Source organism: Pongo pygmaeus, chromosome 16 (genome assembly GCF_028885625.2).
Source record: "Pongo pygmaeus isolate AG05252 chromosome 16, NHGRI_mPonPyg2-v2.0_pri, whole genome shotgun sequence".
Taxonomy (NCBI): domain Eukaryota; kingdom Metazoa; phylum Chordata; class Mammalia; order Primates; family Hominidae; genus Pongo; species Pongo pygmaeus.
In genome coordinates, this window is record NC_072389.2 from 43432918 (window position 1) to 43577096 (window position 144179).

The window sequence follows — 144179 nt, forward strand, 5'->3', positions numbered from 1 at the left end:
TACTGACATTTTCTTTATAGCTCTCCTTCCACCTCTACCTATATTCTGACTTTGAATTATAGCTATTAAACCGCACACACACACTGCCAACACAGAGGGCTGGAGGGGCCAATGTTGCATGAAAATGCAGTGTCTTAAGTTTTGTTTTGTTTAGCTTTCTAAAATTATCGTGGACTACATGGAAGCTACAACAAAAAGGAAAGTTTTAAGGTCTCTTGAGTGACTTATGTAGAAACACCAGGCTTTACACGTGCCTAATGAAGTGTGAAAAAGTCCGATTAAAGTGTGATGTTGCAGTGGGAAGAGGAGGGAAACTTCAAGTAAGCTAGAGAGTTGGGGGGAGAAAAAAAGACTTTTTTTTTTTTTTTTTTTAAGAAAAGCACAGAGATTTTAGAGAAAAGAGGGAAAGCAGGGAGCAGCTGTTAAGGCCACAGTCCCCTGCCAGCACTGCAGGGAGCTATGGGTGAGCAGTGGGCTTAATCCAGAGATGAACAGAGACAAGGTGCTGAGTGGTCCAAGTCACAGGCCAGGAAAAAGAGGCTAAAGGAAAACAGGAATAAAAATCCTGTTTTGGGGTGGGGAGCACAGAAAAAGGGCTAGAAATGGTAATGGGAATATCTGACTTTTGCATACTTGGAAGCTGGACAAGCTTGAAGAACAAGGTTAGGAAGGGACACTATTAAAGATAAAGGGATTACTGGCCAGGTGTGGTGGCTCATGCCTGTAATCCCAGTGCTTTAGGAGGCCGAGGCAGGCAGATCACCCGAGGTCAGGAGTTCAAGACTAGCCTGGCCAAGATGGTGAAACTCCGTCTCTACTAAAAATACAAAAATTAGCCAGGTGTGGTGGTGCATGCCTGTAATCCCAGCTACTCGGGAGGCTGAGGCAGGAGAATTGCTTAAACCTGGGAGGCAGAGGTTGCAGTGAGCCGAGATCATGCCATTGCCCTCTAGCCTGGGCAACAGAGCGAGATTCCATCTCAAATAATAATAATAATAAAGATAAAGGGATTACTTACAATAGGGCTTCTTAAACTTTAATGCACAGATGAATCATATGGGGGTATTGCTAAAATGTAGATTCTAATTCAGGAAGACTGGAGTGGAGCCCAAGAGCCTGCATTTCTAACAAGCTTCCAGGTGAAGCTTGGAAGCTTTGAGTGGCAAGGATATGCAATATTAAACATGAACACTTAAAACATCTTTTTTTTGTGTGTGTGACGGAGTCTTGCTCTGTTGCCCAGGCTGGAGTGCAGGGGTGTGATCTTGGCTCACTGCAAGTTCCACCTACTGGGTTCACGCCAGTGAACCCAGCCTCCCGAGTAGCTGCTCCTGCCTCAGCCTCCTGAGTAGCTGGGACTACAGGCACCCGCCACCACGCCCGGCCAATTTTTTGTACTTTTAGTAGAGACAGAGTTTCACCATGTTAACCAGGATGGTCTCGATCTCCTGACCTCGTGATCCGCCCGCCTTGGCCTCCCAAAGTGCTGGGATTACAGGCATGAGCCACAGCACCCAGCCAAAACATGTTTATATGCGGGGTGTGGTGGCTGACACCTGTAATCCCAGCACTTTGGGAGGCCGAGACAGATGGATTGCTTGAGCTCAGGAGTTTGAGGCCAGTCTGGGCAACATGGCGAAACCCCCTCTCTACAAAATACAAAAATTAGCTGGGCATGGTGATGGGTGCCTGTAGTCCCAGCTACTTGGAGGCTGAGGTGGGAGGATTGCTTGACTCTGGGAAGTGGAGATTGCAATGAGCTGAGATTGTGCCACTGCACTCCAGCCTGGGCAACAGAGGAAGAAAAAAAAAAAAAAACCCAAACTAAACAAACAGAAACCATTTTTTTACAAAATAAACCAGTCAATGAATTTATGCTTCCCAGTATAGATATCTTCTGTAGGTTTATCAAAGACTTATATATCAAAGATAATTATGAAATTATCCTCCCTTTTACCCTTAGTTAATGGCAATGAAGAGATGATCTACAGTGCCCCAGTTCACACCAATAATAATGTATTTGAGAGCATAATCATTGTTACATGTCTACTTTAATAACAAGATAACTGCTTTTGTTATTTACAGCAACACATTTGCACATTCATGTGTCTAAGAAAACAACCCGTGATGACAGAAATGTTTTATATCTAGATTGTTCAATATGATAGCGACTAACCACATGTGGCTATTGAGCACTTGAAACACGGCTAGTATACCTGAGGAATAAACAGCCACATATGGCTAGTGGTTACCATGATCATCAATATCTGCTAGCATCACCCAAAGACAACCAGATGTTATTCGCCTTCTGATTGAAGTAGTCCTCCTATCAAGGCTCTAGATTTAGCAACCAATTTACAAAAGAGACTCCAGATGTCCCCAGACCCCTACTCTAAGAACTGATGGTATAAAGGAACTTATGTACCTGAGGCCCACAAAAGGCAGCTAATAATAACCAAGGAATTTAATTCTTTAGTTATCTAAAAGTAGGACTCTCCTGTTAAATCATTATCCAAAGTAATAATGACTTGAAAGTCTATCCCACCAAATATCCCATCTTTGAGAAATTATAATATTGAAACATACACACATACACACCCACACACACAGAATTTTGAAGGAGGGGATGATACAGGGTTGAGCTCTAGCCATGCCTTTACTATTGTGTAACCTCTGGGACCTCTCTGATCTTCAGTTTGCAAGTCTCTTTGTAAACTGGAGTTAATAATAATACCTACTGGGCAAGGGTGTTAGGAAGGTAAGTTCCTGAAGGGCAATGTATATTTCAAATGTAACCCTGTTGTAGTCCTATACAATGGTTAATTAGTACTCATTAAAAGGGAAGGCAATGCCATATTTAAAGAAAAATCCAAGGAACCAACCTAGAATCTTTTGTTATACTAAATTTGTGTTGCACGTGGCCTTGGATTCTTTTATGATGGGTATTTCAGTCCTTCATATTTGTTGCAGTGGGACATAACCATTAAAGAATGAGCATGCTAAAGCCATTTGGGAGAATAATGGTAAGTGCTTTATTTAGTAGTGTGGGGTCTGGGAAGCATCCTCCCTGCTAAGATTATACAGAAAATAAAGGAAATTGCAGACTGCTCATTTCCCTTGTACTCATCCTAATCTTGTGGAAACTTCCTGTAAAAGGCAGTTATAGCATTAAAAGTAAACTGATTACACACTCACCGGATACTGCCAAACCAACAATTGCCGTCCTTAGGGAAAAAAGGAAAATAGCATATTTATCCTTTATACTTTGCACTAGTTTGGAAGAACATGGGAATCCTAGTGATGGGGAAGCAGACTCATGCCAGAGGCAAGGAAACTATTTAGAAACATGGTTACCACTTAGTAATTCCACTGAGAGGCAGGGCTCATTAGCCAAGAGACTGGTTAAACTAAAGAAAAAAAATCATTTATTAAACAAAGTACACCATGAAAATAGGAAGTTCTGATTGATCAAGGCACACATTAACTACAGTTTTAAAATACAAAATTTTAATAACATCTGCTAAGGAGTAATGTTAAGGGTAATTTTAGAAATGGAAATATGCACTTGTATTTTATGTACTTTCAGAACCTCATATGCTGGCATGGCTGTCTCCTCTTTTGGCTTCTCAAGAATACAAATATCTGATGAGAGCTTCTAGTGCAAGGCACAGTGTATGTGAAATGCTAAACTGCAATAGTATTAAGTCCCAACAGGAAGCCAGAGGGGATTCCTGATTTCAACTCCAGTGCCAGTCAGTATAGCTTCATTTTTATATATAGTCAAGGCTCTGGTATAGCATTTCACCTAAAAAGTCTCTATTACTTAAAACCACTGCTAAAAAGGATGCCAAAAAATAAAAAGGGCAGCCCCTATCTTCAAGTCACTAAAATTTAACTGGGAAAACAAATATAAACTCATAAAAAATGAATCAGCAAAAATAATAATTATCAACACAAGTATAAACAGCAAAGGCAAAAATAAAAGAATCTGAGAAGACCAATTCTGATTCATAAGAAAGATGATTACTATGGGCTGAGCAATGTGAAAAAAAGAAAAGAAACTTTGAATAGGAGAATGGCATGCCATCTGCCAGTGTCTCAGTGAGGACAGCCTACTTTTTGCTGTCCTTGTGAATAAACCCTGGCCTGATACCTACATGGAACTCAGAATCCACTTGTACCTTCTTAACTTGGATCATATCCTATACTGGCAATTACTTGGCAATTGTTCTCTTTTTCCTCCCTCTTTGGCCCATGGATGCTATTGATAATTAATTACCTCGAACAGGTTATTAAATGGTTGTGGCTAATTCCTAAAGCTGAGGACAATAATACAGATAGTCATTTGTGATAACCAGCTATTATGACAAGCTTGCTTCCCACAGGGCCACCTAGAAAACACAACTGAGCAAATATAAGTATCTCCTTTCTTGCTGAGCCCGAATGTGGCCATAGAATTCTTCTTGATTAGTACCAACTGAATGGAGTTGGAACTTAAGACAAAACTGCGATCTGTATTTAGCTTCTCACATCTGGCTGGATCCCCCTTTTCCTAACTGAACTATCCCTCTGGCCTTGACCAGTGTCTATCTAAGCTTATGATATACCATGGGCCACCCTTTTTTTGTGTTTGGCTGGAACACAGCTTTCAATCAGGGATGTGCTTGGAGACAGGATGACAAAAATGGTTTTAAGGAAAGGGGGAGTAGATGATGAAGGACTAAAAAGGGCCAAGTACCTGGCATACTTACAAAAGCATGGCCCCATCATAGACGTAGTGATCACAATTTCTGAGCTGGGGTCTAGGAATTTGCATTTTAAGTACTTGCAGTGTATTTTTAAAAAATTATTATAGAACAATTTTAAATTATAAAATAGTAAAGAGAATGTGTTCATCATTAATCTATAACCAATCTTGTTTCATCTATATCCTTACCCATTCTTCCTACTCCTCACCCCAGTGGATTATTCTGAAGCATAACGTTTCATCTGTAAATATTTTAGTACATATCTCTGAAAGGTAAGGACTTGAAGAAAATGTTGCCATAAACCAATACTTAAAAAAAATTCCTTGTTTTCATCAAATCTCCAGTTAATGTTCAAATTTCTCCACTTGTCCCAAATTTAAAAATATTTGTTTAAGTCACGATTCAAATAAGGTCTCACACATTGTCTTTGGTTGCTACGTCTCTTTACTTTTAAGGTCCAGACACCCGGATAGATAAGTCGAGGCCTCCTGCGTATAGAGCATCCAGTGATTGACAGTCAGACTAGAAGATCCCTTGGCTCTGAGCAGTAGCACCATTTCTGACTGCTTCAGAGTAGAAGACTCTGAGCTCTGCTAAACCAAAGCAAATTTTTAAAAAGTTGGTAAGATCTTTAACAACTGGGTGAGAGAACTACAAATGCGTTTTTGAAAAAAGGGCACAAAGTGTCCTAGAGATGGCATAGGACCACCAAAGGCTGTGAATGGTTTGGTGACTATGTCTTGGTCGTGGAGTTGAGATCAATCTTTAAAGCATTAATTTGGGCTATTGCTCACATCTTGCTCCCTTTATGTAAGCAGTGTGTGGTGTATGTGGAATGTGGAAATAGCCAGCACAGTGCCTGGCTCATGACAACCAAGATTCTTCCAAAGACTGTACTGACAATTTCCTTGATACACTAGAACTTCGAACAGATGCAAATCTTCAAAAGAGAAAGGCCTTTGCAAATGACCAACTTTCCTTCTATTTACTTAATCATAATAACTGTGATAGTTTCATTTATTAATGGCTTACTAAGGACCAGGCCATGTGTCTAGCAACTGATAATTATTTGTTGAATGCATGAACAAGAATATTGAATGCTTTACATTTAATCCTGAGCACCTGCCACTATTTTGCCATGAAGTTTATTACTATCTCTGACAAAACAGTAGTAAGAACTAGGACTTATTCTTACCGTGAATTCTTAATCTGTTCTAAGTAACTCTATATTATTTATCTCGTTCATCAGCACAACAGCTTTATAAGTTAAGTACTATTATCCCCATTTTATGCAGGCCCAGAGTTTCAGTAACTTGGATAAGAACACAGATTATAACTGATGGGACTTGACTGAAACTTGAGCAGCCTAACTGGTTAGCAGTAGTCCTGGAAGGGGAAGAGGCCAGTATCAACACTCCCACGTATAGGTTCCTGGCAAGAATAAGTTCAAAAAGGCAGGTTTAGAGGTCATGTCTAGCACAGACCATCACCAACATTGCCCCCTCTTTCTCAGAGTAAGGACAATGCCGCTGCTAAGGCAGGAAGCAAGTTACAGAAAGAGACCTCAGAAATCAATGGGATGGCTTTTTGGGCACATTGACTGGTTTAGCGCCTCTGTTCATTCGTCAAACATTTATTAAGCACCTGCTACATGCAAAACACTGTTAACAGTGCTCTACTGTGCACGCTCATTCTCAGAACAACAATCCTGCGATTCCTGGAGAGGGATGGTAGAAGAGGAGTGCTGCCTTGTTAACGAGGTTCTCCCAACTTCTTTTTTTCCTCGGGAATTGTTCTCTTTAATGTGGCACCAGCGGCAACCTTCATTCTTAGGTCGCATAAATCTGAGAAGGAAGAGAAAAACATTGCACGCAGGGCGAGACTTATATCTGGGAAGATGCGTCAGGAACTTGGGAGCACTTGGGATTCAGTCCCCTAAGGTGGTTCATGTACAGGCTGGTTTTCTAAGTAGAGAACAGATAATAGAATTCGCAGAGCCAGGAGCTCTGACTCCTGTGGCTGGGCTGACCTTAGGCTCCAGCCCGCAACCCCAGTAGGTTTCTGTGCAAAAATCTTTTGAGATGAATGCATACATTGTCTTCTAACAATGCATTCGTGACAGCTGTCTATCCAATCGGTCCGCCTCCGTTCAGAGCAGTTCGTGCCACAGAAGCATCTCCTGCGCTATAGTTATGCAACCTCACTCGCAGCGGGAGTTATTTCCTCCGTTCTGGCTGCGCCAGATTCATGTAACACGCCTACCTTGGGCTTCAATGGAAGTCGTTCTCCATTAACAATCACTCCAGCTTTCGGAGATGAATGCCCTGACAGCATACCCCTTGCGCAGTAAGAATCCAGGCAGCGAGGCGAGGTGTTAAAACTAACACACATACATTCTCATATTCTCTCTCTCCCTCTCTCTCTCTCACACACACACACACGTCGTGCATGCAGCTAGGGGACTGCAGCAGTGCAACCAGGGGGACAGCAGGAGGAGCTCTCTTTGCACGGTCCCTGCTTCTAACCCCCACTAACTAAAGATGAACTCATGCCAGTTCCATTCTTTGCTCTGCAAGGAAAACATACATACACACACACACACGGCAGAAGAGAGTGGCCTCCAGATTTCCCCTCTGAGCACACTGTCTTTCTAGCCTCTTCGTTCAAGCAACCCGGATATTCCAAGCAGAGTAACGGGGAGTAACGCGCCACAACAATGCAACCTCCCTAGCAGCTCCCCTCGCAGCTCCCACCCCCGCCCCCTTTCGCGGCGTGCCAAGAGTTTGGAGCGCGCGCACGCACACCGAGCACCGTGCAGGGCGGATATCCCTCCGCCTCCCTCCCCCTTTCTCCGCTAAGTGGCTCGACAACGATTTGGGAAATGAAGGGAGGAGGGAACTACTTTCCTGAAACTTGCTATGCCGCACACGACTTCGAGTTGCAGTGATTCGCCCGGAGGCCGCGGCTTTTAGTCCTACCCACACACTCTCACAGCCCGGGCACCCCGCTCGGCAGCCCCACCCCGCGCCCGCTCTGGCCTCCGGGGAAAGCGGGCAGCCGGGAGAAGTCGCGAGGGACTACTTCGCCTCCTTCTCTCGCGGGCGCCCCCGGTTCGGGCAGCGGCGGCGGCGGAAGGAGCGGGCGGCGTGAGCGCTTCCGCCGCCCCCCTCGCGGCTCCCCTCTCTCGGGCGTGAGGAGCTGGCCCACTGAGCTGCTGGTGGGCACCGGCTGGCGGGGAACCTGCGGTCGCTCTTGTCCTCTCCCGCCGCTTCTCGGGATCCTGCCCCCCGGACCCGGGCCCGCCCGCTCTTCTCCGGCCGGGTGGGAGCGATCGGCTTGCCTGCCCCTCGCCTCACACGCTCCCCGCCGCCCCCTCCACCCCCCTGAGGAGGAGTCCCGGCTGGAGCGCGTCTGGAGGAATCCGCCGCCGCGGGGCCCCTAGCCCGGCTCTGCCCGTGCCTGAGGACAGACCCAGGCGCAGCCGGGGGTTGAGGGGCAGCCGGCGGCGAGGCGGGAGATGGTGGGGTGGGCTCCGGCAGGACCGCGCCGCCGCTGCCCGGAGCCTGGGCTCGGCACCCCCTCGGCGGCCCCCACCGAGCGGAGCTCTGCTTCCTCCTCGCCGCATCCCTGAGGGAAGCGCCGCCTCTGCTCCCGGGTTCTCCGCCCGCCGGCTCCTTCCTGGCCGGACCCCGCTGCGCTCCACCCCAGTGGCTGGAGGAGCAGCTCTCCAGTCAGCCTTTGCAGCCCCTCTCTTTTTCCCTTTCCACCGGGCCTCCTCGGATCCCTTGGCTGGGCACTGAGGCGGGGAAGAGGCTGGGGTCGCCACGGCGGAGATTGCTGCCGCCACCCCCCTGCGGGGGTGGCCGGGGTTCCCGGCTGGGGGGGTACCGTTCTGGGTGAGGCATCCACCATGGTGAGGCCCCTGTGCCGCTGCCCCCGCGCCCCCCCGGCCGCCGCTGCCTCCTGCCCCTCGGTGCTGCTGCTGCTCCCCCGCCTGCTGTTGCTCCTCCATCTCCAGATCGGATCACGGTGAGGGAAAGATGAGCGAGGAGACGGCGACTTCTGACAACGAGTAAGCGCCTCATTGATCTCGATTGCTAATCCCCCTCCCCCAATCCGCCCTCGGCTCTCCCCCAGACCCATCCGAGACTTGGGTGCCGGAAAGCTTGCGACCCTGGAGAGTTCAGTGCATCTTCTGCAGATAGCTGATTTCTTTAGCCATTTTTAGTGGCAGCACCCCTCCCCACCCTCCCACATTTAGTTGCTTTCTTTTGGGGTAGGGGATTAAGTGTTGGGAGAGGATGGCAATTGTACGTCTATGAGATGGAATAATGTGGATGGATGGAAGTGGAGTAGAAACTACCCCTTTGCCTGTTAGACCCCTGTCCCGTCCTTTTTCACTCACATACCAGTCACCATACCTTCAGTATCCATCCTACTTCCTTTATAGCTGTTTCACTTGGAAACTAATGTGTGGGAGCACCTCCTGCAGCAAACTGCTCTTGAATCTTAATTCGATGAGTCAGTGACTCTTAAATACCGATTAAGCCTTCACCCTCTCCCCCCTCCTCCCTTTAAACTTATGACCTGTAAGATTCTTGTAAAAAATAGGGTTAGGGAAACATTTTTAGAATTTAATAGGATTAAGGACACCTGGAGTGTGGGCCATGTTGAGCTAGAGTTTACCTTTGTGAATATTGGACGTGTCTTCAGGAACGGAGAAGAATTTTGAATGCTAATTTTTACCTTTCAGCTATGTGAAAACACATGATTTACGTTGATTTAACCGAATTTACATTGCTGAATATGTTGGTGATTTCATTAACTTTTAGAGCATTCTGGTTTAAGTTTTAGCTTATTTGGGCTTTCTCCTTGCTTTCCAAACGAAATGCTTCGTCTTTTAAATGTTTTGCTTTAACATGACAGCTGCGTGGAGAAATAATGTTTGGCAACACTTTCCTATTGAGAAGGGATTTAATTCCAAGCAGAATATTAGCATCCGTTTTCTTGTAATTAAGTTCAACTTTTGTTTATCTTTGGAGGGTTGGAAAGAGTTAAGCGAGTTAGGACTTAGTCCTTTGGATGCATTCCTTTAAATACAGTGCATTACTAAAGTCAGATCTTTTTGAAATAACTTTATAAAGTCTAGTGCCGAGTCCTGTTTAACGTAAAATAGCTAGAGAAAGGCCAAGCAACATTTCCTCCCCCCTTACTCCCTCCCCAACCCAAAACACACGCTTCTGCTGAGCGGGTGTAGAAGGAGGTACATTGCTGCAGTGTCAGTGCAGTGTAGAAGCAGAAGTGGCAGCCATGTTCTGTCTCTTTTTGTGAATCGCCCTCATTTGCATAGCACACTCTTCATTCATAAAAAAATAATTAAACATCCATCACCTTGGACATCTTGAAAGGATTTCCCAAGAAAAAAATTCGCGACTTGTTTGTCTGTGTAGATTTTTGAGTTCAGAAGGTAAGAAGAATGTGAAATTTTAGGTTAAATTTAAAAACATACGCACACACAAACAACTACCCCTGTTCTGAGAATGTTGACACAGTTATGTGGGAAATATCAGTTCGGGGAGGTGCTGGGATCACGTGATCGCCTCCATTCATAAAATACCTGGCTGTCCATTCACAGTGCAGTACAGTGTCTCCCTGCCTTCTGCAGATTAGACCTACTTTGAGGGACATCAAGAAGTCTATCTCAGATAATGGTTATTTAGGAGAAAAACTGCTAAAAATGCTGAACCGAATGACGGTAACTTTTATTGGTATCTTTCAAACAAATAGTTTGGATTAAAAATGTTAAGTTTTCTTTTAAAGATGGGAAAAGACTTCTTACCAGTTTAATTTTTTTCTTAAAGCAGTGAATATCTCCTTGTTTCCTTCTGGTTGCAGCTAATAAAAAAAGCAGATGATGGAATGTGAATTAACACAAGTAAAATATATTTTTTCTAAATGGCCATTTTTTAAATACTTGCCATAAATAAATTGAGACAACAGGGTTTTTTTTGTATAGTGATAGTGCATTCTACTGCTATTACAGTAAACTGAGAAAATAATCCCAGTGATTTAATCCCCAAGATATTGATATTTGAAACACCTAATGGCAATCTTCAGTGGGAGGATTGCTTTAAATATTTTTTTTCATCCAAATGTACTTAGTATGGGACAACTTGGAAATTATCTCACTCACCCAGACTTTTAAAATCGTTTTTTCACAAATTTGTCCTGCTTTATTAATAAATTATTCCCTAGGAGCTTTGTAATACTTTTAAGTTTGGGCAGGGCGATAATAATATTTAGCATAATATTTTGGTAAACCCTTCATGGGAACAAAATCTTGGGGGTTTTACTTTAAAAAACTCTATTATATTAGAAAATAATGTGTTCATCTGATAATCAGTTTTACTAGAGCCAGCATTGTTTGCTTGTGCATTAGATAAACCACAGAGTGAACTTATTTGGAATGTAGCTTTTAATATAGTAATTTATGTCTCATCTTTAATAGGTGAACTGTTTTGAAATGGAAATTTATTATCTATAGTCAATATATTATGAAGAAAGATACGTATCATGGCAGAAGCCATTAAGGCCTTAGCACAGTTTAAAACTGCCCCGTAACATGGATTTTATTTGGGCCTTACATTTTTTTCCCTTTTCTCTTTTTTAAAGCCATTGCTCATAGGGATTTAATTACAGTAGGGACTACTCTTAACATTCTTTAGTTTCTTTTTCACCTGATTTCAACCTTCAAGAAAAGTGAAAATCACCAGTTTCTTGGGAAACCATTAACCCTTTCTAGATAGCATTGTGGTAAAATCCATTAAGGCCTCATTCTGAAATCCTCGAGTACATGCTCTATTATTTGAAATTAAAGTTTTATGTAGAGAAATGGATAACTCCTAGGCTGACTGTGAGAATATATTTAATCAAGAATTAGTGGGGGATCTGTTATGTGTAGGGCTTTGCTTTAATGCCAAACCAAGTAAGGAAGAAATAAATTAGAATAAAGCATTTCTTAGATTGTTTCACATTTATGTTTAAAAATCTTACTTTTCAGAAATAGTAAATGTACTCTAGAGCAAAAGAGTTTGTGTTATAAATAGTACAGGAAATAGCCACATACATGTTTGTTTTGTAGGTAATTTGCACAGAGATTGTTTAATACTTCAGTCAAATGTTTCCGATAGATATAACTGTACCGTATTTTACATTATTGAATTAGCCTTCTAAATAGAGTTTTAAACATTTAAAGGCATATTATATAATACTTAAGAGTCTTTGTCCTTTGGTATTGAGTGCATATAGCACTACATGTCCTTTTGTCAATTTGGCCAAAACATTTGGAGAAGTGAAGTAGCTGAAATAATAAGCATTCGGCTTATTAGGCTCACGTTAGCCAGAAACACTTCCTATGTCAGTATTAGGCTTTCTAATAGCAAGTTGAGATTATATTAGATTTTGGAATTAGGTTAATTAGACTTAGACCAGGTATGATAAACGTACTATGTTGTAATCTGAGTTTGAACCGTTTTTCCATAAATAGAAAGCAAATTTTTGTGGTTATATCGTTTAGTGCCTCATAAAAAATATACCCAGTGGTGAGTTATTTTTGATAAGTGTAAATAAACATATGTTCACCCTATACATTTAGATATGTATATGCATGTACACACACACACATATATATAAAATTGGAAAACATTCTAGAAATAAATGGAAGCATTGGAAAGCTGTGTAATATTAAGCCATCTAATGTTTGTTTATATAGATGTGGTGTATACATAATATAAAAATTTGCTTATTATTCAGTTGGCCTATGTAAAAATCAGCTAAATAACTGCATACTTGCTTCAACTTAATTTCCCTCTGCTTTCTCACTTAAAACTTTATGATCCTGAATTACATATTTTAAACACATTATGATACCGTACCTAGAATTCCTCTCCTTACAAACTTTTGTAAATTCGTCATTTTTCCCCAAAAGACCTTCTCTCTTCCCCTCTTTCAACACTCTCTCCCTCTATGTTGCCTCTGTACTTCATACATATGTATATTAGTTTTAAAATCATATAATATTGTGATTATTTACTTATTTCTATGACCGCTATTCTGTAATCCCTTACTTTTGTTTGTATGCCTAGCACAGTGCTTGATGGCAAATGCTCTACAAATGTGGTTGAATTAATGGAGCCTCATTACCTCATTTTTTTGTTTTCTCTGAATTTATGCATTTGAGATCATTAGCTGTGTTAGAAAAATAGGATGAAAAAGAGTATGGGAAAAGTAAATTATTACCCGTTTAAGAAGGCTTACCTTATTTTTTTAAGAAAACACCAAAATTGGCCTCATTTTTGACATGTTTTGTTTCTGCAAGTTTGAGAAATAACTTAGATCAGGCTTAAAACTGTCCTAAAATGCTGTTGGGATGTTTGGATGTGCTTGGCCTCTGAGTTATGTGGTGTATCTGAAGACCCGTGTTATATCCACAAGAAGGTAGACATTTGTGTCTCTGTCTTTTTTGGCATAGGGAGCTCAAAATTTAGGAATATATGTCTCCAGCTGTTTATCAGTTTTAAGTTCTTTAAATTGCTCTCCCTTTCCCCCGTGGTTCCACATTAGTGCCAAGAGTGAGGAACTGACTAGGGATAAAGAAGTGAAATTGATCAGGAAAGGGTAAACAGCAGCAGATTCCAAGATTTTATACTGCAGCTGTTGGTGACTGAGAACTGCCTAAGGGGAAAGTGTAACAATTTAGCCTTTTCTCTGGTGTTGTATAACTTGAACTTGACTAGTCTTACCCAGTTTGGGGAAATGATTGGTAAAGACAAGCCTGCTTTTCTTCTCCATCTTTCAGTAGGAACTGGAACGACATTAAAAATGCCAATTTAAAAAATGCTTCACCCCCTGTAAGAGTAGTAGTTTATTTCAGATAATGTACAAAATGATCTCTAAAGTGAATAATAATTTATTTGCAATTCTACCATTAAATAACAGCTGTTAAAATTTTGGTCTACATGGAAACCTTTCTTATGATGTTGGTGATGAAATGTATTCATTTATTAGATTTTTACTGTGTGCCAAGCATTTATAAATGCTTTATCAAAGCATTATGTAGTTTATATATATACATGTGTTTCTTCTCAGTGGAATGGAATTGCACAGGGGTACAATTGTAGCTTAATGTGAATATTTTCTTAAGTCGTTAAATATTCTAGAATATAATTTTTAGTGGCTACATTATGTTCAGTGTATGATATACATTAGTTTTAATCAGTCTCCTATTGTTAGATATTTTAGTTATTTTTAAACAATGTTTAAACAATGTTTTAAACAATGTTGCATACCATCCTGAGTTCTGTCTCCATCCAGATGTCTTACTTTTCCCTTGAAATAAGTCTAAGAATGGAGTTAAAAGAGAGGAAAATATTTAATTTTATTCTTTCTGCTAAATTGCCCTCTAGAAAAGAAGTATTTAGTATATGAGAGTGCTTACACTTCGAAATGTCTGTACAGTTGTCTGAATTTTTCTTTGCTAATTTTTAAGGTAGAAAATGAAGTCTTATTTTTTAAATGCTTTATGGTAAAATAAAATTGATTTAAAAACTTATTAGGTTGTTTTGCGGTAACTAGAGTGTTTTTAAATACTATATTATAAATAGAATTTAAGTGCTCATGTAAAAGCCATTTGTACATCATTTATTTAACTCTTACCATCTTCTGTGCAGTATGGTATAGTCTAAAGAACACTGGACTTGAAATTGGGAGATGGATTTCTTTTGTAGCTATTTTTAATTTATTCTCTAATCCTGGGCTCTGTAGGCCTCAATTTGGTGATTTATAAATTAAAGAATTTGGACTAAGCATCATATGCGCCCTTCCTTTGTTGATAGTGTATGATTTAGACTTTGTTAATTTTATTATTTTTTTTTTGACATACTTAAAAGACTTAAGAGTAGAAGTGGTAGGATGATCAGGTAAAAGCATGCATTTTGAACAATTAAGATACAAAATTTGGAAACAATTGGTATATTAATAGTCTTTTAAGACTCATGTTGGGCTTAATAGCCATGTATCTTTGATGACACAAAATTTTGTACTACTCAATTTTGTTTTTTATTTATTTATTTATTTTAAAGAGGCAGGGTCTTGCGGTGTTGTCCAGGCTGGAGGGCAGTACAGTGGTATGATCATAGCTCACTGCAGCCTTGAACTCCTGGGTTCAAGTGATCTCCCACCTGCGCCTCTTAAGTAGCTAGGACGACAGGTGTGCCACCATACCTGGCTAATTTTAAAATTTTTTGTGGTGATGGGGTCCTGCCCAAGCTGGTCTCAAATTCCTTGGCTCAAGTGATCCTCTTGCCTTGGCCTCCCAAAGGGCTGGGATTACTGGCATGAGCCACCATGCACAGCCCTCATTTTAAAAAAGAGAAAAAAAGTATGGCCTCCATCTGTGGATGAATAAGTAAACAAAAGGCTTTTGGGCTTAAACACCAACTTGATTGGTTCTACAAGGAATATGCTAACAAGATACCAGTCTTTATGCTTTACTTACAGAAGTCAGTTTTTTACTAGGTCACTTATACAAATCAATAATCTAACACTAAGGGATAACTGTATATTAGTTTAAGAAGTTAGCTCAGGTAATGAATTTTGTTATTCTTTAATGTTTAGATTTATGATAAGTATTATGTCATAGCTGCGTCTCAGAATCCAGAACCAAAATTATTACATATCTGTGAGATTGTGTTTTTGCGATACTCAGAATGAAAAATCATTAATAATGGATTTTACGCTAAGGTGTTATGTTGCTGTAGACAAAGCGTTTTTAAAATTCAGAGTGTTTGCGAGCTTGAAGGAAAATGTGATATTCTTACTAATCTCTAACTGAACATTCATAATTAAAGGAAATGTTAACAAGCTATGACAGTATTAAAGGTACTTGTGACAGCAAATGTGTTAGTTTTTATTGCTGCTGTAACAACATACTACAAATTGGGTGGCTTAAAAAGCAACAACAAATTTATTGTCTCACAATTACTAAAGGTCCAAAATTAAGGAGTTGGCAGGGCCATGTTCCCTCTAAAACCAGTAGGGGAATCCTTTCTTTTGTCTTCCTTGCTTCTGGTGGTTGTTGGGAACCTTTCACATTCCTGAGCTTGGAGCTGCATAATTCCATGTCTTCATCATCACATGGCGGTGTTCTCCCTGTGTGTCTTTATCTTCATTTGAGTGATACCAGTCATTGGATTAGGAGCCTACCCTACTGCAGTATGACCTCATCTTAACTAATAAGGTCATGGGGCTAGGACTTCTACATGTATTTTGGGGGAGACACAGTTCAACCCATAACACCAATAGAAACTATGGATTTTTTTTTTTTCTTATAGCACAATTGCTGTTAGCTGTTACAGCTATCTTGAAATACCATTTATAGTCATCACTAATTTGAAATTATTATAGTTATTAAACCTATTGCTAGAGCATATATTTTAAAGTGTTAATACAGAACCGCATTATTACCGTATCAAAATGAAAAATATTTCAATAACTATGTCAATATAATTAATTTCTTTTGTAATACTGTGTATGTTGTTTTAGGCCCCTAATATTGTTCTGAGAAAGGGGTCATAAGCTTTACTAGGCTGCCAGAAACATCCATGACGCAAAAGGTTAAAATCTTCTGCAATGGACAGAAGCCCAGAAGCCTGAACCCAAAGATAGAGATATAAAATAGGAAGAGTAAGAAACATGAGGATAAGATGAATAACTCCAACATACAGCTAACAGTTCCAAAAGAAGAGAATAGAGGAGAGGAAATATTACAAATAGTGGCTGCAAATTTTTAAGAAGTAGCAAATCAAACCTCACTCAGCGAACTAGAACAAAACAAAGCCTCACAGTCAAATGGGGTTTATCTTGAGGATGTAAGAATGGATCAACATGAGAAAAGCGGTGCATTTTATCACATTTGAAGATTAATGGAGAGAAATGATACGATCTTAATAAATGCCATAAATGTCATTGAATCTCTGCCCATAATAAAGTAAATGTTCATAAATATAGAGACAAATTATTTTTCTGCTCTCTAGAATTTTAGATTTTTAATTTTTCTGATTTAAAACGAGGGTGTGGGATTTACTCAACTTTAGGGTTTTAGTCCAAGAGTTCTAGAATCATAACTGATTTTTTTGTACTTCTGAATTAATATATCATTTCTGTTACTCAGATGTAGGATTAATTGGTGGAAATTGCCTTGTGTCTGAAATTTCTGAATTACCTTGCAAGGCATTTCTTTCTGTGTTTGGAGAACAAAGAATAACGTTTAGTAAATTCAAGAGTAATTGGAATTAAATTTCAGTCTAATATCAGTTTAATAATTCTATGTCTAAATTTTATCTGTATAACAGGAGTTATAATTTGTTTTTTTTTTGTTTTGTTTTGTTTTGTTTTTAATTTATTTTTTAGACGGAGTCTTGCTCTATCGCCCAGGCTGGAGTGCAGTGGCGCCATCTCGGCTCACTGCAAGCTCCGCCTCCCGGGTTCATGCCTTTCTAACAGGAGTTATAATTTGGATAAAGGCCATTATGAACTTGGAATGTGGAATGTAATTCTTTTTGCTGGTAGTATTTAGTGATACCATTGCATGTGATTAAACACATTTTGCTTGAGCTGTTCATGTGGTTAGGAATTACATTCACAAATACACAGTGTTTTTTAATGACTTCTATGTATTAGCATCCTGTAGCAGGATTGCCAGAAATTTAGATAAAATTTAGTGAGTTGTGTCTTTTCTGATGCCACTTTTTCAAAGTTACTGTAACTTTTACCACTTCAGAGTGTTTTATTAACTTCAGCACATACAGTCACCAAACTCTTTTTTTTTTTTTTAACTGTTTTATTGTGTTATTTTTATACTGTGAGATTGGGGAGTTCTGGGGTTTCCCCCCTTAATATGTAAAAGCAGTATTAAACATTTCAGAATTTTAGTTGCTGGATTATATATATTGACTTTTTACACTTTCAGGATAGATTTGAACAGGGACCATTAGTAACTTTTTCCTAAAGAAATTCAGTTCAGTGGCATTTGAATGAGTGCTTACTAGGCACTTGACTTTTGCCTTAGCTTTGGAGATACAAAGATAATTAAAACTTTAAAATTGCTATCACAGTCCACAAGGGAAACAGATACTTCTGAAATGTGATGGGTGTTCTGGTTATAAAGTTCTTCAGGGCTCAAGGAGAAAGTGATTCTACCTGGCAGTGGATGGCAGGATGGTGACTGTGTGTGAAGGAAGGCTTCAGAAAAGAAGTGGCATTTTAGGAGTCAGCCATGAATGAGAGCCTGGAAAGGGGGAAGAGTATTCCAATCAGGAAAAGAGGGGCAGAAGACAAGCATAGAAAGAAGAAAAAGTTGGAGGAAAGGCAATACCTTTTTGGATACAGTTGTTTGGAGGAGTTGTGAGGGGATAAGGAAAGTGTTGAGGGACCAGATTGTGAGTAGTGTAGATTTGTGCTTACCTGTGTATCACCAACTGTGGGGCAAGGGATGGTGGCTAGGCCTAAAATATGAGACACAATATGAGCATGGCAGAAGCCCCTGGAAATCAGTTTTTCTTGAGAAGTTGAATATCTGACTGGTTAGTAATAAGATGAATTTTGAACAGAGTTCCCATTAATTTTATAGATGAAACACCGAAGAGTTGAAAGAAAATTTGTTCTTTGAGCTACCTTCCTTCCTCACCACAACTATCTTTAGTCAGTAAGGATACTTAATGAGAGGCACCAGGTGAAGTTTTCATCATGTGGACAGTGGGGAATCAATATTTTAAGTGAGGGAATGATAATCCAATTTGTGTAAAGCAGGGCTTGTTAGGACAGTTTACTGGAGGGAGAAGAAAGTGAACTTCAGTTGATGAGGAAGATGTAGTAAGACAACAAAACAGAGCTGGGAATAGAGCATTTGGAACTACTGGGGACTCATTTGAGAAGAAATTCACATGTCCAACGATTATTTGACTGAATGTGAAGGAAGGAGTAGGAAGGTTGTGGGATGACTTGAACATTTTAAATTTAGGCCGCTGTAATGCTTTTAAATGAAGGTGGGAATAGAGGTGAACCCGGTTTTTAAGTGGGAAAATAACCCAGTTTTGATCTTTTTTAGTCTGGGTGCTTACTGGATGTCAAGGTAGAAAGTGTCCAACAAGGTGCTTTAACTATAGGTTGAGTTCTCAAAAAGGTTAAGAGGGTAGAGTTATAGCGACATCTTCAGCATATATAGTAGTTGAGGCCAGTGGAAAATTTCCCATGGAGAATATTAAGTAATAATGGGAAGATGACAAGTGAGAAACAGCAGTGTTTTTAAGGGAGAGTAGAAGAAAGAAGAGACACCATAAGACGGAAGTGGCTTAAGTGGTAGGAGAGCTCCAAGAGGAAAGTATTTTAGAAGCCAAGGGAAAAAGGAGTATTGAGAAAGCGTTAGATATCACAGAAAAATTAGATTGGTGATTTCTAAGACAAGGATTTAGCTGTTAGGATGTCATTGACCTTTGTGGGAGTAATAATGGGGACTGAAGTCAGGTTTTGCTATAGGTTGAGGGTGTCCAATCTTTTGGCTTCCCTGGTCTACTTTGGAAGAAGAATTGTCTTGGGCTACCCATAAAATACACTAACACTAAAGGTAGCGGATGTGCTAAAAAAAAAATCACAAAAAAATCTCATGATGTTATAAGAAAGTGTATGAATTTGGGTTGGGCTGCATTCAAAGCCGTCCTGCCGCATGCGGCCCATGGGCTGCGGGTTGGATGAGTTTGCTGTAGATTAAAGAGAAAATAAAAAGTGCTGAAGCAGAGAAGTCATAGAGTAGTTACTAGTCATTTAGGGCAAAGTTAGTAGTTGAAGTTTATTTGTTGGCTCATGTCAGTAGTGGAGAGGATGAGAAAGAAAGACTTAAGGAATGGCGTAATGGATGAAGCAAGGCATAGGACAGTCTATCAAATTGTTTTACTGGTTGTCACACACTGTTAGATTTAATCCTTCTAAAGATCATGTGAGCTAAGTATCCATAGTTTACAGATGAGATAACTGAGACTCATGAAAGGTTTAGTAACTTGCCATGGCCACGCAAGAGAGTAAAGTGGTAGAACTGAGATTCAAACTGCACAGTATTTATACCACACTGTACATCATATACTTTATTGACAGACTAGATTTTAAAGAAAAAATTAGCTTGAAGTGGTAGATTGACACATAGAATTGACAGCTGTTTTGAAGAACTGCAAGTTTTGGTAAAGTTAAAGAGCTTGTAGAGTGTGAGTGGGAAAAATGGAAAGACAAAGAGATTTTGATCATAGAACAATGGTGCCAGAGTGATGACATGTAAGGGAAGGTTAAAGTAGAAACAGGGATGAAGGTTATTGGAGAAGCCAGGATCTGCTAAAATGTTTTTTTGTTTTTAAAAAAGAGTGAACAATATGGATGTTTGGATAGCTAGGGTGGTATCAGGAGTTGAGGTGGAGAGAAATCCTAAGCCAGTGCCAGTGTATTTAATGTGAGTGTGAGTTGAGTGACTTAGAGTGCTGGTATCACTGTTGCCACCTCCCTCTGCAATCAAGAGAGACAGGGGTAAGGATTTTGGAATTGGAGGTTGAAGAAAAGGGTATTGGGGAAGAGGATAAGAAAAGGGAAGGGTTTAGCTGGGAAGATTTGAGAGTATTGGCAATGATAGCATGTCATGTAGTAATGGTCCTATCAGGAACGAGTGATTCTGAGAATTAGAAAGTAGAGGGGAAGAGAGACATGTAAATAAACTATCCAAATTAAGGTCTTATTAAGAACTTTACGTTTTTATGAGAGGCAAACCAAGATGTTGACTGATATTGCAGGGTTTTATCCAAATAAATTATATTGTCATTTATGGGATTTTGTAGCCTTTGGGTACTCCATTCTTAATGTGGTTAGAGAAGCCCTTTCAAATAAAAATTTACTAATTTAAATTTTACAGTTAACCTGGTGTTCACAACTAACATAATCCTGGGGTTACTGCTGACTGTAGCATTAAGACATTGGCAAATAACATAACCTGTCTTTGTGCTTGCTTTTTCATCTATAAAACCAGGATAATATGTCCCTACTTCAGAGGGATACAACCTCTGAATGTAACCTCTCTCCCTACAATAACATTTTTTGATTAGAGATAAAAGAATATTAAACAGAACTCTTAGTTCTTCAGAAGGAAGGTACTATGTTTATAAAATAATCAGTGCTCATTTTCATTTAGCCTGAAGGTGGGGTTGATTTTTAAAAAGGATTATTAACCTACTTAGAAAAATTGTGTTTCATTTTAAATGTTAGAAAGCAACTTTTCAGAAAAACTTAAAATCTAAAAATTCCAACATTAGAAAAAAAATTTATATTGTGAAAATTTTCTTCCATGTTCTGGGCAGACTGAAGAGGTAGATGTAACTAGTCTTGAGTAGGTTAATAAGACAAACAACTAGCTCTAACTAGTTTTTTGTTTAATTTTTTAATACAACTATTTAGTTATAAAAGGAGTATATTTCTAGAACTTATTAAAATAATTTTAATACCTGAGCACAGTTTGGAAGTCTAAGTAGATTCGATGTCTTGCCATTATTTTTAATGGGAAAAAAACGTCTTACAGTTCAATCCAGGAACTTTCAAATATCGTTGTATGGCAAGCAGAAATCTATTTTCGTGGGAGAGAATGGGAGAGGAAGATTTTTCAGGTTAGGGAAATTATTAAGTTATTAAAGGTTTAGAATTTAATTTTTTGGCAGCTGTAATTAAACTAAGATTCCTATTAGATGGACGCACTATTTCTGCCAGCTAGAAATTCATTGTTCTTGATTTAGTCTGTTAACTTTAATTTGGACAGCTGATGGTCTGTATGCTTATGTTTAGTTAAGTTTTATGGTCATTAACAACTAAAGCAAAAATACGTTTACATTTTGCTTTAGCCTGATGTTTAGTCCTAGCATTCTGAAAAAACTGTATAATTTGTTAATTCAAAAATAATTGCCTTGGACACATCAGAAACTTGGTTTAGGAATGAGTTATGTGTGAATCAAAATCTTAAATGAGCATAAATCAGGAACTTAAAAATATGATGAAGAATGCACATACTTTTTCTCTTGATGAAGGTTATTGGATCCAGAAATCAAACTTAAATAACTTAGTGACAGTTAAGAACATATAACAGCCTTAAATGATATATCAAATTAGGACCAGGCACGGTGGCTCATGCCTGTAATCCTAGCACTTTAGGAGGCCGAAGTGGGCAGGTTACCTGTGCTCAGGAGTTGGAGACCAGCCTGGGCAATATGGCAAAACCCTTTCTCTACCAAAAATACAAAAAAATTAGCCAGGCATGGTGGTGCATGCCTGTAATCCTAGCTACTCGGGAGGCTGAGGCATGAGAAACGTCTGAACCCGGGAAGCTGAGGTTGCAGTAAGCCAAGATCGTGCCACTGCACTCCAGCCTGAGCAACAGAGTGAGACTCTGTCTCAAAAAAAAAATCAGGATATTCTTCAACTTTGTGTTATCATTTTTAAAGAGAAGGAGAGTGGCGAGAGATGGATGAGACAGACTGGCTTCTAGCTACCTTAGTTTCCCTTAGCAATGTTTCCTAGTCTTGATACTTGAAGAGCAAGCAAACTGAGCTTCTAAGTGAGCCAAAAAGAAAAAAAAAATTATCAGATGTTGTATAGATTCTACTGCTTATAAGTCTGAACTGTGTTTTGTGTACTAGGCCGTAGCATATAACACATAAGAAGGATAATTTGACTTATAATTACTGGCTAATATTAGATCATCCAATTTTTGCATTTACCCTGTCTCAGATTTAGTCAGGTGGTATAAGGAAAAAAATGAAACTAAGCTAAAATCCTTTAGGAAGACAATGAGCAATAATTACATCAAAAGAAATCAACTAAAAACCCAGCACAGCTTTCAACTGCATCTAGTTCCATACACATTTTTGCTTGTGTACATACACATATTATTTACCTGATTAAGTATATCACCTGATATACTTAATATAAAGACTTAGGCGTATATCTAGTTTTTAAATAATCATTTTAGTACCTGTAATATTTCACATTGTTTTACCAAAAGTTTACCTACTTGTTATCTCTTTGAAGAACACTTTAGGTTTCCAGCTCTTTGCTATTACAGATAACATTTTTAAGGAGCATCTTTTTGCATATAAATATTTTATTCTCTTTAATAATTTCTTAAGATAAATTTACAGGAGTGGGATAACTATGTCAAAGAGTACAAGTGGTTTTTTAAAATTCTTAGTATGAACTGCCACTTCTGAAAATTCACATTTTTTTCTATCGTGGATTATTTGTAATGAAATTTGTTCTCAAATTTCTTAGATTCCATTTTTGTTCTTTGGTACCTTGTGGTTTTATGTAGCTCTCAGTACATAATTCAATGACAGCTCATATTTGAGTAACTAACAGCATTGGCCTAAAATCATTTCATGCATTTAGTCTTTATAATAACCATTTAAGTGTTTGTTATAATGTTACTACTCCCATTTACAAAGCCAAGGAAACTGAGGTGCAGGAAAGTTAAATGACTTGGCAAAGATTACATACTTGGTAAAGTCTTATGATTCCAAAGCCTATGCCCTAAAACAATGGCTTTTAGACTTTTTGACTGCATCACGGTAACAAATACATTCTGCATTTTGACACTTTGACATCAGCAGTGTACATACACGCACGTATGCCCATAGGATATACATATGAAAAGATTTAGTGTTTAAAAAGCTTTCCATCTTTTCCTAATACAAATAATTAAAAACATTTCATATTGGGAAAACAACTGTCCTAGTGATTAGAATTCAGTGTTCACATAAATCTGAGTTAGTTTACTAGATTTACAAATAATTATATACTTATAAAAGATTAATTTGCAATACATTGCTATATCATTTGGAGCACTTCAGTGAAGACATCTGAAAAAGCAATGATGTAATAACATTTGCTATCTCTACTCTAGCTACAGCAATTCAATTCTGAATTCTTCTGCAGTCCTTCACAGCTCAGCCTTGAAACCCACTCTTGTGAGTATCCTATGCCTTTTAGTATTATCTCTTATTTTCGTGAAATAAGCTGAACATAAATGTGAATCTTCGCTACCAACACGGAGGTACATCCTTAGAGGAGAACAACATCCCAAATACTTCACAGTAGTTTAGAGCAGGGAATTTTTCAATGGCAATGGGTCTCCATCAGCATTATGTTTCCATGTAGAATGGAATAGAATACCAAAGTCAGCCTGTGTGTTGTCACAGTAAGTCTAAGTTGTTTTGTGAAAAGTTATGTGTGTGCGTGATACACTTACCCTTGTGACTACCAGTCATTCCCAAGCAAATTCACAAGGATGTTGAGACCATGTAGCGGGTGGGGGAATAGCCTAAACATTTAAAAGTGACCAGAGTATAGTAAATGATAAATCATCATACAAGACCCATCGTTTAAAAAGATATTGTTAATACTCTGTTATTTGAGCATACTTTCCTTATTGCTTTATGTTAATGAAAGTAAGGTAATTAAAAGATTTTTCACAGGTTGTGTTAAAAGTGTATGGCTTCAGTCTCTTAACCTTGTTTTCTAAGTTTTTACTGTTCGTTCCTTAATAGTAACCATATCATCTTAGTTGGAGAGGGATTCCTATCTACCTTAGTACATTTTCAATCTTTGAAATCATCAGATTATAAAGGAGTTGTAGAAACAGAAATCATATTTATAGTACTAACTGTTTTTTTTTTTTTTTTTTTGAGACAGAGTCCGGCTCTGTCGCCTAGGCTGGAGTGCAGTGGCGCGATCTTGGCTACTGCAAGCTCCGCTTCCCGGGTTCACGCCATTCCCCTGCCTCAGCCTCCCGAGTAGCTGGGACTAAGGCGCCTGCCATCATGTCCGGCTAATTTTTTTTGTATTTTTAGTAGAGACGGGGTTTCACCGTGTGTTAGCCAGGATGGTCTGGATCTCCTAACCTTGTGATCTGCCCGCCTCAGCCTCCCAAAGTGCTGGGATTCCAGGCGTGAGCTGCCGCTCCCAGCCAGTACTAACTTTTTTTTAAGAGACAGGGTCTCTCACTTTGTTACACAGGCTGGAGTGCAGTGGCACAATCACAGCACGCTAACCTCAAACTGTCGGGCTCAAGTGATTAATCTGTCTCAGCCTCCTGAGTAGCTTGGACTACAGGTGCCTGCTGCCGTGCCCAGTAATTTTTAAATTTTTTTGTAGAGACAGAGTCTTGATTTGTTGGCCAGTCGGGCTGGTCTCAACTCCTGAGCTCAAGTGGTCCTGCCACTTCAGCCTCCCAGAGTGCTGAGATCACAGGTGTGAGCCACCATGCCTGGCCCTTACTACTAGCATTTAATTCATTGTCTCTCACTGTTTTTTCCAAATGTTTGTTACTTTACTGAAAGATACTACCTTTGTTATCTGCTAAAATTTTTACTTCCATTTGCTGCCAGTTGGGCTTTATTAGAATTCTTTGAGAATCTAAAGCAGTGAGTACAATAGAACATTCTGTGATGATGGAAACATTCTGTTTGTGGTATCCAATATGGTAGCTACTATATAGTTATTTGGCTGTACTTGAAGTGGTTTGAGTGACTGAGGAGCTAAATTTTAAATTTTATTTAATTTATATAGCCACAAGTGGCCAGTGATGACTGCTGTATTGGATGGCACAAATCTGGAGCATTGCTTTCTTTTTTTTTTGAGACAGAGTCTTGCTCTGTCTCCCAGGCTGGAGAGCAGTGGCACGATCTTAGACCACTGCAACCCCTGCCTCCCAGGTTCAAGTGATTCTCCTGCCTCAGCCTCCTGAGTAGCTGGGATTAAAGACGTGTGCCACCATGCCCGGCTAATTTTGTATTTTTAATAGAGACGGGGTTTCACCATGTTGGCCACGCTGTCACGAACTCCCTACCTCAGGTGATCCGCCTGCCTCGGCCTCCCAAAGTACTGGGATTACAGGCGTGAGCCACCATGCCCAGCCCAAATCTGGAGCATTTCTATTCCTTCAAGCCCAACACCTTTTTTGAAAACTATGACATGTTCTTCATTCACTCTGCTGAAGAAAGTTTCTAATTTTTTTTTTCATGGAGAGGTAACTTGAGGTAGCATAGCTTTTTCCAAAATGTGGAATTTGCCACTGGTATGTAAGATAATTTTAGTTGTTTCACAGACATGGCATTTATATTAGACTGTTCTCACTGCTATAAAGAACCATCTGAGATGGGTAATTATTAAGAAAAGAGGTTTAATTAACTCACAGTTCTGTAGGCTATACAGGAAGCTTGGCAGGGAGGCCTCAGGAAACTTACAATCATGGTGGCAGGCAAAGAGGAAGCAAGCATTACCAAGGCAGAGCGGGAGAGAGCCAAGTGGGAAGTGCTACACACTTCAAACAACTAGATCTCCTGAGAACTCTATCACAAGAACAGCGAGGGGGTAGTCTGCCCCGTGATTCAGTCACCTCCCACCAGGCCCCTCTTTCAACACATGGGGATTACATACTCGACCTAAGATTTCAGTGGGGACACAGAGCCAAACCAAATCAGCATTAAATTAAATTGAGAAGTTATTCCTTTCTTAATACTTGTTGAATTTTAAGTTTAAAAAAGTATGTATGTATATATACTAATTAGTATACTAATCTTCATATATAAGCTTTTGTACATATGTCTCTTGAACTGAGTGAAATGTTTTCTTTAAACATTTCTTGTTGATACCTTTGAGGTAGTGCTTTGTAAAGCCAATCATCTTTATGATCTGCTAGATGAACCATAGATTGTTGTTTGTTTGTTTGTTTTGCTTTATTTTACCTTTTAGACACTGGGTTTTTAAAGACAAATATTACATAAAAATGATTCTTCTGGTGATATGAGAATTTACTTAATAATTACTGAATGACAAAGTTATTAGACCCAATAATAAATACCTAATTATCCATATATCCTGCCAAAGTATGATATTATTTAAATGTCAGATGTTAAAGTGTTTAGATTCTATGAAAATAGTGTTTAGACCTGTTTCAGTAAGGAAATGTCTTTTAATTCAAAGTCATGTGTATGCTGCATATTTTAGTGGTAATTAAATGTTTCAGTGCAGCAGACCCTAAAGGATCAATCACACATGTGCATTGGAATGCTGGGCTAATAGAAACAGCCAAACAGATGGAGATCAGGATGTTGCAGCATTTCTTATTAGTCACATTTAGTCCATCTCCTGGATTTTACATTGCTCTTAGGTTTGACAGTCATTAATGTTGATACTTAATGAAATAGAGACAACAAACATTTATTGAGCATTTATTATATGTTAGAGAAAGGATGGCAACTAACATTTTTGAAGCTTACTGTGTTCCAGGTGTTAGGACAGTAGGCTTTAGAGATGAATAAAATCTAGATCTTTCCATCGTGCAGTTCTCAACCTAATGTTAGAAGTAAATGATTGATTGGTTCTTTGGTAAAAAAAAAAGGACTTAGAGATATTGATTCCTAGCTAGAGGAAATACATTTTTCCCAGGAGAGTGAGATAAACTGCTGAAAATAAAAATTATTTCATTAAAAAAAATTTCCATTCTTATTTTAGATTTGGGGAGTACATGTGCAGGTTTGTTACAAAGGCGTATTTCATGATGCAGAGGTTTGGGGTATGACTGAACCTGTCACCCAGGTAGTAAGCATAGTACCCAATAGTTTTTCAACCCTTACTTCCCTCCCTCCCTCCTGCCATATAGTAGTCCCCAGTGTCTATTGTTCCCATCTTTATGTCCAGGAGTACCCAATATTTGGCTCCCCCTTGTAAGAACAGTGGTATTTGGTTTTCTGTTCCTGCCTGAATTCACTTAGGATAATGGCCTCCAGCTGCATATGTGTTGCTGCAAAGGACATGATTTTGTTCTTTGTGGCTGCATAGTATTCCATGGTATATATGTACCACATTTCTTTAGCCCACTGTTAATGGGCATCTGGGTTGATTCCATGTCTTTGCTTCAGTGATCATGAGTGCACGTGTCTTTTTGGTAGAACAATTTATTTTCTTTTGGATATATACCCAATAATGAGATTGTAGGGTTGAATGGTAGTTCTTTTTTTTTTTTTTTGAGATGAAGTCTTGCTCTGTTGCCGAGGCTGGAGTGCAGTGGTGCAATCTTGGCTCACTGCAACTTCTGCCTCCCAGGTTCAAGCCATTTTCCTGCCTCAGCCTCCCGAGTAGTTGGGATTACAGGCACCCACCACCACACCCAGCTAATTTTTGTATTTATACTAGAGACAGGGGTTTCACCATGTTGGCTAGGCTGGTCTCGAACTCCTGACCTCAGGTGATCTGCCTGCCTCAGCCTTCCAAAGTGCTGGGATTACAGGTGTGAGCCACTGTGCCCGACCTCGAATGGTAGTTTGGTTTTAAGTTATTTGAGAAATCTCCAAACTGCTCTCCACAGTGGCTGAACTAATTTACATTCCCAGCATTGTGTAAGTGTTCCTTTTTCTCTGCAACCTTGCCAAAGTCTGTTATTTTTTAACTTTTTAATAATAGCCATTCTGACTGGTGTGAGATGGCATATCTCATTGTGATTTTGTTTGCATTTCTCTGATGATTAGTGATATGGAGCATTTTTCCTTCGGTTTGTTGGCAACTTGTATGTCTTCTTTTGAGCAGTGTCTGTTTATGTCTTTTGCCCTTTTTAAAATAAGGTTATTTGTTTTTTTGCTTGTTCAGTTATTTAAGTTTCTCATAGATTCTGGCTATTACGTCTTTGTTGGATGCATAGTTTGTGAATATTTTCTCCCGTTCTGTAGGTTTACTCTGTTGATGGTTTCCTTTGCTGTGCAGAAGCTGTTAGTTTAATTAGGTCCCACTTGTCAATTTTTTTGTTACAATTGCTTTGGAGGACTTAGTCGTAAATTCTTTTCCAAGGCCCATGTCCTGAATGGTGATTTCTAGGTTTTCTTCTACGATTCTTATAGTTTGTGGTATTACATTTAAATCTTTAATCCATCTTGAGTTAATTTTTGTATATGGCTGGGATAGCTGGCTAGCCACATGCAGAAGAATGAAACTGGACCCCTACCTTTCACCATATGTAAATTACCTCATTTTGAAGAAACATCTTTATGTGTTATACTTAACTTTATAGTTCAGTAGTAGTCTTGTGATCTGAGTAGCTACAATCTTAACTGTTTTTGATTCACTTTGAAGTTTGTATGGCATGATAGATTATGTAAGAAGGGTTAAAGATTTATTGTCTGTTAACAACATAGAGCTCAGGATCAGATGAATATCAAGAACTAAGTTTTTTTAACCTTAGCCTTAATTTTTATTTTTATGTATTATTAATTTTTATATATATATATGAATAATAGTTTTTTTCCTATAGGATGTGTAGGACTTTAGTGTTTTTAAAAAAATTATTCCCTTCACTAGCAAGAGCTTGAAAATGGATAATTTGTAGCTAAATGATAATTTAAATTTAAATGATAATTTGTAGCTAAATGATAATTAGCCCAGTTGGGTCTGGCATGAGATGTATGAGATGTGTCATTCTAAATCATATAAATGGCCCAAACTGTCTGGATTTCTGATTGGGAGACGAAGGGAGGATTTTAGGTGAAGAACACGGTTGTGGTTCCCGACTCCTTAAATAACTTGTCATGAACCTACTGAACTATGTTTATTTCTCCCTTTCCCTTCAGTTATTTATACTAAAGACTTGCTAAGACAAGAAATGACAGACAAGCATGTTTAAATAATCCCGTCACTACTTCTATTTTGACAACCTAGATAATCTTGAGAACTTTTTCACTATCACATATTAAAGAGTTATTCAAAGATATGTGGCCATTATTGGTAATTATGAGCGAGTCCTCCTCATATTGCTGTGTTTATTCAGAAAATTCTTATGCTTAGAGTCTACTTTAAGATCACAGTGACAGGGAGACAGGATTCATTTTTAAATGGTCAGACTACATTTTTAGAAAAAGTTTTTCCCTTTAGAGTAGAAATTTAAGCACCCTTGGATACCTTTGGTTTAGAACCAAAATTCTACATGTAGGACCAGTTGACAATTTTGGTTCTTCCCACAGACTGGAAGGTGTACTGGGGGGAACTGCCAACAGGAAGTGTCAGGCATCTTGCAGCACCAGAGTCGGAAATAATAATGAAAGCTGCTAACATTTGTATATTACTTTAGAATCTACAGAGCACCTTTATGTGCATTATCTCATGTGATTCTCAAAGCAGTTGTGAGATTTATGAAACTACATATATATTTATTCTCACTTTGAAATAATTTTAGACCTACAGGAGTAAGAAAAAATATACAAAGAATGCACATATCCTTCAGACAGCTTCCTAAAATGTTTTACATAGCCAAATCAGGAAACTAGGATCTATACGATATTATTATCAACTGGCAATATTCATATCTATTGATATTATTGAAATTTCACCAGTTGTTCCACTAATGTCCTTTTTCCAGTTCAGGATATGATAAATGATGTTGCATTAAGTTGTCATGTCTCTTTAGTCTCCTTTAAGGTGAAGCAGCTGTTCAGCCTGTCTTTTATAACCTTGACGCTTTTGAAGAATACTGGCCAGGAATTTTGTAGAATGTTCCTAAATTCAACTTACATGTTTTTGGCAACAATACTGTAGAGTGATGGTATCCTTGTGCGTCAATTCAACAGGTGGATGGTGTTGATATATCCCATTACTGGTAAATTTTGATCATTTGGTTAAGAAGATGTTTGTTTTGCCAGGTTTTGTAACTGTTTGCTTTGTAATAAGCATCTTTTGAAAAGATAGTTTGAGACTACATAAATATCCTATTTTCTGTCATTCACTTGTTACTATTTTCAGCATCTGCTGATGATTCTTGCCTACAACAATTACTGTGATGTTTGCCAAATGATTTTTTTTTCTACTTCCATCATTCCTTCTGCTTTTATTAATTGGAATTTTATAGAAGATCCTTATTTTCTCACATTTATTTAATTATTACTATAAATTATAATCCATCACTGTCATCATTTTTATGCTCTGTTGTCCCAGACTTGGCCATTGGGAACCCCGTCAAGTCTGTTTCTATGTCCTTTTGACATATCCCTTCATTTTTTCAGCACGTCCTTTCTGGTATCACAAGATGCTCCAGGCTCATCTCATGCTTTTCTTGCCCAGCTTTGGAACCATCCCATTACTTAAAGGAGCTCTAGTTCCTTTTATTGGAGAATTGTATTTAGAAACTACTCTATGGGTGCTAGATGTGCTAATTGGCTTTGGGATGAGGCTGGTGGTATTATTATTACTATTATTTTTAGACAATCTTGCTCTGTCTCCCAGGCTGGAGTGCAATGGCGCGATCTTGGCTTGCTGCAACCTCTGCCTCCCAGGTTCAATCAGTTCCCCTACCTCAGCCTCCCAAGTAGCTGGGACTACAGGTGCGCACCGTCATGCCCAGCTAATTTTTGTATTTTCAATAGCGATGGGGTTTCACCATGTTCGTCAGGCTGGTCTTGAACTCCTGACCTCGTGATCCACCCACCCTGGCCTCCCAAAGTGCTGGGATTACAGGCATGAGCCAGTGCACCCCACCGCTGGTGGTATTATTAACCCTCTTTACAGTTGGAGAAAACTAAGCTGAAGTTAAAAGTCTTGTTCACAATACCCAGCTAAGGTGATCCAGTTGGGATGTAAACTTGGACCTTCTTAGTGTGGAGTCTGGGTTCTTTCCACTTACTCTCCTGTGGTACTGTAGTATTCCTTTCTTACATTTGCTTTTCCATTAATTTTGTCATTTGTCTTGCTGGACAAGGACAGGACACAATCTAATTAAAATAGATTCAAGAAAATCATTTGTTAATAATAGATACAGTTATTTCAATGCAAAAAATAGTCATTGCGGTGCCAGAAATATTTATCATATGCTTGCCATGAGTAAGGCAGTGTGCCAAACATTGCTGGTATGTGAGTATTTGCATATGTACTAGGAGACATTGTGCTGAGAATGTTTTTTTTTTTTTTACTGTGGCTCTTTTTCTCTAGATACATATTTAAGGGGTAGAGGTAGGTGTATGACAATTGTAAATTATGTCATTATCCATTAATTCAAGTGACTTAGGATTTTTATATTATATAAATGTGCAGAAATGTTATATATATAGCATTTGTTTACATGTGCCTCCTTTTAGTGCACTATCATTTCATAATTAGAGTAATACTATACACCCATTAAAGGATATTGTTTCATAATTGTAATATTATACACTCATTAAATGATACATATTTGCTAACCACAGTTAAGCACTTTATGTTGTTGCATTTAATTCTCACAATAGCTTCATGAGTTGGTCTTATTTTTCCCATGTTTCAGGTGAGCAAACAGACTTAAATTGACTCACCCAAGGCGTAATAAATATTATAAGGTGGATTTAAATCTAATTTTTATGCTACCTACGGTGTGAAATACTGTTCCTATTGTGGATGTATTTTGTTCAGGCTTTCAAGTATCATTTTAATTCTCATGTTCAGGATTTGGTGAGTAAGTCTATTCTGTTTAAACATTTTTTGACTTACACATTTTGATCCTGTCCTTTTAAAGCTTTTGCCTGATTTATGAAACACTGTAGTTTATCCTAAAGAAGTCTTATGGCAGTATCATCTTATTAACTTATGGAACATTCTTCTGGTCTATAAAGTTGTGTTAGGTTAGTGATCAGCATCCACAAGTAAAAAGAAGTGGATATGTTTTTGTGCTACTTTATAATAGCAGGCTAATGCTTGGTGTGCATTTCTTTTCATCATGATAGTTTGGGGTCTATCTTTATAAAAAATGATAGTAATATTCATAAAGCTTATCTTTGCTTCTACATTAAGAGAAGTAAATTTATTAAAATTTCTTGTGTCAGTATAAGGACTTTTTAAAACTTTTAGGTTCAAGGTTACATGTGCAGGGTTGTTACATAGGTAAATTTTGTGTCACGGAATTTGATGTACAGATTCTTTCGTCACTGAGGTAATAAGCATAATACTCAATAGGTGGTTTTTTTAATCCGTTCCCTTCTACCACCCTCAAGTAGGCGCTGGTGTCTGTTCCCTTCTTTGTGTCCATGTGTACTCAATGTTTAGCTCCCACTTATAAGTGAGAACATGAAATATTTGGTTTTCTATTCATTCATTAGTTAACTTAGGATACCCATGGCTTCCAGCTCCATCCATGTTGCTGCAGAGGACATGATCTCATTCCTTTTTATGGCTGCGTAGTATTCCATGGTGTATATGTACCACGTTTTCTTTATCCAGTCTACCATTGATGGGCATTTAGGCTGATTCCATGTCTTTTCTATTGTGAATAATGCTGTGATGAACATACATGTGCATGTGTCTTTATGGTAGAATGATTTATATTCTTTTGGGTATTTACCCAGTAATGAAGTTGCTGGTTTGAATAATAATTCTAACTTCTTTCAGAAATCGCCAAACTGCTTTCCGCAGAAGCTAAACTAATTTACATTCCCGTGAGCAGTGTATAAGCATTCCCTTTTCTTCACATCCTTGCCAGCATATGTTATTTTTTGACTTTTTAAGAATAGCTATTCTGCTGGTGTGAAATGGTATCTTTTGGTTTTGATTTGGATTCTTCTAATGATTAGTGATGTTGAGCATTTTTTCATGTGTTTGTGCTTGTTGTCTGTGTATGTCTTTTTTTTTTTTAAGTGTCTTCATACCCTTTGCCTACTTTTTAATGGGGATGTTTGTTTTTTGCTTGTTAATTTGTTTAAGTTAATGTAAGGATGTATTAATGGCAATGGCAAGTAATATAGGATTAATTATATCTTAGATATTTAATATCAAATTTTATAAATATGAAAACAGGTAAGAAATAAGAGAAGGTAGAACTATTTATGTGTGCGTTTATTCACTAGCAGTAATGAAAACAGAAAACTCTCAAGACAGAAATTCATGTTTGTTACTAGAGAGCTCTTAGAAATTATTACTCCTGGCTGGGAGTGGTGGCCTATACCTGTAATCCCAGCACTTTGGGAGGTCCAGGTGGTCAGATTGCTTGAGCCCAGGAGTTTGAGACCAGCCTGGGAAATAAGATGAAACCCTGTCTCTACCAAAGATTTAAAAAATTAGCCTGGTGTGGTGGTGCGAGCCTATAGTCTCAGCTACTCTGGAAGCATAGGTGGGAGGATCGCTTGATCCTGGGAGCTGGAGGTTGCAGTGAGCCGTGGTTGTGCCACTGCACTCCAGCCTGGATGACACAGAGAGACCCTGTCTCTTCCTCCAAAAAAGAAATTATCACTCCTTTTTGTATACTTTTTGTGTACATTACAGATGAACACTTATTGTTATTTGTGGGGGATTGGTTTTAGGATGACCCCTGACCAAATACCAGAATCTATGGATGCTCAAGTCCATTATATAAAATGATATAGTGTTTGCGTATAATCTACACATATCCTCCCGTATACTTTAAATCATCTCTGGGTTTTTTATGATACCTAATACAATGCAAATGCTGTGTAAATAGTTATACGGCATTTCTAAAGGAAGAATGACAAGGAAAAAAAAGTCTGTACATGTTCAGTACAAACACAACCATTGTAACCTAACTACATTTTTTTGTGTGTGTGTGAGATGAAGTCTCACTCTGTCGCCTAGGCTGGAGTGCAGTGGCGGAATCTTAGCTCACTGCAACCTCTCCCTCCTGGGTTCAAGTGAGCCTCCTGGGTTCAAGTGATTCTCCTGCCTCAGCCTTCTGAGTAGCTGGGATTACAGGCGTACACCACCATGCCCGGCTAATTTTTGTATTTTTACTAGAGACAAAGTTTCACCACGTTGGTCAGGCTGGTCTCGAACTCCTGACCTCATGACCTACCCTCCTAGGCCTCCCAAAGTGTTGGGATTACATGCCTGAGCCACCATGCCCAGCCTCCTAACTACATTTTTGACCCAAGGTTGGTTGCATCCAAGGTTGGTTGAATCTATGGATGTGGTACCCACAAATACTACAACTATGGTACACCCACAATATGATCGTACCATATTTGAATGTTTGTCAGTGACCAAGAAGAATTCTACCACATTTTCTTGTTGTTGTACTTTAAATATGGTTGAATTTTCTCTGTAGAGCAATTAGCAGTATGAGTTGAAGGCCATGATTTATGTAGGCTATAGCTCTACAATTTAGATTGTTTACTAAAATTTAGTCTTAAGAATGAGTGCAGAATATTATTTCTTGTTTTCTTAATCTTATCAGGTTGCAAATTAGCATCTCAATCAAAAGAGGATGTGTGTATGTGGTTTTGTGCCAAACAGTGCTACCCTATTCTAATCACAACCTCTGAAGTAAACTTCCATTGGTACTTTTGAGTTGCTTCTGCCCAGATCAAGGTCCAGCTCTTTTACTTACCAGTTATGTGGTTCTGGACTTCTGTAAGCCATAGTTTCCTCATCTGTAAAATGAGGATAATCATCAGGATTAAATATAATCCTTGTAAAGTATTGAACCATATCTGCACATAGCAGATACTGAAGTGTTGAGTGCATGTTAATATTAGTGGTAGTAGTAGTAGTAATTCATTGCAAGGAGACATTAAAAGTTCCTAATGTAGAATAAGAACTAGGTAATACATGACAAACATTTATGGGGGACTATCTAGGATAATTTTAGGAGTCTTCAGTGTTTCATGGAATCAAAGAAGTTTGGATTAGGAGAGGGTTTTGATTAGCATCTTTTCTTCCTTAGTTTTATAGATGAGGGTGCTACTTATCTTGGAATGATAAGTAGTGCCATTTATCTTGGAATGATAAAATAACTTGCTCGAACTATTACAGTTGCACGTGTCAGTCTCAGTAGAAACTTGTTCTTCATGACTGTAAGTTCAGTGTTGTTTCCATTGAATGTTGCCTTGGTCAGTTTTTTCCTATAATTTTGCCCCTGGTAACCCCAATGTCTTTAAAGGGAAGTGATTTGTTTGGAAAGTCATCTTTTTCTTTATTTTTACGGATCGTTGATATCAGTAATCAACACTGATTCTTAAAGTGTAGGTAATATAAGTTGGAAGAGAAATACCTCATTTGCCTCCTTGAAGGAACACAGTAGTATAATAATGTTTTTCGTCAGAATCTCTTCATGAATCCCTCCAGCAAGTTAATGAAAATCTCCAAAAGCACTATTCAGATTCTCATGATAGCCAGAAGGGTATTGGCAGTAGATTGATTATTTAGCTTATAGATGAGTTGCTTGTTTACTCTTACACATTTGAAAAATACAGAAAGGTACAAAAAAGATAACCTTATCTATATCCTTATCCAGAATTGACATGGATATCATCTTTGCGTTAGATTTTTTAAAATCCATTGTTTTTTGTGGAGATAATTATAATTGAGTTAGACCATTAAATCTATCTTATCTAAAGATAAGAGATTTGAAAAATGTGATTTTTAGCTTGGGGCTACTTAGGACATTTGGTTAGGCAGTGTACTAATAAAGATAGTAAGTGTATACGTGGATCAGCAAGCTGTTTTCTTTGATAATCAAAAGCCCTTGTTTGCCAAACCACAATTTAGAATGAATGAGTAGAAATTTAACATCTCTTATAACTTAAAAATAACTACTTGTGAACTCTATAGATCTTCATTCAGAATATGTAATTGTAAAATAGATAATACCTTAAAAGAGAAAACAGTGAATCTCTTTGCTAGTGAGTGAGCCTGGCTCATCACCTAAACATCCATATCTCAAAGGTTATTATTTATTCTTTTCCAGTACATGTATAACCATTGTGATAAATTCATAACCCACCAATGTGATGATATATTTAGAAACTACATTAAATGAGGACAAGTTGTAGGAACTGGTCAGGTTGAACTTGGAGAAGAATTGATCATTGATATATTAGTTATCTTCAAATAATTGAAAACCTCATATAATAATGGGAGTAAACTTAGACTCTTTTGTCCTTGAAAGTAAAACTAGAATCAGTGGATGAAAGTAAAAAAAGGTGGAGGAGTAAGTTTTGTTTCTATACAAAAGAGAACTTCCTACTGATGTGATTTGTTTGATAATGGAATGGACTGTCTTGTGAAATTGGGAGCTTCCTGTAGTTATTTTCAAATGGAGAGTGAAAAGATTGATCGTCTGTGCATCTTTGCAAAAGAAGTAAGTATTGTGTAGTGTCAGATTAGTCTAGATCTTTTGGGTTCCTTAAAACTGCCTAAGTTCTGTTTTTTTGATTTTTTGAGAGGGGGGTCTCTGTCACCCAGCGTGGAGTGCAGTGGTGTGATCATAGCTCACTGCAGCCTCAAACTCCTGGGCTGAAGCGATTCTCCCCACTCCGACTTTCTAGTAGCTAGGACTATAGGTGTGTGCCACCATGCCCATCTAATTTTTTTTTTTTTTTTTTTTTTTTTTTTTTTGTAGAGACAGGGTCTTGCTATGCTTCTCAGGCTGGTCTCGAACTCCTGGCTGCAAGTGATCCTCCTCACCCTCCCAAGGTGTTAGGATTAGGCATAAGCTACCATGCCTGGCCGTTTGATTTTTATACATGTCATACACTGCTCTGTTTCTTACATTTCCACCCTTTGAGAAATGTACTTTTGTATAAAAATATATAAAATGCATAGCTTTAGAGACATGCTGTAAAGTTTGGGATTTATGGATGAAGAAGAAATTTTCGACCCCAATTAATCTTTTGGAATTTACTCAGTTCATGTTCACTTACAGAAGTTCCTGAAATTTCTAGACGTAAAGTCGATACCTAGTTCAGTATGAGCCCTTACAGGGTAAAGCCGATTTTATTGCTAAAGAAGGTATGTTTTTGTGGTCATTTATCTATGGAGTGAAAAAGCTTTACTTGTTTTAAGGGATTAATTTGAAGTTTTCTGAAGTCATAGTCCAGTGGACACCAGCATCACTGAGTTCATACACTGTCGATAATACTCCATGCATGTTCCATAAATACATCTTTTTGGGAATGAGTGTTGGTTGGTTTACATTCATTAAGTTAACATTTCTTATTCTGGCCAGAATCGGTGGCTCATGCCTGTAATCCCAGCACTTCGGGAGACTGAGGCCAGTGGATCACTTGAGGTCAGGAGTTTGAGACCAGCCTGGCCAACATGCTGAAACCCCATCTCTACTAAAAATACACACACAAGTTAACCTGGCGTGGTGGCGGGCACCTGTAATTCCCACCACTTGGGAGGCTAAGGCATGAGAATTGCTTGAGCCGGGGAGGCAGAGGTTGCAGTGACCAGAGATTGTGCCACTGCACTCCAGCCTGGGCAACAGAGCGAGACCCCGTCTCAAAAAAAAAAAAAAAATTCTTATTTCATTCCTTGTTCTACTCAAGAAGCCATGGGTAGTATGTTTGATTTACTCCACCTGTGTCTGATGTAAAAGCCACTGATGTCGATGGATAAGCAGTGGTAGGATGGTTTGAGTTTGAGGATCTTGGAAACACTTGGAAATTCTTATCTATGCCCATTTCCTAATAGCGATGGGAAATATCTCCTGTACCTCTTTGCTGTTTTTATTCAGTTTAACTTTGCAGATGAAAAGTTTATCGATTAAAATTTGTCTGCTGATAGCTGTTTTTATTTCTTCATTGTCTGTTTTTTCTTTAAGGACCATGGTTTGTAGGTTTGTAAGTCCCTCGCTGTCATGCATTGTTTTAAACCACTGTTTTCTTGCTACTTTGAGGACTGTGACACTGATTTGAATCTAGTATTGCTTATAGTTAAAAAGCTTCTTGTAAGTTCTAGTGTATTTCCATTAGATACTGGATTGCTGAACATTTTGGGGTGTAATGAGGTATGTTAGTCCGTTCTCACACTGCTATAAAGAATACTGCTTGAGACTGGGTGATTATAAAAGAAAGGGATTTAGTTAACTCACAGTTCCACAGGCTTAACAGAAAGCATGGCTAGGAGGCCACGGGAAACTTACAGTCATGACAGAAGGTGAAGGGGAAGTAGGCGCCTTCCTCACAAGGCGACAGGAGGGAGACAAGAGCATGTTAAGGGGGAACTGTCAAACACATATATAACCATCAGATCTCGTGAGAACTCACTATCACAAGAACAGCTTGGGGGAAACCACCCCCATCATCCAGTCACCTCCCACCTGGTTCCTCCCTTGACATGTGGGGATTACAATTCAAGATGAGATTTGGGTGGGGACACAGAGCCAGACCGTGTCTTGAGAGGTATAGGGAATAATGTGAAGGAATATGTAGACAAGGTCAGCACGTTTATTTTGTGAAATAGATTACAGATTTTGTGATTTGTGTCCTTGTAGGTGTCAGGGGCATGATGATGGAATCTGCTTTTTTCAGTAGGTGCTATGAGCTTATATTTAGACATAGAAAATTGTAGAAAATGAAAAATATAATTGATGGAGAATATTTACTCCAAATATTCTTATTTTTATGTAAGTGAAGCTGAGAGTATGATATGAGTGGCTGTTTTCCTTTCCAGTCACAGCAGGACTAGAACAGCAGGGGTTTAAATCCTTACTCAGTGATGTGATCTTGTGCAAATCACTTACCCTCTTGAAGCTTTAGTTTCCCCATCTGTAATTTGGAGATAATACCCCTTTCCAGGGTTATTGTCAGAATTAAAGATAATGTCTTTAACCAAATACTCAAAATAGATTAGGTAGATAGAGCTGCCTTACTATAGTGAAACTGCCTTACTAATAGTAAAAACTAGTGGTAAAAATTAGGTATTTACTATTAAATGTTTATTATTAGAGCTCAGATCACTTTTTTTAGATAGTTTTCTTTGTCCATGTGATTATAAAAGAAGAAAATAAAGATAATCTCTACTTCTGCTACGAAGAGATAGCCATTATGACATTATGTTGTAAATTTTTCCAGATTATCTTTTAAGGCGTATTTGATACATTTTAAAATGTTTTTATTTCTATAAAACTGAAGTTATACTATTTTATACTATTTGGAAGTCTTTTTATTTACTGTATCAGCCTGTGAAAATTCACATCATAACAGTGGCTGAAAATTTAGTGAATTTCTTAGTGGTGGGTCCTTAGGCAGTTTCAAAGGTTTTTATTTTACCATAATAAACAATGTTGATACACAGTTTTGTTCATACGCTCATGAGTGCATGTCTCAGTTTCTTTAGAATAAATATTTAGATGTTACATTTCTGGGTCTAAAGGTATAATATTTTTAATTTGCCAAATTGTTGTATAAGATGTAATTTTATATTATGATAGTAATCTTTGCTATGTATGATAACATGTTTTTTCCTAGTTATTTGTCTTCTAATATCTTGGTGTTTTTAGCAATACAGAGATTTTACATTTTTATGCAGTTGAATATAGCAGTCTTCTGTTATAATTTCTGACTTTAGTGGAAGTTTTAAGTGGTATTACCACACAACTATAAAAATATTTCTTTTAATAATTATAGTCTTAATTTTAGTGTAATGTAGAGATTCAAGTTTTAATTTTTTTTTCAGATGGATAGACTTTTACTTCACTATTCCTTGAGGAAACCTTCTGTTTTCTACAGATTTGATGTTCCTTGTTGTTATCACCTACTAAATGTTTGTATGCGTTTGGATGCTTTCTGAGCTCCACTCCTGTGGTTTTTAAACTGTGCATAACGGGTTACTTCATCTGGGATTTTTTTTAAAAAAAAAAAACCTATTTGTGGGCCTTGCCTCCAGAAATTTTGATTCAAAGTTTTGGTGGGATCTAGGGATCAGTTTTATAATAAACACATTTGGTTATTAAGATGCATGTGTTTTATGAGCCACACATTGAGAAGCCTTCCTCTGTTTCACCTGTACCACACCATTTTAAATACTAGATCTATTTTTTTTAATATTTTTTTTGCTCCCAGCTGCTCCTGCTGCCTGACTGCCCCCTCCTGCTCCCTCTCCCTCCATTCAAGTAATGTATTTTTACATTACACTTGAATAACTACTAGGAAAAGCACCACCTCCAAATTAAAATGTTTATTTATTCAGCAGATATTTTCAGTGCGTATTTTGTGCCAAGCACTCTTCTAGTTTAAGGATGTATTCAAGAACAAAACAAAGATCTTTGAGTTTTTATGTAGGTGTGAGAGAGACCACAGAAGATAACAATGAAATTATAGTAATTAAATTATAGTGCTGTGGTAGCACAGACTGCATGGTATGGATGGCAAATGGAGTGGAAATCATGGCAGTAGGAGCACCCCATTGAGAAAGTGACATTTGAGTAAAGCAGAGAGTCTTTTGTGATGGAATCTGGCATACAGAATATCTGGGAAGGGGTTTAGGTGGTGAGCACAATAAGAGTAAATGTCCTGAAGCAGGCGTATGCTTGGCATGTTTGAGAAGGAGAAAGAACAGTTTGGCTGGAACGGGGAATGGGAGGGAGAATGGCTGGAGATGAAGTCACACAGATTACAAGAGCCAATTTTTGTAGGGTCTTTAGAGTTTGGACTCTTTCCGTGCTTGAAATATGTGGCTCATGGAGGTTTCTGAGCAAGACTCACATGACCTGATTCGTGTTTAAAAGATCACTCAAATGTTCTTGGCTTTAATGTATACTTAAAGCCCATGTTTTTCAAGTTACCTTTTCCCCAGAATAGCCCATCGGCATTTTAAACTTAATTTCCAATAAATGAACAGACACATTAGAATTGTCATCCTGGAAATACTAAGCTTTGCTTCCAGAAAACATACAGTATCTTCTTACTTATTCATGCCCTTTATACCCTTATTAATGTTTTCAGATCAGGCAGGTGTGGAGGCTCACGCCTATAATCCCAGCACTTTGGGAGGCCAAGGAGGGAGATTTGCTTGAGGCCAGGAGTTCAAGGCTAGTCTGGGAAACATAGTGAGACCCTGTCTCTACAGAGAGTGAAAAAATTTAGCCAGGTATGGTGGCAGGTGCCTATGGTCACACCTACTGAGCTGAAAAGCTGAGATGGGGAGAATCACTTGAGCCCAGGAGTTTGAAGCTATAGTGAGCTATGATCATGCCAACCGCACTCCAGCCTCAAAAAAAAAAAAAAGTTTTGCAGATTGCTTCAGATTAGCTCTGTACATCATTATCCTATCAATTTTATATTATTTTTATTGTGAATTGGCTCTTTTTGTATGTGTGACAATTTCTAAATCATTGGTAAATAGGACAGTTTTTAAAATTTCCTCTATCTAACCACTATATTGCATTCTCTTGTTTTTTTAATGGGAAATCTGCTTGTATCTTCTAAGTGAGCAGTCACGTAATCTGCAAACAAGAATAATTTTTAAGTGAAGATTTATATTTATCTTTTTCACTATCTCCTCTAATCATTACTTATGCCTTTTTTTTTTTTAAGTCTGTGGTAATGTCCTATTTCTGACTTTAATAGAATGCCACAGGTATTTCATTTTTAGGCATGGTACCAATTATTGAAATACTTTATTGTTGTAAATTACATATTATTAATTGAGCCTTTACAGTATTGATGAAGTATCTCATACTGCTTTACCAAGAATATTTTTAAGAATAAATGTTGAATTTTTCAATTCTTTTAAACCATCATCCAAGTAAGTGAAGTTTTTCTGAAGCAGTGTCTTTTGATTGCCAGTTTAGTCCCCTTTCCAGTATTTGAATCATGGAGTGCAAACTTTGTAAAAATAGTGTTGTCCCACTTTATCAAATTTATGTTTGAAATTTCGCTCCTCTTTTCTCTTTTTATGTATTTTTATTCATCCTGCACATTATTATATTGCTACTTGTATTATATCTACAATCCTACTTAGATGGTGAACTTCTTGAGGGAAGGTATAGAATCTTTTTTGTATTTGTTTCCCATCACACATGTCTTATGTAATAATGCAGCTGTTACCATGTTAAGTTGAATTGCATTACCTTCTTAATTCTTTATTTAAAATGTGTAATAAGGCCTTTATTCTAGAGACTAGAAACAATTGAAAAAGCAGAAAAATGCAACAGAGGTCAGAGTTTTAGAAGCACACTGGCTAGCACAGTTTTACCTCCAGAAGACATCTTCAGTCTATGTAGTTTTCTCATTTATTTGTCTAGTTATCTCATTATTCTAGTCTGTATTTCTCACCTGGATTTCTAGCATGCCACCTTCATCTATTGCTGACTCCCTTTCCCCCACTATCTTTTCATTCAATCTGCAAAGCTGATTTTTCTTTAAACATACATCTCTTTCATTGTTTCTTTGCTCAAAATGTGTTTTTTCTTAAAGAACAAAATCCTTAATATGGCCCTGTATGAGCTGGTCCATCTATCCCATTACTGCTCCCTCCCCACTTAAAAAAATGTCTACCTGAATCTTGTAGACTATCATTTTCTCTAATGCTCTTTCTTGTCTTGTGGCCTTTGCATCCATATGTATGTGTTTCACATCTGTGAATTGAACCAGCTACAGACTGAAAATATTTGAAAAAAATTCCATCTTTACTGAACATGTACACACTTCAAAATCTTATTATTCCCTAAACAATACAGCATACCACTGTTTACAGATGATTTAAAGTATACAGGAGGATGTGCCTAGGCTGTATGCAAGTGTTTTGCCATTTTGTATCAGGGACTTGAGCGTCAAGGATTTTGATACTCAAGCGAGGTCCTGGAACCAGTTTCACAAGATACCAAGGAACAACTGTAGCCTTCTATCAGGAAAGCCTTTCTTCTCCTTCCTTTATTTTTTCTTGTTTTTCTGATTTCCCCTTGCTTGTCCTTCTGATCTCTTAGGATCCAGAGTACACCTGGTTCCTGAAAAGACTTGAATCATGAATCACTCTGAGATATGAGGTGGTCTTCTCTGAATGATACACAACTGAGAAAAGTTCTGTATCTTACGGTTTTTGCTTGGATTGTAACAATATACCTGTTTTCACCTCTCTATCACTAAGAGTTGCTTCTGGATTCATGTTTACCTACCTTCAGTCAAAATGACCTGATCACAAGGGTCGGGGATAAATGAGTATTGGTGGAAGACGGGAACTCAGAGGAGGAAGGTAGAGGAAGGTACTGAAAATTTTCTACTTCAGGCTTGTTTACAACTAAACTTTCATAACATATGTTATTGTCTTCATAGAGGTTCATGAATATGACATGTTAATAAATTGAGAGGAAGGTTCAGAGTTTGTAGTGAGCAAGGAAAACAAGGTTCCTACTCATGGAGCGTAAATCCTATTAATAGAGGACAGACAATAAAAAAATAAAATAATTTCGGATAGTCATAGGCATTATGAGGAAGATAAAACCAGAAAAAGAAATAGTGGAGAGAAGGTGGATGGATGCTGGTGCTACTCCGAGGAGGATTCTTGTTAGCTGATAGCTTAAAAAGGAGCAACCAATAGAATATCTCAGGGGAATACCCAGCTAAAGGAAACAGCGTCTAGAGGCCCCACGGTAGAAAAGAACTATTATACTTAAGGAGTACAAAAATACTATCATTGCAATATAGTGAGTAAGCAGTAAGAGAGGTGGTCAGAGAGGTATAGCCTTCTAAGTTATAGCCATTATAAGATTTTATATTGCCAGGCTATGCTAACTCAGTATTTTTTTGCTTTGAATATTGTGTCTTTTTTTATTGCTTTTCTTTGGAACTCAATATTTAAGATTATTCAAAGCCCTAAACTAGAGTAACTGTTTGGTTAGGCTATATTACCTGCAGTGATATGAGATAAATTATTCTGGATAGAATTTTACAGCAACAAATTTTCAGTTAGTTTATTCAAAATTAAGATTAGTTTTCTAGTTTACCAGTATTCCAAATACAACATCATAATTTCCTTCGGAATTTAAACTACAGGTTTCCTGTGCCTTAAACCTTAGGAATCAGGGAGTAGACTTTGGGAATCTGTGTTTTTAGTTACCTCTAAACCAATGGAATTTTTTGCTAAAACAAGTTTTGCCATGATTCCTGATTATTAGTGTGGTGATTATTAAATGAATTTGTTGGGGTTTTACAAGTTTTGTATTCCACGTTTAAGAAAAACTGCAATCAGTGCTTTGAAATGAAAAAAAAAAGGTAATCTCTTTCATTTGCATTCCTCTTATTCTGAATAAAATTACTTTTTCTATATTTCATGGCGTTTATGTTTTTCTTCTGTGGATTTTACTCATGAACTTAGCCTGTTTTTCCTTTATGTTGTTTTTCTTTTCTTACTGATTTTTGGAGTTACTTTTAAGGAAGTACCTTTTTTTTTTTTTTCCTGTTATATGCCATTTGTGGTAGACATAATATGTTCTGCCCCTCCCCAAAGATGTCCTTGCCCTAATCTCCAGAACCTGTGAGTATGTTAGGATTTTGCAACTGTGATTCAGTTTGTGAGCTTTGATATAGGGAGGTTATCCTGGATTATCTGGATGAACCTAGGCTAATCACATGAGCACTTCAGTGGATAACCTTTCCTGACTGTATAGGACTGTGGTTAGAGAAAGATATAACTACAGAAGAAGGTTCAGAGAGAAGCAATATTCATAACTTTGAGGGTAGAAGGAGGGAGCCATGAGCCAAGGAATGTGGATGGTCTCTAGGAACTGGGAAAGGCAAGGGAAACTGTTTTCTCTTTTAGAGCTTCTTGAAAGGAATGCAGCACTGCCAGTACCTTGATTTTAGCCCAGTGTGAAACTCTTTGGACTTCCAACTCACAGAAGTGTATAAATTTGTGTTGTTGTAAGCCACTAAGTTTGTGGTAGTTGTTAGGACAGCAATAAAAAGCTAATACATGTGTGTTACATATTTTTTTCCCAATTTGTTATTTTTGTCTTTATTGTTTATGGTGTTTTTACCATGCAGGAATGTGTTTAATATAGTTGAATTTATCCTTTTATATTTTAATGGCCTCTGGATCTGAGGCTTTCCCGACTATAGGATTATTTTAAAATTTTTCATATTTTACTCTAATGCTTTTATCTCATCATGAACTCTGATATTAATGTTGACTTCCTGTCTTCTATGTTTTGATCTTTTGTTGAGAAGGAATACTTTTTATAGTTCACTTCTTCTGACATAGACCAAGAGAATTTCAGAATGAAATCATAGTATCAATGCTAGTAATTAAGGAGTCATGGGGAATGGACACTAGTAGTACCAGAAGGCAGGGGACATTCAAAGTAGTTATAGTTTGAACTATTTTCATAGGTTGATGATACTGTCTAGCAGAACCTAAAATGATTGATTCTAAAGGTGTAGTTTGTGAAAACCTCTATTCATCTCTCATATTTTAATTTTATTTCCTCTTCTGGAAGAATTCCCAGATGTCTGCATTATATAAACAGTTTGTGGAAGACTTAGATGACTGATATTTGATACTGTGTTAGTTTGTTTTCATGCTGCTGATAAAGACATACCCAAGACTGGGAACAAAAAGAGGTTTAATTGGACTTATAGTTCCGCATGGCTGGAGAGGCCTCAGAGTCATGGCGGGAGGCGAAAGGCATTTCTTACATGGTGGCAGCAAAAGAAAAATGAGGAAGAAGCAAAAGTGGAAACCCCTCATAAACCCATCAGATCTCCTGAGACTTATTCCCTATCACAAGAATAGTATGAGAAAGACCAGTCCTAATGATTCCATTACCTCCCCCTGGGTCCCTCCCACAACATGTGGGAATTCTGAGAGATACAATTTAAGTTGAGATTTGGGTGGGGACACAGCTAGCCCATATCATTCTGCCCTTGGCCCCTGCAGTTCTCATGTCCTCACTTTTCTAAACCAATCATGCCTTCCCAGCAGTCCCCCAGAGTCTTAACGCGTTTTACCATTAACCCAAAAGTCCAGAGTCCAAAGTCTCATTCGAGACAAGGCAAGTGCCTTCTGCTTGTGAGCCTGTAAAATCAAAAGCAAGCTAGTTACTTCCTAGATACAATGGAGGGACAGGTATTGGGTAAATACAGCCATTCCAAATGGGATAAATTGTCCAAAATAAAGGGGATACAGGGCCCATGCAAGTCTTAAATCCAGTGGGGCAGTCAAATTTTAAAGCTCCAAAATGATCTCCTTTGACCCCATGTCTCACATCCAGGTCTTGCTGATGCAAGAGGTAGGTTCCCATGGTCTTGGGCATCTCTGCCCACGTGGTTGTGCAGGGTACAGCCTCCTCCTGGCTGCTTTCACAGGCTGATGTTGAGTGTCTGTGGCTTTTCCAGACACATGGTGGAAGCTGTCAGTGGGTCTACCATTCTGGGGTGTGGTAAATGGTGGCCCCTTCTCAAAGCTTCACTAGGCAGTGCCCCAGTAGAGACTCTGTGTGGGGGCTCTGACCCCACATTTCCCTTCCATGCTGCCCTAGCAGAGGTTCTCCATGAGGGCCCTGCCCCTGAAGCACTTTTGCCTGGGCATCCAGGTGTTTCCATATATCTTCTGAAATCTAGGCAGAATTTCCCAAACTTCAATTCTTGACTTCTGTGCACCCACAGGTTCAACACCATGTAGAAGCTGCCAAGGCTTGGGACTTCCACCCTCTGAAGCAACAGCTCAAGCTCTATGTTGGCCCCTTTCAGCCATGGCTGGAGTGGCTGGTACACAGGGCACGAAGTCCCTAGGCTACACACAGCACAGGGACAGTGGGCCCATCCTGTGAGACCAGTTTTTCCTCCTGGGCCTCTGGGCCTGTGATGGGAGGGGCTGCTCTGAAGGTCTTTGACGTGGCCTGGAGATGTTTTCTCCATGGTCTTGGGGATTAACATTAGGCTCCTTGCTACTTAAGCAAATTTCTGCAGCTGGCTGGAATTTCTCCTCACAAAATAGTTTTTTCTTTTCTACTGCATTGTCAGGCTGCAAATTTTCTGAACTTTAACACTGTTTCCCTTTGAAAACAGCACCCAAGTCACCTTTTGAATGCTTTGCTGCTTAGAAATTTCTTCCCCCAGATACCCTAAATCATCTCTTTCAAGCTCAAAGTTCCACAAATCTCTAGGGCAGAGGCAAAATGCCACCAGTTTCTTTGCTAAAACATAACAAGATTCAACTTTGCTCCAGTTCCCAACAAGTTCCTCATCTCCATCTGAGACCACCTCAGCCTGGACCTTATTGTTCATTTCACTATTAGCATTTTTGTCAAAGCCATTCTCCCACATTTTCCTGTCTTCTGAGTCTTCCAAATTGTTCCAAACTCTGCCTGTTACCCAGTTCCAAAGTCACTTCCACATTTTCAGGTATCTTTTCAGCAATACCCCACTCTACTGGTACCAATTTACTGTATTGGTCCGTTTTTACACTGCTGATAAAGACATACTCGAGACTGGGAAGAAAAAGAGGTTTAATTGGACTTAACAATTCCACAGGGATGGGGAGGCCTCAGAATCATAGCGGGAGGCGAAAGGCATTTATATGATGGCAGCAAGAGAAAAATGAAGAAGCAAAAGCAGAAGCCCCTAATAAACCCATCAGATCTCATGAGACTTATTCACTATCATGAGAATAGCACAGGAAAGACCAGCCCCCATGATTCATTTAAGACCCCTTGGGTCCCTCCCACAACACATGGGAATTCTGGGAGATACAATTCAAGTTCAGATTTGGATGGGGACACAGCCAAACCATATCACATACTTAGCTATGATTAATAATTCATAGCATTAAAAGTTCTGAGAGGGAGCTGTCACCTTGGTTTTTTATACAAGATCATCATAAATAATGAGACAAATTTAGGCGATTTGATAATGCCGTTGTAGTAACATAAAGTTGATTTAATATATTAAGTCATTGCAATAACATTTATTGGGCACATAACAGTGAGCCAGGCAAAATGCTAAGAAATCTACATGCATAACCTCATTTATTTCTTATAGCACTGTGATAAATATTATTATCTCCATTTTATAGACCAGGAATAGGGATATAGAGAGCTTAAGTAAGTTGCCCAAGATTACAACTTTTTTTTTTTTTTTTTTTTTTTTTTTGAGACAGAGTCTCCCTCTCTCACCAGGCTGGAGTGCAGTGCTGTGATCTCATCTCACTGCAACCTTTGCCTCCCAGGCTCAAGTAGTTTTCCTGCCTCAGCCTCCTGAGTAGTTGGGACTACAGGCACACGCCACTACACCCATCTAATTTTTGTATCTTTAGTAGAGACAAGGTTTCACCATCTTTGCTAGGATGATCTCGATCTCTTGACCTCATGATCCACCCACCTCGGCCTCCCAAAGTGCTGGGATTGCAGGAGTAAGCCACCACACCCAGCTCCAAGATTACAACTTTTAAGAGGTGACACTGCCTTTGGAACCTAGATCTGACTTGTTATTAAACAGAGTGCCATGTTTAATATTTGCCCCAGTTTTTAGAGTTGCCAGTGCTAAAGGAGTAATACAGATCTTCATCTTTCTAATCAATCTCAGCTCTTCTCTGTAAGATGAAGAAATATCTCCTTCATTAGGGTTAATGCAGTAATGTTCTCCTACTGCTCTTAGAGCTTTTAAAATACAAATCAGAACATTCTACTTTCTTGCTTATTGTCATCCTGTGGTCTCTTTATCATGATAAAATAGAGTACTAACCTTGAACATAGTATGCATGGCTTAATACAGTAAGTCAACTACTATTTTCTTTCTTTCTATCGCTTATGTCTACTGTCATCTTTTGCACTTTGTATTGGTTCTTAAATATGATATACTTGTGTCATGTTCTCTCTATTGAGTGTCCTTAGCCTTTTATCTACCTGATATACTACTATTAAAAACCTACATCAAATATGAATACTAGTAATCTCCTATATTCCCATTATGTGGTAATGTATCTTTGCCCACTAGATTATGAACTTCTACAGAGAGAGTATCATAACTTTTCAATTTTGTTTATGTAGTATTTGAATCTCATGGGTTAAGTGAATAGATTATTGAGTAGTAATGTGGTTATCTTCTGAATGTCTGCATTCTACATAGTTTGGAAAGCACGTACTTACACTGTGAAGTACTACATCATCCTAACCTACTTCTGTTAAATGCTTCCCTTTTCTCTTCTACCTAGTCTCTGTAATAATGTTTAATATTTGGATGGTTAATATTTACTTAAAATATATAGAGAGCAAAGGGTGTTTTATCACTATAAATATGCCTCAATGGATAAATAAGTTCCTGTTATACTGTACAAATCTTAAGGCATTCTAAGAACTTCCTCAATTTGGTGGTTGGTGGGGCGGAGGTTAGGATTTTGTTTTAATACTATTGTATTTAAAAATGGAAAAAGTTATCTTTTTCTCCTGTATGTATATTACTATATCTTCAAGAAGATGTTTCCTCCTTTGTATTAGTTTCCTGTTGTTGATGTAGGCAAATTACCATAAACTTAGTGACTTAAAACAACAGAAATTTATTATATTTTAGCCTGGAGGTCAGAAATACAAATAGATCTCACTGGGCTAATATCAAGGTATTCCTTGGGTATGTATTGTAATAGAAAAGAAAGGTATAGAGAGAAGAGAAAGACAAACAATTTATTTTAGAAATGTTAAGCTTAAGAACAGTTGACCAAAACAATATAAATGGCCGGCAGGCTGTTAGAAATGTATCCAAATTTAGGAAACTGATCTGAGCAAGAGCCAGAGCTGTACTGCTTGTCATTTTGTTTGTATAGCAGTGGTTCCTAAATTGGTGGGCCAGGGTGATCATAGATGCTATTGTGATTAAAGCTATATACTATCTCCCCTGAAGGAAATACATATGTGGCAAAAAAACTCACATTTGATTACAATTTTGGGGATTCATAATCCTTTCCAGGAGGTTCACAAAATTAATCTTTAGTGTAAAGGGCAAAGTTGCTTTGCTACAGATTTATAGGCTCTATGAATTTTGGATTCATCGAGGTAACATTTCCTTTGCACATTAGATATTTGAGTGCCAGTTGAGTGGAGTTACAGCATCTTCTGTCAAGTAAATCGTGAAATTATTTTACTTTCAAGAGAATATAAGTATGCTGAGTAAAGCAGTCATGTGTTTTGCAATACATATTTGCTCTGAGAAATACATCATTGGGTTATTTCATCATTGTGCACACAAACATCATAGAGTGTACCTACACAAACCTAGATGGGAAAATACACTAATACGATAGCTGATAAGCTTTAAAAAAATCACACAAAAATTTCATAATGTTTTAAGAAATTTATGAATTTGTGTTGGGCCGCATTCAAAGCCATCCTGGGCCACAGGTTGGACAGGCTTGCTGTACAGCATGTTGTTGTACTGAAAATTGTAGCCAGTTTTAGCACAATGGTAAGTATTTGTGTATCTAAACGTCAGAAAGGTACAATAAAGATACAGTATTGTAATCTTATGGGACTGTTGTACGTGGAGTCTGTTGTTGATGGAAACATTATTATGCAACACAGGATTGTATTTAGAAAATGAAACCGATGTAAAATTAATGAGAATTCCATAGGAGTCAATATTGTGCTACAATGCTTGTAAATTTTCTTTTCCTGTTATTAAGTTGAATACATATTATGTTTAACATATTAACTAATAACAGTAAGAGGGATAGGGGATAGATAGAATTTTAATTTATGAACATCATGCACAATTATTTTACCTCATAATTGAACATCTGGTTAATGTAAGTATTATAAGCTTGTAAAAATATTACAAAAACTTGCATAATACTGTACTCTAGACTCGTACATGTGTCAGCCAATGAGCTAAAAAAATCACAAAAAAAATTCATACATGGATCAGCATGTGTGCATCTATAGTACAATATTATGGTCACTATCTGCCTTGGTGGAGAGAAAAGGAAGAGTTGGGAACTTTCGGTTGTGACCAGGAAATGGGAAGAATGGGAATCAGTATTAAAACTGTGCACGTATTCTGTGTTCCAAGAAATGTCCCAGTGTATGGTTAGAGTCTTTATGTTCTCTAAGGAGCTTGACTATCAAAACACTTTAAGTGTTTTAAGCCTGGTTTTTCCTTATAATGGACACATAAAACAAGGAGAAAACATAAAATCTCAGATCTCCAGACTGTGTCTTCCTTGAGCCTTCTACTTGTCTAGCAGTTGGGTGGGGTATATAATAGGCTTGGTAATCACAAAGCAAGATAGTTCTGTAAGGGAGAAAAGAAACTAAAAAAGCATGTCACTTTAGGTGAAGGACATTTTGCGTTTCAGACAGTTAAAACTACTAGGGCTTGTAAAAATTTCTGCAACTATTAATTTGATTGTTAATCCAATTACAAATTTTGCCAGTATGTAAATTTGAAATTGCTGCCATACATTTATCCACAAAGTGCAATAAAGTATAGCTTTAGAGTAATTCTGGTTCATATGTAATATAGTACTGTCATTTGAAACAAAACTACATGGTCCAGTACAACTGAGACAAAATTTGTCTTCGTGTGTTTGGTCATCTTCTTTTGCCTTTGACTTTATTGAAATACTAGCTGAAAATTTTAGGAAATGAAGCTCATGGATGCTACTAAGAATTTTAGATGATTTGGAACACTTTACTTGTTTTGTAGTTACAATCTCATCAGCAAGTCCTCTTGGCTCTACCTCCAAAATATAACCAAATCTCTCTATTCGTCTTCGTGTCCATTGTTATCGTCCTAGTTCAATTCAGTATTACCTCTCACCTGGATTTCTACATTAGTAGTTGCTATGGATTTAATGTTTTTGCCCCCACAAATTTTGTTGAAATTTAAACTCCAGTGCAACAGTGTTAGGAGATGCGGCCTTTTGGGAGGTGTTTAGCACCTACCATCATGAAAGTAAGAGTTCTACCTTCATGAATGGATTCGTATCCTAATAAAAGAACTGAGGGTGCCCATCCTTTTTTGGCTGTCCACCTTCTGCCATGTAAGGACACAGCATTCCTCCCCTCCAGAGGTCACAGCATTCAAGGTGCACCATCTTGGAAGTGGAGATTGACCTCTTTCCAGACAATGAACCTACTGGTGCCTTGATCTTGGATTTCCTAGCCTCTGGACTTCCAAGCCTCTAGAACTGTGAGAAATAAATTTCTCTTTATCATTTACCCAGTCTGGTATTCTGTTAAAGCATCACAAAACGTACAGAGACAGTAGTTTAGTTCTCCTGCTGTGTATGAAAGGATATATTTGAAATTACTGTTCAAATATGATCAGATTAGAAATTGAGTTACAGTTTAGGTTTTTAATAAAGAAGGAACATCTTATAAGATTCTCTTAATTTGCTTTAGAATAGAAGCTAGCCCACAAATGTGGTTATTATGTAGTCTGCTCCCACTGCCTTTTAAGATGCATATTGTGTTTATAGTGGTGGAGCTTGCTCCAGCCCATCTCAGGAGAATTTAATATCTACATCGACCCAACCTTTATGCACCCACACTTTCTCTGACCATTTCTCTGAGTTGAAGATTGGCAAGAATTGGGTCCAGATAAGAATTAGAGCCTCTGAATAACTAAATAATAAAAAGCTTCCACAAAAGAGTAAATTGTGAAGCCAAACCCTTTTAGAGTTTCTATATAAAGAATTATTTTGACCCCAATAATAGATAATTATGGTTGAACATGAAAATTCAATTATTTCCCAGATCGTATCTGATTTTGAATTACCAGGATGGTAGTGTCTTCGGTTTTCAATGCTTTGTTGTCATAATGATAATAAAAAGTAATACTCATATAGTGCCTGTTATGTGTCAGGTATGGTTTACATTTATTATAAGTAAGTGCTGTTATTTCACACATAAGTTTGAGGCACAGAGGTTTAGTAACTTTCTCAAAGTCATACAGATAGTAAGTTTCTAAGCCAAGATCCAACTTGTGGAAGTTTGACTCTAGAATTCTCACTCTTAACCACAACCCAGTGCAACTTTAAAAGTATATTCTCTAAAAAATACTTATGTCCAGAATATATTTTAAAAAACACTTCTAAAAATCATAATAAAGACAGTGTAATAAAAAATGTTCACAGACTTAAAAACAAGATAAACAAATGGCCAAAAAGCACATGAAAAGATGCTCAACATCATGAGTCATTATGGAAATAGAAATTAAAAACGCTGTGGGATACCACTATATACTCAATACAATGAGTAAAGTTAAGACTGAAAACACCAAGTATTGGCAGGGATGTGGTGCATCTGAAACTGTCATACATTATTGATGGGAATGTGTAACAGTACAGCCACTTTGGAAGATAGTGTCTTGTATAGTTAAACATGTACCTATCCTGTGACCCGTTAATTCCACTCCTAGGTAATTATTTGAGAAAAGAAAAAATGTCTACAAAAAAGACATGCACAAGAATGTTTATAACAGCTTTATTCATAATTGCCAACAACTAGAAAAATCCAAATGCCTATCCATGTAAGAAAGAATAAATTATGATAGATGTATTCAATTAGAGGACTACTTAGTTAAAAAAAAATGAACTTCTGATACACAAAACAACATGAGAGAAAGTAGTCAGACAAAAAGGGTACAAATGGTAATTCTGTTTGATTCCATTTATTTGAAGGCCCCAAACAGGCAAAATCTCTGTGTTCGGCATAAGGATTTTTGAAGTGATGAAAATGGCCTGTATTTTGATTATCATGTTGATTATACATGTGTCTTATTCTCTTTGGACTGCTATAGAAAAATATAAACTGGTTAGCTAATAACAGAAATTTGTTTCTTACAGTTTCTACAGACCAATTTGCCTGTTAAGTAATTTAAGCATAACACTTTTCTTTATATGATTTGTGTAAGTGATTGAGATTCCCAGTTGGTAGAAGAAATTAAAAATGTAACTAAACTAAGCATGTTTGTTTCAGCATTTGATTTATAATATATTCTGGAACTGTTAGGAACTTCTAGATGCTACAGTTTAATGTGCTGAAATACAGCAGTTTGTCCTGGTTATAATACTGTAGCAAATGGACATATATAGACAAGTTTTATGGTACCCTGTGTAGTTTGACAGTATTTGTCTCTGGGATCCTTCACAGCTTGTTCCATGGCAATCAGATGTGCTGGAACTACTGAAATGATGAATTGAAGTAGTAGTTTTGTAGTCTTTTGTTACAAGATTAGTCTTCAAAATAAAGGACAACCTTAAAGTCTGTTTTTGGTTTTTGACCTCTTTCAAGTAAGTTACTTTCTGTGGATTTTCATGGAAGTAGTAAACACCTTAGTCACCACATGTTAACTAATGTGGTCTTTGGTTTCTCAAACAAGACTGATGGCTTGGCTGTTTTTTGTTTATGGAAAAGCTAATTCCTGATCTTTGCATCTATTTTAGTAATAGTTATGCACGAGTGCGAGCTGTGGTGATGACCCGAGATGACTCAAGTGGTGGATGGTTACCGCTTGGAGGGAGTGGACTAAGCAGCGTCACTGTCTTCAAAGTCCCTCATCAGGAAGAGAATGGCTGTGCTGACTTTTTTATCCGTGGAGAGCGACTCAGGGACAAAATGGTAATGAATAATGTATCTAATACTATAATTTTAGATAATGAATTATCTGTTTAAAGTTATGATTAGTATACTGTTGTGAGATTTTTTTCGCCTATGAATCAGTGATTATGTTTCTGGAGCTGTTTCTGTGTTAAAGACAGTGAAATACAAAATTTTTTTTTCAAACTGAGACTGACATTGATACACATTTGTTGGGGGATGGGGTTGCTGCTTTTCCATTTACGTTTAATGCAGGAGTTAATAAATAGTCCCCCTAGTTATTAAACCGGTAACGTCCTGCCTTCCCTTCTCTCAGCTATTCCCTAGACCAGAGATTGGCAAACTAATCCACAGGCCAAATGCAAGCCCACCAGTTATTTTTATATGGTCTGTGAGCTAATAATGGCTTTTATAGTTTTACATGGTTGGAAAAAATTAAAAATAATAATTTTGTGTAACATAAGAATTATATGAAATTCCCATTTCAGTATCCACAAATTAAGTTTTATTCGAACATAGCCAAGGTGATTCCCTTATTAATTCCCTTATTTTCTAGGCTCATAAGACCACCTGGTGGCCAGCCTAATTTTTAACACTATTGTCTTCCATGCAGATGTGTAGTTTCTTACGTGTATACATTTTAAAATTTCAGTTTAACCTTTGATAATGTTATTTGCTCTCTTTTAATTAGTATGGAAAGCTCCTTCACTTTCTTTGTTTCATTTGTGGGCCAAAAACAACTGATTACATCCGAAAAGCTGAGTAATGTTAGTGTCATTTCTGTATCAAGAAAAAGAAGAGCATACACTTAGACGCAAAATAAAAATAAAGTGCCAAAATAGAGCCTTGAAAATAGTGAGAATTCCCTTTAAATATATATTTATGGATCTGTTTATTTAGCATCTTTGTTATTTCTTATGTTTTGAGCTCCAAATAATTCTTCCATGCATGAACAGTTTGAATATGACGACTTTCAGTTTGGGGGCTTGGTTTCTTCGTATTTTTTTTACAACTGAATCATTGTAGTAATTCAGAAAGTTGCTTAACTTTCAGTGCCCCAATTTCTTCCCCACTTAAAGGGAGAGTTATCCTAAATCATCTTGAAAGCCTTCCTACCCTAATGTTTTATGAGTTTGTGATTCACCCATGCTACACATTGTATAATGTGTCTCAGCCAAAATAGAGAACCCCGATTGAAGTCAAAAGTGAAATATGATAAATAGTCATCTTTAAAAAGTTTAAATTTTTAAAGGTGGTCTGGCCTTGGATAAAATGGGATCTGCCATATACTAATGCTTTTTTAAGCCTGGAGACATCTAAGAAGGCGCCTATGATGGTATAATGCTTCTGGTCTGAGCTAATGGTAACTGGGGAATATTGTTGGAGAAATTGTCTATTTTAGAAACTGAGTAAAATGGTGAAAATCTAAGGCATTTTTTTCTAGATAAACTTTTTCTTAAGAATACAAAGGTAGTAGAAAGTAAAATGTGGATTAAGAGAGAAAAATGCTTGCTCGAAAAATTATAAGAACAAGGAAAGGATGACCTAGATGTGAAATAGAAAAAACTCAGTGAAACAGAATATTGGATATAGTAGAGATGGACAGTTTAGGATAATAAGGGACAAAATCTGCATAACTAAGTATGAGCCTGCACAGATTGATGGATTGGGTGATTGTTCAGAGTGTGGCTTTAACATAAAGCTAGTGAAAATAAATCTGAGATTCAGAAAGAACAGAAACTTATATTCTCTGTGACAGAGCTTAAAAATCAAGAGCACTTACCCTAGTCCTAGGGTATAGAATATTGATAAACTAATAAGAAAATAGATTATTTTGCTAGAAGTAACAGGAATCAGAACACCTGTTGTTTCACGTAGCCATTTTTCTTTGAGGAAGCTTGTTACTTGTGAAACGGGGATAAGAAACATCTCTCGGTATAGCCATAAAGGAGAGCTTTCAGTCAGAAAGTTGCCATATTTCTTAGAGGGATTAACTATAGTATAGCATTCTAGGTTATGGGGACTTGTGTGATCAAAGGCAGAGGCAATAACTCATGGCTGTAAATTGAAAATAGCGAAGTCTTGTGAAATCTCAAGACAAATGAGACAGTGATATTGAAATAAGATTAATTTGCACCCTCTGCTGGGTAATACACTCTGATCAAGACTACTTCTGAAAAGTCCAGTAGTGGAATTGACATATACATACATTAGTTTACAATATCACTGCATTTTGAGATCACTAATGTTCATTTCTTTAGTCATTGGTTTTATTCATTGGTTATTCATTGGTTTTATTTTAACCCGTTTTCCTGAGTTCTAGTTTCTTGATTTTTTTTTTTTTTAAAGAAGTATTATGATTACTGAGTCTGTAAGTCTACAGGGTTCCTCCCAGATTAATGGTAGCTTTCCTTTAAAAGCCTTCTTGGTGAATAAACAGTGCACTTTAGTAGTAGTTCTGATGTAATAGTTATGTGAAAGATAGTTGCTGAAAACTGTTCTGTAACCATTTTGCCTGTGGATCACATCTTAGAATCCTCTGCCTTAGATGAATTCTAGAAGTGAGATTCTTGCCCCTCATATCCCATGAATTCATGCCCTTGAAGAAAGAATAAATATTCAGAAAAGGAGTATATGACCACTCGCGTGGCTAATAAATACAATATTTTAATGAGTATTTATAAGTCAGAATACTGGTAACAATAGTGAAGAAGATGGCCCTTATCAGTTATGAGAGAACCACTTTCACAGAAGACTTTTCCAGCCTTTGATTTACAATTACAGGTACTAAAAATAAGTCTTGTTACAATTCCCAGAAGGTTATATATACTTTACTCTTTTATTTTTATTTTACTTTATTTTTTTAAGAAAGGGGGCACAAATGAAGAGCAGGCTGCCTGAGACTTGTTCAAGAAGACATCATTTTGTGTAACTGAGTCAGTGTTTACTCATTCACTCACTCAGTGATCCTATGTTGCTTACCTATAAAGCATCTTTATGATGCCTACGAAAGGTGGAGTTTGTTTCCTGGATTATCCTTTGATACTCTAAATTGGAGCTTTCCAACCTGTGTGCCATGAGTGTCTGGGGCCTCCAGACTGGTTGCCTTATGTTATTGTTCTATATGTGCCTGAGGAGAGAAGAGTTGGAAAGCACTGCTCTGCATAATTGGCTTTCATGCTTTATGGATGATTGAGAAACAAAGAATTTGAAACAAACACCAGGGGTTGGTGTTGTAGCCTAAGAAAATGAAAGTACTACCTTTCTTTGAGACACTTGGGGATGGAATGATTGTTGTTAAGGACAGATTCTGAGAAAGTCTTTGGCCGGGCGTGGTGGCTCATGCCTGTAATCTCAGCACTTTGGAAGGCCGAGGCAGGCGGTTCACAAGGTCAGGAAATCGTGACCATCCTGGCTAACACAGTGAAACCTCATCTCTACTAAAAATACAAAACAGACATCAACAAAAAAACAATAATTAGCAAGGCATGGTGGCACACGCCTGTAGTTCCAGCTACTCGGGAGACTGAGGCAGGAGAATCGCTTGAACCCGGGAGGCATAGGTGGCAGTGAGCCGAGATTGTGCCACTGCACCTCCAGTGTGGGCAACAGAGCGAGACTCTGTCTCAAAAAAAAAAAAAGAAAAGAAAATCTTACTTGACGTGTGTGAGCTGTAGCCTCTGTTTTCTTCTAAATCTTTATAGCCTTGATTTCTTCCTTTAGTTCTTTAATACAAGTTAGTATTACCTTGGAGCACATATAATTTAAATTGTTAACTAAAATTTAACTGTTCATTTGTGTACATCATAGAGTTCCACATTGCCTATTTAGTTTTCATTAGATATAATGGTTCTTCTCTGTAAGTAGGACACTGCTGTCTTACAAATATTTTATCAAAATGTTTACCATTTGTATAGGTTATATTATTTGACCATTTTTAGCTGATACATGGTATGTGACATGTAAATTTAAAACACCGAATTATAATACAGCTTAAGATTTTTTAAGTTTCTGAATTAACTAGTAACAAAAAGTTTGCTAAAATATCTGTTTACTACTAAACACAGTTTTTAGTTATCATGGGGATCTAAAGTAGTTTTTCTTTAGTTTATATAATAGATAATAAAATACTATAAATTTGCTAGTATTATTAAAATTTGCTAAAGCTATGCTTTTTAAACCATATTATGGGCTAAGGTATGACAAAAGAATAGGCTGAGTAGAAAGATAAGGAGTCTTTTAAAATGCTTGAATTCCTGAAGATGCTCTGTGGGAACAAGAAAAAGCAAGCTTATAAGACAGTTACCATTATAAACTTAGAGTGACAAAGGTAATATGGAAATGGAGAAAGGAAAAACTAGAAATATTTCCAGTTTAAGAAGTTGCCAAAGAGATTAAGGAATTGTTTTTACGATTAATAAGTAATTAGGTTGTGGATAAAATTGTTTATAGAAGTTGAAGTGCCTTTAAGATAATGGTTCTATTGTTTAAAAAGAGCGTGTTTTAAAAATAAGGTTTCTTTCCAGTTACTGTAGCCTAAAACAAAATTAGAATATTTCTTTTCTAGGAAGAAAATAATGTGGTTATAATATAGCAGTAGCTTTATTAAAAATGAGACTCACCGCTTTCTATCATGGGGGAATCTTAAAAGACCAGGGAAACATCTTTCTGCCTTGGGTTGAACTTTATCGAAGTACAGAACAAGAATTTCCTGCTAAGCTTTTCCACTGTGCCTCTGAATTATTCCTTTGTGAAACTTCAGTCCTACAGAAGTGCTCCTCCACTGAAAACCAATTGCCTTAACTAACTTTTCCTTAGGATTCAGCCTTCCTAGCAGTTTTGTTTCTTGAAAGATACTAGTTCTCCTATTCACCATAATACCACAGTTAGGAAAAGAATGGGAGTGGGAGTAGAGATAGTGGAGTATTGTTATTGTACCTTATTCCCCTTACAAATTATTAGTCTATCACCCACATATATAAATCCCATTATCGAATCTGTGTAGCATTCACATCAGTATCTATTAGCTTTCATTTTCATCTACGGATCTTAGCAATTTCTTCCCAAAGCCAGATTTTCTACATCTGATCCTCATCATCATTCTTGGCTACTTTTCTTTGCAGTCTTGACCTTCTGGTCTTCATTTCAGCAGGCTACTTTCCTGGATCTGATTGTTACCCAGAACTGCTCCATTTGAGGAATTTTATAATTTCCTGTCATTTCTTTTTTATTCCCCTCCTACTGCCCTTCAATTTCATGTCTTCACTATTACATTGTGCCTCCAATTTTTTCCTTAACTAGATTCCTTCTGGCTTCAGTATTTTTTTATTGTTTTCTTTTTTAATTTAATCTAAATCTTTTCAGTCAATCTCTCAAACAACCCTTTCATTCATATTTCAGTAGACAATATGTTGCTAAGTTTTTTTTAAACTTAGTTGACAGTAAAGGAACTTCATTGAATCCTATAGTATTTTCTTTTAATACTCTTTTCTTAGGCCAAGCACGGTGGCTCACGCCTGTAATCCCAGCACTTTGGGAGGCCAAGGCGGGTGGATTGCCTGAGGTCAGGAGTTCGAGACCAGCCTGGCCAACATGGTGAAACCCCACCTCTACTAAAAAAATACAAAAAATTAGCTGGGCATGGGGGCGGATGCCTGTAATCCCAGCTACTTAGGAGGCTGAGGTGGGAGAATTGCTTGAATGTGGGAGGCAGAGGTTGCAGTGAGCCAAGATCATGCCATTGCACTCCAGCTTGGGTAACGAGAGTGAAATTCTGTCAAAAAAAAAAAAAAAACTTTTTTTTTTTTTTTCGTTTTAAAGATGGGTTGTTCATTCATGCAATAAATATTGTTGAGTGGCTACTGTGTGCTAAGCACTGTTCTAGGCACTGGGAATATGTAAGTGAACAAAAATAGAAATCTCAGTTCTTAAGGTAATATACATTCTAGTGGAAGATAAATATTACAATAAGTAAAACAGGAAAATGATATGCTAGACAGTGCTAAGGGGAAAAAACAAAGTAGGAAAAGGGAGTATAGGGAAGTTTTTTGGTGGGTGTGGTGATTGGTTAAAATGTATATAGACACAGTGACCAAGGAAGGCCTTACCAAGAATGGAGGTAACATTCGTGTGATGATTATTTATATGGTGATTAAGGTCTTATATTTTAGTTTGTATGTTCAGATTTTCAGATCTTCAGTATTCTTAAAGTAGAATAAATTTATCTTGTTTCAGTTCTTATGTTAAGCTGTATAAGATCTTGAAGTTGTTTGGATTTGGTGAATGTTCTCAAAATGTGCATCAACAGTAGTTATAAACTTAGGAATTACCAGTGATCCCTCCATTTATTCAAACAGATCTTCATTATTCTTGATTCTGTTTCATTCTTTTAATCTCTGCGCCTCCCATATCTTTCCTGCAAATAAGGCTACTATTTTTTTTTTCATTGCCCAGTTTTACCTGGCTCCTTCTAACTTCTGTGTTATTTACCATAACTACATTTCTAAAACTTGGGTCTAATACTTCTTTAGGCTTCCCTACTAATTTCCTAGAGACAATTTCATCTCCACATAGAAAATGTTTATAATCTGGCCCTGTCCTCCTTTGCCTTTAATCTGTGTGCCTTTTTTCTCAAAGGTAATCATTTCCATGGTAGTTACTTGTAGTTCATCAGAAGTACCATGTATAAGAAAATGCCTTTCCCCTTTTACATTAATAAATATGGCACTATATAGATAGCATATTGAGAGGTTATGTGGAGTAGAGAATGTTGATAAACATGTTGCTAATGCTCAGAAAACAATAATGGCAGGAAACAGTGGTTTCCTTTTTACTGTCATAGATGGAAAAATAGGAAAACTGGGTTAAAGCACCTTGGACAAACAATTTTGCTGTGAAGAATTGGAATTGAGATAAATGATAATAATAACCAGTCCAGAATCCCATTCTTTTCATTATTAACCCATTGAAAAGGTAATAAATTATGCTATTAATTACTTTCTGTACAACCATGAATTTTGTAGTTTTTCCCCAGCAGTTGTTTTGCAACAGTTAATTATTTAATATTGCTAGTATACCTTGAAGAGGAGGAAGAAGTCTGCCTATTAGCATTTCTGTTCTCTTTCCCTGGAGCCTTGTGGGAACTGGTTCCTGAAAATTAAGATTTAGAAAATGTCCCAAATTATTATACCTTCTTGGTTGCCTTTATTTTCTCATTTAGCTTAACACTTTCACCTTTCTTCAGCATACTCTTTATTATTACATTTCCTCTTTCTTCTTTCAAACCCTGCATTTGGCATCTGATATATTTCCTCTTTACAATTTATTTTAAACTAACATCATTCCTTTCTGTAGTTACTGCTTTTCACCAGTTGATTTGGTCTGTCAGCCTCATCAGTATTATCTTGGCTTCATTGTTCTCTTTTATACCTGATTGTGGTATATTTTGTAATTTATTTCACATCCTTTCCATTATCTTCCAATTGCCATTAAACTGTAATAGCCTCCATCATAGCTAAATTAAAGCCCAAACTCTGACCTCAAATTATCGACCATACTTATTAGCTTTCCAAATGTTTCTGCACTACTTTTGTTTTATTACATTCTAAATTATAATTTGAATGTGTCATGCTTTTAATTGAGTGGCTGACTGTAGTATTCCTTTGTTTAATCAACCACTGAGTGCCTTCTATGTGCTTGACTTCCTGTATTAGTTCCTTGGGCTGCCGTAACAAAATAATTTAGACTGAATGGTTTAAACAACAGAATTTATTTTCTCACAGTTAATGGAAGGTGGGAAGTCCAAGGTATTGGCCAATTTTCTGTTTCTGGTGTGGGCTCTCTTCCTGGCTTTCAGACTGTCACTTTCTCAAGATGTCCTCACATGGTCTAGAGAAAGAGCTCTGGTGTTTCTTCCTCTTATAAAAGCACTAGCCGTATCAGATTAGGGCCCCACCTTTATGATCTCATTTAACCTTTATCATTTCCTCCCAGGCACTATTTCCAAATGTAGTCACCATGGATATTAGGGCTTTAACATATGAATTTGAGGGGAGCACAATCCCTTCAGTCCATAGTACTTCCTATTCCATTGTACTGTTTGTCTGTTGATTGTTAGTTGAGTAGTATTCTATGATATGCATGTACACTCTCTAAATTATTGTAACTTTAATATGAGGTTTAGTATCTGCTAGTGCTAGTTTTTCTCATTAGACTTCTTTAACTATTGTGGGGAGGGGTATATTTTTGCTTATTCTTTCAGAACTCCAGACAGTTTATGTTTTTTCGCATGTAGGTACATTCACTTTTTTCTTAGGGTTATAAAAATGTGGCAAGGGGCTATTGTAAATGATATATTTTAAAAATCATTTTTGGTATCTTTTGAAGCTCTTCATGCAGCTTTTAGAATAATGTTAGACAATATTGGTGATATAATATCTCTTTATTTTCTTTGGGAATTTAAAGGAATTTCTAATGTTGCACAGATAAATATGATGTCAGCTGTTGTCTTGAGATCTCCTTTACCATGATAAGGAAGTGTTCTTATGTTCTCCACCTCCCCAGACTAGAATTTGGTACTAATTTTTATGAAATCTGGTTTTGCAAATGTCTCACAGACTTCTTAAATTGAAATTTTTGTTGAGATAATTGTAGATTATTAATTGCTATTGTAAGAAATAATAAATGCTGTGTACACTCTACCCTGTTTTCCCAGTGGCAACATTTTGCAAAACTGTATTGTCATATCACAGCGAGGATATTTCTGTTGATACGATCTATCATATTCAGATTTCCTCAGTTACTTGTATTCATTTTTGTGTGTATTTTATTTAAGTCTGTACAGTTTTATCACGTTTTCACTACCACAGACAAGATGCAGAACAGTTTAACAACCACAAGAATCTCTTCTTTCTGTTGATTTTATCACCACATCTATTTCCGTTTTTGCCAGGCAACCACTATTTTGTTCTCTCAATTATTTCCGTAATTTTGTCTTTCAAAAAATGTTATAAAAGTGTAATAAAAAGTATGTAACCTTTCAGGATTGACCTTTTTTCTTTCATGATCATTCTCTGAGGGTTCATCCAGGTTATTGAGTATCTCCAGAGTTTGTTCCTTTTATTGTTGAGTTAGTAGTCTGTGATATGTATTTATATGACTTACTGAAGGACATCGTGGCTGTTTCCAGTTTGGGACTAAATATAAGGTTGCTGTGAACATTCACATACATGTTTTTTTCTGTGAATGTAAGTTTTATTTCTCTGGGATAAATGACCAGGTATGCAGTGGCTGGGTTGTATGGTAGTTGCATATTTAGTTTTGTTAAGAAACTGCAAAACTTTTTTCTAGAGTGGATTTATCATGCCACATTGCCACCAGCGGTTTATGAGCAATCCATTTTCTAAGCATCCTCACCAGCATTTCAAGTAGCCACTATTTTTTGTTTTACTCATTCTGAGAGATGTATAGTGATAATAACTTATTGTGGTTTTAATTTGCATTTTTCTGATGACTAATGATCATCTTTTCATTTGATTATTTGTACCTTCTTTAGCGAATGTCAGTCTTTTTGCCCATTTTCTTATTGGATTGTTTGAGGTTTTTTTTTTTTTTAGATAGAGTCTCCTTCTAGTGCAGTGGCGTGATCTTGGCTCGCTACAACCTCTGCCTCCCGGTTTCAAACGATTCTCCTGCCTCAGCCTCCGAGGTAGCTGGGACCACAGGCATGCATCACCACACCTGGCTAATTTTTGTATTTTTAGTAGAGATGGGGTTTCACCATGTTGGCCAGGCTGGTCTTGAACTCCTGACCTTGAGTGATCTGCCTACCTCAGCCTCCCAACGTGCTGGGATTACAGGCGTGAGCCACTGTACCCAGCCTTGCTTTTTTACTATTGACTTTGGAGAGTTATTTATATATTCTAGCTACTAGTCCTCTGTTGGAATACGTGGTTTGAAAATGTTCTCTCCCAGTCTGTAGCTTGTCTTTTCATCCTCTGAACGTGGCCTTTTGCAGACCAAAGTTTTAAATTTTGATAAGGTCCCATCTATCAAGTTTTCCTTTCATGGATCATACTTTGGTGACAAGTCCAAGAACTCTTTCCCTAGCCATAGGTCATGAAGATTTATCCTGTGTTTTCTTCCTGAAAGTTTTATATAATAGTTTTACCTTTTACATTTAAGCTCATGGTCCATTTTAAGTTAACTTTTGTGTAAGTTGTGGTACTTAGATCAAGGGTTTTTTTTTCCCCTATGAATGTCCAGTTTTTCCTGCACCATTGTTGAAAAGATTGTCTGGATTCCTCCCTTGAATTACTTTTGTACTCGTTAAAAATCAGGTAAGTATATTTGTGTTCTTTATTATGTTCCATTTCTCTATTTGTCCATCCCTCCACCAGTATCACACACTGTATTATTGTGGCTATATAAGAAGCCCTAATACAGAGTAGAATGATTCCTAGTACAGAGTAGAATGATTCCTCCCATGTTACTCTTCTTTCTCAATATTGTTTTAGCTATTCTGGGTCTGCGCTTTTCCATATAAATTTTAGAATATTCTTTGTGTGTGTGTGTTTTTTTTTTTTTTTTGGAGACGAAGTTTCGCTCTTGTTGCCCATACTGGAGCGCAGTGGTGCAATCTCAGCTCATTGCAACCTCTGCCTCCTAGGTTCAAGCTTTTCTCTTGCCTCAGCCTCCCGAGTAGCTGGGATTACAGGCACCTGCCACCACGTTAGCTAATTTTTGTATATTTAGTAGAGACAGGGGTTTCACCATGTTGACCAGGCTTGTCTTGAACTTCTGACCTCAGGTGATCCACCCACCTCCGCCTGCCAAAGTGCTGGGATTACAGGCATGAGCCACTGTGCCCAGCCAAATTTTAGAATATTCTTGTCTGTATCTACAAAAAAACCTTACTGGGGTTTTGATAGGAATTGTATTAAACCTGTGGATCAACTTGGGGAGAATGGACATCTTTACTATGATGAATCTTCTAATTCATAAATGCACTGTGTCTCTGTTTAGGTCTTTGAATCCTTTCATTAACATTTTGTGATTTTCAACACATAGATCTTATATGTTTTGTTAATTGTATACCTAAATGTTTTTCTTATATGTTTTGTTAATTGTATACCTAAATGTTTTTCTTATATGTTTTGTTAATTGTATACCTAAATGTTTTGTTTGGAGCAATTGTAAATACTATTGTGTTTTTAATTTTGGTTACTGCATGTCCATTGTATATAGACATGCTATTAATTTTCATTTGTTGTTCTTGTATCCTGTTACATAGACATATTTAATTCTTTATGTAAATTCCCTGGAATTTTTTAATGTTGACATCATGTCATCTACAAATAGGAAGGGATTTATTTCTTCCTCTTCAATCTGTATGTCTTTTCTTTTTCTTCTCTTATTTCTGTGGCTAGAACCTCCAATTCTATATGGAATACAATGGTAGTAGAGTACATCCTTGCCTTGTTTCAGATATTAACCAAAACACATACACTCTTTCACCTTTAGTATGTTGTTGGCTGGGGTTTCTTGTAGGCATTTTTTATCAAATTGAGATAATTCTACTCTTGCTAACTTGCTGATAATTTGTATCATGACTAGATATTGGAGTATTTTAAATTTTTTTGTGTGTCAATTGATCACATTAGCCTGTTGGTACGATAGATTATATTGATTGATTTTTAAATATTGAACCAGCCTTGTTTCTGCAATAAATCCCACTTGGTCATGGTGTATAATTTTTGATACGTTGTTGGACTTGGTTTGCTAATATTTAGTTGAGGAATTTTGCATTTAAGTTCATTAGAGATAATAGTCTGTAGGTTGGTGGGGTTTTTTTTGGTACTGTTTTTGTTTAATATTGGTGTCAAAGTAATACCGGCCTCATTAAAATAAGTTGGGAAGTACTCCCTCATATTCTGTTTTCTGGAAAAGACTGTAAAATTGGTGTTAGTTCATTTTTAGATGGTAGAATTTTTCATTGAAACTATCTCAATATAAAGATCTCTTCAGAAGATTTTAAATTACAAATTCGGTTTCTTTAATTGTTATAGGACTATTCAGGTTATCTATTTCATCGTGGTTGAATTTTTATAATTTGTGATTTTTAAATAATCAGTCAATTTCTTTTAAGTTGTCTAACTTATGAGCATGAAGTTGTTCTTAGTAGCTCAGTTATTCTTTTAAAGGCTGCAGGAACTTTAGCAGTATCCCGTTTCATTCCTGTAATTGATTTGTGGCTTTGCTCTTTTGTCAGTCTTGCTAGAGATGTATCAATTATATTGATTTTTAGAAAAGTAGTTTTTGTTTCATTGATTTGTCTTCTATTTTCAATTTTATTTCTGTTGTCATTTTCTTTTTGCTTGCTTTGGGTTTATTTTGCTCTCCCTTCTTTAGTCTCTTGAGGTAGGAACTTCAATTAGTGATTTGAGATTTTTCCTCCTTTGTAAAGTCTGACTTTTGAAAAGACTTCAGTTCACTGTAGTATAAAGTTTTGGTTTTATAAAATATTATTTATTATATTATTCAAATTTATACATCCTTTTTTGTTTAACTTTCAAAGGTTGAATATCTCCAACTATTATGTTTTTGGATATTTTTGTGTTTCTAAATGGTTTCTGTGTTATAATAGGGTATTGCTGTATCAGTTGGTTCATAAGGTTTGTAACTGTTAAAGTCTTAGATCTTCGAGATTCATTTTATCAACATTATATGAGCCCATCTCCAGATTATAGAAATCCAGTGAGAGAAAAGAGAATTGCCTAAGCTTATTTAGTTTTATTCTGGCGGTTTAGAAATCTAGCAACCTGTGGGGACCTGGGAAAAAGCTGAGTCAAGAAGCCTGTGCCCGATTGTTTTTTATTATTTTTTAGTGTGCCTACCAGGAGTCAGAGCCATATTAATTCCTAATTGGGAGTCAGTTTTGACAATGCCGTCCCCTTTTGTGGGTAGAATTCCCCTACAGTATCTATAAAAGGTGGTGACATTCTTGTTCTTTGACCTCTAGTCCTTGATATATTTCCAAGAAGTCCTGGTGGAATCCCAGTGTATCTCACCTCACATTCCCTCATCCCATGTTGTCGTTGCTTTCTAGTCATTCACTTTTGTTAATAGTTACAGGTCTCTAATGGTTTTCTATTTTATTTTTCGGTTAGTTTGGTAAGTTACAGTTTTTTAGGAAATTGGCTTGTTTCACTTAAGCTTTCGTATTCAGGGTCATAAACCTTTATATTATATTCTTTATTAATTTTTAAATCTTTACTTTTAGTTTTGTCCCTCTTTTTCTTCCTAACATAGTTTATTTGTACTTTTTCTTTTTTTCTTGTCTATTTCACTGGTCTTTGCAAATAATCAGCTGTTGGCAAGGATACTCTCAAGAGCTCTTGTATACCTTTTACCTAAATTCACCAATTTTTAACATTTGCCACAATGAATGTATCAATTTCTCTCTCTCCCAACACACGCACACACCCACACCCACGTACACAAAAAACACATACACAAAAAACTATGTGTTGTAAGTTGCATTACAGCCTGCTTTTTACCCTAATTGTTCAGTGTATTTTTCCTAAGAACAAGGATATTCTCTTACAAAATTATAGTGTATTTATCATATTTAGGAAATTAACATAAATACAGTACTTTAATCTACAGTCCCTATTCCAGTTTTTACAACTGTCCATGTAATGTTCTTAGGACAATTTTGTTTCTTCAGTATAAGATAATGTAGCATTTAACTGCCATAGCTCTTTAGTCTTCTGTAAAATGGAGCAGTTCCTCAGTCTTTAATGACATAGACATATTTAAAGAATACTGGGCAGTTATTTTAGAATGTTTCTCAATTTGGATTTTTCTAATGTTTCCCCATGAATAGATTCATATTATTCATCCTTGCCCAGAATATCATATAACATCTTGTGCCAGAAAGTAAAGTTGTACTCAGTGGATGAAATCTTGTTGAAAAGACACAAGTCAGCATGAAGGAGTTCCCTTTATCCAATTAAAGTAGGATAAATGATTATAATTCATTGACTAAAAGAGGAATTCATATTATCTATATTCTAAACAAGCAAGCAAATGGTAGAAAAGTAGTTCTTCCTTTGTGTAGATTTTTTTTAAATGAATTCATACTCTTTATTTCTTAATACTTTTTTTGGGTTTATTATATTCATTTTTAACATTTTAAATTGGACATTGAGTTCATTTTATTTTCAGATTTTTATTTTCACTCTAAGCTTTTTAAACTACAAATTTGCTTTTTGGCTTCTTGTTTTGGATTGTTGCACTACACAAATTTTTATATGGAGTTAATTTCATTATCTTTATTAGGGTTTTCTAATTCTCATGCAGATTTATTTGATTCACTTGTCATTTAGAAGCAGGTATAATTTCTTTCAAAATAATAGGTATTTTAAACTAAAGTTGTATTGCATTATGTTTAGAGATGATAGCCTATGTGGTAACAGTTATATTTATCAAGATATATGTTATATTGTGGGTAAATGATTAATTTACCTAAGTGTTCCACATATTTTAGAAGAATGTATTTTTCAAGTAATTCATACAGGTTTCTGCATGTGTCCCATATGTCAGATGTTTTAATGGTGATATTCAAATCTGCTTTCTCTTTACTAATTTTGTGTCTATTTCATCTATCAGTTATTGAGACATATATTCAGATATCTTACTCTGATTATAGATTTGTCAAGTTTTTCTTGTGTTTATTCTTGCTTAATAAAAACGTATGGATTATATTTCTACTAAGTGAACTTTATTCATTATACCTTTTAGCCTAAGAGTCCATTTTGCTTATTACTGTCAGCATCCACCACCTTTTCCCAATATTATAATGTCAAGTTTAATTCCAGCTGCACACTTTTTCATATCCTTGTAGTCATGTGAGCCTCCAGTTCAATTTTATTCCTCTATTGGTTGTTTGTTCTAATTTTTATTATTTGCACACATACGTGTATAGTTTCTCACCTCATTTATTTAAGTAGGATCTAGGTAGAAGTGTGGGTTTATTGGAGTATGGAAACTGTTCCAGTTAGTATCTTTTTGAGTGAAAATAAAATACCTATGTATATCTGACTGTCAAATATTTGATCTCTTTTGTAACTTGCTGTTTTTTATATGAACTATTTAGTCATACAAAAATAATGTGTGTTAAAATAAACTGCCATACTTATGAAAATATGATACCATTTTCTTTCCTTCTCTCCTCCTTTATTCCTTTTTTTCTCCCTCCTTCCCTTCCTTTTGTGGTAGCTGAAGGTAACGGAACTGCTATTGTGTGAGAATCACTGCCATTGCTGCTTCTGTTACTTTTATTTTTCAATGTCTAAAGTCCCACTCAGCTCAGACCACAGTGTTAAACACAAATTTGTATTAATAGGCAATTGTAAAAAACATGTATTTGATAACATAATTCTATATAGAATGTCATAATGTATTTCTTAAAGGGTACAGGTTTTTATATCATTCAGAAAATTAAAGTTCATAATAAGAGGCAACTATTTGAGATATCAGTTATTGACTTTGGTTATCAAGTAATTTAATCTGAATTTGGAATTATTATTTTAAAAATGAAATTATTTTTCATTGGATTCAAAGGTATTTCAGAAAGTTACTAGTAAAAATTTTTATGTCTGGTTACCAAGCATACTACTTCTTAGATAACACTATTTGTGAACATGTAATTATCTACTTGTAAGGTAGCAACTACAATATAGTATGTAGTAATTTAAAAGTATATATTTAATTGTACTCTCTTCTTCCAAATTACTAGTTGTTATTAGTGAAACAAAATGCACTTACACCCATTTTTGGCTTGGTCTATTTTAAATGCTTCTGGCAAGCAACACAGTTATTTTACGATGGGAGTTTTGCTCTATATTTCCCAAAATAACTTGGAATAAGTTTTCAGAAGTTGTAGTTATTTAGTAACCACAGTTTCTCCCCTTTTTTTCCCCTCTGTAAATTCTTACCCTGGAACTTTTTTCAGATGAAGGAAAAGGGTTGGAGATTGAAGCATTTTTACAGCCTTTAGAATCCATTAACAAACTCTTCAGAATTTATTCACATAAATTCTTTGAAGTGTTTAATACTTGTATCTGTCACTCAAACACCTCTGTCTCCATACTCAAAAATCCTCTTCATAAATAATGATCTCCCATCCTCGCATAGCAAGTGACCTGTTGTGGGGTAGTGGCATCACCTAGTCACCAACATCACCATCACTACTAAGATTTATTGAATATTTACTGTGTGTCAGGCAGTATTTTGAATACTTTATTAGTTCATCTAATTCTCAAAAGTCAGCTGGATGGTGAGTGATAGAGACTGGATGGGACCCAGCAGGTCTTGGCTACAAAGCCTACAAGCTTAACTAATTACTATACTGAATTCTTCTTACACAGTAGTAACAGTTTTCTTCTTCCTTGGGAAGTGAATGTGTCATGTTCCTGTCCTATTCTATTTTTCATAGCTTAATCATTTTATTTTGAACACTTTTCACTCATATAAAAATCCATTTTTGTTAAACACCTTCTTCCGCTGTCTCTTAACCTGGTGTAGTATAAGGAAACCATTTGTCTTCCCTCTCCCTTCATCTGTATCAGATTTTAATAAATTTATGTCAACAGTATTTTCAGTTTTCTTGAAGTCCAGAGTTCACCTGTTTATCTGTATTTTCATAAATAACGTCTGTTTAATGTTAACAGACAAAAGAATAAAAAATAAAAATAGATTTTAAAAGTTATTTTCGTTACCACTGGATTAAAAGACTTTAAGATCTTCTTAAAATATCTGTGGTTCCAAAAATATTTACCTTGCTAGTAAAGAATTTAGACTTGTATGTCTTAAGCAACTTAGGTTTGTTTAGATCTGTGTTGGAATGCAAAGTTGTACTACCAAATACACCTACATAACTGTATTTTCCTCCTTTATTATTATAGTCACTTTCTCAAAGCTGGCTCCAGCCAGTCTATTTGAAGCAATTATATTGTACTCCAACCTGGCCAGATCTGTTTGTATGTAAAAGTCTGAATTTTTCTTCATGCAGTCAGTATAAACATTTAAGTGCTTTTGAATTTGTTGCGGCTTTTTCTAGTTTACAATTTTCCATTATATGGTTTTTTTTTTTTTTTTTTTTGGTTAATGTCTTTATTTCTAATCCCTGTGCATTTGTAGATGATCAAAAGTTCAAAAAGTTCTAGTACTAATACTAAAACATTACTCTAATTTGTTCTTTGTCAACCAGCCGCATTTTTAATGGATCAGTGAAGGGTTATTCGTTTCATATTATTTTGGCAACATATTCTTTATAGTTATTCTTGTTGGTTGAGTCCTACATTTAATATTTACTTTACAGTAGCTGTCTACACTTCTGATGTCTTTCCAGTTTATTAATATAAACTATCTTTTGAGTAAAAAAGAGGGTGAGGCCATTGGTTGGCTTTTAAATTTATCTTTACTATCTATTTTATGAATGTCCTTCATTAATATGATGGGGGCCTGATGAAATTCACACCCACAACTAATTAATACTAGCAAGAAGTTTATTCAGCTTTTAATTAGAATTAGGGATGTATTCCAATAGACTGAATATTTTTAAGATTACGTTTTTAATAGCTTCTGGCAATGGCCTTTAGGATAGTCTTAACAAGACTTAGAATTATTTATTTCCCTTTGCACCATGTCTTGTCTTACAAAGAAGACAAGACGTTAATTGCCATTGGTAATTAGTCTAACTTCCTATTGGCCAGAAATAATGTATCCCTTTACCTCATTTCTCCTACAAAGTAAATAATTCACTTGGTAATATGGGATTGGTTGTTTCTAATCTCTTGTCAAAGATGTAATTGCTATTTTCTATAGTTTGTTGGCTAATTATGCCAATCTCAAATATGGTAATTCAGCATTGAACTCTGCTTCCCGTATGACTGTTGTTACTAATATTACTATTATCTTAAGATACAGAATTAATACAGTGAAAACTACATTAGGCCAAAGTCAGAACTTAGTGTTCTGATATAGTTGAGAAGGGACAGTGAAAATAGGCAGCAGAATTCAATAATTTTAAGAATCCTCTAGCCCTTAAAATTATTTTTGCTTTTCAGGAATGTAGATTTAGTTCTGATCAGATGATGAGTAAACATCTTCTGAGGCATTCTTTTTTTCTGCTTTCTTTTTCTTTCTTTCTTTTTTTTTTTTAACAACTTTCAACCCCATTGATTTTTTTTTTTTAAGTTTGAAGTAGACAGTTGGTATCTGTCTCTGTTACTTAATCAAGGTGTTACTATACATTGTCTTTAGTGTGATGAAAGTACATTTTAAAAAATGCTACTTAAAGTCAAAAGCAAAACAACTTTCTAATATATTATGTCACTTAGATAAATAAGAAAATATTGTATATTGCATAGGGAACCTGTGAGAATTATGTAAATGAGCGATAGACTGTTCTAGGAGACATATCCTAAAAATTATCTACAAAGATGTTGGGTGATTGTGCCAATAGATTACCTTTTTTCTATTCCACTGCCTATTCCAAAATTCATTTTAGCAACTACCATAGAAGTTTTTCCCTAAAGGATAATCAGTTTTATGCTACATTAAATATATAATGCCAACAGTATTTTCTCATATTTTTATAGATAGAAGTAAACAAGTTGAGATGTAGTTTATAATTCATATGTTTTTGTACTGGTTGGTATGATATTTAAACTCAGTATTTTCATGACTTTTAGGTGGAACACATTTCTGCATGGGTATTTATGTGAGTCAAAGAGCTAGTTCATTAGCCTCTTCATTTCCTCAGTGCATTTTAAAGCTCATTTTTATTTATTTATAATTTCATCCTTTAGATTCAAGGGGTACATGTGCAGATTGTGTTACCTGGGTATATTGGGTAATGCTGAGGTTTGGGGAATAATGGATTTTGACACCCATGTACTCAATAGGTTTTGAACTCTTACCTCCCTCCTTCTCTTTCCCCTGTAGTAGTTCCCAGTGTCTATTATTGCCATCTTTGTGTCTATGAGTATTCATTGTTAGCTCCCTCTTATAAGTAAGAACATGTGGTGTTTGGCTTTCGGTTCCTACATTAATTTGCTTAGGATAATGGCCTCTAACTATATCCATGTTGCTGCAAAGGACATGATTTCATTCTTCTCTATGGCTGTTTAGTATCCCATGGTATATGTTTTATAAGTATATACGTACCACATTTCTTTATTTAATCCACCATTGATGGACACCTAGGTTGATTCCATGTCTTTGCTATTGTGAATAGTGCTTAAACTTATTTTTAAAACTACTTTTTTCTGTGAGTGTTGGGAGGCTCCAAACAATAGATGCCATTTGAAGACAAGATTAGGGTATTAGGGTAGATCACATTGAAATTTTATTTATCTGAGAGTTAATAGTTGAAAATATTAATTTTGGAAAATAGAAGGGGGCTAATTCAGTAATATTTTCATGTATTAAAAATTAATTGTGTTATTATTATATATTAAAAACTACAATCAAACTGTTTTTATGTCTTCCCCTTTTTAACAATTCCAATTTAGCATTGTTTTAGAAAATACTGCTTTTCCCACTGTTTATGAATATAGTAAAAATGTTGCAGTAATTTATGACACTAACATTTACTTCCCCTTGAATTCTAGAACTTAATCATGAATTGTTGTTGTTGCAAAATGGTTGTAACAAATATTTAATAGTAAATCTGTGTAAAATGCTTTAGCAAAGTGCCGACTCATAAAAGCTTTGGATACATGTAAATTCTTTTCTTTTTTTGAGACAGAGTTTTACTCTTGCTGCCTAGGCTGGAATGCAATGGCATGATCTCGGCTCACTGCAACCTCTGCCTCCCAGGTTGAAATGATTCTCCTGGCTCAGCCTCTTGAGTAGCTGAGATTACAGGCTCCCACCACCACGCCCAGCTAATTTTTGTATTTTAGTAGAGACGGGTTTCACTATGTTGGTCAGGATGGTCTTGAACTCCTGACCTCAGTTGATCCATCCGCCTCAGCCTCCCACAGGGCTGGGATTACCGGCGTGAGCCACTCTGCCTGGCCGTTAATTCTTTTCTAATACATGTAGAATCATCAAAGTATAGGAAGCAAAAGTCTTGAGAGAATTTCACTGCATTGCCTATAAACGGGCAGGACTGAACCTTAGTCACATTTTTGGTTATTTCTGAATTAATAAAACTTACTACCAAGAATTATTATATTCAGTGGTATGCTGATAAAAGGTTTAACAATCAGCTTTCAAGAGGGGACACAAGTCAATGATTTATAGGACTTACATACCTCTACCATGGCTGCTTTTACTGAACATGCCATCATTGCATATAGCATTGGGAAGAAATGAGCAGCAGTGTGGCATTATATAGTATTTGCACCATACAGTTATGACAGACATAAACTACCTCAAGAACATAGGTAATTGTAAAAATATAGTAAAATAATTAGGAACTGATTAGTTTTATGTATTTATTATTTTATTTTTAATGTAATTTATTTCATTGTAGAGTTATATATTCTAGCTTTTAACAATTACTTCCAAAATTCTTGAAAATTTAATATCTGGCTCTTGGGAGCCAGTATAAGCAAACTCTAGCAGACCTCCCCTCCAAAAGTATAAATTAGAGATTCCTAGTCCATGATCTGTGAATGAGTTCCTAGGGAAGTGCATAAAGCCTAAAAGTTTTTCTGAGGAGAAGTATTGGTTGAGTGCCTAATGTTTGTCTGCCACTATAGTTTAAGGATTTGGCAAACAGACAAAGACCAGCTCATGCAGGGCCTAGTAGGTCATAGTAAGAATTTTAGTCTTGAAAGCATTGAAAAGACATTGAAACTAGGGAGTGGTCCAGTAAAGTTGCTATTTTTTTTTTTTAAGAAAAATTATTACTCTACCTGCAGAGTAGTGCAATTACTATTAGTAATTCACTACTACTAGTAATATCTGAGGGGATCATCAGCAGTGCGTGGAAGAGACGTGCAAGTGATAATGGTGATTGGAAAAGAGTGGAGGTAGTGAAAATACAATCTTTCACCAAATACCAACTGAGCATTTATTATGTGTCATGTGCTACTATGGGTTTCATTTGAATTATTTTTAATTCTTTTCCTCCTGTTTTCTTATAGGGGATTCTTAAAATAATTAAGGTGTGTAGTTCTAGTCTTTTTATTAGATTAATTGCAAAGATCACGAATATATCCACTTTTGTTTTATGTGACAACTAACGTGTATTATAAGCATACTGTGAATATGATGAAAGACAAAGGCCCAGGAACGAAAGACTGAAGAGACCTTATAACTGTCCTGGAATGGATCCTATACTGGAAGGATTTTTAAAATGCTCTAAAAGACTTTATTAGTATAGTAGGCAAAAGTGGAACATGGTCTATAGATTGAAGTTCTGTGTTGGTTTTAAATTTCCTGAATGAGATCACCATACTGTGATTACATAAGAGAACAGTATTGCACTTAGGAAATATACTCAAGTGCGTATTGAAGAGCAGTAGAACATAATATATGTAACTCCTTTGAAATAGTTCATAATAAAGTAAATTAAATGTTTATACATGGACATATGCGGAGAGAATGTTAAAAATTAATGAGATAAATCTGGATAAAAGGAAAACAGGAATTTTCTGTGTTATTCTTGTTACTTTTCTACAAATTTGAAATACTTTCAAAATAAAAACTTTAAAAACCAAGGGTATATTGCTTCATGCATTGCATGAAGCTCTTTACATGAATGCACATTCGGTCATTCCACTCTAAGCTCTGGGATATTTTAGTACTGCAATTTCTGTTTTAGAGATGAGTAAACTAAGGCTTCAAAAAGTTAGGTAACTCACTTAAATACACATTTTGAAAAAGTGGCAAAGTATTTGTTTTACTGCTATGACCATTAAATCCTTACACAAAATATAAATACATCTTTTAAGAAGTTTAGGAAAATGACTCTATTTTGTTTTGTTTTGTTTTTGAGACGAAGTCTCACTGTGTTGCCCAGGTTGGAGTGCAGTGACGTGATCTCAACTCACTGCAACCTCCGCCTCCTGGGCTCAGACGATTCTCCTGCCGCAGCCTCCTGAGTAGCTGGGATTACAGGCGCGTACCACCACGCCCAGCTAATTTTTTATATTTGTAGTAGAGAAGGGGTTTCACCATGTTGACCTTGCTGGTCTCAAACTCCTGATTTCAAGTGATCCGCCCGCCTCAGCCTCCCAAAGTGCTGGGATTACAGGTGTGAGCCACTGCCCCCAGCCAAAAATGACTTTAAAAAGTTAAATATTATTACCACCCCCCTGCCTCTTTCCTGGAAGTAATTCCTGATATATTCCTCCAGAAATTTTGTATGCAATGGGAGTGTATATGTGTGTATTCTTTAAAATGGGAGTATAATAAGCATCCTGTTTATAATGTGCATTTTTTATTCCATCTTAATCTCTTTATTGAGTGACTTTGTGAAGTAGACCACTTTATTTAAAATACTAAAAATTATTCATTAAAAAGTAATAGCATTGTATCACCTCAGTTTGTATTTATGAGCTACATTAGATGCATTTGATATATGTATATTAATTTTTGGTATTTGGCTTTTATCAGGTGGTTTTGGAATGTATGCTTAAAAAAGACCTCATTTATAATAAGGTCACTCCAACATTTCACCACTGGAAGATTGATGACAAGAAGTTTGGTCTTACGTTTCAAAGTCCTGCTGATGCTAGGGCTTTTGATAGAGGTATCCGAAGAGCTATAGAGGATATTTCTCAAGGTAGGTATTCTTGACTATTTTCTTAATTTATTTATCAGTTATATATAGTAGAGGTTATCTTTCTTAAAGTTGACCCAAAATAGTTTTCACACTTTAACCATGTCAGCTTTTGTGGTATGTGACCAGGCTTTGAAACCTCACAATAGATGAAGATTAAAATAATAGATTCCTTAACGTGATTTGTATTTGTCACATCATAGTCTATGTCAATTGCATGTATCATCTTGAAGAGTCCATCAACAGCTGACTTCAGATAATTCAAATGTTTTAAAATAAGAGCTTGAAGGAAGAGGGAATAGAAATGTACAGCTGTGAGAATCCCAGTTGGTATTCTACTTGTGTATGTATGACACCAGTCACATCCTTTCTTTGGGTAATTATATAGAACTTGTAATATTCAAATGTATGTAGACTCTAGTTATTCCATGACAAAAGTCTTCACTTGATTGATTTCGTTATTGAGGATTGGCAGAGACCACAAGCTCATCTATTCCTTTGTTATCTTGCCAGTCTATTAAAATTATTAACTCAAAAGCATACAGGTTTTGAAGGGAAGAATAATGTTTTTTCATGTAAGACTGGCTTATGCTTACTTAAACAAAAATCACATTAAAACCCATTTCTTCCCATAAAGGAAGAAATATCTAAGACTTGATTTTTTTTTCTAATTAGAAGGAAAATTATTTCAATTTAACTAACTTTCTGTATAAAGTAACTGAAAGTCTGCTAGACTACATTGTGATTTGTGTATTTTGAAGATGTCATTTTAATAAGAAAATCTGAAAACATAAACTGTAAGACCAATCACAGGCAAGAACATGGAAATACATTGTACAAATCTGTTTTGATAGTGCATGAAACTGTAGTTAAGTAAATTATTTAGCTACTTTAAAAGATTAGAATTTGGTAAATGAGTAATTTTTTATTCTGATCCAGAAAAAATTACTATGAAGTAATAGTAGCCATTTTGTCTTTATTGTAAGACCCCATAAATTCTCCTTAGATCAGTGTTCTTAACCTGGGAAGCTTTTGAAGCTTAAAATGACTAGTCTGCACTCCAGACCAATTGAATCTATCTGGGGAATAGAGTCGAGTCATCCCTTATTTTTCAAAAACTCCAAGAAAGTTCAAATATGGTGAGGAATTGTTCTCTAGTCAAGTAATTGTAATTTGAATTTGAAGGAAAAAAATAGAAAACTTAAAAAAAAAAAAATACATGTTGTTCTGTGCCTCATTCCACAGAGATTCTGATATATTTTGGTTTGACGCCATACTCTGGCATCAGTGTATTTTTTGACAGTTCCTCAGTTGATTCTAACCTTTAGCCAGGTTTGAAGAACCAGTGTTTTAAAGAGAAAAATAGTATCCATGGCTGCTGGAATTTATATGATGTAAAGGTTTGAATTACTTTTAAGTTTATGCTCATGTACCATAACAGTATACCTCTTTCACTAGGATCAAACAGATTGGGTTTAATGTTTTAAAAAATGATTTATAGGGAGTAGCTTACAAACTTCTAGGTAGAGTAGACTACAGTACTTAGTCTGCCTTGTTATTTTTGAACATTAAAAAACATTAGCTAGCATTATTATCAGCTGCTATATAGACTTTCAACAATCTCAAATTGCTTTTACTTGACCTTCTGTGACAAAAAGATAAAATATGCTGCTCTTTCCAAAGGGCGCATTTCTTATCTCATGCCTACTCCATGCTAAGCTGTGCCTCTCAAGGGTAGCATGAACTAAGAATACTTTGCTAGGACAAATCCTTTCTTATTAATTTATTGAAACTAAAGGTACTCTTAACAGCATGAAAATCTGTACAGAGACATTGATGCAAAAAAGTCAGTAACAACAATTGGCCATTAACTATCAATAGTGGATTAAAACTCATTTGTTTTCCATCTTAGCTAAAGCAACTAAAATCCTGGTTATGGGTACTAAATACTGTTTCCTGGGTCAAAGCATTTAGAAAAATTGAATAAATCACATCTTAGCATCACCATAGCAGTGTAATTATAATCTGCCTAGTAATTTTGAGTATTTGGGAGAAACTAGGGGCAGGGGTAGCTAGAGATAGTATACTTTCAGAGAAAACATCTTGTTAGTAAGCAGCTGGAAATTTACCTATAGAGGAGGGAAATAATTACATTATTCTCCATTATTCTAATAGGGGCAAATACAAGTGGCCAGTATCTTAATTGCCAGGCAGTCCAGAAAGATCTCTGATTAGCCTTCTAAAGTATTATAATGACATAATCAATTAGTCATTAATACTGGACTCTAAGACAAAAATTCTATACTTAATTAACTTTTATCTATTTTCTTAGGATGCCCCGAATCAAAAAATGAAGCTGAAGGGGCAGATGACTTACAAGTAAGTAATGGCTTGGAAGGAATTTGTAAACATAAAGGATGTGGAAGAAATCACTAGCCTTATTCAATAAACTTATCAATTACTAAGAATATTTCTAAGACACTGTATTTGTCAGATTTCTCCAGAAGAAAAGAACCAATACAGGTTGAGCATCCCTCATCTGAAAATTTAAAATCTGAAATGTTACAAAATCTGAAACTTTTTTTCTTTTTGAGACAAGGTCTTGCTATGTTGCTCAGGCTGGTCTCGAACTCCTGGGCTGAAGCGATCCACCCACCTCCCCACAGTGCTGGGATTATAGGCCTGAGCCACTATGCCCGGCCCCAAAATCCGAAACTTTTTGAGTATGGACATGACACCTCAAGTAGAAAAAATTTACACTTGACCTCATGTGATGAATCACACTAAAAATGCAGTCAGAATTTTGTTTCATGAACGAAATTATTTAAAATCATGTATAAAATTACCTTCAGCCTGTGTGTTATAAGGTGTATAAACATAAATAAATTTCATCTTTAAATTGGGTACTATCCTTAAGATGTCTTATTATGCACATACAAATATTCTGAAATTTGAAACAGTTCTGGTTCCAAGCATTTCAGATAAGAGATACCAATCTTTATATAGAAAGTAAAGTTTCTGGTTTTTTTTTCTTTTTTAAGGAAGTGGTTCATAAGATTGTGGGCTGGGTTGGCAGAATGGGCAGGCATGCTGGAAATTGGCACAAGTTGATGTTGCAGTCATGAGAAGGCCGAATTCTATTCTCTTCAGAGGACTTCAATCTTTTTTCTTATGCCTTTCAAGTAATTGCGTGAGGTCACCCACATTATGGAGGATGCGTAACTGCCATATTAAAAGGACATTCAAGCAACACTGTGTAGATACTCACGTGGTGAGGAACTGAAGCGTTCAGGCAATAGCCATATTAGTGAGCCACCTTGGAAGCAGGTTATTCAACTCCAAGCAAGCCTTAATAGATGACCACTTGTGGCATGTTTTCATTGCAACTTTATGAGGAACCCTGAGCCAAAACCATCTAGTTAAGCTGCTCTTGAATTCCTGGTCAACAGGAACTGTGAAATAATAAATGTTTGTTATTTTAAGCCACTAAATTTGGGAATGATTTTTGACTAATGCAGGTTCTGGAGACCTGAAAATGGAGCACTGCTGTAACAAATACTAAAACATGGGAATGACTTTGGACTCAGGACTCAGACAGTAAATAAAAGCTGGAAGGTCTTTGAGGCGAGTTTTAGTGAAGTTCCGAAGAGACTTACTGGAAGCTTGAAGATCTTTGAATAGAGTGTCAGTGAGGGCTTAAATGAAAATGAAGAAAACCATATTGGAAAATGGAAGAAAGGGAATGTTTGTTTAGTGGCTGAAAGCTTAGCAACAATGTCATGGCAGTAATATGGGAAGCAGACAATGTACCTAATGTACTGGGTGGTTAAGCTAAGGAGTTTTCAAGCAAAAGGTTGAAGCTGTTTGCCTGGTTTCTTCTTACTGCTTATGATAAACAGTAAATGAGAGAAGTAAGCTAAGGAAGGGCTCCTAAACAAAAAGAACGCAGGGCTTTGCTGGTTTTGAAAATTCTCAGTTTCTCAGTATGTCAAACAGCTAAGATTAAGAAATGGCTTCTAAGCAAAGATCAAATCCAGGGCCTTCTCAGAAAATCATTGTCTAAGGATGTGAGTGTAAATTCCTTTGTTAAGACCTCAGGAGGATTTAAGATGAACCTCAGAGAAACTTTCGATCAAAATAGTAGGTCCTAAAGAAGTGTAAATGTATGTCACTTAGCAGAAGTTTAAGGTTGAGAAGAATTTTTCTCATTTATGAGTGTGCTTTTTATCTAATGGAGTGGACCTCTATAAGATTCACAAAGTTTTTCAAAGCATTATGTTGGCAGAAATACCACCTTTGATTGAAGAGGGGCCCTTTGGATCCCCAAAATTCCACTGGCAGGAAGTAAGTTGAAAACACTATGCAGATGCAAACTTGGCCCACCTTTCAATGAAAATAGAAGGAAATTAGAAATTAGAACCAAGATCTCAAAGGCCAGAGCCACGAGTTATGAAAAATTATTCCCAGGCCCTAAGTTCCACTCTAGGAACTTCCAACATTGCCACCTTGATTTCAGAATTATGTGTACCAATAACTATGTTGTTCCTCTCATTTTTTCCACTTTTGAGCAAGAAGGTCACATGACAGTTACCCTCTGCCTGTCCTACCATTGTCTTTTGGGTATGTGTTGGGCAGGTAATTTGTCTCTTTAGTTCCAGAAATCAGATTGAGAGAAGCAATATGTATTCAGGGAGCGGCATTTAAGGAACTACATACACCCAGGAAATTTCATCTGTACCTGCACCTGTTTAGAAGACAACATCCTAGCTTTGAAGATGTTGCTGTAAAAAGATGAGACTTTTAGGGAGTCATGGGAGGGTAGAGTGTATTTTGAATATGAGAAAAATATAAATAATTGGTGTTCAAAGAGCAGTGAATTATGGTTGTTTTAAAATACGGGAACATTATTTTATACTTCTCTCGTCATTGGAGTCTAATTCCCCTCTTCCTGAGTATAGGCTGTTCCTAAGGACTCACTTCTACCACACGGAATGTGTTGAAAATGAAGTGTGACTTCTGAGGGTAGATCCTAAGAAAATTTCTGGCTTCCATCTTGCTTTCTCTCTTGGATCACTCTGGGAGAAGCCAGCTACTATACATGAAGACACTGGAGGAGAGATGTATGAGGAGATCCATGTGAGGAATTGAGGTCATCTGCCAACAACCAGCAAAGAACTGGAGCCTTCTAGCAACAACCACGTGAAGTGAACCATCCTAAAAGCAAGTCCTCCAGCCACAAACAAGCCTTCAGATAATTATTGCCACTGCTAATATCTTGACTAGAACTTCATGGGTACTATGAGCCAGCATCACCCAGCTAAATTGGTCCCACATTTCTGACTTACAGAAACTAAAAGATAATAAATGTTTGTGTTTGAAGCTGCTAAGTTTTGTGGTAATTTTTAATGCATCTATAGGTAAAGAATACACAAGCAGAAAGGGAAGTTTAACTTTTTCTTAAGACGATTAGAATGATAGCTAATTTTTTCCAACTGCAAAAGAAAACTCTTAAATTTACCTTAGTACCATTGATTTCATTCATGATGTTCCAAAGGTTTAGAAGGTCATTCTTCTTTTGGAATGTATGGGAAGTTGCAGTGTGTTCTGATTTATCTAGCTACTTTATTAGGAATAAAATAGATCATGTTAAGTTTCATAATTCATCTTATGGGTTTGGCATAAATGTTTTGAATACAGATTATGGTTTAAGGTAGTGTTTATATCGGGTTTACTTCATTGGCAATTGTTTGCAAAGACAACCAATATAGTTTAAAAGAATAATGCATTATCTAATTTTTTAACACAGTAAAAGTAATGATAATGTTATATTTAAATAAATGTTTTGAAGGCATTAAATGTCAAGAGTGGAAATCCTCTCCCTTTTGGATGTTCATTAATTAATTCAACAAATATTTGAGTACCTATTTCTGTGCCAATAACTGCTAGACATTTCCTTCATAAGCTATTGGACAACTTTCTGCTTTCAACAATTAATGTCTTCATCAATTATCATAAGTCAACAATGAAATTTACTTTTCTATTTCATGTCTGTCTTTGGAAGGTTTTATAACAGATCATCATTTGAATTTAAAATCCTATCTTTCTTATCTTTTATTCCTGATGTGTAGTATAGTGCTAATCACATACATAGTTGGCACTCAAAAGTTTTGAGGAAAAGTCTTAAAAGTTAAGATTTTTAAAAACCTAACCAATATTAAGGTATGAATGTTCTTTTCATTTGGTTTCTTTTCTTTGACTATTTTAATGAGACAAATGAGAGCTTTTGGTTTGTTTGTTTGTTTTTGAGACAGGGTCTTACTCTGTTGCCCAGGCTGGAGTGCAGTGGCATGATCTCATCTCACTGCAGCCTTTGCCTCCTGGGCTCAAGTGGTCCTCCCACATCAGCCTCCCAAGTAGCCATAGGCACGTACCGCCACTCGCGGCTAATTTTTGTATCTTTTTGGTAGAGACGGGGTTTTGCCACGTTGCCCAGGCTGGTCTCAAACTCCTGGGCTCAAGTGATCCACCCACCCACCTTGGTCTCTCAAAGTGTTGGGATTACGGCATGAGTCACTATGCCGGGTCTAGGTTTTTCTTGTTGTTGTTTAATGCTAGCTTATGCTTGTTTTAGGATCATTTTTAGTGCTGACAGAGTTGTCACTTAAAACGTTTACAGCTCTTATTGTTCAGATATGCTGGATTGAGAACAAAACCCACAAAACTTACCTCACAACAGGCTTGAGGTTGAAAGAGGAAAAGATCTTAGATATCATGTTTTTGGGCAGAAGAAAGATGAGATCTGATTGATATGAAGTAAAACATTGTCATGTTTTCTCGTTTGGCCATTGAGAAGTATGTGACTAAGTTAATCTTTTTTAGAAGTAAGTAATGTCATTTCTGAGCCAAAATGATTAGAAGGCTATGATTTATGTTTGTCTAATTTTGCTTTAGGCAAGGGATATGAATTGTTCATGTAATGATTTTCAAAGGTGGTAATATTTTAATAAGGCTGTATATCTGAAAACTAAGTTAGTGGATTGGCTTTATTTAGGTAGTACAGAGTATTTAATGGTACTGCAAGCTATCACAATCCTTTAGTAAGTGCTGCCTTAACAGTTTTCAGAAAGCCCTGATGTTAGGTTGAGTTTTATTTATTGCCCAATAAGAGAGCAAGAAAATTCTCTGTATAACTTTTTGCATAATGTTATTTAAAATTTTATTGACTCTTAGACTAATATGTGCATATTTCGAAAATTACAAAGACAAAATTAGGAATCATTCATTCCTACCCAAAAATAATTACTGTTTATATTTGGATATTTCTGCTTAGGTTTTTCTTTCTTCTGGCATCTTGTATACAAATGCATACTTCCTTTTAAAAGCACCATTGGGATCATATTTCTAAAATGCAGTCAGCTTAAAATCTCTTGGTCATTTTCATTGTGTCAGTCTAACTTCAGAGTCTTTGATCTTAGCCATTACATTATGTAGCTATACTACAATTTAATCATTCATGTCATTGAATATTTCCCACAGCCTTTTACATACATTTTAATTTGTATCTTTGAGTGTGACCTTAAGATGAAAATCCTAGAAATATACTTATAATTTAAAGGGTTGAAGATTTATGTGTTAGCAGGATGTGTGTAACTACTGCTTATTAACTCAAAGGTAGATCTACAGACAGTAAACAATCTCTGCAAACCTAATACCACATTAAGCCAAACTAACTCTTCATTAGAAACATAGTTTAGTTCTTCTGTTGAATAAGCCAGGTTAGAGGACTTGTTTTCCTTTACCACTATTGCCAGACATTGTGTCTTGCTGCGTTTTTTATATTCCTTCTATATTATTTCATCACAGATCACTGTGTTCAGGTTGCTTAAAGAAAATGCTATATGCTGTTAATGTTTCCAGTCAAAGCTCATAGACAAATAGAAAACTAAAAATTCAAAGGCTGGTTTATTCTTACCCTTAAGCTAATCAAACTAAAGAAAGCTAATGAACAGAATAGAAGACAGTTGTGGCCAAATTTAAATGAATTGCAACTGGAAACACTACACCACAATGTTAATAGTGGTTTTGTTGGGCTTTTGGAATTAGAGTAATTTTTTTCCTTTTTTTCTGTGGTTCCTAAGCTAGCATAATTTGAGCATATAATTTTAAATACCTAAAGAATTGCTTTGGTAGCATGTTTAACACATGTAATGCCAAGATATAAGGGCTCTTTACCAAAGAAAATTTTAAACCACTTCTGTCATTTAATAAACCAATGATATAATTATTTAAAAACTTATTTTAGTAGGATATGAGCCAGCCACACATTTTGCAAACCTGTAATTTGTGATTTACAATTACAAGAATGATGTTCTTGAGCAGTATGTCAACTGGGATATCCCTTTTTTTCTGCATTTGACTTATTTATTGGGAATCATACATTAACAACGGTTTGCAAAACAGCACTAAATTTTCTCTAAGAACTAGTACTAGCAGAAGGGGTGCAAAGGGAGGAGAGAAGCAAAATCTGTTTTTGTTTTTTCTGCAGCTGTCATCTGGCCTTATGTTCTGATCAAGAGCTACAGCTGGAATTATTTTATTGCTTTACTCTGTATCCTTTTGCCTCCACACACAAAATTGCTATAGAAGTCTTTGAAAAATAAAAAGCTCGGCAATCACTTACCAACCATAAGAGAATAATTCTTACACCAGCAGCTGAGAGTAAAACAAATTTTCATTGTGCATTAACTATGGGCATGGGTTACTTTGTAGACAATACACATTAGCCTGTGCCAGCATACAATACTAAAAGCATTGAAAGTGAGTATATATAACTGCTATAGATATAATTTTTTTTAAGCTAGAGATCGTGCCAGTGTATTTACAGTCTTTGTGCCTATCATATATTAAACTTTTTGCTCTTGTGGAAGATTTTTTGGCATTTCCCACCACCTAATTTTATGTTATGTTCATGTTTCCATAGTAATTGTCACTTTTCAGGGGTTATAACCCAGTTAAAAAAAAATAGAAGTTTGTCTAAGTCTGAGCACTTTATGCTCAATCATATCCAAATTAAGAAAGTGTTTTGGTTATTACTACAGGTTGAGCATCCCTAATCCACAATTCAGAATGTTCCAAAATTCAGATTTTCTTAAGCACTGATACGTGGCTCAAAAGAATGCTCAGATTTTGAATTTTTTTTATTAGGGTAGCTATATTGTATTGTATTATATTATATTATATCATACGCATTTATACTTAGGTTGAACATCCCTAATATAAAAGTTAGGTAAGCAGTAAGGCCCAGTGTGGGCAGAGATGTAAGGAAATGTTTCCTCTGTCTTAAACAATTAAGGGGTTTTCAGTTGATAACATAAGTTTGCCAAAGGGTAGCTTGGTAATATAATTGAATATGTGTATATACTTTATTCAACAATTCCATTTATAGGAATTAATACTAAAGAAATAATACAAGTACACCAAGATATATGTAAAAAGAAGTACATTACAATGCATATAACAAAATTTTGGAAATCTAAATGCCCATAATCAGATTATTAGCTGAGTAATATATGACATATGCAGTACTGGACTTCTTTGCAGCAGTTGCAAAGTGTAACTTGTATACTGGTATGGGGAAAGGTCCATGGAATGTTAAGGAGTGAAGAAAAAGAGCACTGTGTGGATAGACTGCAATATAAATGGGATCAAATTATACATAGCATGTAAACACATATGCATGCATTAGGAAGTTTAGGAAGATATATGTCAAATAGTAATAGTGGCCATTCCACGGGGGTAGGATTATGGAAATAATTTTTATTGTTTTTATAACTTGAACTTTGAATAACAGTTATTCAAAGATATTTTTTGCCAGGTGTGATAGCTCATGCCTGTAATCCCAGCAGTTTGGGAGGATGAGATGGAAAGACTGCTTGAGCCTAGGAGTTCAAAACCAGCCTGAGCAACATAGTAAGACTCTGTCTCTACCAAAAGCAAAAAATTAGCCAGGCATGGTGGAGTCCACCTGTAGTCCCAGCTACTCAGGAGGCTGAGGTGAGAGGATCATTTGAGCCTGGAAGGTCAAGGTTACAGTGAGCTGTGATCGTGCCACTGCATTCCACCCTGGGCAACAGAGCAAGACCTTGTCTAGCTAGCTAGCTAGAGTGTTTAGATTTATTATTGCTTAAGGAGCTCTCTTTATACACTTTTTTTCTAATATATCACATTTACTCCTGAGGTATCAATGTGATCTGATTATTGGATATTTGCATGTCACAGATTATAGAATTTTCAGTGTGTGCCAGGCATATAGTTCTATGCTCCAGGGATAAAACTTAGGCAGAGTCCCTCCTTACAGGTTGTCCTAGTTCGTTCTAGCTGCTACAGCAAAATGCCATGACTGGGTAGCTTATAAACAAAAGTAATTTGTCACCATTCTTGAGTCTCGGAAGTCCACTCAAGGCACAGACTGTGCCTGGTGAGGGCCCACTTTCAGGTTCATAAGTGATACTTGGCTATATCCTCACATGGTGGAAAGAACAGGACAGCACTCTGGAGTCTCTTTTATAAGGACACTAATCACATTCATGAGGGCTCTACCTTCCTAACTGAATCATAGCCCCACCTCCTAATACCATCATATTGGTAATTAGATTTCCACATATGAATTTTGTGGGGGACACAAACATTCGGAGTATAGCACTAGTTCATGGGAAAAATGTAAATAAAAGAGTACTCAGAATATAGGGTGATAGATACATATAATTTTAAGGTAATTCAAAGGAGGGAGTGATTAACTTGTGAGTGAATCAACAAAGACTTTTTGATGAGTTTGTGGCTGAGGTTAAGCATAAAACAGTTTTTTAGTGGAAAATTTGAAGCATGTCATTGTTGGGCAGAGGAAGTGACAAGTACCAGAAAATCAGAAGTATGAAACATCAGATGCTAACAGAAAGAGACAGGTACATCAATATTTTTAAAGCAAAGAAATGAGGATGAAAATCAGTAGGAACAAGCCATATTAAGAAAGTATATTGACTCTTTTAAAGTAACAGACTGTGTGTTCATTTATTCTTTTGTTCATTCTTGGAGTTTCTTATTCACATAAGGAAAGCCACTATATAATTTTTAATAAGATGGATCCATTATAGTAGAAATTAAGTAGCAGATATACATATAAGAGTGAACAGTGTGACAGCACCTAGTCTTGGTAGGAATATGGAGCACCAATTGTGAATATATGAATTGTTTAAACCACCTCAAAAATCATTTTCATTATGAGAACTGGAACATATATATATCCCGTGACCCAGCATTTCTATTCTTTATGTCTTCTAGAGAAACTCTTGTGCATATATACCATAAGGCCTATACACTATTATTCCTAGCAACATTTATTGAAATAGCAAAAAATTATAACTGCCCAAACATCCATAGACAGAGAATAGATGAATAAATTTTTTTTTTTTTGTAGTGTTCTTATCCAGACTCTGCCACCTAGTAACATTTATTTTAGGCAAGTTGCTTAATCCCTTTGAATTTTAGTCTCTTCATGTGGAGTAGGTTGATAGTACTATGTACCTCAAAAGATTATTGTGAGGATTGAGTTAACCCATGTAAAGTACTTGAGACTGTCTGATACATAGAAAATGCTCAATATATTTTAGCTATCCATTGGTACACAGAGGTCAAAATGACTGATTATTGCTACACATGTCAATGTGAATGAATTTCACTGAAAAAAATTGAGCAGAAAATTTCAGAATGTCCCATGATATCAGTCAGTTCAAAAGTATCTATAACTAAATATTGTTCAGGGATATTTATGTAGTAAAACTGTAAAGAAGATAAGAAAATGAAAAAAAATATGACTTCAAGATAGGGTTTATCTGCTGAGGGTCCAAGTGGTAGAGGTGGGGGGTGCTAATACGGAGGAACACAGAGGAGTAATTAGTTGTATTGGTTATGTTCACTTTCCTTAAGTTGGGTGACAAATGTACACGTTCTATTATTATTTATATGATTATGTATATAGTCCTTTATACATATAAAATAACTCCTTGGAGAGAGAACCCATGAGTCCTCTGGTTCTAGCCTCAACTCCACGGAACTATATTGATAGTTTCTGGTATTTTAAAAGTAAAAATATGAATCCATCAATTCATCCTTCTATCAGTTAGACAAATGGAATCATGCCATGTTGACTGTTCTGTACCTAGCTTTTTTCATTTAACAGTGCCTTGGGAATACTGAAAATATCGTTTTAATAGCTGCACAGAATTCTGTCATATATCATAATTTTTGACCAGTTCCCTGCTGGTAGAGCCATAAGATATTTTGATTCTTGTTTTCTTTATTTTTGTTAAAAAATAGTGCTACTGTGATTGTGTGTGTGTGTGTGTGTATCTGTATATACAGTCAATCTCTCAAAGTAGAAATGCTGGGTCAAAAAGTATGGATTTTTTTTTTCCAGTGCCATTATCAAATTGCCCTCTCACCAACAGTGCAAAAAAGTACTTCTATTTCTCCAAACCCTTGCCAACATTCAGTATTACTACCTGTTTTTTACATCTTTCCTAGTTAGTATATAAAAATGGCATTATACGTTCATGTGTCTTTAATTGAATGGTCAGTATGTTTTTATATACTTACATTCCATTTCTTTTTCATAGGAAAATAAAATTGGGCTTTATCTTGTGAGTCTCATGTTTCCCAGGGAGAGAGGGCTCATTTCTATGTGCTGTGTAAATTATGTACCTTGCAAAAGACTTCCTTAGCTAATACTTATTCTCCTCCCTGTCCTCTCCAGTATGTGCCCAGTCTTCCAACAAAGCTTTGGTAATTGGAAACCTTAAGGGGTTTTGAACAGAAAAACCAATTAGATTTGCCTGAAGAATAATGGGACAAAGGCTGGAAACAAGGAAATCAGTTAGAAACCTACTGAAATAAGACAGGCAAAAAAAGATAATGAGGGCTTTGCATTAAGACAGTGAATAGTAGGTATTGAGAAAAGGAAATGGATTTGAAAGATACTCAGAAGATTACCTTGTTTAGAAAATTGTTTTATTGACATAAAGACATATTCTGCATGAATTCAGAAGGATTTGGGCAAAGGTATAGTATGTCTCTCAGTTAATTATTTCAGATGAAGAGGGAAAATGTATTTAAGCTAAAAAATGATTTCATTGATACAGTATATTTGTATTATATTTTTAAATATTATGATTTATCAGGCACAATGGCCAATACCCGTCTGTAATATCAGCTACTAGGGAGGACCAGTTGAGGCCAGGAGTTTGAGGCCATCCTGGACAACATAGTAAGACCCTGTCTCTTGAAAAAGAAAGGCAAAACAGGAATAGAATTGATGCTAAACCTGCCTCATTCTAGCAATAATATTCATAAACATGTTAATTGAAAAAAAGATCAGTCTCATTGAGTTATACCTCCAATAAAGTTTAAAATAATAAAAATTTAAAATATCAAATGATTCTATATCAAAAGGGAGAAAGTATGCAGTACCTTGATTTTAAAATTATATAAAAGTAAGCTTACAAAATTGGAAAATTAATTATACCATCAAGGAGTATTAGCCTTCATTGTATTTCCAACTTCTTATCTTTTTATGGCTATGATAATACTGTAAATAAAATTTTATGTACTGACTTTTTAACACTAAACATTTCCTACATTGCATATTATATTATTCCCAAACCTGATTTCAAATGACAACACCATATTTCACTTTACGGGCATATCATAATTTACTTCACCGTTCCCTTATTATGGCATGTTCAAGTTGTTTCTTTTTACTATTAAAAATAGTTCTCTACCTAAAGGAAAAGAAGTTATATGAAAAAGATGCTTGCATATGCATGCTTATAGCACTATAATTTGCAATTACAAAAATATGGAACCAGCCCAAATGCCCATCAATCAATGAGTGGATAAAGAAAATGTGGTGTGTGTGTGTGTATATATATATTTTTTATATATTATTTGAGTCATTTTCAGAAATCTCTGGAACAAATAAATACATTTCCTAAAGTTTTCTACTCTTCCCAATTTTGATTATATATATACACACACACATAAACACACACACACTATGGAATACTACTCAACCTTAAAAAGGAAAGAAATAATGGCATTTGCAGCAACCTGCATGGAACTGGAAACTATTCTAAGTGAAGCAACTTAGGAATGGAAAACCAAACGTCATAGGTTCTCACTCGTTCTCACTCATATGTGGGAGCTAAGCTATGAGGACACAAAGGCGTAAGAATGATGTGTTGGACTTAGGGACTCGGAAAAGGGTGGGGGTCGTGAGGGATAAAAGACTACACGTTGGGTACAGTGTACAGTGTTTGGGTGATGGGTGCACCAAAATCTCAGAAATCACCACTAAAGAACTTATTCATGTAACCAAACCACTGTTCCCCAAAAAAACTAGTGAAATAAAAAACTTTAAAACAACAACAAATAATAATTCTGAGAAAAATACTTTGTGCCTAAAGCTTTTTCCATTTTAGTACTCTTTTTTCTTTGCTAGATTCAAGAAGTGGTCAAAATGTGTGAATATTTTAAAAGCTTTTGGTACATTTTATTAAATGCTTTTTTATTGCATTATTATTAAAATTGCTTTCCAGAAAGAGTCGTTCCAGATTTTATTTTACTTGTGTGTGTGTAGAATTAGCAATGAATGAGTATGCCTGTTTTCCTTATCACCACTTTTTTAAACACCTGTAAATTTAATATGCATTTAAGCTTTTAACTTGCTGAAAGAGTTAATTAGGTAGTAGGAAGATACTTTTTTCTAGTTTAGGATTCTCTAAAATGTTAATTTGATTCTTACAATTCATGAATAATACATACTTCATTGTAGATTGTATACTTTGCATTTTCAGACAGTGTTTTGTTTGCCATATCAGACACTTGAATGATGCTTTGGTTATTTTATTCACTGAGACCCGTTTAGGTGTGTAGCTATAAATTCACTGTGCAATATGAACTATTCCTAGTTAATAGGTTAATTCCAGCTATATTGGTAAACATTTAAAAATCATTTGTTACTTAAATATTACACACAATTTAATAATGAAGCAACAAACACTTGTGATATTTTCTTTAAAAAAGTATTATATTTAAAGTAAAATGTGTTCATGTTTAATTTACAGGATATAAATAGAATAACCCAACTCAGTACAGCAAGACACTAAGTTTGTTCATATGCAGATTTTTTTCAAGTCAGCTTTATTTTAATTTATAATTTTAACATGACTTCTCAGTTATTATAATTTAGTAAAAGATAATTCAAAAAGTCACAATTAAAAGCAATATCTTATAATTACCACTGATACTACTCCTAAAACTTATGCTTGTTTATAGTTTTCAATCTCCTGAGTATCCCAACCCTGAGATTGTTGAGACAGATATTCAATTTATAATAAAAAGAAATTGTGCACCTGTAATCCCAGCCCTTTGGGAGGCCGAGGCGGGTGGATCACTTGAAGTCAGGAGTTCGAGACCAGCCTGGCCAACATAGTGAAACCCCGTCGCTACTTAAAAAAAAAAAAAAAAAAAAAAATATTAGCCGTGCATGGCGGCAGGCTCCTGTAGTCTCAGCTACTCAGGAGGCTGAGGCAGAGAATTGCTTGAACCTGGGAGTTGGAGGTCGCAGTGAGCCGAGATTGCATCACTGCACTCCAGCCTGAGCGACAAGAACAAGACTCCATTTCAAAAGAAAAAAAAAAAGAAAGAAATTGTGGTTTAGATAAGTTAAAATAAGACAAGATTCTAACTTAGGTCTTTTCTCACCCATTTTTTTTTTCTCCCAGTATTCTATTCAGTTTGCTTATGATTTTTGGCAATTATTTGAGTCATTTATTTTCAGAAATCTCTGGAACAAATAAATATGTTTCCTGAAGTTTTCTACTCTTCCCAATTTTGATTATGTGTTTTGAAAGCATGTTTGCTGTGTATCAGTGTTTAGCCAACATTTTTCCAATATTTTATCAGCAACTGTCACAACACATTGAGACAGCTGTTATGAAAATTGGGTAAAAATAGCAGCCAGTTTTGACATAGTTTTAAGTGACAGTAGATTCTCAGATATATTTTTAATAGTTCAATTGCCTACTCCTTGATACAATAACAGCTTTTAGTTTCAAGAGCATTTTCAGTTATTACCATTATATCCTTATGATAACCCGGTGTCATAAAATAGCATCGGTATTACAATTATTTTCTAATTGAGAAATTGAATGCCAAAGGAATTAAATGGGACAAGGCTATTTTTTTTTTCTGTAACAAAAACTAGAACTTGCATTTATAAATTTAAAATATCTTAGTCATTTTTGAATTTTATTTGTTAATTTTAGAAGTAGCACCAACAAAATCTTTTAAATCTTTTAAAAAGAAAAGCTTATGAAAGGTTTGAACCCTTAAAATTGTTAGCCCTATAGTGATTACTCTGAATTATTTTAGAATAAGCTAGTGAAAGTATTTCAGCCACTTTTACTTGGATATCAGCTTTTTTCTTAAATAATTATACAGTGATGAGAAAAGTAACATCCCATTTCTTAAAAAAATTAAATGAAACAAAGCCCTTCCAGGACTTTGTGTTTTGTAGTGTGCTAAATTTTACTTACTTAATATTTATCTTATATAAATTATTGTTTATGACATTTTAAGTGTCTTTAGTGAGTGTCATTTATTGAGCATATCAACCTAAGTCTAATAAGAGTAGATGATTTAAATCCTACGTAATCAGCAAGTTTAGGCTAATTTATTCATTCATTCATTCAACACAGTAGTAGACTACTGTTGTCTTCTGTCTTTTGACTCACTGTATCAACAGCAGAGTTCTTTGAACATTTTTTTTAACTTGCAAAATAAAACATAGATTTGTGTGTTCTTCCTAATAATTTCTGCATTTTCTATGTACATTTATCACTTTTTATTATAGTTAAAAGCATTATTATAATTAGCTCTTCTACATGACATGGTTAGCCTTTTAGTTCTTCATGTTATTTTTAATAAGAAAGCCCATTTTTCTTGTGAAGTTGAATTTTTCTAAAAGTTCATATTATTGTATTTTGACATAGCTTTATAATCATGTACATTTGAGTTTTGGGAATTGCTATTCATAGCAATGGTAGCGATATATACTTACTGACTTGCTAAATACTTTTTAGAGTGAAAGTATCTTATTTTGTGGTGGTGGTGGTTTTTATTCTGGCAACTAATGTGTTGAGGGTTGTTCCCAATAGGCAAATGAAGAGGATTCTTCCAGTTCTCTAGTGAAGGAGCACCTTTTTCAGCAAGAGACAGTTGTTACCAGTGAGCCTTATAGAAGCTCAAATATAAGACCTTCTCCCTTTGAAGATCTGAATGCCAGAAGAGTCTACATGCAAAGCCAAGCCAATCAGGTAAGAAGATAAAATATTTTTTCAGGGCGTTGTTTATATGTGTAGAAATTGGATGATGTCTTAGATAAGGACATTAAAACCACCTGCCCTTTACCAGACACAGTAAACAAACAAAGAAAAACCCCACAAACAAAACCAAGAGAATTTGATTTATAATGAATCAAATCCAGAGTGAAACAATAAACATATACACCATAAAGTCCTATATGGGTATAGCAATTGAGCAAGGGGACATCACAAGCATTCTTATTTTACCCCTTATCTCACAGGAAAGCTTTCAATATTTATCATTAATTATGATGTGTTTACTATATGTTTTTATAGATCTCTTTATTAGATTAAGGATAACCTTGTGTTCCTACAGAACTAAATTTTTATTACATGCTTTTTCTGCAGTAATTGAGGTGATTCTACTTTTTTCTTCCCTTATTCTGTTTGTTAAATTGCAGTCATTGGTTTGCAACCTTGCAGTCTTGGAATAAACCCATCTTGGTTGCCATGTGATATATTCATTATACATATACATACATATATGTATACATTCAAGCATACATAAGATTCAATTTGTCAGTATTTCATCTTGGATTTTTAAGTCTGTGCTTATAAAAGAGATCAACATAATTTTCCTTTCTTATAATTTTTTTTTCTTTTTTTTTGAGACATGAGATAAGAGTCTCACTCTGTTGCCCAGGCTGGAGTACAGTGGCACGATCTTGGCTCACTGCAACCTCTGCCGCCTGGGTTCAAGCGATTCTCCTGCCTCAGCCTCCCAAGTAGCTGGGATTACAGGCACCTGCCACTACAAGTGGCTAATTTTTTTGTAGTTATTAGTAGAGATGAGGTTTCATCACCTTGGTCATGCTGGTCTTGAACTCCTGACCTCGTGATCCACCCGCCTCAGCCTCCCAAAGTGTTGGGATTACAGGCGTGAGCCACCGCACCTGGCCCCTTTCTTAACAATGTTTTTATCAGGTGTTGCTATCAGGGTATGCTGGCTTTATAAAATAGGTTGGACAGTATTTCTTTTTTGCATATGTGGAAGAGTTTAAGATTGGTAGTTACTTCTTTCTTAAATGTTTGGTGGAATTCCCTAGTGAAGCCACCTGGGCCTGGATTTTTTTTTTTTTTTTTTAAGATGGTTTTGAATTACGGAATTAGTTTCTTAAACAGACACAGGACTACTCACCTTTCCTAATTCTTTTTGTGTCAGCTATGACAAGTTATAGTTTACAGTAACTTTGTCTGTTTCATCCAGATTTTCAAGTTCATTGGCATAAATATATCCCATTTTTCGTTGCTGATACTGAAAATATGTGCCTTCTCTCCTTTGATTATTCTTGCTTAGGGGTTGATCAATTTTAGCCTTTTCAAAGATAACTTCTGGATTTTTTACTTTTTTAAATGTTTGTTTTCTATTTCATTTATTTATTCTTCTAACTTCTATTTGCCTACACTATTAGGTTTTAGCTTTACCCTTCTTGGTTTTAGATTCCTGTGAAAGCTTAGTTTCTTGATTTTTTTTTTCAGCTTTTTTCCTTTTTTCTCTCTTCTTCTAATGTATGTATTTAAGGCTATAAATTTTCATTTAAGTACTCCTCTATCCACATTTTACAATATTTTCTAGTTTATTCATTTTTAATGGAAAATTTTAGACATACCAGAGGTAGAATGAATAAAGAAGTGAACTACCGTATGCTACTCTGCTTCCAACACCTATCATTGGCAAAATGATGATATGCCCTATTTTTACCATTATCAGAAACGGGTTGTTTTATTTCTAAATATTTGGGGTTTTCTAGTTTTCTCTTTAATGTTACAAATAAAGATGATTTCATGTATGACTTCATTTTTTTGATATTTGTTGGAACTTGGTTGATGGCCCAGCATATATGGTCAGTGTTTTACGTGCATTAAAAAAGAATGCACATTTTTAGTAGTTGGGTATAGCAGCCTTTTTTGTTGAATTGATCCTTTTGTCATTATGAGATATCCTCTTTTATCTCTAGTAATACTTCTTGCCTAAAAGTACTTTTTTGATGTCTGATTACTTCAACTTTCTTCTGGTTAGCACTTTCACAATAGGTTTTTTTTTCTCTTCCTTCCAACATTTCAGACCTCTCTTTTAAACCATATATAGTTGGGTTTGTTTTTTTTTCCCCCCCAGAGTGTCTTTGTCTTTTAATTGGAGTATTTTATTCATTTACTTTTACCACAATTATTGATATAAATACCATTTTATTCATTTTTTATTTGCCCCATTTGCTGTTTTTTTCCTTCACTTTGCTTATTCAAATATATTTAATTACTTGATTCTCATCCCTTTATTAGCTAATTAGTAATACAGTTGTTAAGTATTTTTAGTGGTTATCCTAGAGATTACAAATGTATCTTGCCTCCTTAAAATCTATCTTGTATTAACGTTTTACCATTTTCAGGATAATGCACATATCTACAGTATCTTAACTCAGTTTACCTCCCTTTTACCTTTTATGTAATTGTCATTACAAACTTTATCTCTATAAAATTTAAAACCTTGCAAAAATACTATTTTAAACAGTCAGCATTCATTTAGGTTTATTCACCTTTTTATGACGTTTGACATTCTTCAATACCTTATGTATTATACTTCCATCTAGGATCACTTGCTGTTTATTGGTGCTTGCTGAACCTCAGTTTTCATTTATCTGAAAAAAAACTTTTATTTCCTTCATTTTTGAAGGATGTTTTGCTTTTCATTGAATTCTGTTATAATTTATTTTCTTTCATCAATTTAAAAGATGTAATACCATTGAGAAGTTTCTACCCTTCCTATTAAGAAATAATATCTTTATTGTTTTCAGATGTTTTATTATGCTATACCTATGTATTAGGTTATGTATTTTGTTTTGGTTGTATAGCGCTCCTGGAATCTGTGACTTGATGTCTTTGAACAGATTTAGAAATTTTCAGCCAGTAGCTCTTTAAATATTGTTTGAAGCTCAGGGAGAGTTAAAGACTGGAGATAAATTTTGGAAATCATTATCAGAGAATGAAAATTGAAACTATGAGGACAGTTAGAATTATTTTGGAAGATATATATGTTCTATTTTAAAACTATTAACGGTAGGGAATCACTACATATTGAGACAGTGAGTTAAGAAAGAGCGGTCACATTAGGAGAACCAGAAAAGAATGTCTCAGAAGCCCGGGGAGAACAGTGATGGAGTAAGGAAAGGAAATAATGGAGTAGTTAATATTTTACAATGTAAATGCCCCAATAAAATTCAATAAAATAAATTCAATAAAATTCAAATTCATCTCTATAATTGATAACTGTACCACAGTTTCAGTGGGATTAAGAGGTGTGCATGACTGGAGAGGAAACAGAGATGATGTTTGCTAGCCACTTCTCTAGAAGCTTTGACTACAAAAGCCTTCCTTAACAAATAGATGGAGTTAGAGGGGTGCAGGGTCAAGAAATGAATATGGTCATAAGATGAAGAAAGTGGAGAAATTAAAAGATTCAGGACAGAGAAAAAAATTGATAGAGAAAGGCACAACGGAGACTGTAAAGACAGGAGAATTGCATGAGAAGAGATAAAATTACTTCATTTTCCAAGGTGGAAGTGAAGTTTAGGTATAGTTACAGATTTGCTATTGAGACAGAAAGTTAACGAAATTCAAACTTGATTAATTTGGCGTTGTGGGCCCTACTATTCTTGTCCTAAAGTCTTAAAAGTGAGTAGGGAGAGAACAAAAAACTTCTAGACAATCTGGGAGCTTTTCTTCCAGCAACTCTCATACCATAGCAAATACAGTTTGAATTATTCAAGGTAGACACAGATTGTAAAAGGCTCCGGGTAAGTCTCCCAGGCTCCCTGTAGCTTTATTTTTCACTAATCATTATTATTAATGTTTATCATAGCTGGTATCTACTACGTGCTAGATACTGTTTTAAGTGCTTTACTTATATAACTCATTTTAATCCTCTCAACAAACTGGCAAACTACCTAATTTTAGTGATTAAAAATTATCTGTAGTTTATGTATGTTGTCCAAATTTATTATGAAATTTTATAAAAAATTAAAGAAAAATTAAGATATTGGTACAAGAAGGAAAAAATTGCAAGCCAGTTTTACTTTGAGCAAAATAATTGCAAGAAGAAAGGCTAAAAGCAATCTGCATATTTTCGCTAGAGATTTTGGGATATTAAAAGGAACCCACCAGGAGTCATACTTGCTTATAAACTTCCAGGCATCCTGTGAGACATTTGAATCTGGAGATACTCAGTTTAACAGTTTTAAATACAAAATATTTTCCCACATATTGAGTGGCGGGCAGAAAAACTCATCTCAACATAGGAGAGAGTGGAAGTATGCATATCCTGAACTAAGTCACTGATTCATACAGTTGAGCAGGGAAAGAAAACACAGTGAATGTAACACAGGGACGTTATGATATACCAGTATTCCTCATCCCAGGCCCTGGGAATTTATTTGGCCTACCTTCTTTGGCTGAAAGAACTATAAATTTAAAGGTGTTCTTTTGATTGATGGGGAAAAAGAACTGAACTCTTCTCCCAAAATAGTAATGGCGGTTATGATGGGGTGGTTGAAGAATGTAGTCATCAGGTAGAAAGTACAAAAAGTGCTGAATAACTGCAGAGAGAGAGGTGAACAACATTTGGCAGAAAGCTCTTAGCTTTGGGATTATGACATGGCCTCTAGAGCTATTCTGTTTGGGTCTGAATTCCAACTTCTTTACTTACTAGCTGTGTGGCCTTGGGCAAGTTACTTAAGTTCTTTGTGGTTTAGTATCCTCATCTGTAAATTGGAATAATATCAGTATCTACCTCCTAGAGTTGTTATGAATATTAAATAATTAATGTTATATATAAAGCACTTAGGAAAAATGTTAAATAGAACAATAATACTCGTAAGTAATTCCTTGTAATTGATAATTTCTCTTATCTCCAAGATTGATGTGACTTAGAAACAAGGGTTATATTATATGAATTGCATAACTAGATGTTTATACATTTGCTGGTGTTATAATCGGTGAACTTCTCAATTTAATAGGAATTAGAATGGGATGGTTTACTCTTTTAAAGCTGCAGTAGACTGTAGCTATACATACAGTAAAGACTTAGAGAAACAAGGGTTATATTATATGAATTGCATAACTAGATGTTTATACATTTGCTGGTGTTATAATCGGTGAACTTCTCAATTTAATAGGAATTAGAATGGGATGGTTTACTCTTTTAAAGCTGCAGTAGACTGTAGCTATACATACAGTAAAGAAATATTGTAGAATTTTCTTAATAGGAATAAAACACAGTTCCATTCAGCACAGTGCTGTTAGGATAGTGTAGCAGTTTTCCATTTGTATGTGACCAAGAAGGCCTCACAGGATGAGTTTTTCCATGGTAGAGAATCTGGCCCTCAGCTTGCAGACCAGACACCTTATTTTCTTAGGATACTAGGACTAAAGTCATCTTCAGAGATTGAAATAATTAGTTTAAGAAAATGATATGTGAAAATCAGAACGTAAAATTTGATTTCAACCATCATGAGGACTGTAGTTACTTGCAGTAGCCTGATTAACACATTCTCTACCTAAAATAGGTCTTTATGAGATCATCACTAAAAGCTAACTTGGTGAGTGTAAATGCTCAACAAAATAACTAGGTCTTTTGAATGTTTAATTGCATTCAACTGGGGTAAGTTGATGGATCCTTTTCTACAACAGAGGAACAACCTTGCCAAAAGGACTAGAAAACTGCCTTGCTGAACTATAAAGAGTAAGCTAGCAAGTTAACTTACTAGTTTTATGAATGCTGCTAGGAGACATGGCTGCTGGGTCAAAGAACTTTATTATTATTCACAGTACAGTAGTAGCATGAGCTTCATGTTTGTGTTGGTTTCACTTGCTCCTCCAAATCCCATGGGAATGATGCTCATGAATATGTTGTCCACTTGGTGGGTTTGCATCCCAGCATTGGAACCCTGAACTTAGGGAAGCCAAGTCTTTTGTAATGACTTCTAATGCACTTCAGTAGCCTGCCTTACTTGCTGAGGAAGGAGATACTGTCTTTGTTATACTGGACACTAAACAAGCCTGTCTCCAAAGGGGAAACACTGTGTCTTTCAAGGGTTTCACTGTACAGACGTCCTTGAAAAGATCGTCCAAAACAAAAGGCCGATAGTGCCTATGCTCACTAGATCTGCGGAGATGGGACCCATAAAGAATTGTCAGCTACGCTAGTTTATGTTCCCTTAGTAATGCTTAAATAGGCATTGCCAGTGTTTGTCTTTGACTTGTTTTTTAAAGCTTTGAAGAGCTAGTAAATCTTTTGAGGTCAGGCATGGTTGCTCACACTTGCAGTCCCAGCACTATGGGAGGTCGAGGTAGAAGGATCACTTGAGCCTGGGCATTTGAGACCACCTGGGCAATATAGCAAGATTCCATCTCATATATCATGGTGGTACGTGCCTGTAGTCTCAGCTACTCAGGAGTCTAAAGCCAGAGAATTGCTTGAGCCAGGGAGGTCCAGGCTGCAGTGAGCCACGTACGCCATTGCACTCAACCTGGGTGATAGAGTGAGACCTTGTCTCAAAAAAAAAATCTTCTGGATGGATAGATACATTGTTTCAAAGTCTTATAGGCCTGGAAGCCATTACAGTTCTTTAACTCAGTGTCTCTTACTTTCACGGGGTTCATTTCACTGTAGACAAATATGACAGCATATATCAAAGATTTATGACATGTTTAATACATAAAAAAGAATGTATTCACTGAATACTTGAGAAACCACGAAACAACTTAAAAAAGGAACACCCCCAATCTATACCTTTGCCTTCATCCTAGAGGTAACTATTACCTGGAATTGTATTTGTCTAACATTCTCATGCTTTCCTTGATAGTTCTAAAACTTGTTTCTTTTTATTCACCCAATTGGATATTTCAGTTGTTTTCAGGTTTTTGTTGTTACAGGCATACTGCTAGTACAAACTTTCTTGTCCGCAGATATTCATGTGCATGAGTTTCTTTACTCAGAGTGTTCAGGAGTGGATTTTTTTACATTGATGTGCTACAGAAGGTTCTGGGACAAATTGGACTTTAGGATTGATGTGTACCATGTACAGGGGATATGTATTGAGTATTTGAAAGACTTTGGAAATAACTGTGATTGTTCCTTTACAAATGGATTTTAACTGCATGCTTTCATATGGCCTTGTTACTAGATAATCAAATGTTCTGTGTCACTTCTCTGTATATTCTGGATTCAGATCTTTCTGAGTTTTATTTGCGGCTAGTATCTCCTAGTTGGTGATTATTTTTCACTCTTTGTGGTGTTTTGGTGAACAGACATTATAAATTTTAATGCAGTTGAATTTATCATTTCTCGTATTATTTTTACAGACTCTTCCCTATCCTCATCCTAAAGATTTTCTTCCTAATCGAAAAGTTTTAAAGTTTTGTCTTTAATCCACTTTAATTTGATTTGTCTTCTGTGGTAGGGATCAAATTTTATTTTTTCCACATAGGTTACTAATTGTCCCCGCACTGTTTATTGGAGCCTTTCCCTGCACTGATATGCGGTACCATATCTGTCACATCAGTTCTCTATATATGTTTGAGTCTATTTCTGATGTCTCTAATCTAAATTAGTGCCACATTGTCATCTTTACTGTAGAAATGCTGTAGCTCTATAATAATTTAATATTTGTAGAGAAAGTGCTTAACTTTGTTTTCCCTCTTGGATTTTTTTTTTTTTTCAATTTGGCTGTTTGCCCTTTTAAAAAATTTAGAATCAGCTTGTCAAATCTGATGAAGAATCCTTTTGTGGTTTATATTTGAATTGCGCTGAATGTGTGTGTTAGTTTAGGGGATAATTTATCATCTTATTCGTGAATATGATACATACCTCTGTTTAGCTCTTCTTCTGTACTTTACATAAAACTTTGCATTTTCTTTGTGAAAAGATAATACATATTTTATAGGATTATTTCTTTGTACCATTTTTGTTGTTCTGTTATAAATGGAATCCTTTTAAAATTTTAATTGTGACCAGCTTTGAAGAAGCATCTCTTATGACTTTTTCAGCTGATAAATTTTCCTGAAGATTATAGCAAAAGTACCAAATTTTGAGGGTATTAAAAAGCAGAAATTAATTGGGGTGTATCTTATCACATCTGTTTTTAGTAAATGTGAAAAGGTCAATATTGTCCATTTATTTGTCTTTTCACTTAGAGATTGTGTGAGAGAACTAATATTCATAGACCCTATTGACTCAGGTAGTTTTCAAAGTGTGTGTGTGTTTAAGTGCTGTGTGTGACTTTTTTCTGAGACAGTGGTGAGAAAATTGACATTTTTACTCTTTAAAATAGTTCTTAGAAATATATATTTAATATGCTAGTTGAGGTCATTATGTTCTATCAGGAAAAAAAAATTGTCCTCTCTTCTTCCTTTTGTGTAATGTTCTTCTGTTTTTCTTTTTTTCACTTGACCAAATACCTAGCTTATTCTGTCTACTTCAAGTTGCATTTCCTTTCATGCCTTCCCCGACCGTTTAATCCATAGTTATTTCCTCTTGTTAATTTCTAAATTCTTACAGATTCTACTTATAAACATAGAATGGCCTCCATATTGTATCATTAAATGCAGAGACCAAGGGCACAGTACAAAGGGTCCTGTTTTAAAGATCTGTGCGTGTGTGTCTGTGTGTGTGTAAAAATTTTTGGAGGAATGCACTAAAAAATTTTTTTTTATGATAGTTAACTTTTAAAACTGGGTCTGAAAGGTCTAAGATGGAAGAAAGAGTTTTACTTCATGTGCTTTTATACTATTTGAAAATTTTGCTATCTGTATGTATTACTATTTATTTTCAGGGTTATAGTGTTTATTAAGTATGTAACAGTAGGAGTTGGATCAAAATTATCTAGAAAAACAAGAAGTAAACAAGATTGCCAAAATGTTGATGATAACTGAAGCTAGATAATAGACCCGTGGTGATTCATTACATTATTCTCTCCTTTTATGTATATTAGAATTTTTCACCATAAAATTTTAATAATTAAACATTGACATATTCTAGCTATAATTTAGGTCTGAAATGGGCTTTGCAATTCAAAACACTTGTAAATGTATCAGGACACTAAAGATTCCTATTTTTTTATTGCTATATAATTCACTTACCACAAAATCATCCTTTAAAAAAGTATGTAATTTGGTGTTTTTTATTATATTCACAAGATTATGCAGCCATCAGCAGTATCAAATTCCATATCACTTCCCAAAAAACCCGTACTAATTATCAGTCATTGCCCCTCCTTCCCTATTCCCAGCCCCTGGTAACCATTATTGTGACATGTGTAACTACTTTATTTCTCTTGGTGGTTGAATAATATTCCACTCTACAGATTTACTACATTTTGTTTATCCGTTCATTAGTTGATGAATATTTGGGTTGTTTGTACTTTTTTGACTATGTATTCATTACTTGTTAAAGTTTAAATATGTAAGAAAAGACCTACGATTTTTGTTTGTGTTTTAGGTGGGGGGAAACGATTCTATTTTTATTCTCAAAACCGTTTTTGAAAAACTTTACTGCTAATAGATTATGAGGTTTTGGAACATACACTGAACAGTTTCATTAAAAGTAAAATTCTTGTGTCATTTAAGTAGAAATTGTTTGTATTTTAGATAACATTTGGTCAGCCAGGCTTGGACATTCAGAGCAGAAGTATGGAATACGTACAGCGGCAAATATCCAAGGAATGTGGAAGCCTAAAGTCCCAAAATAGGGTAAGTAATGTTAGTTTATCTTGTGATATGGAATTTAACTAATTAGTATATAGGTAAAGTTTTCCAGTCTTTCTAATTCTCCATATAGTTGAATTGTACTAGAAAATTTTTCATTGTATAAATTTACTACCTATGTGCTTATAAACGCTGTTAGTTAAAAACTCTGCAAACTTCTCATTTGAGTCTAAAAGATTGCCAGAGCTGCATTTATTAGATAGGACCAAAAGGAATTATATATTGTTAATTAAATAAACTGTATCTGTCACCCCACGTTTAGCTCAGACCTAGAATTTTTTTAGCCCTAATTCCATGTATCTAGGAAATAGAAGTTTGCCCCAAACTGAGTCAGATGCTTACTTGTGGTAGACTGGTCACTATATCCAGGGACTGGAGCTAAAGATACAAATTTGTCTACTTTAGAAGCTTGCATTTATGGATGATGTAAGGGGTCAAAAGACTTAATTTTGTTCTTTGGCCTCAAAGAACCAATCTTCCCAGAAGGGTTGTGGAAGTAGGGGTATTTTACATCATTTTTCAGAGACTTTTTGTGTACCCGAGCTATACACATGCATGTCTTTGTATTAATTTGCTAGGACTCCCACAACAAAATATTACAGACTGGGTAGCTTCAACAACAGAAATTTATTTTCTCACAATTCTTAGAAGTTCAAGATCAAGGTTGTTGGTAGGTTTGGTTTCTTCTGAGGCCTTTCTTCTTGGCTTTGCAGATAGCTGCCTTTTCACTTTGCCCTCACATGGTCTTTCCTCTGCCCATACATCCCTGGTGTCTTTCTCTGTGTGTCCAAATTTCCTCATAAAGAAAACAGATTGGATTAAAGTCTCTCTTAAGGGCCACATTTTAACTTAAGTCACTTCTTAAAAGGCTCTGTCTCCAAATACAGTCGCATTACTGGAGGTTATGGCTTCAGCATATGAATTTGAAGAGGACATAAGTCAGACCATAACATTTTGTCCTTTGTCCCCAAATTCATGCCCTTCTCACTTGCAAAATACGTTCATCCTTATCCCAACAGCCCCAAAGACATAACCCATTCCAGTATCAACTCTTAAGTCCCAAATCTCATCTAAATAACGTCTTTCAATCAAGTGTGGGTAAGTGGGTAAGATGAGGTACACATATCTTGAGGCAAAATTCGTCGTCAGCTATGAACCTGTGAAATTTGTAATTTCATAGTACAAATACCACGATAGGATAGGTTACAAAATACCATGGTAGGAAAAATATAGGATAGGCATTCCTATTGAAAAAGTGAAATTGAAAGGAAGAAAGGTGTCATGGGTCCCAAGCAATTCCAAAACCTTACAATAATTCCATTAGATTTTTAAACTTTTTAAAATATTTTAAGATTTTTTAAAAAAGATTTTAGGATTAAGAATAATCCTGTTTGTTTTAATGTTCTGCCCTCTGGGCCCACTGGGATGGTAGTCCCACCCCCTCAGCCATACGTGTCAGTATTGCCCCCAGGGCTCTGGGCTGCTACAGCCTGGCCCACTGACACCGACTAATTGACCCCACCCTCTGGAACTGAGGAGAAAACAGCCTGCCTTTAGGCACATTCTTCCCTTTTCTTGAAAGATAAGTCATATTTCACATTACTCCCTTGGCCCATCCTGTAGAATTCCAGAAGTCCATCAGTCTTCCTTCATTTTGTCCTGAATCTGTCCCCTTCAATCCAGATTGACAGCATTTCATTTTACCATATGATTGTCCAACTACACCCTAGCTATTCTTTCCAGAACATGCTTTCTCATTTTATTGCAAATGGATAGACATGGAACGTATCAAATCTTCATGTTCTATTCCTTTTTGCTTAACAGTTTCTTCTTTCAGTTTCTCTCTCTCCTCTCGAATTTTACTATAAGCAGCAAGGAAAAACTAGACTACACCTTCAACACTTTGCTTAGAAATATCTGCTAAATATTTAGGTTAATCACTCCCAAGTTCTACTTTCCAAAAAACACAAGAACACAATTTAGCCAAGTTCTTTGTCGCTTTATAACACAAGTTGCCTTCCTTCCAGTGTCCAAAACATGTTCTTCATTTCCATCTGAGATCTTACCAGAAGCATTTTTAAAGTCCACATTGAGAAGCAACAGTCTCCTCAAGGCTCTTCCTAACATGCATCTCATACTTTCCACCTCTACCCATCACCCGGTTCTAAAACCACTTCCACATTTTTAGGTGTTTGTTAGAGTGACACCCCACTTTGACTAATACTGACACTAAAATCAGTATTAGTCAAGGTTTTCCAGAGAAGTAGAACCAACAGTATGGATGGATGGATGGATGGATGGACGGATGGACAGACGGATAGGAAAGTTTCATTTTAAGGAAATGGCTCATGCAATAATAGAGGTACAGATCCAAAACAGGGTAGGCTGTCTGGAGACCCAAGAAATAGTTGTAGTCTGAGTCCAAAGGCACCCTGCTGGCAGAATTTCTTCTTGCTCAGGGGGAGCTCAGTCTTAGTTCTAGTAAAGCCTTCAACTGATTTTATGAGGTCCACCTATATCACAGAAGGTACTGTGCTTTCCTCATAGTCCACCAATTGAAATGTTGATCTCATCCCAAAAACATATCATAGAAACGTCCAGAATAATATTTCAACAAATATCTGGACACTGGCTCCACCAAGGTGACACATAAAATTAACCATCATAGCCCTCATTGCAATTTTTATCTGTTTCTTTTTTAGGTCCCTTTGAAATCAATCAGACATGTCAGCTTTCAAGATGAGGATGAGATTGTCAGAATAAACCCTCGAGATATCTTAATACGTCGCTATGCAGACTACAGACATCCTGACATGTGGAAAAATGACTTGGAAAGAGATGATGCAGATTCCAGTATTCAGTTTTCTAAACCAGACAGTAAAAAATCAGACTATCTGTACTCTTGTGGTGATGAGACTAAGTTAAGTTCACCCAAAGACTCTGTGGTATTTAAGACGCAGCCTTCCTCATTAAAAATTAAGAAGTCAAAACGAAGAAAAGAGGATGGTGAACGTTCTCGCTGCGTATACTGCCAGGAAAGGTTTAATCATGAAGAAAATGTCAGGGGAAAATGTCAGGATGCTCCAGACCCTATTAAAAGATGCATATATCAAGTTAGTTGCATGCTCTGTGCAGAGAGCATGTTGTATCATTGTATGTCAGACTCAGAGGGAGATTTTTCTGATCCCTGTTCGTGTGACACTAGCGACGACAAGTTCTGCTTGCGATGGTTAGCCCTGGTAGCTTTGTCTTTCATTGTACCATGTATGTGCTGCTACGTCCCTTTGAGAATGTGCCATCGCTGTGGTGAGGCATGTGGTTGCTGTGGTGGGAAACATAAAGCTGCTGGATGAAATGGTCCAGTGCCAAAATGAGCTTAAAATCTTTGTTTCCAGGAATTAGCTAACTTGGATTTGTGGAAGCTTTTGGCAAGCAATATGGAATCTTGCCTGGTATCATTGAGGCCACACATGGAGGAAGCAGAACTCATCAGTTCTTGGTGTTTCACGCCATGCCTAACTTTTCCCTTGAGTGCATGGCATGTTTTGTTACAGGTTGTAGAGTATTTGCAGAAGGAAACCATTTCTGGTTATTTGGCTATAAAAAGTCAGCATAAAATATGATCCAACTAAAAGGGATTAATTTTTGGCATTTTTGTATATTTATGCATTAGGTGATGGGACTTTTAAAGGTTTGAATTTATTAGGACATGAACTAAAAATAAAAGTGCACTAGGGGACAGTTGATTTCAATCTAAGAAAAGTTAACACTTGGGAATTACAAGAAGTAAAACAAGTGCAACTAAATCATTTATTAGTTGTTTTTTGAAAGCAGTTTTATGTATAAATAACAAATGTTTATATTTAACTAAATGTAAGGTACGAATTATTACATATTAAACTTTTCTTCCCCTTCCTAGTTCTGAGGTAGATATATATATATATATATATATCTACTGTCACATTCCATATATTTTGAATATTTAACTCATCTAGTTAATAATGTTTTTATTCCATGTGAATGATTTGATATTTTCATCCTTATTTCTCTTTGGCTACAATTTATATTGAGTTATATCTGTACATTCTGGTAATCTAAAATCCTTAAAAATACTCTAATAGCCTTGAGTGACCAACTTTTTTTTTAAAGCACAGATGTAATTGTCTAATGTTCTGATGGGAACGTAACACTTATTTTTATATAAAAAGAGACTGAGTAAACAAACATTATAGAAAAAAAGTGAAGTTTTTTAGTTGTTTTTTGTGGTATTCAACCAGCAAGTTGTTTTCTTTCAGAGTTTCCTCCTTCAAAAAATTATATTGCATTTACAAATGTTTTACAAGGCAGAAAGTTTGACTGGATAGTTAGTGTAAAAGCTTCGTCTTGAGATCTTCATGTATCATTCTGCTAAACCAGAATATGTTCAGCTGTGTTACTAATTTTTCAGCTTAAGCCTCAGTGCTTATTATTTACATAACAATAACTTTTTATCAGTTACATTTTATTTTTATTTAAACTGGCCAAAAGCAAAATTATTTTATGTTAAAATGTGTGCTAAACTATCCCAGGAAAGTATTTAATCCAACATTGTAAATGAAGTATCTTGTACATATAAATTTATTTCTTTTGCAGAGCATTATATTACTGGATGTTTAATTTACAAAATAGTTGGGTAAATGTTCCAACAAACTTTAAAGTACCTTGAAGTCAAATTGTCTGTTTTTGTTTTGTTGTTGTTGTTGTTTTCTTAAGTGTTACATTAAAACTCTAACCAAGAAAAGGGTTCTTTAAGAACATTCCCTTAGTGGGATAAAGTTGAGAAGTGTGCCTTTTTTTAATGGCTTGAAGTTTCAGAGGTGATAAAAAATAAAATCACACTACCATTTGAAGCTCATTTTCTATGCAGGTTTTTAAACGTCATTTATGTATCATTCTTTTTATATATCACACTTAAGCTTGTGTTAGCTTTTTTCTTTTGCCCCAGATCAAACTGAACAATGTATATAACACTATCTGTCTGTAAAATACTTTTTTTAAGAAAGCATTTATATTTATATGACAGCTTGAACTGACAACATTGTGTATATAGATCATCTTGAAGTATTATTTCACATTGAAAAGAAGAAAATATATTGATAACTATAGATGTTATGAAGAAGAGGGTATTTCTAGTTTTGTACTAAAAATCAATTGGATGAACTAAATCCAAAACATGACACTGTAGCAGCAGTTTTAAGTCTTATTTTTACTGTTTATATATTTGAATGCTGCTACAACAGATGATCTTCATCCCTGAAGTTTTCAGCTAAACTTGGTTTCCTAGAATAGACTGTTAACTTTCAAAATTTTTATTGGTGAAATGGAAATACTGTTTTTCCTTGTGAATGAATTTTCATATTTGTAAGTGCTAAGTTTATAATTCAGGTTTGATCAAGGTGTGAATAACTGAAGAAAATAACTTGCTGGCTATATAGGAAAATGCTGTGGAAATGAACTGTGTATATACTTCTGGGAGGAACAAATTTAATCATTTCTTCTGTTAAGCACTAATCAGTATAGTGCAACTCCTGGTTCTGTACTGTATTTTATATGCAACATATATGCTTTAATATTTTAATGTTTGTGCATTAATATTTTCAATTTGTTTAACCACTTTGCTGCTAAGATTTTGCCGTCCCATTCCCATTTTTTCCTTTACAATTTTAAACAAGTTTCTTCATTAAAAACTATGGTGATGAAATGGTTTTTATTTTACCTTGGATCTTTATAGTTAACATACCCAGTTTCTAAATCAGTCTACAAGACTAACTGATGATATAATGTTCTCTGAATCCCTATATGGAAATTTTCTTTTGAGCAAATTAGAATTCCTTTGTGAAAGCAAATGGGTAGTTTAAATCACTGATTCTTAAACATGTGTATAGGCACCTTCAGGAACATTTTCTCATTCTCTGTACAGATTCGGCACTGCCAATTGGCTTTTCCTCTAAAACTTTTCTTTGTTTTTATCTGATATAAGCAGATGGCTCAAGACAACTGCTTGAGTAATAGTATTGAAAATGGAATCATCTAGACGGTATGACAGGCAAGACTGGTCTGATGAACTTGTTTTGTTCAGAATTGATAATTCTTAAGTATTTCTCTTGGCTTGAAAAGGGACATCATTTGATTTCTGAAGAAGTATGTCATGTGGAGCTGCAGCACCACCTACTGGATGGTTTCCAGGCCAGAGACATGAGATGGCAATAGGGATCTGACAGGGTTCATCACTACTAACATTAAAGAGCTATTTATGTGGTAACAACCTCTACCAGGGAAACCAGGAATAAGAACTATCTCAAAGGAATTGTAAAATGGTTATTTACCTAATGTGTCTTGTTGGCTTGCTGAAATATTTTAAGCACTTTTTTCTTACATATCCTCTTTTAAAATATTTGTTGATATTTGGGACTGGCAATCAAACTTAATGGATGTACTGAGGCATTTATAGAACCAGTTGCTTTAACTCTCAAAAGCCATTACCAAAATGGTATTTTTTTCCTCCTTCCGCCAGTCAGGGAGAATTTTTAAAAATAATACTCAAAACATGAAAAAACATAATCACACCTGTATTTTATCATGACAACTTCAGAGAGTGTGTGTACATTTCTTTCTCTTTTATTTGAGACGGAGTTTCACTCTTGTTGCCCAGGCTGGAGTGCAATGGTGCGATCTCAGCTCACTGCAACCTCCGCCTCCTGGGTTCAAGCAATTCTCCTGCCTCAGCCTCCCAAGTAGCTGGAATTACAGGCGTCCACCACCATGCCCAGCTAAGTTTTTGTATTTTAGTAGAGACGGGGTTTCACCATGTTGGCCAGGCTGGTCTTGAACTCCTGACCTTAGGTGATCCACCCACCTCGGCCTCCCAAAGTGTTGGGATTACAGGCATGAGCCACTGTGCCCAGCCGTGTGTATGTTTCTGAAATGATGATGGGGTGGGGTTAAAATCTAAAGGGAAAAACTTGAAACTACCTATTTTCATTGGTTATTCAGCAGTGCCTAAAATGAGCTTTTGAAGTAATGTAAATGCACTTTCAATTCATATGTATAGTGCCATCTGATATCTTGGGTAAGTCTTGCTTTTTCTTTTCTTTTTCCTCTCCCCTGCCCCCTTAATTAAATGGCACAGAAATGTTTCTTAATATGCATGTGAGTCTCCAGAGTACAGGAAATGTGCTTTCCTCTAAATGGTCAATGTAAAGAATTTTAAGGATATTTCTTGTGTTGGAATTTACGTTCGATTTTGTGATTACACTTGGAAATATGTGTTAAATTGGGTTTTTAATTGTAGCCCAAAGGTGCATTAAGCAAGTGTAACATTTTTTCCACATAAAACTTAGAAAACTTTAGTTACCTGAAAAGCAAGGATTCTTTACTAATTATTATGCTCATTCTTGATTTGACTTCCATGATCACATTTCAAAGTGTAAGAGGAAGCACTAGAAACTGGCATTATTGTTGCACTAAAAAAGTCTATAAATCGTAATAGCACCATGAGGTGTTTTGCAATGAGACAAACATAAAGAATGAATTTCTTTAAGAAAGAAACACAACCTGAGGTGATTTATATAAACCAAAAGAAAAAAAAGGCTTTAAGGTATTAGGTACTGTTTGCCTAGCAGCCAGGTGGTTATAAAACGTTCATATGCTTTGGTACACTGATAAATGTTAGCCATTATTCCTGAAAGCTTCTTAAATTGCATCAGTTGTTAGTTTTGAAATTTTTCAAGAATAAACTAGTGGAAAAGTCTTTGTATTAAAAATACACTTAGATTTTTGTGAACATTTCCAGTGTGTAGTGTCGTTTGCTTTCTATTTCTGACCTCAAAAGTGCCTCACTTGTATATTATTTCCATTAAAAGCTTGACTGCATTCTTTCTAATGAACAATGAAAAACTGTTTAACTCATGTCATAATGTGTCTCCTCAGATATAGTTAACTAGCTTGATAGTTTTGAGTATATAATGTAAATAATACATTATAAGTTTGTAACCATTTCTGTTACATCATACCCATGTAATTGGACATACCAGATGATTATCATAAGATTTTGTTTTAATGGTTTTTTTCCCTCCTGGAATTACCTGATTAAACCTATCATGAATTATAAAAGGACTTTTTCTTATTCTCCTAGAGCTTATCAAATTATCACTTAAGAGATAATTACTGGAGGAGAAAGTAAAAATGGAAGCTTTTGATAATTAGCTCTGTTCTTTAAAAGTATACTTTTAAATTGAAAGTTCACATATAGTTCATCTTAATAACATATTTATTCATCCTTAATTGTATTCAGATTTTTTTTAAGTCTCTAACCTAATAATGTTATATTTATTGGTTTGGTAACATGTTGCAGCTAAGCTAATGACCTTAAGTGGCAAATGTTTAACCCAGGACTACTGATTTTTTTTATATTCAAGTCAGTTTCATCGTTTTACTTGCAATATAAACAAAAAATAACGAATAATCTAAATGAAAGGTTATTAGGACAGTAATCAAAAATTATAGTGTATCTCAACACTAGAATAAGTTGGATTACTATATTATAGTTTATTTGAAAAATCAAGGAGTAACTGTATCTTTACCATTAACTATGAAATGTAGTCTCATGTGCTTATTTACAGGTTTTTCAGAATTTGCTTTACATTCTTCACATCAAGTTAATACCCACAAGTAAGTAGAATAGCTTTTATAACAAGGAAATTGAAACTAGGGTTCTAGCTTGGCTATCAATATAAGTGTCATGCACATAGTGCTCCTTAAAGAAAAAGACATCGACATCAATGGTATGAAAGCTGTAGTCACTCTTTAAATTGAACTGCTCTAAGATTTGCAGTTTTAGTGAGATCTGAAATGATGGTTCAAAAAATACATTCATAATAAAAGTCTAACAAAATCACAGTTGAAGTAGTGTTTCTTTTGTCTTTATTTTTGTTACATAATATATTTTATACATGATTACTTTTAATCCTCAAGTAACTTTGTAAGCATTGTCTTCCTTATTTTTCTAAGGAAGAGATTTGGACATCAAAAGGTCAAAATACCAGATTACACAGAGGCACTAGGTCTGAAACAAATTGTCTGACTACAAAGCATAGGCTTTTCTTCCTGATGCAGTTTCAGCTTTCTGTTACAGGAGTTAACAGATACACTTCATAAAATAATCATTCTGTTAAAATGAAATTCTATTTATTATTTTAAGCTGGAGTAATTTTGTTTTATAAAAGAATAATTTCTTAATTTCTACTCTCCCTTGTCCATTTCTGGGCCCCCTATCTCACTAAGTTGTGGTATGTGATCCACAGTATGGCATGGGAATTTTTTAAGTTGGAGAATAATTGTGATAGTGCTTCAAGATATGCCAGTTGTGAGCTGATCCAATGGGAGGCACTAAAAACATACATAGTTCAGTTTGTGGAATTGTTCATTTTGCTCAATTGGTGGTATTTCACTGGAGGGATTCATTTTCACCAAAGCAGTAATACTTCTCCTTGAGGCAGTAGGAAACAATGCTCTAAAATGAGCCGTGTATACAGTACTCTTCCGACCTCCCGCTCCCCCCCTCCTCCCCCTGCAAATGATGAGCCATTCATCTGTCAGTTATTCCACAGAGCCTCTTTTGGGAACCAAAGTTGCATTTATTGTCAGGACTACTTTTTTTTTTTTTTTTTTTTTGGAGACACAGTCTCACTCTGTGCCCAGGCTGGAGTGCAGTGAGCAATCACATTACACTGCAAACTTGACCTCCCGGGCTCAAACAACCTTTCCACCTCAGCCTCCCAAGTAGCTGGGACCACAATTGCCACCATACCCAGCTAATTTTTTTCTTTTTTTGTAGAGACAAGGTGTTGCTGTGTTACCCAAGCTAGTTTCGAACTCCTGGGCTCAAGCAATCCTTCTACTTCGACCTCCCCAAAGTGCTGAGATGACTGGCATGAGCCACCGCACCCGGCCAGGACTACTACTTAAACATGTTTCAGACAATGAGATTAGTATTCTCTCTTCTCTCAAAATTACTGGTTCTGTTAACCTGGAAATAATTTATAATAACCAAGATGCTATGTGCAATTAGGAAGAAAGGAGGACAAAGAATTCCAGAATATTCAGTATTGAAATGTCAAGACTATTATCTCAACAATAAAATTTAAATTAAAATTTAACTTAAACCTGTCTTTCATTTCTATCACTTAGTTTCATATTGCCAGTTGCAAGGCACCAATTTAAGTGCTGGTTTTTTTCCTTTTAAAATGTATTGTAATACATCTCCTTGTAGATTTATTTTTCTTGCCAAACAACCCCATTTTTTTGTCTTCCACGTTTTCCTCTCCCCGTTTTTTCTACTAATTAATGTTTCTCCAACTTCTCCAAATCTATGAAAGGAAGAATTCATGGAGAAGAAATTTTCATGAGTATATTTTACATTTTCTTTAAAAATTCTTGTATTCATCCCAAGAAAGTCCAGCAAGCTTGAATATATGTCTTCCGTTGGTAGGGGAAGCAAATGATTCACAATCCCTTAAAATTTAAGAGAAAACAAAGTTGTATGAATTCACAAGCTTCTAACTGGTTAATAGTTTTTGTTTAAAACTGCCGAACTAAAGTGCTAACAATAACATGATACTCTGGAGTCTAAGAAGAAAATGGGGATCCAAACCAAATTATTTAAATAATAAAATGATAAAGTTGAATTCACTGAAGTTTTAGGGCTAAGAAGCACCTTAAAGATCAGTACGACACCCTCATTTTATAAATGTAGTAATGGATCCAAGAAGGTTTAGATATTACTGCAAGGTTGTCATTAACTTAACCTACACAGTAACACAATCTGTACTAAACTCTATATCCAACTGCCTAAAATACATTTCTTGCAAGTACCTTAAATTCAGTATGCCCAAAACTGACATATTTCCCCCATTCTGCAAATCTCTTTTCTCTCTGCCTTGAGGTGACACCACTGCCTATCCAGTGGGCTAAGCCAGAAACCAGGTCATTAGAGAAAATTTTTTTTTTATTTTTAGTAGAAACAGAGTCTCGCTATGTGGCCCAAGCTGGTCTCAAACTCCTGAGCTCAAGTGATCCACCCACCTCGGCCTCCCAAAGTGCTGGGATTACAGGCATGAGCCATTGCACCTGGCCTTCATCTTTATTTTCTCATTTCCCCTTACTTTTCACTATTGGTTCTCAATTTCCTACAGTTCTATTTCTTAAGTATCCCTCAAGTCTGTCCGTGTTCTTCTATCCCCACTGTAACTATCTTAGTAGAAGTCTTCTCACTATTGACATTAGAAGGTAGGCATTGAATGAATCACTTGGATGCCATTATTTTTAATAAGGGATAGTCTGTATTTTAAATGTGATTAAGAAGGTGAAAGTACTTCATACTGTAACTAAAAAGTGATCTTCAGATTGAGATATTCCCAGATCTAGACAAAATCTAAAAATGGTTTACAGTGGGATTGCAGAATCAGATGATGGTGACTTGAAAGAACACTGCAGGACCTAGGACCAACTAGAAAATTAAGACTAAGTTGAACCATAGAGTACAAACTTACAGAAATGGTAAACTTTAAACTTTATTTTCACTTTTCCTCAAACCCATTATTTTTTCTAAATAATTTAAACGTATTATCTTATTTGTCGTTGTGGGTTTTTGTCTTAGAGCATAGGTGAACGAAGAGTCCCTTACTGGAAACCATTGGAATCTTGTCGCTGGTAGCATTATAAGTAAGTCAGTAGCCCGATAATCATGTGAGCCTGTATTCAAAAGATTTTCTTTGCCTTTTCCAACTCACTTTTTGCCAAAGCAAGATCAGAAATAGCCTACCTAGTGTGAATTTCTTTCATAGGAAAAAGAAATCTCCAGGTAAGCTTGACTACCTAAAGGATGTGGAGGAGGTATGGTTGTTTTTTTTTTTTTTCTTTTTGAGATGGAGTTTCGCTCTTGTTGCCCAGGCTGGAGTGCAGTGGCACAATCTCGGCTCACCACAACCTCTGCCTCCCAGGTTCAAGCAATTCTCCTGCCTCAGCCTCCCAAGTAGCTGGGATTACAGGTATGCGCCACCACGCCCGGCTAATTTTTGTATTTTTAGGAGAGATGGGGTTTCTCCATGTTGGTCAGGCTGGTCTCGATCTCCTGACCTCAGGTGCTCTGCCCGCCTCGGCCTCCCAAGGAGGTATGGTTTCATATACAGTAGTCAGGGAAGGCTATGCACGTAAGTGGGGAAGGAACCATGCAGGTTAGAGAAGAGTGAATGCAAAGGCTCTTAATAGAAGAGAACTTGGCTTCTTAATGAAGAGCAAGAAGCTAGTAGGGCTGGAAGGGCTGGGTGAGGCCGCTCTTGGATGGAGGTAAGACCACAAGTGCCAGATCTTCTGGGAATCTGGAAGTCGTGGTAAAGAGTTCAGCTTTTATTCTGAGGGTAATAGGAATCCACTGGAAAGTTTTCAACTGGGAAATTTTGCAATCTGTTATTTGGCCTTTTAAAAGGAAAGAAAGCCCAATACTGGTTTCAGATTTTTTTTTTTTTCTGAGATGGAGTCTCACTCTGTAGCCCAGTCTGGAGTGCAGTGGCGCGATCTCGGCTCACTGCAAGCTCCACCTCTTGGGTTCAAGTCATCCTCCTGCCTGAGCCTCCCGAGTAGCTGGGACTACAGGCGCCCGCCACCACGCCCGGCTAATTTTTTGTATTTTTAGTAGAGACGGGGTTTCACCGTGTTAGCCAGGATGGTCTCGATCTCCTGACCTCGTGATCCTCCCGCCTTGGCCTCCCAAAGTGCTGGGATTACAGGCTGGTTTCAGATCTTGTTGGGGTGGTATTGTATTACCTGAGGCTTTGTCCTAAGCATTCCGCTGAAATGGTCTCTACAGGGCCCCTGACTGCCTCCACATGTCTAAATGTGATGGATGTTTTTTAGACCTCACCTCACTGAGCAACTTTTGGCACATTCTTCCTTGATGCTACACTATCCTTGTTTCCTCAAATTTCACTTGTCACTTCTCTAAGCACTACAAGTTGGAATTCTTCAGGGATTCTTCAGGGTGCAGCAATAAACTCTCTAGCAGTACTCCCTGCTTAGAGAGTTAAATGCCATATTTATGTTTGTGGTATCCACAGTTAGATCTTCTACTTGACATACCTACTGGGGGTCTCATTGGCATTTCAGTTTTAATGAGGCCAAAACAGAACTCCTGATTTTCCTGCTCCACCTCCAGGATGCCTTATTTTAAGAAATGATAATAATTCACCCAGTTGTTCAGAGAGTTCATCTTTTTGCTTCATGCTCTAAATACAGACCAACGAGAGATTCAACTTAAAAATAAATTTCAATCCTGAATAGTCCTCACCATGGGCACCACTGCCATCTCAGTCCAAGGTTCAATGATCTCTTGCCTATACGTCTATAACAGCTTTCCTACTTCTACTCGCTCACCTCAGGGTCTTTTATTTTTAGAAAGATTCATTACTTTATGTTCACTGAATATTCATCTTTTCCATTATCATAGTTTTAGGATCAATTGTTATGTTTTTTCTTAATTGGACAATTATTTTCCTTATTCTCCTCCTTTCCTTCCTACTTGTATTCTGTGCACAAGTAATGAGGAAAGAGAATTTAACATTTATTTTATGCCTATTGGGTACCAGACAATGTGTTGAACACATTCACATATATTATTTAATTACTCAATACTTTTGTAATGTAGGCATGATTACTTCCGTTTCACACATGAAACAAGGCATATAAAAATTGAGAAACTGAGCTATGTTCTGAAGTGTGAGAGCTAAAATTCAAACCCTGGTCTATCTGCTTCCCCTTCTTTCCCAGCTTCCATTCTGCTCCTGTGGGTTTCGTCTCCATTGTCCCCTTCTTAAATCCCTAGTCTGTCTTCTTCTGTTTCTATGTATTGTTTTTGCTCAACCTGCATTGTCTCTTTTTTCCCTTCAAGTTTCTGTCTTTGTATTTTCTCTTATTCTGCATTTTCTGGTATACTCACTGACCTATCTTACCCATAAATAACACTCAAGTATACTAAATTTTTGAAGGACTGACTGTGAGGTTAGTTTCATGACGCCCATCAATATCAAAGCCACTTAAAGATGTTAAGTCTATGCTTAGAAATTTTTAGAAAGAAAATGACTTTTTAGAAGTCATTTTTAGAATGTCAGTTTCTAAGTGATTTTTAGAAGGTCAGTGTGAGCCTCTATAGCATGTTTCTGCAATGCCTTATATTCTAACAAAGAGGCGTTTATTTGCTTCCTTGTAATGGGGCAGCATTAAGTCCATTGTGCTTAGTAAATGCTGGCACTTACCCATTACTCCCTGTAGTTTGATCGGCAGTTGATTAAAGTAATCTCTACTTCTGATGACATAGGTTTAACCTGTGTGTATCTTACTAGAAACTATTTCCTCTTAAGTATTTAAAACCCATTATTTTCAATATGAATACTTTTCTTAGTCTTTTAATTTTCTCCACTTAAGTTTTAGTAAAAGCAAACTTAATAATGCATGATGTTTTAACCAGGAATAAATTACTATGTATTTTATTTCTTTTCTTTTTTTCTTTTTTCTTTTTTTTTTTTAAAAGATGGAATCTCGCTCTGTCGCCCAGGCTGGAGTGCAGTGGTGCGATCTCGGCTCATTGAAAGCTCCACCTCCCGGGTTCAAGCCATTCTCCTGCCTCAGCCTCTGGAGTAGCTGGGACTACAGGCCCCTGCCACCGCGCCTGGCTAATTTTTTGTTATTTTTAGTAGAGACGGGGTTTCACTGTGTTAGCCAGGATGGTCTCAATCTCCTGACTTCATGATCCACCCGCCTCAGCCTCCCAAAGTGCTGGGATTACAGGCGTGAGCCATCGCGTCCAGCCCTATCTATTTTATTTCTATTTTTTAATTTAACTTTTAAATTCAGGGGTGCATGTGCAGGTTTGTTATGTAGGTAAATTTGTGTCATGGGGTTTTGTTGTACAGATTATTTTGTCACCCAGGTGTTAAGCTTAGTATCCATTAATTATTTTTCCTGATTCTCTTTCTCCTCCCACCCTCCACACTCTGATAGGCCCCAGTCTCTGTTGTTCACCTCTTCTTATCCCTGTGTTCTGATCATTTAGCTCCCACCTGTAAGTGAGACATGCAGCATTTGGTTTTCTGTTTCTGTGTTAGTTTGCTAAGGAAAATGACCTCCAGCTCCATTTGTGTTCCTGCAAAGGAGATGATCTCATTCTTTTTTATGGCTGTGTAGTATTCCATAGTGTATATGTACCACATTTCCTTGATGCAGTCTACCACTAGTGAGCATTTAGATTAATTCCATGTCTTTGCCATTGTGAATAGTGCTGCAGTATACATATGCATGCACCTGTCTTTATAATAGAACAATTTATATTCCTTTGGGTATATATCCAGTAACAAGATTGCTGGGTTGAATGGTATTTCTGTTTTTAGGTTTTTGAGGAAATCACCACACTGTTTTCCAAAATAGTTTAACTAATTTACATTCCCACTAACAGTATATGAGTATTCCTTTTTCTCTGCAACCTCACCAGCGTCTGTTAGTTTTTGACTTTTTAAGAATAACTATCCTGACTGATGTGAAATGGTATCTCATTGTGGTTTTGATTTGCATTTCTCTAATGATAAGTGATGTAGAACTTTTTTTCATATGCTTTTTGGCCGCGTGTTTGTCTTCTTTTGAAAAATGTCTGTTCTCGTCCTTTGCCCACTTTTAATGGGGTTGTTTATTCTTGTAAATGTATTTAAGTTCCTTACAGATGCTGGAGATTAGACCTTTGTTAGATGCATAGTTTGCAAAATTTTCTCCCATTCTGTAAGCTATTTACTCTGTTGATAGTTTCTTTTAATGTGCAGCTCTTTAGTTTAATTAGATCCCATTTGTCAATTTTTGCTTTTGTTGCAATTGCTTTTGGTGTCTTCATCATGAAATCCTTTGCCCAATGGACAAAGAATGGTATTGCCTAGGTTGTCTACTGTTTCTATGTCCAGCATGGTAATGCCTATGTTGTCTTCCAAGGTTTTATAGTTTTGGGTTTTACGTTTAAGTCTTTAATCCATCTTGAGTTAATTTTTGTATATGGTGCAAAGAAGGGGTCCAGTTTCAATCTTCTGCATATGGTTAGCCAGTTATCTCAGCACCATTTATTGAATAGAGAGTCCTTTCTCATTGCTTGTTTTTGTCAGCTTTGTCAAAGATCAGATGGTCATAGGTGTGCAGCCTTATGTTTGGGCTGTCTATTCTGTTCCATTGGTCTATGTGTTTATTTTTATACCAGTACCATGCTGTTTTGATTGCTACAGCCCTGTAGTATAGTTTAAAGTCAGGTAGCAAGTTGTCTCCAGCTTTGTTCTTTTTCCTTAGGATTGCCTTGGCTATTTGAAATTATTATTTATTAACAGTAGTTTTATCTAATTTTCAAACTTACCTTTGTCTCCCAAGAAGTTGTCTGATTTAGAAGATTACAAAAGAAAGTGGAATCAAGAACAAGAACTCTGGAAAAGTGATGTTCAAGGCATAAGACCCACCCTGGACCACTAAATTTCCTCCAGTAAGAAGCAGGCTGAGAAAGCTGTACACTCTCCAGAGGTCCAGTTCAGATAGTTACTGAGGATAAGAAAAATGGAATAAGCTCCTGTAGTAGGCTCAATAATGGCCACTAAAGATAACAAGTCCTGATCTCTGGAACCTGTAAATGTTACCTTATATCAGAAAGTAGCTTTCGCAGGTGTGACCAAGGATCTTGAGTTGGAGAGATTGTCCTGGAGTATTCAGGTGGACCCTAAATATAATAATTTCATATGTTCTTATAAGGAAGAGCAGACAAACCTTACAAGCATGAGGTGACACACACAAAAAGCAATGTAAAGAGAGAACAGGAAGATTTGAAGATGCTGGCCTTGAAGACAAGGGTTGTAGTCACAAACCAAGGAACGCTGGCTGCCACCAGAGTATGAAAAAGGAAAGAACAGATTCTTCCCTACCTAGAGTTTCCAGAAGGAGCACAGCCTTGCTGATACCTTGATTTCAGCCCAAGGTATTCAAGTTTCAAACTTTAAACCTCTAGAAGTGGTGTAAGTTAAAATTTTGGTAATTTGTTCCAACAGCTCCAAAAAAACTAATACATCCCTCAGAAGCCAAAGCAGTGGGCCACAGCAATGGATAAAGGAGTTTTTTGGAGCAGAATTAGGGATTAATCAAGGATTCTTTCTCGTTTTCAGGGTAAGAGACCGTCCTGTTGTCTCCCGAGTGGAATTTTAGAATTGCTATGGACAATTAATTGCTTTATGTCCACAATTCTTCCTTTTTTTGAATGAGAATTTTCTATTGCAGTTATCCTGTTCTTGATTTAGCAGTACATATGGGATATGTTGGAGAAGTGGACCAGTAAGTTGACTCTTGGCTCATAAATCTATGGAGAAGAACCATGTCTCAAAGACGACAAATACACAGGTCCAGGCTGTTAAGCTGGCTGCAACAATAGGATGGTACTTTAGGTTGTCTCCCTTGGGAATCGATCAGATATGTTCTTTGTGTGGTGTTAAAGAAAAATTCAGATGCTTGTTAAAATGGTAAAGCAGACTTCATTCAGAACTATTGTGATAGAGGTAGGAACTATAGCAATGGGGATTTTGCAGTAGGGAAGAGAAATTGGACTCAATTCTGAATACATCCGGGACAAGTAGGGATTTATAGCCAAGGAGTAGCATGGGAGCCAGCGGACAGAAAACTTCTACAAAGAAACATCAGGGGTAAGGGAGATCGTGGCTAAACCCACTTGACAAGATCCTTGCTGAAGGCAGACCAGAGAGATAAGATATCAAGGGGGGTGGTATGAGAAAATTGATCATGTATCAGAAGGGAGAATTTCATTAAACTGTTCCAGCAGGATTCTTGCCAAAACTGAACTAACTTGGCTAAGGACAGAGCCCAAGGTTAGGGTCTAGTCTGAGGAGGCTGACTCAAGTCAAGAAGTCTTTGTTAGTAGATGGAAAGAATCAAAGGAATAGTTGATGGCCTGATTAAGGCAGAGATTGCTAGTGCTTTTCTAGTATTCATATGCTTCTCTACCTCTCCAAGCTCCCCCTAGAATATGTTGAGGCTGCATGACTACTTCTAGCCAACATAATTTAAAGAGTTGTGAGGGGTCACATTTGAGGAAAGACAGTTAAGAACTAGTATGACTTTGTCTCTTTTGCCCTTCTGCAAAATCTTAGTGGTCATGAATAGCTGGTGCAGCTACAAGATGGAGGAGGACAACCTGAATTTCATTGGACTTTTCCTGAATAAGAAATATACCCCTGTTATGTTGTTAAGCTCATGGTACTTTGGAGTTTTGTTATTTTTGTTGCAGCAACTCAATCTAGCCTTATCCAAATTTAAGTGATAACCACTTAACTGAATTATTTTAGAACATTGATTTGGCTTTAGCCATGAAGGCAAATTAGAACGTGAATCTCTTTTTTTTGTACATTTTGTATTAATCTGCCTCCATCCTCACTGAATAAATTCAAAAAGATCTGTCTAAAGAAAATGGAATTTGTTGGCTGCCTTAGGTTGTTTATAGGATTTTAACCCTGAGTATTGGGAAGAGAAGGATAGGATATGAAGCTGGAGATTCTACACTACTGTATCCCCAAGCACCAGCCCCTGGGGATGAAATGAAAGGTAACCAGTTGTTACAAATGTGAAGATTTGTATTTCATGTCAGAAAGTTTAAACTTTATCCTGAAGATTATAAAAATTCATTAAGGAGAGGGAGAGGGAGAGAGAGAGACACACAGAGAGAGAGAGAGAGAGGGGTGGGGGGAGAGAGACAGGATGATCATATTTACATTTCTGAGTAATTGTTTTATTAAATTATTTAACAAATATTGAGAGTCTGGGGACTTCAGAGTAAGCAAAGCAAATAAGTTATCTGCTTTCGTGGGGCTTACATTCTAGATGAGGGAAAGGGTATTCAATAAACAAAAAAATAATAAAACCAAATCAGAATGTTGCAAGTTATATACAGAAAATTAATACTTAATTGAAACAAAGAACACCTGGGTGGCCAATGACAGCCTGAGAAGGTGACTTCTGAGATGAGACCTGCATGTCAATAGGGAGTCAGCCATGTGAAAATTAGAGGGAAATTTATTCCGGGAACAGGAAACCAGTCTGTGGTAGAGACTTGTACTCATATTGGACTCGGCTCTCCTTCTTGGCATACAGGAGGATTATACTTTCCTACCTGTGGGGTTATAGGTAGTTATTTCTGGAAAATGGGTTCTGGAGAATAGGTTATGGGACAAAGTGATATACAAATTTGCAGGCTGACGTAAGACCTGCTAGTACTTTCTTCTTCTACCACAACAATCACATACTGAGATGGTGAAACCACAAGGCTGAGGCAGCCTGAATTACTGGGTCCCCTTATGGACAGCAGTTGAGCTGGAGAGCTGCCTGGTCCCACTGGATACTTTGTGGGATTTGAGGATTGTGTATTACAGTAGCATAACCTACCCTGTTTTGTCTAATGCAGGCCTCAGGTGGAAACAAGCTTTATGGGTTACAAGAAGAGATAGAAGACTAGGATAGGAGCAGAGTGAACATGGGAGAGATTGTCAGAAGCCAGATTATGTAGGCATCGTACACCAAGGTAAGGAGTTTTTATTTTATTCTAGGTACAAGAGGAAATAATTGAAGGGTTTTAGCTAGGGGATGGCATTTTATCATTTACAATTGTAAAAGATTACTCTGGCAACTATATGGAGAATTGCTTGGGGAAGAGGGAGACAAAACAAAAAGCAGGAAGGCCAATGATAAGGCTATTAAAGTAGTCTTAGGGTTTTTTGCTTTGGATCAGATGATGAAGAGAAAGGGACAGATTCTACATATGTTTTGAAGGCTGCTTCAACAGGACTTCATAATGGAATAAATGGTGTGGGAGGTGGAAATCAGTGAAACAGTATAATCCTTGACCTTAAATCTGGAGAGATGTTGATGTAAGTGAGCCTGGGGAAGGACAAAGTCTTAGTGGGAATAGGAATGGTGAGGGCATAACACACCTGAGGGGACTATATTAGACACCCAAGTGGAGATGTTGAATAGGAACTTCAGTATGTAAACACAAAGTCTTGAGAAGCAATCAAGTTTGGAGATGTAAAATTAGTACATAAATGATTTTGTCTTCATCTTCAGTTTTCATTTTGTGGGTTCATAGGATTATTACTTTTTTAATTAATAAGCTCGATCTAATGACCACATATTATATCACCAAATTGCAGAATATATTTTTAAACGCTCATAGAAAATTTACAAAAATTGACTATATATTGGGACATAAAACAAATTTCAATAAATTTAAAAAAATTGATTAGAGACACATCTCTGATCTGAATGATGTTAGGGAACAAAAAGGGAATTTGAAAAAATATATAAGGAACATTAGAAACACACTGCTAAATAACTTGTGGTTCACAGGTGAACTTATAATAAAAATTACAGATTATTTAGACTGGAACAATAATAAAAATCACAGATATAGAATATCAAAACATGTAAGAACAACCAAAACAGTACTTAGAGAAAAAATTATAGCTTTAAATGTTAATATTAGAAAAGTATAATGTATTGAAACTAATGAGACTCATCATGAGAAGTTAGAAAAAGAATAACATAATAAAGTCAAAGAAAGTAAAGGAAGGAAATAAGATTGGAATTTAATAAACTAGAAAATAAACATAGAATGTAGAAAACCAACAGAATCAAACAGTGGTTTTGAAAAGACGAGTTAAAGTGATAAACCTCTGGCAAGACTGACTAAATAAACAAGGAAAAAATAAACAAGATCAGTGTTCTGTATCCAGCCAAAATATATTTGGAAAGCAAAGATAAAATAACAACTTGTTCAGTTATACAAAAACTGAAAGAGTCATTACCATCAGATCTTCACTGCAATAAATGTTAAAAAAAAAAAAAAAAAAAAAAAAAAGTCTTTTAGCCAGAATGAAATGACACCAGGTAGAAATCTGGATCTAAACAAAGGAATGAAGAGCTCTGGAGATAGTAGCTATATGAGCAAATAAACTTTACTCATATTTAATTCTTTTAAAAAGAATATTGACTGTTTAAAAATAAAAACAAAGTAGTATGTGCTTTATAACATATGTAGAAATAAAATTCATGACAATAGTACCCCAAAGACTGGGAGGGGAGATAGGGAATTATAAAGTTCTTAGGCTATATGTGAAATGTTATAATAGCACTTGAAGATAGACTGATAAATATTCATACTACAAACCCTAAAGTAACTACTAAAATAGCAAAACAGAATTAAGCAAAGATTTTTTCTGTCCATAAAAGAGATAGCCTCTTCCATTAGACTGGGAAACCATCCTCCTCACTTGACTTCAGGACCTAACTTTGCATTAACAACAACAAAAAACCCATTGAGATGTTTTCTTAAACAAAGATGCCAACCTCTTGATCCTTGGCTATCATCACTACAAGCAAACCAGGTTTTGAAATGATGGCTTTCTTAGGCAGGGCTTCTACCCCAGCTAATCTCAGTAAAAAGAAAGAGGTCAACAGAAAATTTTGTATTCCCAATCCAGAGCAGCGTATTCATGTACATATCGAATCTTCCCTAAAAAGTATAAGTTTCCTTTGGGCAGGGACAGAATGTTATTTAAATATTGTTTATCTTTCAGTCCCACAGAGTACTCCTCATTTTGATTTGTATCTCTGCTCACCAAATATTTGCAGAATAAATGAATGATTGGCTACATGTTATTTAAAGACATGTGGAAACAGTATAAATGAAACACAGAGATGGGAGGGAGCCCTATCCCTGCCACATTCCAAGGAAGTTAGACGTCCATCTTCTTAGAATGCCTCAAGTGATTGGGCTGCTTTTGCCTTGCTGCTTTTGAGCTATGCCATGACACTCTGCTGCTTTCATTTTTTTTTTTTTTTTTGTCATTTTTATCCTGGGCTCAATTAACAAAGTCATCCGTACTTCTAATTATCTTCCTCATCAAATATTACTGCCTGTTCTGCACAGACCTATGTGTGAAGAGAACTATCATTTCCTACTTTCAACACTGGATAAAAAGTACATTACTGAAATTATTTACCTAGTGTTAGGGTCCCTACTCTGAAGAAGTTCAGAACAGATTTTTAAGGGACTAAAGAAGTAGAGAAAATAGGCCGGGCGCAGTGGCTCACGCCTGTAAGCCCAGCACTTTGGGGGGCCGAGGCGGGCGGATCACAAGGTCAGGAAATCAAGACCATCCTGGCTAACACGGTGAAACCCCGTCTCTACCAAAAATACAAAAAATTAGCCGGGCGTGGTGGCGGGCGCCTGTAGTTCCAGCTACTCGGGAGGCTGAGGCAGGAGAATGGTGTGAACCCGGGAGGCGGAGCTTGCAGTGAGCCGAGATCGCACCACTGCACTCCAGCCTGGGCGACAGAGCGAGACTCTGTCTCAAAAAAAAGTAGAGAAAATATAGTTGAGCTTTTAGTCTCTTTCTGTCTCTTTCTGACATTTATTTTCCTTCTCAGTAAGGTACAAATAATAATGTTTTCAAATGCTAACTTATATGGTTAAATTTGTTGTTCTTTTTTCCATTTGGTAAATAATTATGACTTATAAATAAATATTATGTCAATACTCTTTAAGAAAATTTTTAACATGCAGTAATGCCATCTAATATTTAAATAACACATGATTTTACAAATAAAGTTATTATGGTTTTTGTATGAATCAACGGGACAGAAAGGAGAGTGAAGAATGTCTTCTTCACATTTCAAATGTGACATGCCTTATTCTCTACCCATGACTTTGGATACAGTGTCTGAGGGTGGAAGGTTGGGGTTGGGGGACAGAGAAAGGAAGTAGGAATAAGAAGATGGAGGATGGAAAAAGAAGGTGGGAGGGGCTGGGCTGTGGGCCTCCTCGGACCTTTCTTTATTGGCTCCTTAACTAGCTGCTCCTTGAATACTGGAGTCCTGAAGATTCTATCCCAGGATATCTCTGCTTTCTGCTCAGTGCCTATGGGGAAATTTTCATTGGCTTTGGGGTCTTCAACCGGCACTGAAATGCAGTGACACCACCTCTATAATTCTGGCCCAGATACCTTTCATGAGCATAAAACCTATATTCCCAATTGCCAGTGGACATACCCGATCTGATTTCTCTCCAGCAGAGCAGGGGTTGGCAAACTACAGCTTATGGGCCAAATCTTGCCTGCCACCTGTTCTTACATAACCTTCAAGCTAAGGATCGTTTTTATATTTTTAGTTGTTAAAAAAAAATCAAAGGAATATTTCATGACATGTGAAAATTATGTGAAATTCAAATTTCATTGTCCCCAAATTAAATATTCTTGGAACACAGCCATTCTTGTTCATAGGGACTGGTGGCTGCTTTTGAGCTACAACAGCAGAGTTGAATAGTTTCAAGTAGTTATAACAGTCCATATGGCTCATAAAGCCTAAAATGTTTACTGTCTGGGTCTCTATAGAAAAAGTTTGTCTATCCCTGCTCTAGAGTACAACTGAAGGGATGCCATGTAATTTACAAGCGTAGATCTTAAAAAGTGGATGCAGCTTCTCCCCTGTTGAGTAGACTCCTCAATGTTGAAGCCTTCAGCCACCATAGAAGCAGTCTGAATGCCTTGGGACACTATGTTTTAAGAATGCTCAAACCAGCTGACATAGAGAGTCCCTACGATGACCAGAGAATGGCTTCCCCATTCCCCTACCCCAGCCCCAGCACACCCACACTGCAGGTATGTTATAGACTCCTCAGCCAGAACTGCCCAGCTAAGCCCCTCCTGAATTCCAGACCCACAGAAACCATGGGCAACAATGAAATGAGTGTTGTTGATTTAAGCTACTACATTTTAGGGTGATTTGTTATGCAGCAAGAGGTAAATAGAACGCTGCCACTCTTTTCATCTAGGCTACCACAACACCCTCTTCCTTGCTCCCTCTTAGTTTACTTGTGCATTGTATTGTCATTTCCAATCATGTTTTCCTTCCTCTGAAAGAATATTTTGCATCCCCATCCTTGCTATGCCTTCCTGTAGGTGAAGTAGACTTCCTTATCCTTCTGTTTGTCTTGGCCAGGTGGCTTACTTGGGCCAATGGAAATGTGAGTGGATGTAAATTCTAAGCAGGTGCTTTTAGAGATATAGGAAATTTCCCTCGTGCCCTCTGCCGTGAGAATGGTTCATCTCGAAGGGGGGCTGCTCCTTCAGCCTGAGTCTGAGGATGAGGAGAAATGTCAGGCTGGTGCACAGTCTACCTGCAACCTAGAGCAGATTCTCAGCTGATCCATTGCTGACATGTAGCACCAATGAAAAATAAACTTTGTTGTTGCCAATGACTGAGATTTTTGAAGTTACTTATTCCTCAGCATGACTGTAGCAAAATAAACTTCTACTACATGCCAAGAGCCTGAGCTTATATAGAATACATTGCAGTGCATTGCTTCTGTTCTTTAGCATAGCTTAGGAGCCCTTTGTGATCTGGTCTTTCATCTCCTGCCATGACCTGACAGTCTCTTCCCAGCACTTTCATGTTTATGTGTCCTTTGCACACACTATTTCTTCTGCCTGGAATCCTCTTGGTTGCCTATAAAATTATGTGTAATTCTTTAAAACTTCCATGAAATACCATATCTTTGGTAAAGTCTCTCCCTAGACTGCCCCTCCACCGCCGCCTCCCCCACCCCCACCCACCTAATGGTCTCTCCTAGTATCTTCAGCATTTACTCACATGCCAATGAGCACCTATCCTTATATGGTGATATTTGTTTACCAGTGTGACTCCCCTCCTAGATTATAATCCCCTTGAGGAAGAATGTCTTTTTTTATGTTTGTTTTACATCCATAGACCCTAGCACAAAGCCTAACATTGATGAGTACTCAAAGAATGTTTGTTGAATGGGTGACCGAGGCAGAAGGAATCTTGAGGGTGAGGGATACGATTTAAGTTTAGGGCAAATTTGTTTAGAGTCGCTGTCACTTCTTACTTCCAACATTTTTCTGTAGAACAAATCAGATTAAAATAAACATTAAAGGCAAGCTCGAAGGATAAAGGAATCACAAAAATTCATTCTGAAGACTACTATCGCCTTAGGAGTTTTGAGGTTGATTTTATGTATATAAAGCTCAGTTGGTTGGCTGGTTGGTTGGTCGGTTGGTTGGTTGGTTGGTTGGTTCGTTGGTTGATTTATTTGGCCACCACCCATTATCTCTTCCTCTCCCTTTAGCAGTCTTCTTATTCTCAGATTCAATAACCATTAAATTCCACACAGTCACCCCATTTGCACACCTTGAAAGAACTGCCCTGGGTCCTTGCCAGGGCGGGCATTTCCAATTCACCTACTCATTTAAACCCTTTGGTTGTCTCTATCAGAGTTCTGGGTGCAACTTTCTGAGAGAAGGCAGTTCAGGGGAATGCCTAGTGAGGATCAGATCCCACCCAGGAGGAGCAGAGGTGAGGGGACTGAGCCTTTTCCATCTTTCAATGCCCACGGCTCATTGCGTTGAGCCATATGCCATGTGCTGATTGATGAGGACTGCTTTTTAGGAGAACCGGCTTATCATATTAGCACCATGGGGACATGCTGAGCGACCTTAGGTGAGTCTTAAAATTTCCATTTATGTCTTTCAAAACTGTATATGAAAATAACATAGTAACCATCAGAGATTGTGAGTATTAATTGGATTCGTACTTGTTTTATTTGAGTCTAATCCTGGCTCTGCCTCTAGCTAGTTCTTTGGACTTCAGCAAAATAAGTGGTTTGGAAGAAAGTGAGAGCTAATGTTCCCTTAAACCTTTGAGAGTCTAAGAGTCATAATGAATTTAGCAGCTGCAGGATTTTGATGATGTTCCCAGAAATACACATCACAATTGGATCAAGATTGTGAATGCACTGATCTTTAAATAAGGATGGATGGGGGGATCTGATGAAATTTTGGTGAGCATAAAATAAAATGCTGGATGTGAACAAGCTATGAAAATGTTTATGCATTTTATGCAAAGTTCTGCTCATTATTGAAGAGTAAAACATCACATTCAGTAACTTCCTATCATCTTAACAAAATTGATGATTATTTTGTACCCATCGTAGCCAAAGGGAGAAATAGCTGAAAACAGGTTCTATTGAGAAATACTATAAAAATATAATGTTCCTCACATTATTCATAGTCTCCCACTCCTTCCTTGCTCCATAAATCAGTGATTAACCTCACCCTCTGACCAGTCTACAAGCTGCAAACCCAGAGTCCTCCCGAACACACCCTCTCCTGCACTCCCATTCCTAGACCACTGCTCAGCACCTCCCCCTTAGTCCAAGCTGCTGTCAGCTCTTGCCTGGACTTCTGCTTAATGCCCCAGCCCATTTCCCTCAGTCCTTTCTCCATACTTCAAATCTATTTTGATCTCTTTCGAGGCTCTTCATTGGCCTTAGGGTAAAAGCACAACCACTTAGCACTACTGGGTAGACTCCACAGTCTCATAGGCCTTCAGAACTCTGGCCACGCTGGCCTTCTTTCAGTCTTTCCGTTCATGCTATCTCCTGCTGCAGGGCCTTCCTTCATGCAATTTTCAAGCCTGACAGCTCCCTTAGCATCTCCCCTCCTAACTAAATCCTACTCATCTTTCAAGCAGTTCCAGCATCATTTCCTCAGGAAAACTTTTTCCTGGAGTTCCTGACAGGTTATGACCTCTCACAACTCTATGTATGTACCTAACATTTATTTGTGTGATAAATAAATTAAAAACTATAGCTTTCATGAGACCAGACACCATGTTTATTTTTGTTTATCATTTAAATCTCTGACACCTAACAGAGTAGGATATATATATACACACACACACACACACACACACGTATATATACACATATATTTTTTAAAAGAATGAATACTGTTAAGCATTGTTCTTTTCTCTAGTCCTCCCTTGATTCGCAAGTACCCTAGGACCAGAATACCCCAAGTTCTCATATCTATTTTCCTCATTGAAAATAACCTACAGAGGCAGTTAAATCATTTGATAGCTAGAATTATAGGAAAGTCAGAGTGCAGAGTGAATACTGAGAGGGGAAATGAGAAGTGTTGATGATTAGTGATACGCATCTGCTTCCCCAGTGCCTAGGACTGGTTCTGCATCTTGGTTTATCTGATTAGAAATCCTTCTTGGAAAAAGGGCATTCTCCCATTGGTCTCTAAGCTATAAGGGCCCTTCCAGTCCTGAAAACTGAAGGGAAGAAAATTCACACAGCCATGGAATAATTAAAATAATTATCTGAGGGTGACCAGGAAAATCATGGGCCTCTCTAAATTTCACCCATGTGAGTAAGGCAAAATTAGCCCACTAAAATTGCAAGACAGGGATTAAAGTTGATTTTTGTTGTGCCCTTAGGTTCTGAATAAGTCCTGCATATTCAATGAAATTGTTACATTTGTGCATGGTATTTCTTATCCTTATATCTCTGCTCAAAAGATACTCCTATTTAATCTCTTAGCTTCATTCAGGACCTGGACCAACCTTCTACCCTTTTTCTCTGAGCTCTAGGAATTCCACTTACTGGTTTTCCTTCAAACTCACCGGCTGCTTTTTTTCAGATCCCTTTACTACCTCCTCCTTCTCTACTAAACTGCTAAATTATGGCCCATGGCTCAGGTCTCAGCCCTTTTATCTTCTCAGAGTGATTTCATTTGGAAACATGGCTTTAATTATCATTTATTAACTGAATAGCTTCCAAATTTATATGTCTAATTTTGACTTCCCCCTTGACTCCTAGACTTGCATAACCAAAAGGAAAAAAAAAAGCCTTCTTAACATCTCCCCTTGGGTGTGATGCTGGATATTTTCCATTTTCCCTTCCAGGTCCATTCTCCATCCATCTCTTTCCTGTTCTGTGCTTTGGGAGGCTGGCTCATATGGGCTGCATCACCAAGCTCTCTTGTCCTCTGGCTTCCCATTGGGTGTGCCCCATGGGATGCATTAGCAATATATGGGAAGGCAAGGGACAGTGAGGTTGTGTATGCCTTCCCTTGTCTCCCTTCTTGCCTGCTCACCATGGGTTAGATGTTTCCCTCTATTGAGGTCAGCCCTCTCCAACAGCTATAGCTACTCTCTCTGGCTTCTGGTTAGCTCACCTTTTCCCCCATTGTCTCGAAAGCCTAGAGATGGTAACTGTTATGTGCTGTGGCCTGTCCCAGAGTACTTCACCACCCATGGTTGGGGTTTTGGGGTTTTTTTGGTCCATGTTCTTATAATAGTCACTTCATTAAACTCCCTCCCATTATCTAGTGTACATCTGTTTCCTGCCTGATCCTGACTGATATGGACATCTACTAGACATCTCAAATTTAACACAGCCAAAGTAGGATTCATATTCTTCCTGAATCTCCTAGTTTTCCCCATGATAGGACATGGCACCAGCTTGTATAGCCCCTTGTTCATACCACAAACAAGCTCAAGTCTATTATATCAGCATTTGTCTTGGCCCTCAGTTTTTGTTTTGTTTTTGCTTTGCTTTTTTTTGAGACAGGGTTGTCTCGCTCTGTCTCCCAGGATGGAGTGCAGTGGCACAAACACGATTCACTATAGCCTCGAACTCCTGGGCTCAAGCAATCCCCTCACTTTAGCCTCCCCAGTAGCATATGCCACCATACCTAGCTAATTTTTATTTTTTTTGTAGAGACAACGTCTTGCTATGTTGCCCAGGCTGATCTTGAACTCCTAAGCCCAAGTGATCCACTTGCCTTGGCCTCCCAAAATGCTGGAATTATGGGCATGAGCTGCCACACCCAGCCACCCTCAGGGCTTTTGTACAGAGGTTGCTCATCTGCGACTCTCCATCTGTAACAATGGGAGTGTATAATTAGAAGATTGGGGCTTGTCTTGAATGCTGTTTGGCCCACCTGCAATGAGAATTTCCTAACATTTCTTACTACCTTCAATGGCATAACCTTATTCATCTTTGTATCATTATGCAGCTTAGTATTTGAAATATAATAGATATCCCCAAAAATGTATGTCATATTTATGAATTAAAGTTTGTTAGGTATTGATCTAGCTAATTGGGACCATTTTTGTTCTGATGCCTTTAAACTTTTAATAAAAGGCTACAACTTTTATCTGATAGTGCCGCACATTTAGTACAATCTTAACTTACCTAGAGGTAATTCTATCTCAGCCTTAGTATTCTACAGCTTTTAGTTAGGTTTCTTCTAAAATGTAAGGGATAAGAATTAAGTAGGAATGTTTTTGGCTTTTGAGTTGTTTCTGAGTGGAATGAAGTTTACAAAACTACTGGGAGACTTCTACACGAACAGCTGTTACGTGACCCTGTAGAAGGAAATGCGCATTTTAAAAAAGGCAAAGTATAAACAATAAACATGCTGGGAGGTCAAATTGAGAAGAGGAAGAGGAAGGCTGGGAATAGGAGAACTGAGACCAGGGAATATTTCACACTAGATCTGAAGGAGCTAAGCATTTTTCCTGATGTCTTTAAAAGAAGTTTTAGCCATTTATGGAGAAAAGATGATTGTGGCTATTTATGAACATCATGTTGCTAGGTGACACCGTGGGATGAGCACCATGCTAACCTATCACTCACTGATTTCCAGAACTAGCAATGAGGGGCTATATGGGGGTGGGGGTAGAATTCAGAAAGGAACACAGTGGCATTGGGATGGGAAGTGCGAGGGTTGAATGAATCAGCTTTAGAAAAACCTTCATTTTTCTCTCTCCATTCTAGAAAAATGATCTGTTTAGAATCTTAGGTCCAACCTTTCCCCTGCTCTCTCATTTGGGCCCTCTTGTTGCTAGCAGCCTTTTTTTCTCTATTATGACATTTGGCCTCCTCTGGGAGAAAAGCAGATCTGCTTCCTGCAGAAGCCAAGACGGGAAGTCACCAGGGAGGAAGCCGAGAAGCCAGGCTCCCGATGCAGCAAGTCTGAGAACAGGCATTTTCTTCTAAGTCTTCCACACACAGCGTGGGAATGTGTGGGAGGCCGGGCGTCTGTGCTTGAGTGTAAGTCAGGGCATCAAGAGAATGACGCCCTGTGCGATAGGGCTGACTTCCAATCAGCTGGCCACCTGCCAGATGCCAGCTCTCTCAGCAGCTATTTAAATACATATTTAGCCATTCTGAAATAATAGTGAATTGAGGCAAAGTCAACCACCATTTTGAAATGCATCTATTGAAAACTAGGCTTGTAATGTTCGTTTGACTCATAAGCATGGATTTAGCTTGGGAATACACAGGTTCACACAACTGGCTACAATCAGTGAATGACCACTTGAGGGATATTAACCAGCATCCTGCAGGTATCAACAACTTACGCATGCAGTGGGGCAGGATGGTGTGTGGGCATGTGTTATGTAGGCTATGTTTCCCCGAGGCTACTCCCACCTTAGGGACAAGAGCGTGAGTATAATTAAAAGGTAGATGTTTTTTGAGCCTCGTCTAAAGCTCTTACTGGAAGTGGGAATGCCTTTTTGCCCCACTATCACTGAGGCTGCAGTGAGTCTAACGCATCTCCTAGTGGCCACGACTTTGTGCCAACCAGGTCCCTTCCTCCTGTTGCTGCTACTCCTTAAAGAATGATGCTCGTCCTGGCTGGTCTTGAACTCTTGACCTCAAGTGATCTGCCTGCCTCGGCCTCCCAAAGAATGATGCTGGTCCTATTCTTTCTCACCTGTCTTCACCTGACTTCTTCTTCTTCTTCTTCTTTTTGTTTATTATACTTTAAGTTCTAGGGCACATGTGCACAACGTGCAGGTTTGTTACATAGGTATACATGTGCCATGTTGGTGTGCTGCACCCATTAACTCATCATTTACATTAGGTATATCTCCTAATGCTATCCCTTCCCCAGCCTCCCACCCGCCGGTGTGTGATGTTCCCCTTCCTGTGTCCAAGTGTTCTCATTGTTCAATTCCCACCTATGAGTGAGAACATGCGGTGTTGGTTTTCCGTCCTTGTGTTAGTTTGCTGAAAATGATGGTTTCCAGCTTCATCCATGTCCCTGCGAAGGACATGAACTCATCCTTTTTGTGGCTGCATAGTATTCCATGGTGTATATGTGACACATTTTCTTAATCCAGTCTATCATTAATGGACATTTGGGTTGGCCTCAAGTCTTTGCTATTGTGAATAGTGCCGCAATAAACATATGTGCCTTTACCTGACTTCTGCTGCTGGTGTCTCCTCCGCTCTGGTAGCTCCACTGAAATTCTCCAAATTAGAGAAGACATTGTCTTCAGGGAAGACTAGTTAAATACCACCCCTGTCTAGAGAACCCTCAATTGACCTTTATGTAAAACCCCAAAACAAAATGCTTCCCACCATAAAGAGCAAACAGATGGCTCCGCTGGCATGGACAACTGAGAAAAACATGTTCCTTCCTCCCACTGACATCACCGCCCACCGAGGCAAATGGCTTGGCAGAGAAACCAGAGTTGGGGTTCTGACCGTGCTCATCCCCTCAGCCTGATCGGTGCCCTGAACAAACCATATGCAATGGCCTTGTGTTTGTTTAACTGAGATTAGATGCTAGTTTTTTTTTTTTTTAAAGTTTTATTATGGAAAATGTCAAACCTATACAAAATAGATGGAATAAGAAGAATTAGATAAAGCACTCAGAATGCAAATCACTCATCTTCACCAATTTTCAGCTGATGGTTCATCTTACTTATATATACCTTAACTCCACTCCCCCAAATATTCTAAGGAAGATTCTAAAACAATTGCATTCAATCTGCATCATTTCTTCTGGAAATATTTCAGTATGTATCTGTAAAAGATCAGGACTTCTATAAAAACATAAATAATACCATTATCACACTCCAAGCAAACAGTAATTCCCTAATATTCACAAATATCCAGGTTGACGTTCATGTTTTCTTGTTTCTCTCATAGGTTTTTTTTTAACAGCTTGCTTGAGTCAAGATCTAAATAAGGTCCACACTTTGTGATTAGTTGATATGTCTCTTATATCTTTTAATTTATTTTATTTCTTCTGCCTTGCAAATTTTTGTTGAAGAAACAAACTTATTTGCTCTGTTGTTTTCCATAGTCTGGATTTTACTGATTTCATTTATGTGATGATTTAACATATTCCTGTATGTAGTTTTCTAAATTGAAAATTGGGTATACAGTCTTGGTCAATGCAGGTTTGTGTTTTCTGGATAAGATGACATCATAGGTGGAGTGTGCCGCTACCAGGAGATGCATAATATGTGGTTGTTTTTCTTTTTGTGATATTATCAGCCATGAATATTCACTGTCAGGTTCCATTAATTCATTAAAGGCTGCAGATGACGCTTTTCTAATTCCTTCATTGTTTATGAACTGGAATGCTTCTGTAAAGGGAAAGTTCTCTCAGCAACCATTTAGTTACCCTGAGGTTTAGATCCTATAGAAAAGGCAGAATAAATGCTTGATTCTTTTCCTTCATTTACCAGTTTTCAAAATAGTGAGGTGGTTCCCTATAGTTTGTTAAAACTAGCCAATGAGATTTGAGGTGTTTTTTTTTTTAAATAAACTATTGAATGAAATGCTTATATTTGATGTGTTTCAATTCATTATAGACACTGTTTTTATTGATGTTCAAAGTGTCCTATTATTGGTATCATTGGTCAGTGGAAACTCACACAATGTGGCTTTTGCAATATTGCCTTTTTGTTTTTTTTGTTGTTATACTTTCATTTATTTATTCATTTATCAAAGTCATCAAACCTTCCCCTACTAGTTTTAATGTCCATTTCTTAATTTATTATTTTCATTCTACAAGGTGAAGCTTTCCTTTTTCCACATTTGTTTGTTATTTCTTTTTCAAAAAACCTTCTTCACTTTGTGGGACATTATTTATTTCATTATGTAAGTGTCATGGTTTTTGAGTTATGATACATTATTACTATTATTCATCTGCTGCTCTGCTGTCCCAGATGTGGCCAGTGTGAGCCCCTTCTAACTAATTTCTTCTGTGCCTTTTGACCTGTGCCCATCATGCTTTGAGTACTCCTTTTCTCTCTGACACAACAGATATTTCAGGCTCATTTGAACATTCTCTGTCCCAACCCTGAAACCAGCCATTTTTCCAGTTAGCTCTATACCTATTTGTGGAGAATGGTATTTAGACATTAAGATCTGAGTACTAGGTGCCTCGCTGTTATTGAGATATTGCTGCTCCCAGCCTTCTCAGTGGACAGATCCAGAAATATACATACATACACATACACACATGTTCACACATTTGCATCTGTATTTATTTCTGTATCTCCTTCTATATATGTATTTAGAAAACACAACTTTATTCTGATATCTCTGATTCTATTTCAACACAACAGGATTCATTCTAGTCTTCCTCATTCTCGTATTTGTAAGTCCCTTCAACAATGAGAAAACTTAGATCCAATTATCACCAACATTTGTGCTTAGTTGTTCACTCTTCTTCCACCCAACTTACCACATGTTCCTTGTTGGTCCCTTACCTGCCTCTGAGATGCCACTGCCCTCGTTGGCATAATTTTCTTTTTTTTATTTTTTATTTTTATTTTTTATTATTATTATACTTTAAGTTTTAGGGTACATGTGCACAATGTGCAGGTTAGTTACATATGTATACATGTGCCATGCTGGTGTGCTGCACCCATTAACTCGTCATTTAGCATTAGGTATATCTCCTAATGCTATCCCTCCCCACTCCCCCCACCCCACAACAGTCCCCAGAGTGTGATGTTCCCCTTCCTGAGTCCATGTGTTCTCATTGTTCAATTCCCATCTATGAGTGAGAACATGTGGCATTTGGTTTTTTGTCCTTGCGATAGTTTACTGAGAATGATGATTTCCAATTTCATCCATGTCCCTACAAAGGACATGAACTCATCATTTTTTATGGCTGCATAGTATTCCATGGTGTATATGTGCCACATTTTCTTAATCCAGTCTATCATTGTTGGACATTTGGGTTGGTTCCAAGTCTTTGCTATTGTGAATAGTGCCTCAATAAACATACGTGTGCATGTGTCTTTATAGCAGCATGATTTATAGTCCTTTGGGTATATACCCAGTAATGGGATGGCTGGGTCAAATGGTATTTCTAGTTCTAGATCCCTGAGGAATCGCCACACTGACTTCCACAATGGTTGAACTAGTTTACAGTCCCACCAACAGTGTAAAAGTGTTCCTATTTCTCCACATCCTCTCCAGCACCTGTTGTTTCCTGACTTTTTAATGATTGCCATTCTAACTGGTGTGAGATGGTATCTCATTGTGGTTTTGATTTGCATTTCTCTGATGGCCAGTGATGATGAGCATTTTTTCATGTGTCTTTTGGCTGCATAAATGTCTTCTTTTGAGAAGTGTCTGTTCATATCCTTCGCCCACTTTTTGATGGGGTTGTTTGTTTTTTTCTTGTAAATTTGTTTGAGTTCATTGTAGATTCTGGATATTAGCCCTTTGTCAGATGAGTAGGTTGCAAAAATTTTCTCCCATTTTGTAGGTTGCCTGTTCACTCTGATGGTAGTTTCTTTTGCTGTGCAGAAGCTCTTTAGTTTAATTAAATCCCATTTGTCAATTTTGGCCTTTGTTGACATTGCTTTCGGTGTTTTAGACATGAAGTCCTTGCCCATGCCTATGTCCTGAATGGTATTGCCTAGGTTTTCTTCTAGGGTTTTTATGGTTTTAGGTCTAACATTTAAGTCTTTAATCCATCTTGAATTAATTTTTGTATAAGGTGTAAGGAAGGGATCCAGTTTCAGCTTTCTACATATGGCTAGCCAGTTTTCCCAGCACCATTTATTAAATAGGGAATCCTTTCCCCATTGCTTGTTTTTCTCAGGTTTGCCAAAGATCAGATAGTTGTAGATATGCGGTGTTATTTCTGAGGGCTCTGTTCTGTTCCATTGATCTATATCTCTGTTTTGGTACCAGTACCATGCTGTTTTGGTTACTGTAGCCTTGTAGTATAATTTGAAGTCAGGTAGCGTGATACCTCCAGCATTGTTCTTTTGGCTTAGGATTGACTTGGCGATGCGGGCTCTTTTATGGTTCCATATGAACTTTAAAGTAGTTTTTTCCAATTCTGTGAAGAAAGTCATTGGTAGATTGATGGGGATAGCATTGAATCTGTAAATTACCTTGGGCAGTATGGCCATTTTCACGATATTGATTCTTCCTACCCATGAGCAAGGAATGTTCTTCCATTTGTTTGTATCCTCTTTTATTTCATTGAGCAGTGGTTTGTAGTTCTCCTTGAAGAGGTCCTTCACGTCCCTTGTAAGTTGGATTCCTAAGTATTTTATTCTCTTTGAAGCAATTGTGAATGGGAGTTCACTCATGATTTGGCTCTCTGTTTGTCTGTTATTGGTGTATAAGAATGCTTGTGATTTTTGTACATTGATTTTGTATCCTGAGACTTTGCTGAAGTTGCTTATCAGCTTAAGGAGATTTTGCGCTGGCATAATTTTCTTGCACGGGTCCCTAGCAGCCCCAGGGATACCAGCTACGTCGTCTTCAGCCAGTTCCCTGACCTTCAAAAATCTTGAGATTAAACTAGGAAGGAAGAGAGGGAGGAAAAAGGTGGGAAGAAAAGAGGAAGAAAGGGAGGAAAGGAGATGGGAGGGAAGGAGGAAGACAGAGAGGGAGAGACAGGAAGTAAGTAAATGTTTCTGTTTTACAAAAAGGATTCCACAAAATTAAGCTCATCAAAGAGTTAATGTCTTAAAAAGGCTAAGAGCTACTACTTATATAACTTGTAGGAGCATAGTTAAATGTTTTTGGAATTCTCAGATGAGAAGAGTATATTTTAACAGAGCAGGGTACTATTGTTTCAGATGTTCTTTAATTTTTAGAGCCATGGTTACAGTAGGGGACTAACTATCCAGGTAATAACTAAAGATTCTCTGGAATATGGTAAGAAAATGAAAAAACTTCTATGTATGTTCATTTTTTTAATTAAAAAATTGGAGAGAAATTAAGCTTTATAAATGTTTACTAAAACAATGAGGTTTGTATGTTAGTCACATGACACAGATGTTAACCAAGATGAGCTAAGACAAGACTGTTAATAGAAACTCACCATTTCAGAGGCCTATCCTTTTGTTAACTAAGCGCTATTTAAAGGGACTAAAAGGTAATATTAGTTTTTAGCAAATAAACTGTTATGACATGAGCAAATGTCTTTAAAAGATTCCTGCACAGAAACTTAAGACTGAAGATAATACTATTTTCTTCAATATAATTAATGTAAGCACATGTTTATATTCAGGAAATGTTATGCCTGGCACTACTGTAGATAGTACAAGCTCCTTGACAGCCACATGAGATTCAAACAACAATGTCTTAAAGTCAACCCAAAGAATTAGAGACTGTCAAAAAGACCATTTCAAGTAGAAATTTCTATCCCCTGCCCTCAATAATTACCCTCTTCTTGTAATATTATTTAAGACATTAGCCAGTGAAAATGTGAAGCCATCATGAATAGAAGATAAAAAACTGATTATCCACATGTGAAGACAAGCCTTGACCTTTTTTCCAGCAATGTTTAAATTTATGTAATACTCAATCCAGTACCAAATATAATTTCTCTAAACTCAATTGTAAATGTTTAGAAGACTACTTTCTTAGCTGTTGTTAAGATATTTTTTAAAATTATTGTTGGGAAACTCTTGGTATGTTGAAATGACTGATATGATGTATAGGAACCGATAGGGCAAAGACATAAATTGCACTTTGTTGTTAGGAGGTACTGTTGGAAGGCATAGAAATAATTGCTGATATATGAAGATACAAATACGTGAAAAAATTATGTAGAATGGGAAGGTTCCTAAGCAGATAGATCAGGAGTGGGCAAACTATGGCCTACTTATCAAACTGGCTCTTTGCTTATTTCTGTAAGTAGGGTGTTAGTGGAACACAGCCACACTCATACGTGATGTATTGTTTATAGCTACTTTCATGCTATTATAGCAGAGTTGAGTGGTTATGACAGAGACTACAAGTGGCCTGTGAGGCCCCAAATATTTACTATCTGGCCCTTTACAAAAAAGTTTGCTGACCCCTGAATTAGAAGAAAGGAAGTTGGTCTTAATATATCAAAGTATATATTGTATTTCCTAGAACATTTTAATAATGAAATACAGTTCACCCTTGAACAACATGGGTTTGAACTGTATGAGTCCACTTATACAAGAAATGTTTTCAAGAAATATATTGGAAAAATTTTTAGAGATTTGCAACAATTTGAAAAAACTCATAAACTGCATAGCCTAGAAATATTGAAAGAAAGAAAAAGGTATGTCATGAATGCAAAAATATATGTAGCTACTAGTATATTTTATCATCACTATCATGAAATGTACATAAAATAAATGAAATCTATTATAAAAGCTAAAATTTATCAAAACTCACACATACGCTTACAAACTGTACATGGCACTATTCTCAGTCTAGAGAAATATAAGTAAAAGATACAGTATTAAAGATGCAGTATTAAATCATAGCTGTATAAAATTAACTATGGTACATACTATACTACTCTAATAATTTCATAGCTACCTCCAGTTGCTATTGTGGTGAGCTCAAGTGTTGCAAGTATTCACTTAAAATGCCCTTTTATGCTCATCAGTTCATCTCTCCAGTAAATTGTGTATCTCAGTAAAAAATAATCTCTCACAGTTCTTGAATATGTATTATTGTGTTTAGTGCAATAGAGTAAACTTTGAATAACACCATGGCACCCATACGAAGCACCACTAATGATGCTGGAAGTGTTCCCAAGAAGCAGAGAAAAGTTATGACATTACAAGAAAAAATGGAATCACTTGATATGTATCATAGATTTATGTCTGCAGCTGCAGTTACCCACCATTTTAAGATCAATGAATCCAGCGGAAGGACCATTGTCAAAAAAGAAAAGGGAATTTGTGACATCATCACTGCAGTCATGCCAGGAGGTTTGGAACTCTTGCACTTTTTACGAAACACCTTTCTATATCATACTGAAAATGCAGCTTTTATGTGGGTGCTGGGTTGCTGTAAGAAAGACACACCTATAGACTCATGCATGATTCAAGAAAAAGTGGTCATTATATGACAACTTAAAGTAAAAGGAAGGTGAAGGATCTAAAGCTGGAGAACTTAATGCCAACAAATGAAAGTTTGATAATTTTAGAAAGAAGTTTGACTTTCAAAAAGTCAGATAACAGGGGAAGCAGCTCCTGCCAACCAAGAGGCAGCAAGTGAGTTCCTGGATGCCATTAAGAAAAATCACTGGGAGGAAAGGATATCTGCCTGAACAAGTTTTTAGTGCAGACAAAAGTGCCCTATTCTGGAAAATAATGCCACAAGGGCCATTGATTAGTAAGGAAGAGAAGCAAACACCAGGATTTAAGCCAGAAAGGGATGGGCTAACTCGACTGTTTTGTGCAAATGCAGTTATGTTTATGATCAGGACTGCCCTTATTTATAAATTTGCTAACCCTTGAACCTTGAAGGAAAAAGATAAACACCAGCTGCCAGTCCTTTGGTTGTACAACAAGGATCCATGGACAAAAACCCCTTTTCTAGATTGGTTTCTTCAGTGCTTTGTCCCTGAAGTCAGGAAGTACTTTGCTACTAAGGGATTGCCTTTTAAAGTTCTTTGGATATTGGACAATGCCTCTGGCCACCCAGAACTCCCTAGGTTCAACAGTGAAGGTGTTGAGGTGGTCTGCTTGCCCCTAAACACAAGGTCTCTAACTTAGCCTCTGGATCAGGGCATCATAAGGACCTTCAAGGCTCATTACACATGGTTCATGGTACTCGGTGGACAGATTGTCAATGCCATGGAAGAGAACTCTGAGACAAAGCGAGCATCATGAAAGTTTGGAAGGATTATACCATTGAAGATGCCATCGTTGTTACAGAAAAAGCTGTGAAAGTCATCAAGCTCAAAACAGTA

At 36.6% G+C, this 144179-nt stretch overlaps 1 protein-coding gene and 1 long non-coding RNA gene across 2 annotated transcripts; one reads left to right on the forward strand and one right to left on the reverse strand.

The window, feature by feature from the left end:
* Window positions 1-6365: 6365 nt before the first annotated feature.
* Window positions 6366-7621, reverse strand: LOC129014182 (uncharacterized). The gene is made up of 2 exons (XR_008494159.2): window positions 7011-7621; window positions 6366-6592 (listed from the first exon to the last, which is right to left on the reverse strand). It is a non-coding gene; the product is annotated as an uncharacterized LOC129014182 (long non-coding RNA).
* An 833-nt stretch (window positions 7622-8454) lies between these two features.
* SPRED1 (sprouty related EVH1 domain containing 1) lies at window positions 8455-113331 on the forward strand. Its single transcript, XM_054451296.2, has 7 exons — window positions 8455-8820; window positions 54990-55164; window positions 77782-77950; window positions 80280-80326; window positions 95218-95376; window positions 105064-105165; window positions 107883-113331. The coding sequence occupies exons 1-7, from the start codon at window positions 8789-8791 to the stop codon at window positions 108531-108533; spliced, it is 1335 nt and encodes a 444-aa protein (XP_054307271.1). The 5' UTR covers window positions 8455-8788; the 3' UTR covers window positions 108534-113331.
* The last annotated feature ends 30848 nt before the right edge of the window (window positions 113332-144179 follow it).

Bases quoted from the DNA above. Each gene is read 5' to 3' on its own strand.
- SPRED1 (XM_054451296.2), top strand. From the start codon at position 8,789: ATGAGCGAGGAGACGGCGACTTCTGACAACGA. The intron at 8,821-54,989 runs GTAAGCGCCTCA...CATCTATTTTAG, and splicing joins ACGGCGACTTCTGACAACGA to TAATAGTTATGCACGAGTGC. The intron at 105,166-107,882 runs GTAAGTAATGTT...TTTCTTTTTTAG, and splicing joins GCCTAAAGTCCCAAAATAGG to GTCCCTTTGAAATCAATCAG.